Source organism: Leptodactylus fuscus, chromosome 5, assembly GCF_031893055.1.
Source record: "Leptodactylus fuscus isolate aLepFus1 chromosome 5, aLepFus1.hap2, whole genome shotgun sequence".
Taxonomy (NCBI): domain Eukaryota; kingdom Metazoa; phylum Chordata; class Amphibia; order Anura; family Leptodactylidae; genus Leptodactylus; species Leptodactylus fuscus.
Genome location: NC_134269.1, coordinates 79,568,264 through 79,690,159, shown reverse-complemented (window position 1 = coordinate 79,690,159; position 121,896 = coordinate 79,568,264). Strand labels below are relative to the sequence as shown.

At 42.3% G+C, this 121,896-nt stretch overlaps 2 protein-coding genes across 5 annotated transcripts; both read left to right on the top strand.

Moving 5' to 3' along the window:
* Positions 1 to 2,471: 2,471 nt before the first annotated feature.
* RAB27A (RAB27A, member RAS oncogene family) lies at positions 2,472 to 67,220 on the top strand. 4 transcript variants are annotated; one of them, XM_075273537.1, is made up of 7 exons: positions 2,472 to 2,522; positions 15,369 to 15,479; positions 39,548 to 39,720; positions 43,999 to 44,084; positions 54,971 to 55,074; positions 62,511 to 62,634; positions 64,872 to 67,220. In XM_075273537.1, the coding sequence occupies exons 3-7, from the start codon at positions 39,568 to 39,570 to the stop codon at positions 65,068 to 65,070; spliced, it is 666 nt and encodes a 221-aa protein (XP_075129638.1). In that variant the 5' UTR covers positions 2,472 to 2,522; positions 15,369 to 15,479; positions 39,548 to 39,567; the 3' UTR covers positions 65,071 to 67,220. The 4 variants fall into 4 exon arrangements, with proteins under 4 accessions (XP_075129638.1, XP_075129637.1, XP_075129640.1 ...); XM_075273536.1 differs by lacking the exon at positions 2,472 to 2,522 and adding an exon at positions 6,835 to 6,941 and having other exon boundaries at positions 15,366 to 15,479; XM_075273539.1 differs by lacking the exon at positions 2,472 to 2,522 and having other exon boundaries at positions 15,243 to 15,479; positions 64,872 to 64,964; positions 65,443 to 67,220.
* A 4,368-nt stretch (positions 67,221 to 71,588) lies between these two features.
* On the top strand, positions 71,589 to 76,138 carry RSL24D1 (ribosomal L24 domain containing 1). Its single transcript, XM_075273479.1, has 6 exons — positions 71,589 to 71,731; positions 72,920 to 73,033; positions 73,433 to 73,505; positions 74,305 to 74,368; positions 74,454 to 74,539; positions 75,887 to 76,138. Exons 1-6 carry the CDS (start codon positions 71,651 to 71,653, stop codon positions 75,958 to 75,960), a joined length of 492 nt encoding a protein of 163 aa, XP_075129580.1. The 5' UTR covers positions 71,589 to 71,650; the 3' UTR covers positions 75,961 to 76,138.
* Positions 76,139 to 121,896: the final 45,758 nt, after the last annotated feature.

Below are 121,896 nucleotides of genomic sequence, written 5' to 3'. Positions count from 1 at the left end.
CTGCCTTCAAACTCCATAACTTTTTTATTTTTTCATTTACAGAGCCATATGAGCGCTTAATGTTTGTGGGACAAATTGTTCTTCATAATGGTGCCATTTATTATTCTATACAATGTACTGGAAAGCTGGAAGAAAATTCAGAATGGGGTGGAATTGAAGAGAAAGTGCATTTGTGCGACTTTCTTACAGGCTTCGTTTTTACGGTGTTCACTATGCAGACATGACATGTCACTTGTATTCTATGCTTCGTATGTATCTATTCAAGGGATACCAAAATGATATTATTTTATTTATATTTTACATCCTTATTCCTTAACAAAAATCTAAAACTTTGCAACAGTATATGTTAGGCCATTGCCTATTGCAATAGGTATTGACCAATAATTTACTGCTCAGTCCAGCCTCCATTAGTGCCTCTTCACGTATGTCACAACGCTGAAGAACGCCATGACACGGCCCCTCCACACAGTATAATATTCTACAGCGCCTCTGCACATAGTGTAATGAGTAACTCTAGCAGGTAATGGCCTTTAAAAAAAAAAAAAAAGCAGCAGCGGCCCACCGGCTGCTATGGCAGTAGTTTCACCACTGTTCATGTCTGTGCTATTCTACTATGGAAGGGCACATGCACGCAGTCACATGCATGGGCAAAGGAGGAACACCATAGAAAACTTTTGACTTGGAGTCCTGCACCCCACAGCATAGCGCTCCCTTTCCTGGCATCCACACAGTATAACGCCCCATTTACACACAGACTAATGTCCCAAAGTGGCCTCCAGACCATATAATGTCCCATAGTAGCCCCTGCCCACAATATAATGTCACATAAACGATCCTCTACACCAGGGGTAGGCAATTAATTTTCCCATGGGGCCGCATAAGAAATTGAAACTATGCTAGAGGGCCGTGCCACGTCAAATTTAGCTCCACCTACTTCTACGTTGACAATGCCCATTCCCAATAATCTTTCCATGTGCCCCCACACACCCTCCTACAGTCACCCGTACATTATATGTCCCCACATTATAATATTCCCTTCCAACTGCCCCTCAGTATTAAGTCCCTCTCCTGGTGCCCCAGTATAAACTGGGAGAAACTAGAGGAGACACGAAACTGGAGCAGCTGGAGGGGGACATTAAACAGTGGGGGTAGTTGGATGGGGGCAATAAATTGACAGCTGGAGTGGGATATGAAACTGGGGGCAACTAGAGGGGGACATTAAAATCGGGAAGCTGGAAGCAGACATTAAACTGTAGGGGTAGCTGGAGGGTGACATTAAACTGGGGGCAACTAGAGGCAGAAAGGTCCCCCTACAGCTTCCTCCACGGTTTAATGCCCCCTCCAGCTGTCCCTAGTTTAATGTCCCCCCAGTTTAAGTGCCCTCTTCATATACCCCCAGTTTCATGTCCCCCCTCCATTTCTCCCTCAGTTTCACATCCCCCTTTATTTTCCCCATTTCATGTCCCCCCCCCGTGTATAATAATAGGAGTATTTATTGGAGTTCGCCTTACTTTCCGATCCCCGCAACTGCTCACGGCCGCTCCAGGCAGCCCCAGCAACGTAATATGAGAGGGCAGGAAGAGAAGTGGAGACGGCCGTGAGCAGGAAAGGAGATTGGTAAGTAATTAGGGCCTGCTGCCCATCGGAACCCCTAAGATCATGGGCTCTGTGGCAGCCACTACGGCTACTACAATGGTACTTACGCCACTGGTCACATGCATGGAGCCTAAGCGCTCATTCACACGACAGGGCCGCATGCTTGGCTGTGAGAAAGTAGGTTTTTCATGTCTGAGAATAGACCTTTGAGGACATCTGAGCACTACTGTTTTTGTGGGGAGGCTGATTTCCCCTATAACTGGGACTCATACATTTAGCCCCACTCCCACTGGATAAAACTCAGTTCATGGTCATGTGATGGACACAGGTGCACAGCTCGTTACCAGGCAGATGTCTGATTACTGACCTGCGCACCTATGTCCATCACATGACCATAGACTATATATCACATGACCATAGACTATATATCACATGACCATGGTCAGCCTATTGTCCCCTAGAAGTAAGCAGGTTCAATGACAGCGAGCAGAAATTTAGAAAACTACAGAAGTTATATTAGAAAATTGTATAACTGGTCAGAAACTGGACAACCCCTTTAAGTTTTCTTTCTTCCTGGTGTCAGTGTAGAGGGTCACGTGTACTATTGATGAGCTATCTTATTGTGTAGGTCATCCCCCTGATGTGGCTAGCTGTACAATCTATACTTATATCACTGTAATGACTATAAGGCCTGGCTTCTGCCAGGTAAGGGGCCACGTCCTGTCTTTTCCCTCCACATCGTCTATGGCTGTAGTAGTGGCAGGAGCCGGGGACTCCCCCATAGCTATAGAGACCACCTCTGTGGGCGGGGCCGGGAGCAGCTGTGGCAGTGATGATGTGCTCTAATGTAATGCGCTCAGCAGAGCCTAATAAGGTAGCGGCGCTGTGCGGAGCCCGGGATGTGGACGGCGCTGGCGGGGACACAGGTGAGAGGCGGCAGCACCTGCACGATACTAGTATACAAGTGTGACTGCACCTAGTGCAGGAGGCGGGCTGCTGAATACAAGTGCCGGCAACTTCATTACTGCTCCGGCAGCGCTGCCTGTGGTGAAGGCACTACAACTGCCAGCGTGCTCCATTACTAGTCAGCAGGTAGAGGGCAGTGGTGTACAGTCTGTGCTGGAGATGGATGTGTTCTAGTCTGCTGTGTTTCCTGCTTGTTGAGGTGTTTAGTTTACAGTGGGGAAGTTACTATACAGAGTATAAATTTGCAATATAAACATACCATGCCATAGGGACCTTACCTCAATAGGGGTTAGAGGGCTTCATGTAAGTGCAGTCACTCGCCAGTCCAGGAATTCTTGTCACAGCCCATAGACAATAATGCTACTCTTCCAGAAATGTAAACCAGGCCTATCCATAGCGGTAATACTTTATACATACTATACCCTTGGCAAACATGTACTATAGACACAGGACATTGGCTCACCTCCATGGTAAGGACAACCAGCTTAAAGGGCATGCACACTTAATGGCAGGCGGTTGCATTGAGGGGAATTTATTACAGGGGCTCCATCAGCAAAATTATGGTGTATGAGCCCCACATATGCCTGAACATCCTTTAAAAGAGCTATTCAGGCACAGCTAATCTTATTTTAACCCCCCCATCCCCCCCATTTTAAAATAATACTCTAAAGCCAAATATGCAAAGATACTTACCGTGCACGGTGGGCGGTCCTGCACTCTCCGACGTCATCTTGCTGTCACGCCTTCCTCTTCTTACAGCAACACCCTCCTGTCCTGGCTCTTCCATGCCTTGATCTTCTGTTCTTCCGGAATGAAGAGGTTCGCGAGCGTACAGTATGCTCACGTAGTTCTATGAACTGCAACGAAAATGGCGCCGGAGCGTGCGCAGAAGCGCTCTGAACCAAACCCGCCGGAAGAACAGAAGATCAAGGCGGGAAGAGCCAGGACCGAAGGATGTCGCTGAAAGAAGAGGAAGGCGTGACAGCAGATGACGTCCACCAGTGCATGACCGCGCACGGTAAGTATAATTTGCAAATTTGTTCTTAGGTATTATTTCAAAACGGGGGGGGGGGTTAAAATAAGATTAGCGGCGTCTGAGTAGCCTTTTTAAAGGCTATTCAGGCATATGTGGGACTCGTACAGCATAATTTTGCTGATAGAGCCCCTTTAAGACTAATGTTTTTTGTACACCTGCTGGTTCTAGATTTATTTATGCTTTCTTATTTATTATGCTAATATAGTGCCATCATATTCCACAGCGCTTTGCAGACATTGTCAGTCACTGTCCCATATAGGGTTCACAATCTATGTTCCCTATCAGTATGTCTTTGTAGCGTGGGAGGAAGTCAGAGTACCTGGAGGATACCCACGCAAACACAGGGAGAACATATAAACTCCTTGCAGATGTTGTCCTTGGTAGAATTCGAACCCAGGACTCCAGTGCTGCAAGGCTACAGTGCTAACCACTAGATACTGGTGTTAGCCCACATGCAGATGTTCATATGCTTTCTCAGCATGCTAGCTGCATTCTTAATGGCCACTGCATTGACATGTTTTTTTTTTTTTTTTTATGGCTCCATACACACAACCGTGTATTATCATGGGTTCATGCAGTTAGCCAGGAGCAAAACTCAGGACAAGCTCTATTCCTTTCCTTTTTACATCTTGCGCTCATTTTAATGAAATCTATGAGTCTGTAGAGGTCACGGACAGCACTCGGATGTTATCCATGTGTTATCTGCAACGGTCCTTTGTCTGCAACATGTCAGTTACTGCTGCAGGTTTTGGCCTATGGCTTTAAACTTTTGCTATGTAATCCTGAAGGTGAACCAATGCAAAATTTTTGGTGTTTTTTTTCCCATGGTGCTTTTCGTCCAGTGGAGTCCGCATGAGAAAACCCCCCCCCCCCCAATGGAATACTGAAAGCAACTGCAAGCGGTGTACCAGTGAAAGCGCACGGATCCCATAGACTATAATGGGGTCCATGTGCTTGCCGCCAGATCTCCAGAGGGATCCTGCGGACAGGAAAGTAGTTCACAATCTACTTTCCTGTCTGCATGATTCGTGTGGGCAGCGCACCGCCAGCACACGGTCCCCATTATAGTCTATGGGGTCAGTGTGCTTTTACTGCACAGCGCTTGCAGTTGTGTTTTATATTCCATTCGGGGGGTTCTTATGCGGATTCCCCCGGACATAATACCAACACAGATGTGAACCAAGCGTTACAGAGAAACCTGCTTCAGAATTTCCCTGATGGAAATTCTGCATCCAGTTTCTCCAATTTAGTAGAGATTTAGCATCTTGTTCCTGGTCAATATATTGGACCAATGTTTAAGAGCCCATAGTTAGCATTCTTAAATCATGGATGAATAAGCATGATCTTCATTTTTGTTATCTATATTTCTATTGCATTTTGATGAGATTATTTTTTTTTTATCATCTTGGTGTATAGATCTTTTTGTTGGAATTTGATTCCATTTAGATAATTGTCTTGAGGAAATGCTTACGTGTTCAGTGTTTTTGCTGTGAAATGAATGTGCTGAGCTAGGAAACCAGATAAATCAAGCTAAAAGAGTTGTCTTTACTCTGTAAATTGTGGTCTCTGTGATATTGGAGAATAATGAAGTAGTTGTGTTGCCATAGGACCCTGATTCCTAAGGAACTTGTAGCATTTCCTTTGAATTATACATTTCCCATGACATCGGCTATTTGATATGAACCTTTGTTTGGTGGCATTAGCAATATGAGTAAAAATTAGTAAATCAATATCTCCCCATTGAAGTAAGTAGTAATTCTTTATTTCCTCTTGAGATCTATTACTTATAAGTAGTTGGACTAATAAGGTACGTAGGTGGTTTGTGATTCCGCGTGTGTAAGACCACATCTACTATATGGCCATTTTATATTACATCCCATACAGAGCCAAAAATACTGGAAAAATGTTCTGGCCTTTACGTCATAGTGTGACATATTTATTTTGTTTGATATTATTATTACTTTAATTTTCAGAATATTGCAAAAGAAGGTCTTCTCACCATGCTGAGGCTGTTTGTAAGGTCCAGCATTGTGGTAATGTGTGAACAGTGGTCTTGGTATGATTTCAGTGAAGATTTAGTCAAAGCCTGGAATGGATCTAAGGAAGAGTATAAAGGAAAAACTGAAAAATCTATTTTTATGTTCACTCCTGGCTTTGGATCTAAAAACTTCATAAAAAGCATCAGGGGAAGGGGAGGGAGCATAAAACGTGCGATAAGTCGCAATATTTGGTGCAGCGCCAAATGGCCCACCATTTTTCTGAAAAGTGAGTGTGTTTGGGCAGGGCTTAGCAGATTTACTATAATTTACACGCAAAACTCTTAATTTATAGCTTAATAGCTATCATAGATTTGAGATTCTGGCGCCTGGAGTGTAGGAGATACACCTAGAAGTGTAATGGGTACGCCAGTCTTGATAAATCTTACCCTGTGTGTGATTCTAGTCTAAATTGGGTATTCCTGTAATTGCACTGAGCAACAGAATAACGTTATGTCATTTAGGCCTGTTTTGCATTCTATTATTTTGATTTGTGAGATAACCAGAACTATGGACTGTAAGGGTTAGTTCACACGGAGGCAAGGAGGCGGATTTAGTCTCAAAATCCACCTCCATACAATGATGGTCTATGGAGACCACTATCATTCATTTTTCCGCTAGCGGTATGTTGCCACTAGTGGAAAAAAGAAGCAAGCTGCCCTTTCTTTAGGCGGATTCCGCGACCCGCTGAGCCGCAGCTTCCGCCTGGCGGTAATAACCTCCAGAGTCGGCCCATTCATTTGAGCCGACTCTAGAGGGGGAAGCCGTGACTGCGACGGTCGTGGCAGGTGGGTTTTGACCCGAGAGTGACTAAAACTATCCAAATGACACTTCCCATTTGTGTCAATCTTGAAGAGCATTCCCTCACTAAGCCCAAGGGTGCCCTGAGTCTGAAAGGGTTGGTAAAACATTGATTTAGGACATACTTTTGTATACGCACATTTCTGAAAACGCAAAGCAAGGACACAAAAGCACTTGTTGTGATGCAGATTATTCAGATATAATGCCATCTCTTTACTAATAGGTTTATTATGTTTCCTCATTTGCCATAACAAAGCTTTTCACTGTCAGTTGCTTAAAAGTTAACAAATCAGATGTTCCCGACAGCTTTGTGAGCCTTGAATTTTATCACTTCAAACCGCCTGTGGCGTAACAGGAAACTGTGACTGTGAAGGGACAAGTGTGTGTGCTTGGTTGTGACAAAGTGGCTGCAGCATATGCGCCCTGAGACTTGTCACTAGCAACAGACTTCCTTGTGCCTACAAGAGAGAGGGTAATGACCAGCTTTCCTAAAGATATTCAGAGCAGTAAGTGAAAAACTTTCTCTTTGGTTTAGCACTGAAAACATTTGAATATAAAAGTCAGCGGAGTCTGTCACCAGAATCCAGCCCTGCAGATAGATGGCTTAGGGTCACCTGAATCAAATAGTGTTGCCCTTGTGAATTCCTTTCCAAGATATTATTTTTGTCTGTGAAAATAAGCTCTTTTGATCAATGAGGGTATTGCCGCTTTCCTCTTTGGAGCAACAGCAATGCTCTTCTTGCTAACTAATTTGCATATTGAAAGAGCAATATCATTTGCAACAAAGGAAACAATTCACAAGAGATAAACAGGATTTGATTCACATCAATCTATCTTTGGAGCAAGTATCTTACAGCTTGTCTGCTCCTGCCTGACATGACCCTGATGACAGTACAGGGTCTACATGGCTTATCGGGCTCCAAAACTAAGCATTGATTGCTCAGGAACAGTGGGGGCTAGAGAAAAAAAAATTCCAACTGTACCAAAATCAGTGAAGCTGTACCTGTTAGATTATGTAAAAACTAGACTTATTGGAGGTGATGAGAGGTCCTCTAAGGCTATTTAGGTGCTGCCACTAGTTTTTCAATATGCTAATGATGCTCACCAAGCACCCCCCTGCGTCACACCTCTTTCACGCCCCCTCCATTGCTTATGCTCCATTATGCCCTCCTCCTCACTTGCTGTAACTGCCTCCATCCAGTCTTTCAAATCCCTGGGCATGCACAGTAACTCTCCATTCTGAGCACTACTGTGCATGCTTGAGTGCCATTTTCTTTGAGCACACTATAGAACAGCATACTGCTCAGTCTGCTGAGTTCTATAGAGAGCTAGAAGAAAATGGTGCTCGGGCATGCACAGTAGTGCTCAGAACAGAGCGTTCCTGAGCATGCCCAGGATTTGAAAGCGCAGGAGTGAGACCGGATGGAGGCGGTTACAGCAATTGAGGAGGAGGGCATAATGGAGCATAAGCAACAGAGGGGGCGTGAAAGAGGTATGACGCAGAGGGGGGGCTCGCTGGCCCTGAGGAAAACCCAGGGTGCTCGGTGAGCATCATTTGCATATCGGTTTTAGGGGCTGTTCACACAGAGTAACGCGCCGCGCATTCAGGCACGTATACACGTGTCAGAGCGCGGCGCTTCAAAACAGATCCCATTCATTTCGATGTGTGCCGGCATACGCGCGATACACATTGAAATCAATGGGAGGCTTTGTAACACATTGATTTCAATGTGTATCGCGCATATACCGGCACACATCGAAATGAATGGGATCTGTTTTGAAGCGCCGCGCTCTGACACGTGTATACGTGCCTGAATGCGTGGAGCGTTACTCTGTGTGAACGGCCCCTTACCGATATTTAAGAAAAACAGGGGGGAAGGATCTTTTGAAAAACTAGTGGCAGCACGTGAATAGTCTTTTTAAAAGCTATTCGGACATATCCATATCTCAAAACATATTTTGGCAATGATAGAGCCCCTTTAAGAAGAATACTTATTGATATACCGTAGTAGTATAGTAGCTTGTATTCTGTTCTCCACGGTCTGTGCCTACCCTGGCATCCCACTTTCTTCCTTGTCATGCCTAGTGGAGCGCTCACTGGAGTGTGCTATTCTAACTATGCCTGCCTGTGCCCGGGAGGGAAAATGGTGATTATTGGCGGATTGCTTTTACTGACAAATATAACAGTTGCTCTGCAGGCCTGAAAAAGATTTAAAAAAAAAAAAAAAAAAAAAAAATCCATTTGTCCAATGATTATCACACCCCTGACATACATAAAATTGCAATAATATTATTAATAATAATTTATTTTTTAAACTGTTCAACCACTAGCTCTTCTTTGTGCAACATTCCTATACACAAAGGCACTCTGATCCGCCCCTACTGGTGTCCAGGGACGTAACTACCGGAGTAGCAGCTGCCACAGGGCCCGGGACATTAGGGGCCCAGTGACAGCTGCTACCGCTGTGTTTTTGTTTTTTTTCTTAATAGGCCGTTACCGGCTGAAGTTACTTCAGACAGTAACGGGCCCTATTTACCTACCGATCCTGGCAGGGGCCGGGATTGGTAAGTGATGCTGCGGGCCCCACAAATACTATTATTATACTTGGGGGTGGGGGTGTCTTTTCAGACCCCCGAGTATAATGATCGGAGGCCCGGGAGAGGTAAGGGAACATAAAAAACAGTGTTAGGCTGTATTCACACTGAGTAACGCTGGCGTTTTTTGTGCTTATTTTTGCACATAGCGCCGCATATACGCCGCGTTAACGCCGGGCAACGCCACAGCAAAATAGCGCGGCGTTAACGCGGCGCTATGTGCAAAAATAAGCACAAAAAAAGCCAGCGTTACTCAGTGTGAATACAGCCTAACTTACCTCTCCGGGCTCCAGACAGGCTTCAGGCCTACTTCTGTGACGTCCCTGACATCACATGACTGGGGCCTGCGTCCTAGGTCATGTGACATCCCGGACGTCATAGAAGATGGCCAACACCACCGAGGACTGCAGCGGAGCCGGGGATAGCTGTAAGTAAGTGGGTTGTTTTTTTTATGTTGGTATCCCCTGGGTCTCTGATTATTATACTCTGAGGTCTAAAAAGACCCCAGAGTATAATAATTGTTCATGGGTGTTCACAATGGGGCATAATACTGTGTGTACAGGCCTCTATGGGGAATAATAGTGTGTGCAGGGGCCACTATGGGGAATAATACTGTGTACAGGGGCCGCTATGGGGCACAATAGAGCGGGCTGGAGTGCGGGGGTTGAGGGGGGTGGGGTGGTCGGTTGAAGTCTCTGGTGTCAGTTGGGGAGGGGGGGGGGTCCCATGTCAAAAGTTTGCCACGGAGCCCCGCTATTCCTAGTTACACCACTGCTGGTGTCATTCACCTCGTAGGGTATACTCGTGGCTATACTCATCCTATCTAGATGTAAAGGCACAGTTGGGTTGTATTAAAAAACTAAATATAAATATATATATATATATATATATATATATATATATATATATATATATATATATATATATATATTAGTGTGTGTGTGTGTGTGTATCTGGGTATAAAAACAGAGGATGTATTGTCCTGGATACAGAAAGTGTATCACATGTCCTGTGCATTGGTTGTATCATTAGCATTTACCCTCTAAGTTTCTCCTCCATTAACCAGCCGTTCCACCCACACTGAAGTGTACACACAGTACATCTAGACATAAAAGTGCAAAGCAGAGCTCCGACTTAATGGCTGGCATGTATCTTCTGTGTCATCTTCCAGATGATAAGGGCCTGTACTTTGGCCATCCTACTTAGCTGTCGACTTTTATTTAAAAAAATAAAATAAAACAAAATAAAAATCTAAGTTCTCTATTGTATATTCAGTTTTACATTTTCAATACCTTCTCCAAATGTCACTGTTGAATCAGTGTGATTTAATGGTTTGGCATTGGTCATCTTTTCCCACGCCTTGTCTGCTTTGTTCTGTCAAATTTCTTAATCCCTTCCTCATTGAATGAGAAAATGTGAATAGAACAATAACCATCTAAAATAAATAAATTTATCTCTGTATACCAAATACCTTGTCCTTTAAGGGCATACAATGTGAGTTCACTGTGACCTGGAACAGTAGGAACATCTGTCTGAGTTTACACACCTAATAGTGGCTCATGTGTCTATCACTACTAGCACATTGGTGAGGCCTTGTTAAAGGGGCTCTATCACTAGATATACGTGTTATGCGCTAAAGATATGCCTTAATAGGCTATTCAGGTGCTGCTATTAGTTTGTAAAAAGACCCCCCCCCCCCCTGTTTTTGTTAATTACCTTGGTAATTGATATTCAAATGAGCTTGATCGTGCACTGTGGGCGTTCCGTGCACCCCTTAGCGTCATATCTTCTGGATACCCACCGTTCTTCCTTGTGCCTCCAAGCCCCCCTCCTCCTGCTTCTTCACTGCCTCCATCGTCGGCGGTTTCTATTGAAATAATGTGCGTGCGCAGTAGCGCTCCCTCCGGCACGCTACTGCGTATGCTCCAGTATGACTATGTCCAAGAAGGGACAGAAGCAACACAATAAATAAAATGACAATTTTTATTAAGTGATAAATATGAAAACATAAATTACACATAAACAACAGGGGTAAATTCACAAAGAGGCGGGTGGTGTGTGGTAATAAATAGTATATAGGTCTAGGGTGAAAAAGTATGTATATGACAGTCAAATAATAAGGGTTCACATGTTGCAAGTGTGGCAGTTCCAAAGCAGATAAAAATATAGCATCAGTAAGAATGCACAACAGAGACGTATGTGAAAATTGCATACATAGAAGGTAAAGAACCAACCCTAAGACCATAGTTACAGTGTAAAGCACCTATCACCCATACCGCGCCCGACGCGCGTTTCGCCCAACGGCTTCGTCAGGGGGACGAAGTTCACAATGTTTTCTACGGGAAAATGGCGCTGAAGCGTGCGCAGTAGCGTGCCAGAGGGAGTGCTACTGCGCACGTGCGTTATTTCAACAGAAACCGCTGACGATGGAGGTGGTGAAGAAGCAGGAGGAGGAGGGCTTGGAGGCAGCGGTGGGCGTCATGACGCTAAGGGGTGCACGGAATGCCGTGCACAATCAAGCTCATTTGCATATCGAATTCCGAGGTAAATAAAAATGGGGGGGTCTTTTTACAAATTAATAGCAGCACCTGAATAGCCTTTTTAAAGGCTATTCAAGCATATCTTTAGCACATAATATGTATATCTAGTGATAGAGCCCCTTTAAGTGGCTTTTGGGTATGTATAAAATGTTTTTCCATTGTGTAAGTTTTAAGGAGTTGTGGAGAACGTTTGATGGAATTGTAGAAGATGTTCTTTTCTGTTCTCCGATTATAGGGGATTATTTAGATTAGAATTGATAATATGTGGCTATTTTGACTTGTCATACTAATGTTACTCAGTCTGTTATGGATTGTTTTCAGAATTAGTGTTTTATAAAGCACTTGTAGATGGTGTGGCCACTGCTTTGCATTGGTGGTATTTTTACTTGCTGTAAATCAGACCATAAATGTGATGAAGTTCGTGTAGTCGTATACTTGACATGTTCTATTGCTAATATTTATCTGTACTGATAGTCTGGCCATACTAGGTGTGATGGGGGGCTCGACCAATTCTGTTACTATCTAAGGGGGCGTTCACACTAGCGTCCGACAGCTAGTGTCCAATACTAATGTCCGCGGAAGATTTTAGCATCGGACACTAGCTGCGTCTGTTTGCATGATTTTAAATGGGACATTGTGTAGTGTCCTTTAGTGTCCATGGGTGTCCTTAAGTGTCCTATAAATTTAGCTGTCCGCTTGAAAAATCGGACATCTTTGTAAAAATCTTCCGCGGACATTGGCTATGGACACTAACTGTCTGACACCGACACTAGTGTGGACCCTGCTTAAGAGGAACTTGTCACATTGAATATACAGTCCAGTTTGCCGGCAGCATGGTATAGAGCTGGAGAATCTGAGAGAATTGATATATAGGTTTGTAAGTAGGGTTTAAAGGGGTATTCCCACCTCACATACTCATCAGTCTTTACTGCTGTAAAATCTTCTTTCTTCCTGGTTTCTTGCATCATTTGGTGGGCGGGGTTTCACATGCAACCTGTCATTTAGCTCCGCCCCAAATCTGTGTAGCTCCGCCTACCCATATTGGACTATGAAGTACAGGCAGCAGCAACTTCATTCTGTGTTACATCCAGAGACTGCCTGTCTCTGCCATAATGAACACAATTGAATTAGCTAGCCTGATAACTGGGAGAACAGAAGAAATGAAAGCAGCTCCTCTATCTGCTAACAGGAAGCTAGGTCACATGGTGCAGACACAGGAATAGCTAGATACACAGGCTCGCTCCCTGCACTTAGCCCCTCCTCCCTCCCCCCTGAGAGCAGCAGATACATCACTTGACTCATGAGCAGATAAGTCAGGGCTGTGGCCACAAAGAATTGAATAAAGTAAGATAGTGGACAAACAAAGCAGTTTTGCTGAAGCAGTGTATTTAGGAAAAGTCTTACATCCACATTAACAAGCAGTATAGATATGATCCTTGTGAAGGGACAACCCCTTTAATATAACTTTATAAAAAGGTCTTTTCACCACATCCAACAAGTCTAGCGCTTTGCATAATTTAATAGGTGTTTCTCCATTGAGTCTTGTGCAGTTTGAGTCTTCTCTCTAACCCCAACTATTCCTAAGGCTGCGTTCACACGGAGCTTTTTGGTCAGGAAACTGACTCAAATTCCTCCTCCAAAAAAATGCCTCCCCATACAGTCCTATGGTGAGGCGTTTTTAGGAGGAGGAATTTGATTCAGTTTCCTGACCAAATTTATGACCAAAAAACTGTGTGAACGCAGCCTAAGTAATGAGTGCTGTGTACTGTCAGGAGGGCGGTGTCGGACAGGATCAGGCAACAGGGCGTGATTCTTAGCTCTGACTATCCTGCCTCTAGTGCTCTGAATCCCACCTCTCTGCCTGCTCCTGTGTGCATGGATTTCTTGGGAATGGGGATAGAAAGAAAATTCCAACTGTGCTGGAATCAGTGGATTCTAAGAATTGGAGTTGATAGAGATGGTGAAATGTTGCACTTCTTGGGCTAAGGATTCAAGGTGTACTAACTTTTTTTTTTTTTGACAAAACAAAAAAACCTGTATGTTCAATGCCTACATGAAGAACATCAACAGTGTCCATTAACCACTTCAGTACTGGGTCAATTTGTGGTCCAGGACCAGACACATTTTAGGTTCATTTTGTATGTGTGGTTTTGAGGGATGTAACATTTTTCTCGTATGTCTCAGTCAACTAATTTTTGCGTCTTTTTTTCGGGGACACATAGGGCTTTATTTTTATGTTTTTTATTTTCAAATGTGTTTTCATTTTTTTTATATCCGGGAAAATATAAACATAATAGGAGGGATATTGTGTCTGGTTTTCAATTTATTTATTTTTTTAATTTTTTTATTTAATAACACAAAGTACAACTGAAAAACTTTATAATATAGTTTTTCCTCTCCGTTACGGTAACATTTTATTTTGTATGGTGTCGTCGGGGGTGGGGCTATAACCTTTAATAACGACGTTTTATTAGTGTATTATTAATTTTTATTATTATTTGTTACATTTTTTTAAAAACCTTTGGGGACCGCTGATCACTTTTTTTTTTTTTTTTTTTGTACTGGAGGCTGATTTCTCCTATAACTGGGGCTGTTACATTTAACCCCAGATGCAGGAGGAATCCAGCCTCCTGCACACTGTATACACAGCTTACTGAGCTGATCTGGGTCCTGTATGACCCAGCAGCTCTTGCAAGACGCTGCTCCCGGCAGATCACGTGGCCATCGGGTCAGAGGGCAGCTGAATTATGGCAGCGTCCATAGCGATTGAGAAGGCAGGGGAGGTAATAAATCTTCCCTGCCATCTCTCTGGGAGCTCCGGCTCCCAGCTTCAGCAGCTGCATGATCTCTGTGCAGCTACTGTGTTCTGACTGGGCGTACCGGTACATCCTGTCAGAACTAGGCAACCACTATCCGGGCGTATATAGTCTATGGGCGGTCCAGAAGTGGTTAACTTTATTGGCATCATTGAGTTCCTATCATGGTGCCTGTCATTTTAAGGCCTCCTAGACATGACATGTTTTTCACAGCTAGCACACCAACCCATTCATTTCTATGGCCCTGTACATGCAACTGTGTATTTTCATGGTCTGGTATATGGGGCTGTGAGCCGGAAGGAAAACTCAGGACAGGTCATATTTCTTTCCTTTTTGCGGATCATGCACACTGGCCCCAATGAATGGCGCTGTGGAAGCATGGGTGGCACAGGGACGACCCAGCGACACTCACCCATTTGTGTGCATGTTGCCTAACAGACAGAATGGCACAGCATGCTGAGATTTTGGTGCTGTGTGTAACACAGGCTCCTAGCAGATGTATTTGGAGAACAGACCGACTTGGCTTTCTGTGCTTTTCAATGTTTTTAACATCCTTTTAAATATGTGACAAAGTGGGAAACCTTTCTAATACAATACAAAAAGCTGAATACAGACTTTTCAGTCCATAAATAGACCCTAACATCCTTTTTCTACCATCAAATAGAATGGTTATAATGAGTATTTCTCTAACCTCTCTATCCAGCGAGCCCAATTTGTTCTTGAACTTGTGGCATTGTTAGTGGAGCCATTTCATAGCGTAGGCTGGGAGTTGGCTCCACCATGGAGGAATAAAGAGCTATGTTGCTAAGCTTGTCAAAAGAAAATCATTTGATCAGTCAGCAAGAACACATGACAAACAGCTGAGAGGAATTAGATGGTCTTTGCAGTGCGAATGCCATTGTGAGCGGCCGTGCACTTCCTGCAGACTCTTACATCAGATGTTCTCTATATGATGTGCTTTCACTCTTTTTTTTACCAGCAGCACAGAATTCCCACTTTTGGTTGCTGATATGTGACTTGAATAAGGACTTGTGAGCAGTGGTGTGTACTGGATCCTTCCAGCAGAAAATACAAGTCATTTCCTTCCTAAAAGGTATGGCACCTTCTACTTTATATAATTCCTAACTCTCTGCACATATTATATTGTTGTTTAACAGATACCCAGAACATCCCTGTGACTTTCTTCTTACTTAATCATGGATTAAGGTGAGAAGATTGTCTAGGACGATCGCTTTGAATAGCTCTGCTTGGACATTTTTGTTGGTCCGGTAGAATGATGATGCTGTATTGTCCCTTTTTATTCATCAGCACTTCATAGTTCTTCTCTTATTCCTAGATAACAGTCATAATGTGGGTCACAGAGGCCTACTTTAGAGGTGTCCTCCTAGTCAAAATTTTGTTTCACAGTCTTGCGTCTTCAATAACTGGAAAATGTTATATAATATTGCAATGTAAAAATGATCTACGTTACATTATACATGGTATTACATCAAACAAATGGCTACATTTTAGTGACTTGGTATTTAAAATCTCCTAAATACATCTTTTCCGAGACTTTATATAAATCTTTCCCTCCCTGAGAATTGCATTCAATGTGATTTTGGAGTAATGTATTGTTCCAGACATGTCAATGTATTTGGCTTAGCGATTACAGATGAAATTTCAATATGTCTTTACATTGCCAATTTTTTTTTTTATTTTTTTTTTTACTGATATATTTTTATTATTGTCTCTCCTCACTAGTAGCAAAGTTTGACACTCTTGGATAAATGTTAAAAGGGGTTTTCCAGCTATTTAAAATGTAATGTTCTATCATTTTAAGATTGGCAAGGGACCGACTTACAGGATCTCTGCAGATCAGATATTAACCAATGTTGGTGCGAGCTGCAGTGCTTCCTCACTGTACTTTTAGGTGCAGCTGTAGTGAATACTGCACAGTTGGGGAATTGTTGCCCTATCCTCTGCTTTGGACATTAGGTTTAAAAAGTTGGATAACTCCTTTACCTCACTTAAGACAATCCTTCCTAATGAAGAACTAAAATTTATACTAGAGTGGACTAAGATGATTTTGTAATACAATTCCACTGTTCTTCACATTGAGGACATTTTTGTTTGGTAGTCAAAAACATGGCATACTTGCTTCACACTTCATTGGGGAGGGGGCATTATGAAAAGGCATGGAGCTTAGTATGCAGCAATGTATAAAGTTAAAGGGGTTGTTCCATCACAAGGATCCTATCTATACTGCTAGTGTATGTGGATTTAAGACTTTTCCTAAATGCATTGCTTTATCAAAACTGCTTTGTTTGGCCGCTATCTTAATTTATTCACTTCATTGTTTACACTCCGTTTCTATGGCCCTTGGGATTATCTGCTCATTTGTTAAGTGATGTAGCTGCCAGCTCTCAGGGGGGAGGGAGGGGCTGGGAGCAGCTCTGAGCTGTTTGTGTCTTTTAAGTAGCGGAGCTTCTCAGAGAGCTCCGGGATTTCTGAGCTCTTATCAGTTGCCTTAATTGAATTTGGCTGATAAGGGCTGAGATAGGGAGTTCTTTACCTCTGTATGTAATGCAAGCTGACTCAAATCCAGCTCTGCTACATCAGCTTCACACTGTGGTAATTCATTTACAACCAATCCTGTGCAAGTGAAACCCCGCCCACTTATGTGCCGAGAAAAGCAGGAAGTGAAGAGAGCACAACAGCCTGCAGGTTAGTGAACAAGCATCATGGGAATACCCCTTTAAGACTAGACCGTCAAACTACACCAAATTTTCCAAAGTGTTTAATGGCGTTTGAAAATCTGGCATGTGTTTTTAAAGACTGTCTACTCTAAAGGTTGCACTGTCTCAATCTTGGACAGCATTACTTTTTCAGTGTTATAAGAAATTGTCTTGAATTTCTGTTCCTTTTATCCATAGACTTACTTACACATTGATTCCTTTTTTATCTGACCTTAAACAGGCCATAACTGTAGAGGATACATTTGTACACTCCTCTCTTTCTCTCTGGGCTCTTGAGTGGGTTTGAAGGATCAGAAAACACGGCTATTATACTGTATATGACAAATAAGTGGTAGGGACCTCGTTACAATGGATTTAGTAGAGCTCAGGTCCTACATGTTAGTATTGTGATTAAGAATATTAATCTTTTTTGTGTTATGATTTATGGACAATTGATTTTAGTTTAATGATCCAGTCTTATTTTTATCCTTTTAAAATTCTAATGTTTTTGTCTATAGCCCTTCATAAAGCCCTTCATAAAATCATGACCCTTCTCCTATCCATCACATGCAACCATTGCATCACTATCACATGACTGCACAGGTCACTGCCTTCCACGAGATTAGCCAGCTTGTCTTCTACTTCAGAACATCCAAAGTATTCCACCTGACCTCAACGACCCTACCAGACAACTTCCCGTTCTTCAGTTTGTTTGTTTTTTTGTCTTTAGTGCATGACATGGAAAAATTGAATATTAGTGGATAACTTCAAGTTTGCAGTTGCAGTCAACACCAGAAGTGGAGTGATAAAAAGTCCCATTTACTTCCTTCACTCCTTTCATGATCACACCTGCTGCAAACCTGACTGTGTACACCCACCCATGGATTACAGATTGGATTTAATGGGGTGTTCTGTTTCTTTAAAAAAAAATAAAAAATTTAAAACACCATAATAGTTTTCACAGGACTCTGCCTATTTAACAATTTTTGAAGGAACGGGCATGCACATCTTCAATATGATGTGTGTGTGTGTGTGTGTGTGTGTGTGTGTGTTTTTTTTTGTTTTTTTTTAAATTCTTCCTTGGAGGCAAATATCAGAAGAAAAGAGGATTTGGTATGTTAATTTCAGGTGCCCAAACCTTTATTGTGAGAGAGTGCCACATAGCCTATAAGAAGCTTAAGGGCTCGTTCATATGGAGTAAACGCGTGTGTATTATGGCAAAATACACATGGAAAAATACCCATTGACTTCAATGACATTTTTTTACACATGTAAAAAAAACACGTCAAAATACACATGTAAAATGTCATTGAAGTCAAAGGGAGTCTTAGTTTTACACGCGTCTGTATTTTGGCAAAATACACGTTTACTCTGTGTGAACGGGCCCTAAGAGTCACACTCTGTAATGGCAGAGTTGCGATTCAGGAAGAATAGTTTTAATGGTGTGCACGCTCCTTTATTACAGAGGGGAGCAATGGGGCATATACCATTTTGGCTAGGCCTATATGATGCTTTTGGTTGTGTGTTTGGATCCGTTTTGGGCTATTTCACACGTAAAAACCGCCTGGCTTATTTTGGTCCTGAAAAAAAACGCTTCCTAATTAGGAAGCTGTTTTTTGACCTTGAGGCATTTTTTGGAGCGTTTTCCCCTCCCCTAAAGTGAATGGACTGTAAAAAAAAAAAAAAAAAAAAAAAAAAAAAAAAGCTAGGCGTTTTCAATCGCGTTTTTTTGCAAAATATCGCTAGGCGTTTTTCGCCTTCCATTCACTTCTATTGCTTTCCTCAGGCGGAATCCTCCTGAATAAAGGTCATGTCGCTTCCTTTTTCTGCTAGCAGAAAAACAAAGTTAGCGGTCTTTATAGACCACCATTGTATGGAAGCAGATTTTGACGCGAAATCCGCTGTCAAAATCTGCCTCATTGCCCCCGTGTGAACTAGCCCTTAGGCTGTTGCCCACATACAGCTGATGTCAATAGAAGCTAATGTCAATTAGCTAGGAAGTGGTGGTGGGGCAGACTAGACCCAGAGCACTTGCCGGGAATAGGACTGTCCTTATGGCACTTGCAAGTTAATTTGTCAATACAAGTTTTTCACTGCAATTTGGTTGCTCTCAAGGGAAGGAAAGGTAAGCGTGGGCATGTAGAAGTACAGGGAATTGACATTCTCTCTACAACAATTACTTTCAATGTAACATTGTGATTTTAATGTCGCATAATTAATAGAGATGAGCGAACACTAAAATGTTCGAGGTTCGAAATTCGATTCGAACAGCCACTCAATGTTCGTGTGTTCGAATGGGTTTCGAACCCCATTATAGTCTATGGGGAACAGATACTCGTTAAGGGGGAAACCCAAATCCGTGTCTGGAGGGTCACCAAGTCCACTATGACACCCCAGGAAATGATGCCAACACCTCTGGAATGACACTGGGACAGCAGGGGAAGCATGTCTGGGGGCATCTAACACACCAAAGACCCTCTATTACCCCAACATCACAGCCTAACAACTACACACTTTACACACTCAATACCACCTCTCTGACAGTAGGAAAACACCTTGAAACATGTGTATTTGGCACTTGCAGTGAGGAGAGCTTGTCACCAGCAGTGAATTTGGCCCTTGTAGTAAGTTGAGGTTGGCACCAACATTTGTTTTGAAAATCAGGGTGGATTGAGCCTCTAACCAGCAGAGTTTGGGCAAATTCATGGTGGAGGGAGCCTCTAAACACCCCAGTTTGGGCAAATTCATGGTGGAGGGAGCCTCTAAAAACCCCAGTTTGGACCAATTCATGGTGGAGGGAGCCTCTAACCAGCCCAGTGTGGGCAAATTCATGGTGGAGGGAGCCTCTAAAAAACCCAGTTTGGACCAATTCATGGTGGAGGGAGCCTCTAACCAGCCCAGTTTGGGCAAATTCATGGTGGAGGGAGCCTCTAACCAGCCCAGTTTGGACCAATTCATGGTGGAGGGAGCCTCTAACCAGCCCAGTTTGGACCAATTAATGGTGGAGGGAGCCTCTAAACAGCCCAGTTTGGGCAAATTCATGGTGGAGGGAGCCTCTAACCAGCCCAGTTTGGACCAATTAATGGTGGAGGGAGCCGCTAAACAGCCCAGTTTGGGCAAATTCATGGTGGAGGGAGCCTCTAAACAGCCCAGTTTGGACCAATTCATGGTGGAGGGAGCCTCTAAAAAACCCAGTTTGGACCAATTCATGGTGGAGGGAGCCTCTAAACAGCCCAGTTTGGGCAAATTCATGGTGGAGGGAGCCTCTAACCAGCCCAGTTTGGACCAATTAATGGTGGAGGGAGCCTCTAACCAGCCCAGTTTGGACCAATTAATGGTGGAGGGAGCCTCTAACCAGCCCAGTTTGGACCAATTAATGGTGGAGGGAGCCTCTAACCACCCCAGTTTGGACCAATTCATGGTGGAGGGAGCCTCTAAACAGCCAAGTTTGGACCAATTCATGGTGGAGGGAGCCTCTAAAAACCCCAGTTTGGACCAATTCATGGTGGAGGGAGCCTCTAACCAGCCCAGTTTGGGCAAATTCATGGTGGAGGGAGCCTCTAAACAGCCCAGTTTGGACCAATTCATGGTGGAGGGAGCCTCTAAACAGCCAAGTTTTGGGAAATTCATGGTGGAGGGAGCCTCTAACCAGCCCAGTTTGGACCAATTAATGGTGGAGGGAGCCTCTAAACAGCCCAGTTTGGGCAAATTCATGGTGGAGGGAGCCTCTAAAAAACCCAGTTTGGACCAATTCATGGTGGAGGGAGCCTCTAACCAGCCCAGTTTGGGCAAATTCATGGTGGAGGGAGCCTCTAAACAGCCCAGTTTGGGCAAATTCATGGTGGAGGGAGCCTCTAACCAGCCCAGTTTGGACCAATTAATGGTGGAGGGAGCCTCTAAACAGCCCAGTTTGGGCAAATTCATGGTGGAGGGAGCCTCTAAACAGCCCAGTTTGGACCAATTCATGGTGGAGGGAGCCTCTAAAAAACCCAGTTTGGACCAATTCATGGTGGAGGGAGCCTCTAACCAGCCCAGTTTGGACCAATTAATGGTGGAGGGAGCCTCTAAACAGCCAAGTTTGGACCAATTCATGGTGGAGGGAGCCTCTAAAAACCCCAGTTTGGACCAATTCATGGTGGAGGGAGCCTCTAACCAGCCCAGTTTGGGCAAATTCATGGTGGAGGGAGCCTCTAAACAGCCCAGTTTGGGCAAATTCATGGTGGAGGGAGCCTCTAACCAGCCCAGTTTGGACCAATTAATGGTGGAGGGAGCCGCTAAACAGCCCAGTTTGGACCAATTCATGGTGGAGGGAGCCTCTAAAAACCCCAGTTTGGACCAATTCATGGTGGAGGGAGCCTCTAAAAAACCCAGTTTGGACCAATTCATGGTGGAGGGAGCCTCTAACCAGCAGAGTTGTGGGAAAGCAGGGTGGAGGGAGCCTCTAACCAGCAGAGTTGGTGGAAATCAGGGTGGAGGGAGCCTCTAACCAGCAGAGTTGGGGGAAATCATGTTGGAGGGAGCCTAGTATTAGCAGAATTGTGCAACGCTTATGGTGGATGAGTATGAGGATGCGGAGGAATTGGAGAGGTTGAGTACAGACATGGAGTTTCATGTTGGGGTGCTTTACACAGGTGGGCACAAAAATGAAGGCTCTATCCAGTGGTGGTTCATTTTTATCAAAGTGAGCCGGTCGGCACTCTCAGCTGACAGACGGGTGCGCTTGTCAGTGATGATGCCACCGGCTGCACTGAACACCCTCTCAGATAGGACGCTGGCGGCAGGACAGGACAGCACCTCCAAGGCATATAGGGCAAGTTCAAGCCACAGGTCCAACTTCGACACCCAATACGTGTAGGGCGCAGAGGGGTTGGAGAGGACAGGGCTGTGGTCGGAAAGGTATTCCCGCAACATGCGCCTATACTTCTCACGCCTAGTGACACTAGGACCCTCCGTGGCGGCACTTTGGCGAGGGGGTGCCATCAAGGTGTCCCAGACCTTAGACAGTGTGCCCCTCGTTTGTGTGGACCGGTGAGAACTTGGTTGCCTACTGGAGGAACTGCCCTCCCTGCCGCCAACGTCACATGCTGGAAACATCTCCATCATATTCTGCACCAATTGCCTGTGGCAAGCATTGATGCGATTGGCCCTCCCCTCTACCGGAATAAAAGACGAGATGTTGTTTTTATACCGGGGGTCAAGGATAGCAAAGATCCAGTACTGGTTGTCCTCCATGATTTTGACAATACGCTTGTCGGTTGTAAAGCACCCCAACATGAACTCAGCCATGTCTGCCACAGTGTTAGTTGGCATGACTCCTCTGGCCCCACCGGAAAGTTCAATCTCCATTTCCTCCTCATCCTCCATGTCTACCCATCCGCGCTGCAACAATGGGACGATTCGAAGTTGCCTGGAAGCCTCCTGTATCACCATCACATCATCGGACAACTCTTCTTCCTCCTCCTCCTCCTCCTCCATTAAACGCAGTGAAGCGGACAGATGTGTGGACCTACTCTCCAGCTGTGACGGATCGGATGCTATCCCTAACTCCTCTGTGTGATCTGAGTTATCCCTGATGTCAATCAGGGATTCTCTCAGAACACACAAGAGCGGGATTGTAAGGCTCACCATCGCATCCTCAGAGCTCACCCTCCTTGTGGACTCCTCAAAGACCCGTAGGATGTCACAAAGGTCTCTCATCCATGGCCACTCATGGATGTGAAACTGAGGCAGCTGACTTTGTGGCACCCTAGGGTTTTGTAGCTGGTATTCCATCAAAGGTCTCTGCTGCTCAACCACTCTATTCAACATCTGAAACGTTGAGTTCCAGCGTGTGGGGACGTCGCACAAAAGCCGGTGTTGTGGCACATGCAGGCGTTGCTGGAGAGATTTTAAGCTAGCAGCGGCTACTGTCGACTTGCGAAAGTGGGCGCACATGCGCCGCACTTTCACCAGTAGCTCTGGAACATTGGGGTAGCTCTTTAGGAAACGTTGCACCACTAGGTTGAAGACGTGGGCCAGGCATGGAACATGTTGGAGTCCGGCAAGCTCCAGAGCTGCTACCAGGTTCCGGCCGTTATCACAAACGACCATGCCTGGGCCCAGGTGCAGCGGCTCAAACCATATTGCCGTCTCATCGAGGAGGGCATCCCTCACCTCGGAGGCAGTGTGCTGTCTGTCCCCCAAGCTGATCAGCTTCAGCACAGCCTGCTGACGTCTACCAACGCCAGTGCTGCAACATTTCCAACTCGTAGCTGGGGTCAATCTAACAGCGGAGGAGGAGGCGGTGGCGGAGGAGGAGGCGGTGGCGGAGGAGGAGGCGGTAGAGGAGGAGGAGGAGGAGGGGGGTGTTCTTCTCGTGTCCCTGCCAGGAATGTTAGGCGGGGAGACGAGGTACACCGGGCCAGTTTGGGAAGCAGTCCCAGCCTCAACTACATTCACCCAGTGTGCCGTCAGTGAAATGTAGCGTCCCTGTCCGCATGCACTTGTCCACGCGTCGGTGGTCAAGTGGACCTTTGTGCAAAGCGCGGAACTAAGGGCCCGCCTGATGTTGAGTGACACGTGCTGGTGCAAGGCGGGGACGGCACACCGGGAGAAGTAGTGACGGCTAGGGACGGCATAGCGAGGTGCCGCAGTTGCCATCAGGTCCAGGAAGGCGGGAGTTTCAACAAGCCGGAACGCCAACATCTCCTGGGCCAGCAGTTTAGCGATGTTGGCGTTCAAGGCTTGCGCGTGTGGGTGGTTAGCAGTGTATTTCTGCCGCCGCTCCAATGTCTGAGAGATGGTGGGTTGTTGTAAAGAAACGCCTGATGGTGCCTTTGATGGTGCAGGAGAAGGAGATAAGACAGGACCAGGGGAGGATGAGGTAGAAGTCAACAAAGTGGCGGAGGCAGATGAAGTGGTGTCCTGGCTCGTCCTCTGGAGTGCATCGCCAGCACAGTCAGCAGTGGCAGTGGCAGAGGCAGTGGCAGTGGCGTGAACGGCAGGCGGCCTTTGTCCTGCCGTTGCTGCCTGCCACTGATTCCAGTGCTTGGATTCCAAATGACGGCGCATTGAAGTGGTGGACAGGTTGCTCTTCTCAGAGCCCCTAATCAATTTCGAGAGGCAAATTGTGCAGACAACACTATATCTGTCCTCGGCGCATTCCTTGAAAAAACTCCACACCTTCGAGAAACGTGCCCTCGAGGTGGGAGTTTTTCGGGGCTGGGTACGAACTGGAACATCTTGGGAGATTCCGGGTGTGGCCTGGCTTCGCCTAAGCTGCTGACCTCTGCCTCTGCCTCTAGCTACCCTTTTTGGTGCTGCACTTGCCTCAACATCCACACTACTTTCCCCGCTTGACATCCCCCCTGTCCAGGTCGGGTCAGTGTCCTCATCATCCACCACTTCCTCTTCCAACTCCTGTCTCATCTCCTCCTCCCGCACAATGCGCCGGTCAACTGGATGCCCTGACGGCAACTGCGTCACATCATCGTCGATGAGGGTGGGTTGCTGGTCATCCACCACCAAATCGAACGGAGATGGAGGAGACTCTAGTGTTTGAGCATCTGGACACAGATGCTCCTCTGTTAGGTTCGTGGAATCGTGACGTGGAGAGGCAGGTTGAGGGACAATGAAAGGAGCGGAGAACAGCTCTGGGGAGCAGGGACAGTTTGGGTTATTGTTCTGTAAAGCTTCGGAATTTTGGGAGGAAGGAAGACTAGACTGTTGGGTAATAGGAGGAGAGGAAGCAGAGTCTGACTGGCTGCTGGACAATGTGCTGTAAGCGTTCTCTGACAGCCATTGCAAGACCTGTTCCTGGTTCTCGGGCCTACTAAGGTTTGTACCCTGCAGTTTAGTTAATGTGGCAAGCAACCCTGGCACTGTGGAGTGGCGCAATGCTTGCTGCCCCACAGGAGTAGGCACGGGACGCCCTGTGGCTTCACTGCTACCTTGCTCCCCAGAACCATTCCCCCGACCTCGCCCACGGCCTCGTCCACGTCCCTTTCCGGGAGCCTTGCGCATTTTGAATTCCTAGTTAGAAATTGGCACTGTATACCAGTAGTAAAAATTGTGGGTGCACGTAACCCCAATATATTCTTTGAATTACCAGTCAGAAACTGGCACTATATGGCAGTAGCAAGAAATGAGGGTATTTGTATTCCCAATATATTCTTTGAATTCCCAGTCAGACACTGGCACTATATGGCAGTAGCAAGAAATGAGGGTATTTGTATTCCCAATATATTCTTTGAATTCCCAGTCAGACAATGGCACTGTATACCAGTAGTAAAAATTGTGGGTGCACGTAACCCCAATATATTCTTTGAATTACCAGTCAGAAACTGGCACTATATGGCAGTAGCAAGAAATGAGGGTATTTGTATTCCCAATATATTCTTTGAATTCCCAGTCAGACAATGGCACTGTATACCAGTAGTAAAAATTGTGGGTGCACGTAACCACAATATATTCTTTGAATTACCAGTCAGAAACTGGCACTATATGGCAGTAGCAAGAAATGAGGGTATTTATAACCCCAATATATTCTTTGAATTCCCAGTCAGACAATGGCACTGTATACCAGTAGAAAAAATTGTGGGTGCACGTAACCCCAATATATTCTTTGAATTACCAGTCAGAAACTGGCACTATATGGCAGTAGCAAGAAATGAGGGTATTTGTATTCCCAATATATTCTTTGAATTCCCAGTCAGACAATGGCACTGTATACCAGTAGTAAAAATTGTGGGTGCACGTAACCCCAATATATTCTTTGAATTCCCAGTCAGACACTGGCACTATATGGCAGTAGCAAGAAATGAGGGTATTTGTATTCCCAATATATTCTTTGAATTCCCAGTCAGACAATGGCACTGTATACCAGTAGTAAAAATTGTGGGTGCACGTAACCCCAATATATTCTTTGAATTACCAGTCAGACACTGGCACTATATGGCAGTAGCAAGAAATGAGGGTATTTATAACCCCAATATATTCTTTGAATTCCCAGTCAGACAATGGCACTGTATACCAGTAGTAAAAATTGTGGGTGCACGTAACCCCAATATATTCTTTGAATTACCAGTCAGAAACTGGCACTATATGGCAGTAGCAAGAAATGAGGGTATTTGTATTCCCAATATATTCTTTGAATTCCCAGTCAGACAATGGCACTGTATACCAGTAGTAAAAATTGTGGGTGCACGTAACCCCAATATATTCTTTGAATTCCCAGTCAGACACTGGCACTATATGGCAGTAGCAAGAAATGAGGGTATTTGTATTCCCAATATATTCTTTGAATTCCCAGTCAGACAATGGCACTGTATACCAGTAGTAAAAATTGTGGGTGCACGTAACCCCAATATATTCTTTGAATTACCAGTCAGAAACTGGCACTATATGGCAGTAGCAAGAAATGAGGGTATTTATAACCCCAATATATTCTTTGAATTCCCAGTCAGACAATGGCACTGTATACCAGTAGTAAAAATTGTGGGTGCACGTAACCCCAATATATTCTTTGAATTCCCAGTCAGACACTGGCACTATATGGCAGTAGCAAGAAATGAGGGTATTTGTATTCCCAATATATTCTTTGAATTCCCAGTCAGACAATGGCACTGTATACCAGTAGTAAAAATTGTGGGTGCACGTAACCCCAATATATTCTTTGAATTCCCAGTCAGACACTGGCACTATATGGCAGTAGCAAGAAATGAGGGTATTTGTATTCCCAATATATTCTTTGAATTCCCAGTCAGACAATGGCACTGTATACCAGTAGTAAAAATTGTGGGTGCACGTAACCCCAATATATTCTTTGAATTCCCAGTCAGACACTGGCACTATATGGCAGTAGCAAGAAATGAGGGTATTTGTATTCCCAATATATTCTTTGAATTCCCAGTCAGACAATGGCACTGTATACCAGTAGTAAAAATTGTGGGTGCACGTAACCCCAATATATTCTTTGAATTACCAGTCAGAAACTGGCACTATATGGCAGTAGCAAGAAATGAGGGTATTTGTATTCCCAATATATTCTTTGAATTCCCAGTCAGACAATGGCACTGTATACCAGTAGTAAAAATTGTGGGTGTATATAGCCCCAATTCTATTGCTAGGGGACTTGCAGGGTATTTCTGGGGTGAAGGTGGGGGGGCACACCGTTGGAACGGGTATCGGGGTATATATCGGGTATACGGGAATACACTGACAGTGTATTCCATTCAGGATCCTGGGAAAGCTGGGTTGCGGCGATTGAGCCCGTCAGTGCCACGTTACACTGACAAGCTTCTCCCTGGAATTTAGCTCTTACAAGAGCTGTTGTGGTTGTCTTCTCCTTCCTATCCTAGCCTGTCCCTGCCTACCCAGAATCTAAGCCCTAGCTAGCTGGACGGAAACCTCCGTCCTCGGTGAATTGCAAGCTCAGAATGACGCGAACCTGGGCGGCGCTGTTCTTTTAAATTAGAGGTCACATGTTTTCGGCAGCCAATGGGTTTTGCCTACTTTTCTCAACGTCACCGGTGTCGTAGTTCCTGTCCCACCTACCCTGCGCTGTTATTGGAGCAAAAAAGGCGCCAGGGAAGGTGGGAGGGGAATCGAGTAATGGCGCACTTTACCACGCGGTGTTCGATTCGATTCGAACATGCCGAACAGCCTAATATCCGATCGAACATGAGTTCGATAGAACACTGTTCGCTCATCTCTAATAATTAAAGGTGCCATTGTAGTCCTCGCCTTACTTCAATATAAATCTTCAGCCAATAGTAGCTGATTCACAGAAGTGAATTTCTGTGAACAAGTCCCATTAGAGTTCTTGTTAGATAATCCTGCCCATACATTTTAGGCGTTCCTGCAGACTGGGGACATTAGCCAGGGAGATTAGTCTAATGGTAATTGCTGCTGTCTGACAAATCCTTCCCTGCCAAGCTGCTCATCTGAGGACAGTCTGCAACAATGACAGTCTTATAGCATAGAGAGGGAAAACCTCTTGAAACAAATTTGGCCTTAAGCTTGTGAAGTTTGATTACATTAGATACCATGTTTTAGTACCAATATATATTGGCGGCCATTTTTGGGTAGCCGCTCTTGCAGTTCAATACAGGAGCCGGCCGGCGGCCATTTTGGGGTGGCCTCTCTATGCTCCTGTATCAAACTACAAGAGCAAGAGAAGCCAGAAGAGGCGGAGTTGCTGCAGAAGAAGGAGGTGGCGCAGGAAAGAGCTCTGGGCAGCAATGGGGATGCGCTCATCGGTGTTTCAGCGCTGGGGCCCACCCTCATTGCTCCGGAGAGCTCATTTGCATACCGGTTAAAACCGGTATTTCTACAGAACGGCGCGGTGGAGACCACGTCTAAAGGTAGGAGACGAATAGCCTTTCTTAAGGCTATTCCGACGTGTTCATTAGAAAAAAAGGTAGTTTAATGGTATAATTCCTTTAAGGACAGCCACTTTGGGTTCCATTGTGGTTGCACTTCCTCTTGCCACTTCTGTTTTGTCACACAGATAACATTTCTACAGAAGAATAACAATATCCTTGTAATTCACATCATTAACAAACTTTTGCTACTGCAGCTACTTCTGATCTACTTCGTATATGGCCAAAAGTGGTAAAGCTCTGTCTGTAATTTTGTGAATGGTATATTTACAGATTTCTTTAATTTCCCCATGTTCAGGAAGTGAAATGGTGACGGATCCAAAATTATAATTAATTCTGGGAACAAATGAAATAAAGGTCCAGTAGTTGTGGGCTCCAACCACCATGACCCACACCTCTCTCGAACAGTCGTCCTATGACCGATAAGAGTATAGATGTGGCCATACATACACGTTAACTATAGGAGATGTGGAAACAGTGTAGCATAACCAGTTTTGCTGTGTTTATAATCCAAGATTACAAACACAGTAATCTTATTTGGGAACTGAATAGAGATTAAACTAGGGTGGAGGGGCCACAGTTCTAGAGATGGATTGAGGCCCACCTCTAGGACTCGCATCTATTAGATAACTATGGTATATGGGAGCTATTGACCTGTCTGAGACGGGGAAAATTATTTAAAGTGTAGATTCACTCCAGGAACACTTATTAACTATGCTAGGCCCTTATATATGGTTTTGTTTTGTAGGCCTATTAGCATAAAAAATACAGCAAAAAGTTATTTTTATAAGTTACCATGCTGTAAGCCATCATTGCTTACATAAAATGACAGATTCCATTCTTATTTCTTTTACTATGATCTACTTAAGGCATTTTACAGCAATAGACGTCAGAATATTTGGAGCACAGGGCTTTGGCCTGGGAAAGGATTTACATAGTTTGGTTCTTTGCCAAGATGTCTGTAATGTGGGAACCGTGGCTATGTCTGGCGTAATCCTGAATCTATTGTACCTTAGATCATCTGTATTTATTCTTATGTACATGCCAAGGAAAATGTCAACAGCAATTAAGTACATTTTCCCTTTTCCATTGTGTACAGCATTTAGTATTGATAAGTATCAGTTGTAAATGGTGTGGTTTTTTTAAAGTATGTGTCTTTTGTAGGACTGTCTTATTTTATTTTATTTTTTTTTTTTGATTGTTCAGAACAAATTTGCACAGTCTTGGGTTCTATTAATTTATCGACTCTCCTAACATCCTCCCGTAGTGTTTCTGTGACTCCTGTTGCTATAACTCTGTGTTGTGATGTGCTTCTGTTTATTCCTCATAGAAATTTAGGAATAAATTAGCAAGTAGGTGCAGTCCATTCCCTTATCAAAAGGCCCCGCTCTCTCTCACGGGCTGCACTGAATGTACCACCGCTGTGTCGTGGTTGAAATTTCATCATATCTCATCCACACGCTATAGGTTTTCAACTGCAGCGTGTAAATTTCTGCTGTGGGCTCCTCGTTCCAATGGTTTTTGGTCTCAAGCCTAAAACTGTTGGTGCTAATGTGAGAATGTTTGTAGGCTGCAACCATTGAGAGTCCATACACATAGTATACACTACTAGACAGAATATATACTTGCACAAAAGCTTGTATCCTTTTAAGGAGGATTATTTATACTCAAATTCATAATTCCCTTTAGAAACCTATTGATAAGCCAGGGCAATGTTTGTGGTGTGGGATTTATTTATGTATACAAGTAGTGACAAATAACATATATAATTTATATAGCAACTGGTATCTTTTGGGTAATTTACATGATATGGTATGATCCAGTTTTTGGTTCATGCTGATAACTTTGTGAATCTTAGGGCTTGTTCACACGGGGTAAGAGGGGGCGGATTTTGACGCCAAATCCACCCCCTCACAATAGAGGTCTATGTAGACCACTAACTTAATTTTTTTCTGTGAGCGGTATGTTCCGTCTCACAGAAAAAAGAAGTGAGCTGCCCTTTCTTCAGGCTGATTCCGCAGCTGATTCAGCCCCAGCGTCCGCCTCGCAACAGCACCCTCCGGATTAGGCTCATTCATTTGGGTCTACTCTGGAGCGGGAAGCTATGGCAGGCGCATTTTGGTCCTATTCTGACATGACTTCCCGCATCAGAATCAGGACCAAAATACACAATCACTACCCCATGTGAACGAGGCCTTACAATCATTAGGCCAAAAATCCAAACTTCTTTTTGTTTTTTTGTTTTTTAATGTTGATTGTGAGCCCCATATAGGGATCACAATGTACTTTTTTTTTTTTTTTTTTCCTATCAGTATGTCTTTGTAGAATGGGAGGAAATCCACGCAAACAAGAGGAGAACATACAAACTCCTTGCAGATGTTGTTCCTGGCGGGATTCGAACCCAGGACTCCAGCGCTGCAGTGCTAACCACTGAGCCACCGTGTTGCCCCTTTCTTTTGCTTTTTAGTCATTTATGCTACAATAAATTGATATTGTCTAATAAAATCACAGGTTTTCTTCTATGAGTTAAAGAAAAAGGCACTTGTTTATTTTTCTTTGCTGAATTTACCATGGATTGTTCTGATCATGTGTAATTGGTTTTGCCTTTCACGTGGTGTTTGATGTATCCCAGGTAGCTGATGGTCAAATGGGTGTTTTATTGACTACAATCAGCTCTGAGCCCTTCAGTACAATCTAAACTAGTGAGGAAAGAAATTGTTAAAGGGATTCTATCTTTCAAACCTTTTTTTTTTTTTTTTTTTGGCTTAACTCGTCAAAATAGCCTTAAAAAGGCTATTCGTCTCCTACCTTTTAGATGTCTTTTCCGCACCGCAGTTCTTCTGGAACAAGGTCTTCACCGCGTCTTCTTCAGGCAGAGGCTTGTAACTTCTAGGGCAAGCCGACTGCGCATGCCTGCCAGCCACGAGAAAATGGCCGCTTAGAATACTATGCAAGAGGCCATTTTTCTTGTGGCCGTGAGCATGTGCATTCGGGTTTGCCCGAGGCCTAGAAGGTAGAAGACTCTGCTGGAAGAAGATGCGGTGAAGACCTCATTCCAGACAAAGATGGAGGCGGCCCTGGAGAGTTCTCTCGCAGCATTGGGGATGCCCCTAGTTAGAGGAAAAAAAAGGCTTTGAAAGATTGGATTCCTTTAAAAAATAATAGCTCTTTACTAAAGCTAGTATATTAATCTCACATTAGCATCACTTGACCTAGGCTTCAGATTGCCACATTGGATTAAAGTGATTGTACAGGAATTTCAGAGCTCAGGAAAGAGTTGGGGGAAAGTGAAACAGAGGGGAAAAAAAAAATCACTCACCTGTCCCCCGTCGATCTGGCGCCAACATTGTTTGGTACAGCGCACGTCTTGGCTTTATGGGTGATGGTCTTACGCCCCAAGTAACTGGTGAGGCCATTCAGCTGCCACAAGCAAGAAGCTGGTGGTATATATGAATGATTGGCCTCAGCGATCATATGCATATCCTTCATGATCCGTTCTTTGTCATTAGACGGGTCGTCTTTACTGTTCATGGGTACACTATTGTTATTACAGTCTGTTACGGTCATCCATCATAGGTTGTGAGCAACGGAATTAAGGTCCGTAAAGTGATGGACAAAGAGCCCCTCCTTTTGTGTCGGTTCTCATTGACTATAATGTAAAAAAGAAAAACACTTTTGTCATGTTTACTTTTGTAATGGAAGAAAATCCTGTATGCAGTACTTTTCTTCAGTCAAAAGTAAAAAAATATGATGGGAAAAAAGCCGTATGTGGTTGTGTGTGTTGTTTTTTTTGTTTTTTTTTTGTGTTGACTGACTGACATCAATTTGAGGGTGCTTCATCTGCATCTGTCTTTTAATATCCATTGCTCTTATGCTATGATAACGGACCTTATATAACAGTAATGTGAACCCACATTTGGTATAGACCAGAAATACGGGTCAAAAGGTACAAATGAGAACTCCCAAGGAAAATGATACAAGTGCTGGTCAATTCTTAGGTGCAGATGAAACCCTGTGGCGCTTACAATTGTGCATTCAGTTGTAACCCCACCTCCACGTGTCTCGCATAAGAATTTCATGAGCTGGAATGCTTCTATGTAGTGAGTTCTTGCAGTAAGAGTTGGCCTGGGACTGTATGTACATAGTTGTTTTATAGAGCCTTAATATCAAAATCCTAGACGTGTATGCGGTTCTACTGTGCCTCTGCATGTTCCATCGCTTGCTGTATTACTAGAGGGTTTGCCTACCACTGTAACATTGAATGCAGTACAGGGCTATAGGACATTCTGTGCCCCCATCCACGGCTATCTGTGGATCTTGACTCAGGACGGGGACATCAGAATATCAAAATGGCTTTATACAGTGCTGCATAATATACTGATGTTTATATAGGTAATGAATAACATTAACCTCTTGTGAAATGGTCATTAGAGCGTAGTAAAAAAGTAGAAGTGGTTATAGAGAAAAGGGACCCCTCAATCTCAAATGCCTTAGGTCATTGTCAGCCATTGATTTTAGTGAGTGCATTGTCAAGCTTGTTTTGCCAGTAAATTGCACTGTGGTTTTTCCAGTGATATAAGACGATTGTAGAGGGGTTACAGGAAAGACATTTATTTTTTGCATTTCTATTCACAGAGAATACGATTAGAGAAGTAGATAAGATACATGACTAGAAATGTGTTGATACTTGTAATGTCTTTTGCAGGCTGTATTGATACCTGAGATAAGGAGGTTAGTATTTTAAAAACTAATTTTAAAAAGCTGATTTTGCTGGTAGAAATTGTAAGACTTGGACTGGCTATGTAGCCCTTATGTCCATTGTTATTATGATAACTTAACAAAAAAATAACAATCTAAGAGCATTATAAATGTGCTTTAGATAGACTGGTGTATGCAAGAGGATGATCTGCTGTATGATTTAGTCATGTGCAGTATTTATACAGTTTGATTTGTATCTAGAGGAAGGAAATGCCCCCCTTCAATAATATTCTTAAAGTTTAGGGAGGAGTAACAAAATTGAAGGCTGTCCAGACACTGGCTCCATTAACCATGTGCTGATGTGTGTATGTGCTGCATAAATAACAAGAATTATCTGAGCCACCCAAATCATGCATAAATACGTAAAATGTTTGACACTTAAAAAATAATCTGTTTTGCGAAAGCTGGATGAGATCATTTATGACTTCATAACAGAAACCACCTTTTTCATAATCCAGCTTTCTCATACTCCTGAATAGTAAAATGATGTGATTATGCAGTGAAATGTTTTTTTTTTTCTTGTTATTGCATGACTACTTGACAGAAGTGTATCTAGAGAATAAATAGCACTGTTAGTTGTTGGCTACTTTGGTTATTTTTACAATGTCATGATGGTATCGCACAATGTACGTTTCTTCCTTGTATCTGGAATCTGCCTTTCTGAAGTCTTCCTTACACTTTAACCACAGAATTCCAATAAAAATGTCGAAGATCATGTGAGTCAGCTAGTGATGAGAACGGGATGAATGTTCTCGCTGTTGTCTCTGTAAAACTTTATGCAATGCTTTGCAATTGTGCGAGAGCTTCTGTTAGACCATAGTAGGAAATCACAATTATTTCTGAAGTTTTGTCTGTGACTTGCATATTTATCTTTATATTTGTATAGTTTTAGATCTAACTATCAGCAAAAGTAACTTTTAGGCTAAGGCCCTATGTAGTGAAATCCATCAGTGTTTTTCCCGTAGTGTTTTCCTCTGTGGACTTTCTTCAATTATACCTATAGGGAAAAGGCCAGTGTTTCCGTACGTACAACTGACATGCTGTGATTTACAAAAACCTGACTGGCTTTTGAAACCGTAAAATGTCCAGTTCAGATATTTTTCTGCATTGTGTGGATGGGACTAGCTATAATCCCATCCATGTTGCAGGTACTGTAAAACACTGCAGTTTTTGCTGTAGCAAAATCACTGCATTTACACTACATGGAGCCCTAGTCTTGTTATTTAAAGGGAATCTACTGCCACTACCCAAGCATATTCAACTTCTTCCACTTTATTACAGAGCACATTATAGTGGTAAATATCATACCTTTTATGTATGTCACATTTGAAGATTTGGACAAAAATAACTTAGAAGTGTTATGTAAATGGAGTGGGCCTTTAGCCCTTTGAGTACTGCTGTTGCTGCTCAGACCACAACAATCTCCTGTTTGCACCCTCCTTTTGCAGTGCAGGTCATTCTCCCACTGCTCTGACATCACCCATCCTACTTAAGTAGCAGAACCCCCCCTCCCCAACTATTGGCTGAAACTAAACCACACAAGTCTTTCTGCTTATAGTTTCCCCAGTGTTATCACCTGATCATTGGCAATGTCAGCAGACCCATATTAAAAATTATGCTATGTTTCATAAGACCTATATAAGGGACGTATTAGGATAATGGCTCTGAGACAACTCATATAATTATGAAGACATTATGCCACTTTATTAGGATCATTTTTGAGACAGTTTTCAATTTGTAAAAATTGTTTGTGCTGTGTTTTAAAATTCTTAATTTAGAATAGATACACCTATTTACATAGTAAAAGATCTTGGCTGCTTCTCTGCTACTGTATTGCATTACTTATAGTCTTAAGGTTCCTTCTACACTTAAATATTTCAAAATTAGGTCACTTTGACTCTTGGGTTTGACTTGCAGTAGCAATATAAAATACTGCTTCAGAATAATACTCTTAATTCTGATAGGCTTCCTAGGAGAAGCAGTAAAGGGGCATTTACACTACTGTTGTTGGTGTCATTTTCTGACGGATGCAAATAACGATCAACAACGGGCACTAACAGATCTGTTAAAAATCCCATTGATTTCTATGGGAATTGTTCTGTTGGTTTTAACAAGATGCTTCACAGGCCCGCTAGGGGTGCAGGACTCTTGGGTCTGTTCATAATAACGGACTTATGATGGATATTAAGCGTCTGATATTTTTTAACACTAATGTCTATGGCTAATGGATGATCGGCCGTTTAACGAACATTAACTGATGACGTGTCTGTGTTTTTAATGGATTCACTAAAAAAAACTGACACATAACAGCTGTTTGTGCCCGTTTAATGTTTGATGAGGCCCGTTTTTTAAAAAAAAAAAAAGTGAAAAAACTCAGAGCTGACGTCCGACAGTAGGGTGGCCCCCTTACAATACGTGTGCACGGAGGAATTTGGAGTGGAATTCTGCCTCAAATTCTTCTCCCTGTGGTGGGAAGCTTAAGTGGGTTTGGGCACCGATTAGCCTCATAGACAATGGGGCTTGTCAATCTTGAGGCTTGTGCCGCCATGAGTCAGCCAAGGAAATCGAGGAAAGATGTAGCAGGACTTTTTTCAACTCCTCGAGAAAAGGTGTGTCTGTCACTGCCTCCCATTGAAAATAATTGGAGGCAGATTCTAAACAGAATTTACAGCTGAGACTGGGTATAGTTGCATCCACATATACCTTGTGTTACTACCCTAAACCTGACAGAGTTCAGCTTCTCCCCTCCTGTTATATCCTGCTCTCAGGGCAGCAGAAATCGCATGATTGCTTCACTTTAAGCTACCAAGTCATTTATGTACTACAAGAAAAGCTAGTAAGTAGATAAATCCCAGTCAGTGAATGTATTGAAAAATAGAGTAGCGAGTTTATCTAAGCAAATGAACATTTCCTCCTCTGTGAGAACATTTTTGCTCAGCTTGTGCAAACAAAGAAATACAAAAGGTCCTATCAATTTTTGGAGCACATGCCAAGCTGGTAGTGCTTCCTTGGAAAAGGAACTAAATCCTTATATTGTTGCTTAGACTGATTTCCTCAAGTGTATGCATAACTTGAAGAAGCAAGTCCTCGTGGAGCATCCCCGTGTACTGTAACCATTCTAAAAACATCTGCATTTTAGAGGCACATCCAATATTACCATCCTTTCTGTGACCTGTGTTCAGCCAGCCAACCTGACAGCTATACAGCTAGACTTTCCTGTCAGCTCAGGCAATGGGCACACCTTCTGCTCACACTGACATTAGTGCAAGCAGGTGACACGTAGGCTGCTTGCTTGTGTGCTAAACAGGTGGAGCGAGAAACACATCTACTACACATCCACCTTTAGGATTACGCACCAGCTGGGATTTTCCTTCCCTGATACATAGTGGAGGTGAGTTTCTCCGCATGCTCTCTTCTAGAACTGCTGAAATATACTGGGCTCCTCTAGATCACATACTTTCTATAACCTGTGTTTAATTCTTTCATTCATTGAAGGTCTATATTCATGTGCTGCACTTATTTTATTTTTTTTTCCCTTCTCCTTCTGCTCAGTGGAAGGTGAAAATACTGTTTGTAGACAATGATGTGCATCAGTGCACTCGGCAAACAGTTGTATCTCATAAAAGAGCTTTGTGTAGCAAAGCGTTGACCACCTACTAGCAAAAAAACCTCATTCTCAGTAACAGGACCTGCAGTGTGTATTAACATTGGATGTAGAATTTTATTTCAGACCCTGTTAGGTAAAACAGTCCACTTCCTTCTGATCTCGCACTTGTAGGGCTCAGATTGCTATATTCATGTCTGCTTACTAAAAGCATAATGTAATGACAGGGTTCACCTTTTAACGTTCTCTATGTATTCTCACACCCACGGACATACAATATGTGGTGTATAACTAGTTCACCATGGCCTGATTTACTTCATCATTCTGCTGTCTTGACGGCTGTTTCACAGTGACTCAGTGGAATGGGTATGAGCTGAAATATTCACATGCAAGTTATAAATGCTAATTCACACACTGCCAAGTCTTACACTTCTTGAAAGTAGTGGTGAGAAAATGCTGCAGATGTGGGAATACTGAGAAATGTAAAGGTCGTAGCCACCGAACCTGTACTTGCATGATGATGCCTTAGTCATTAATAGTATTTTCTATTCCAGCTATACTGGAATTGCTGCCTTTTATAAGAATATGACAAAGTGGTTAGTGTCAGGTGGCATCTGCTCATGCTTCATATTCACATATGGTGAGGTGTGGCAGGCAAAGAATTCTTCATTCTTGTCCCCTTTTCTCCGATACTTTTTGTTAGCTCGTGTATGTGTAATTATTTTGCTAGATGTCTTGACAAGAATTCCTAAAAATGTTGGCCATTTTGAACATGTGGATTTGCCCAATTTTACTCCATTTTATCCCTTTTCTACTACCATAAAATTTGTCTCTGCCCCATTGAGAACCATTGTATATAGTTTGATCTAATTCTCAGTTCTAATGCTGTAAATGGAAACTTATGGATTTCTCCTGTGTTTTCAGCTTGTGGAATTTTAAGCGGATAGACCGTAGTTTACTGAATAGTTACCTTTGTAATCTAAAATAGGCAGGCGGCTGAATGTGATTCATATAGTGTAAGTAGTAATTTACCTCCATCCTTGTAGCAGGCTGTAAATGAGCAGCATACCTATAATTTTAGGGCTCAGCTGCTAATGTTTTGATGCCGTGATCTTCAAAGCTAGTTGGAAGAGTATTTAAGCTCCACTTTCAGGAGTCTTGGGACTACTTTTATTAGTTGTTGTTTAACTTGTTTTGTGACTTTGAGTTAAATATTAACAGTTTGACACAGCCTGGCTTCTCTTATGCATATATTCATGTCATTTATGTACTTGCACCTTCTATCAACTTGATCTTAAAAGCAGCAACACTTGTATCCTGTTGGGCTGTGTTGACTGGAGAAATGGTTTTCTTCAGAAATAATGTACTGACCTGCATTAGAAACAGTGTCCCAGTTTATTGTGCAACTTTGTAAACGTACAAACGTAGCTGTATGCATCAGGACTAGGGCTTCAAGCGTCAAGTGCAATATAGCCACGTGTATATGGTGTGTTATCATGGCTAATTTCTGTGGCCTCATACACATGACCATGTATTTTCACGGTCCTGTGTATGGGTCCGTGAATCTGGAACCAAACTTGGGGAGAGCTCCTATTCCTGTCTGTTATGGGGCCATGGAAGCAACGGGCTGCACACAGAAGCCATCAATGTGTCATCAGTGCTGTTTAGTCACGGCCTGGCTACATACACACGGTCATGCGCATGTCGCTTCAGCCTCTTAATAAATCAGTCCCACAGCCGTGTGTCAGAATGGAAGTCTAGTATGACGGACTAGAAAAACGGAGAGGCAATGCTAGTATGAACCTAGAGTCACTGTGCCAGTTCACTGAATTGTTTAGTTTCTTTAAGAAAAAGCTAAATATTGTGAATAAAATTGAGATTTGCCCATGAGCTTGAAAAAATGTAAAAAATTATGGGCGTTCACACATGTCCTGCATGTCTGTTTTTGTGTCCATGCAAAAAAAAGACAAAAATGTTTCACGGTGGAGAGGCTGCATACAGACACTGGCAGTTTGCTTTAAAAACCCATTGAAATGAATGGGTTTTTAAACTGATCGCCAGCAAGTTGTCCTCAAGCTGTTTTTCCTGGAATTTCAATGGAATCATGGAGGACGGACAGTGGCGCAAGGGTGAACGCCCCTTATTTTTATGCAAAGTAACTCAGAACTAGAGATGCATATAGTTCACCAATGAACCATTACACTGTCTTCTGTAGTGGCAAAGCACTATCTTACTACTTCCTATCCTGTCTGATGGGCTGCTCTACAGGATAACTATCAGGTGCCCACATTAACTAAGCACATTACTTGTATAGACCCCATGGTTACCTGGAAGTACTCAGCCCCGCCCCCCCCCCAATGATATACAAGCGGGGGGGAAGGAAGGATCAGAACATGCTCAAGGAAATTGCACATAGTAGTTTGCAAAGTGTTATAAGATTATTGCAAAAGTGGTTATGTAAGTGTAATTTTAAAGTGTCTATAGACAGGCACACTTCTCGTGTATACTGAACACCCTGCTGAAAGAAAAAAAAAAATAGAAGTATAATGTTGTGTTGTGTTTCAGTTTTGCCATGATTATTGAGAAGGTGAGGTTTTGACAGATTTTCCTATTGCAGTATGGAAAAAAGTTATTACTTTTCTAATAATCCCAGACCTCACTGCTATTAATGATGAGATGGTAAATTATTTTAATTTTCGACTTTTTTTTTAACATTTTGCAGGTCACTAACCAAGCTTCACAATGTTTGATGGGGACTATGACTACCTCATCAAGTTCTTAGCATTGGGAGACTCTGGCGTTGGAAAAACCAGCTTCCTCTACCAATATACAGATGGGAAATTCAATTCCAAGTTCATCACAACAGTAGGCATAGATTTTCGAGAAAAGAGAGTGGTAAGATTTTTTTTTTTTTTTTTTTTTAAATGTAGATTGTGAGCCCCACATCGAGCTCACAATGTACATTTTTCCCTATCAGTATGTCTTTTTTGGAATATGGGATGGAAATCCATGCAAACACGGGGAGAACATACAAACTCCTTGCAGATGGTTTTTTGCCCTTGGTGGGATTTGAACACCAGGACCCAGCGCTGCAAGGCTGCAGTGCTAACCACTGAGCCACCGTGTGGCCCCATTTTTTATTTTTTTTATTTTATTTTTTTTGTTTCTTTGAGTGAGGTATCATTTCCAAAATAACACACAGATTAATTCTCTTGTTTTGGTTGAGGATACAATATGGTGTCTCATTGACTATTAATGTTTATCAGCCCTGAAATCTAAAAGCCTAACTGTATTTGCTTAAAGGGGACCTGTCTTCTGTTCTGTCCTGTTAAGTGAGTACTATACTAGATAATTCACGATTCTGGAGCATCTTTTCTTATAACTGCACTGTGCACTTGTGCTGTTGTTCCTCCTAGAAATTTGTGAATAAATTGACAACTGGATGTTATTCATTTTTGTAAGTGGGGTGTGTCCCTAGACAGTCTGGCAAAGATTGGACACTAGCTCTCTTTGTAAAGACACAATCCTGTAGAATCTGGGTGCCGGTTACTAGTAAATTGACAACAATAGTAAATGGAACTTTTAAAAGGGGATTTGTTAATGGTACAGGGAAATTATAATAAAGGGTGCCTAAGTTCAGACTTGTATACCAGTAACATAGTGCTCACGTTGTCCATTACTGGAACACCTCCAAAATTCCAAGGAGCCAATTAGCACAGTCCCTTTACTGGTTTGCAGACCATGAGGTCAACACCTTCCAGTAGGTGGCAGCTTTAAATCCAGAGCTACTAGTCTTATAAGGTTCAAACAAACGTGCAGGAGACCTTGGTCTTCCCCATTTATGGGAGTATCCCCAGGGGGTGAGGCCTACATCCTTTATTACCTTTCCAAGTTATGTTAACTCTTGAACTTCTGAGGGAATAGCACTGAACAGAGGTGGTCTACACAATAGATGCTTATCAGGAGAGCTGCTCAGGCTGTTAGCTGAGGTTGGGAGTCTAAAACATGTTGGGCTTCCAATTGGTAACACCCAGTTGTCAATTTATAAATGTCTAGAAGGAGTAAGAGAGGAATGGTACAACACAGTTGTTAGAGAAGATGTGCCAAGGTTATTTCATGGTGAATTTACCAAAACGGATATAGGGTGGCCATCAGAAAGTGAATATTTATAGTACTACGGATTCAAAAGAACAATGCCACGGGGCAACACTTGCAGCGCTGGAGTCCTGGGTTTGAATTCCGCCAGGAACAACATCTGCAAGGAGTTTGTATGTTCTCCCTGTGTTTGCGTGGATTTCCTCCCATTCTACAAAGACCTACTGATAGGAAAAAAAAAAAAGTACATTGTGATCCCTATTTGGGGCTCACAATCTACATAAAAAAAAAACAACAAAAAACAATTCTGCCTGCAATATTGGTAAACCTACATGAGCTTTCCAAGAATGTCTGGGAAAATTGGAAGAACCTGCAGGTGCTGCAGTAGCTACAGCACATGCAGTCTCGGCTTTCAGGGACAGAGAAAATGGTTTATGTAAACCGTGCAAGAACCTTTCTACAGTTCCTTCCTGTGCAGTGAATTTCTCTAGAAATTGCTTTAGTTTCTTAAGTAAAAGTCTAACTAAGACTGTATTGTATTTGCTGTTACCATACATTGCATGGTAGAGATACTTTCATTTATTCTCTTGTTGTTAGACCAGTTGTGCAGGTTTTGGCTGTTACGGTTTTGGTTGGTATGGATATTGTAATAATATAGTGAGTATCTATTGACACAATTAAACATCCTATCATTCCATTAGCATACTGGTCTGAATTGTTACTACCACTTTTCAGGTTTTTCCTGATTTGTAACATTCCGTTCTGTAACCCTAGCGTTTCCTAATGCACCTTCCTCTTTAACTCATAGTTTGCCATTAGCCTACAAACATTCTTGCCACCCGAAAAAGAAAGGCAAACAAGGGTGTTATGTCACAGAGCAGTCTTTCTTGAAAATGTTAGTATAGAATAACACATTGACACCTTGCATGGGTTGTCTTTGTAATTTAAGTACTGATCTTGGGGACTGCAGGCTTGTCAGTGTTACTTTTCACAGAGTAAGGGTGCATTCACACTGAGTAAACGCTAGCTTATTTTGTAGAGTAAAATTACACTTGTAAATTTTGCTATCCCATTGACTTCAATGATATTTTTTTACAAGTGTAAAAATACGCCTGTAAAAAATACGCCTGTAAAAAATACGCCTGTAAAAAATACGCCTGTAAAATGTCATTGAAGTCAATGGGATAGCAAAATTTACAAGTGTAATTTTACTCTACAAAATAAGCTAGTGTTAACTCAGTGTGAATGCACCCTATCTTTGTAAAGTTATATGGGAAATGCATTGGAAATATTATCTTGCTTACACCTGGGTCAGATGGGATACTATGTGTCATTAAAGGGGCTCTATCAGCAAAATCATGCTGCTAGAGCCCCACATATGCGTGCATAGCCTTTAAAAAGGCTATTCAGGCATCGGTAATGTTATATTAAACTACCCCCCCCCCGTTTTAAAAAAATAACCTAAAAAAGAAAGTGCTCTACTTACGGATCGTGCACCCTGGGCGGGCATTCAGGGTGTGTCTTCATCTTCTTCCTTGCCTCTTCTTCCTCCGATGTCCTCCGGTCCCGTCTTCTTCCAGCGCTCGCTCGCGGACACTGATATGAAAAAACGGCCTGGGTGCATGCGCAGTAGCATGCGGCTTCTACTACAGCTACTGCGCATGCACCCCGGCTATCACTGTCCGTTCGCGAGCGCTGGAGGAAGACGGGACCGGAGGACATCGGAGGAAGAAGAGGCGGGGATGAAGATGAAGACACACCCTGAATGCCCACCCAGGGTGCACGTTCGGTAAGTAGAGCACATTCTTTTTTAGGTTATTATTTTAAAACGGGGGGGGGGGGGGGTGTAGTTTAATATAACTTTTACGGTGCCTGAATAGCCTTTTTAAAGGCTATGCACGCATATGTGGGGCTCTAGCAGCATGATTTTGCTGATAGAGCCCCTTTAAGGAGACATCCATTTATGGTGTACAGGTTCTTATTAGACTATGCATACCTTGCCAAGAATTGTGGGAAAGGAATATGCAAATAAGCCCTCCTTAGTAGAAATTGAAAACTTTCTCTACCATTACCTTTTGGAAGGTAACTCCCTATAGATCAATTCCTGCTTTCCCTAAAATCTAGTAGTATAATCTGGGAATGTAGGCAAGTTAGATTGCGGTCAAAGACAGTCAAGGTAAACCTATGCATATATTCCTGCAACAAGAAAACCCCCACATTAAGAATCCAGAATGCTGCCGCATGCAGTGCTGTGGTCGGTATGGTTTTTTCTTTTGTGTTTTTTTTTTTTTTTTTTTTTTTTTTTTTTTTGCTTCCTCCTCTGTATTCCTTAAGTGGGGGATTTCTTCCTGAATGTATATGCATGTGTTGTTGGGGTGTGTGTGTGTGTGTGTGTGTGTGTTATATACCCCTATTTTAACCTTGTTGTCTGAGTATTCCAGGATGAGCTCTGGCACCTATTTTTATGTAATCTTTGCCTGTTGTTCCCCCTCCTCCAACTTTATCGATATCACAAGTCAAAAAATTTATATATCAATAAAGGATGAAATCTTATTCTTACATTGTGTTGTATGTAATTGTTGGTAGTTTAGTGGCATTGTTGCACACAGCACCTCTTGGTTGTCTTTGCAAGTTTCCATGTTTATATAACTTGTGTTTTAGTTTTGTTTTTAAGTTTTTGCATGCAGTATCAGGCCCTATGGTAAATTTGGAACGTTTTTAACACTATCCAGTTTAACGTTGCTCCACCTAACTTTTAGACCATGTTTGTTTCATGGGCAAAGCTGGATATTTTTCCTCCTTCAGAGCATGCCAAGACTCTTTCCTGTATCAGTGGAGAGCTGATCTTCCCATCTATAGTTTTGGTTACATTCTGCTATCTGCCCAGAGATCTGCACCTATGATACCTGCTCTCCAATAGCATATATTGTAATTTCTCATGTACCTGAAACTTCTACATAGCCTACTAGTGCTTATTTTCATTGAAGCATAGCACTGCGCATAGTGATAGTGCACCAGTTTCTCGCTTTGCATTCATACAGTATTATGTTTTTATTCTTCCACCTTCTCGATTCGCAGGTATATCGTTCAAATGGTCCTGATGGAATTGCTGGCAGAGGTCAGAGGGTTCACCTGCAGTTATGGGACACAGCAGGTCAGGAAAGGTGAGATTATCCAGCTAGTATGTGACTTCTTTATTACACCAGTATAATTTAGAGACTCGCTACTAATTGTGCGCCAAAGGTAATTTACATTGTGTACTAAGTATGTCTATTATTAGTCTTAGTGGTCAGCCTGAAAATTTCAGACTATAGTACTTTAACATTCTTATATTACATACTAAGAGTTTAAAAGTGGTTTTTAAAAAAAATAAATAAAAAAAAGTCATTTTTTGGTGACTCGTTTCCATTAAACAGGGATCAGTTACCTCTCCTGTTGTGGCAGGTTTAGTAAATAATACCAGTCCCAGAAATAACCATTCTGAAGTATCTTTTCTTATAGCTTGCTTTGCAGTTTTCCTCTAGTATTCTTACTGAATATTATGAATGAAATGACAATTTGGTGTTACAGTTCTTCTTGTCAAAGATGTGACCCTACATAGGCTGACCCTATCAGCACTGACTAGACAAAGTCAGACTGTGCAGGGAAACCCTCTCAAGTAGTAACATCCAGTTAGTTTATTCATAAACTTCTTGGAGGCATAACAGAGGAACAGTATAGTGGAGCGTGATAAAGAATTATTTTATAGGGAACTCAGACCCAAGCTGTTCCTGATGGACACCATTGACTCTGTCTGGGTCGCTTGGGTATCCGTTGTGGTAGCCATTGTTTTGCACACCAGACTCAAATGATTTTTGCCAGAATCTGCAGCTAAAGTTCACACAAGTTACATTTGGTTTATGGTGTTCTGAAACATGTAAATAGGGTTCAGACTATAGACCAGTGGTCTCCAACTTATGGATCTCTATCTGCTAAACTAAAAGTCCCAGCATACCATCAGTTGGAGGGCATTGCTGTTGACTTGTATGAATAAATAACTTCAAAGAGAGAACTGTACTTGGTTTTGGTGAAATAAAATATAATGTTCTGGTCCTGACAGCAGAACTATTTTTTTTTAATTTACTTATAGTTTTGTCTTTTTATTGAATTTTTACAATGGCAACTATAGAATGAGTCAATAGGAATCAGGTTTCAGGAAAGTCCTTTTGCAATAAAGTATTTACAGCTGCTTCATGTATAGAAGGGTGAAAAAATGAGTTGTAAAATCTGGGAGGGTGCTTCAGAAGTCCAGAAACGCTCCACTTCAAATCTGAGAGGTGAAGCAGTCCCCTTTGCCTCAAAAAGAGAAGGATGTGTGAGATCAAATAGTGTAAAGAGAGGTATAGTAGGATAGCTATGTTTTAATATTACTTAATAATTAGAGATGAACGAACACTAAAATGTCCGAGGTTCGAAATCCGATTCGAACAGCCGCACACTGTTCGACTGTTCGAACGGATTTCGAACCCCATTATAGTCTATGGGGGGGAAATGCTCGTTTCAGGGGTATGCAAAATTCGATAAAATTATACTTACCAAGTCCACGAGTGACGGTCGGGCTGGATTCTCCTTGAAGTCTTCTCCCGGCGCAGCGCCCCCGCGGCTTCTTCCGGCTGGAATTCACTCTGCCTAGGCATCGGTGCCTAGGCAGAGCTGACTGCGCATGCGCGGTCGGCTCTGCCTAGGCCGGATGCCTAGGCAGAGTGAATTCCAGCCGGAAGACGCCGCGGGGACGCTGCGCGGAGAAGACTTCTAAAGGTAAGAGAAGAACCAGCGTTGATTGGCAGAATGTATAGCATTTCATTGGCAGAATGTATAGCATTCTGCCAATCAACGCTGGTTCTGCATCGAACCTTAAACTTCAAACAGCTAGTAGTGTTCGATCGAATACGAGTATTTCGAATACCGTAGTATTCGATCGAGCACCTACTCGATCGAACACTGCTCGCTCATCTCTATTAATAATCTTTATTAATACAGCGCTTTACAATGTGTGGTAGCTCTATTTGCTTATATCGTTCAGCATGTGTAATATTATACTTACATATTTTTCGGACTATAAGACGCACCCAGGTTTTAGAGGAGAAAAATAGGGAAAAAAAAATTTTCAGGCAAAAAATGGTAAAATATTTAATGTATGGGAGTTGTAGTTTTGGAACAGCTGCAAGGCCACATTGACAGGTGACCCTGCAGCTGTACGGGGATGTATAGGGCGTTTTTTTGTGGGGCCAGGTGTACTTTTTAGTTATACCATTTTGGGAAATGTTTATTGCTTAGATCACCTATTATTTAATTCAGAGGCAAAACAGAGAGAAAAACCCGGCGGTTTAGTACTTTTGATTTTGACGTTCACTGTACATAAAACTATTAGTAGACAGGGCATTTTCAGACACAGGTAGACCTAATGTGTATGTTTCACAGTAATGTTATACTTTTATATGTATTCTAGGGAAAGGAGGTGAACTTTTATTTATTTTATTTTTTATTATATTTTTTTTTTTTAAGTTTTTTTTTTTTTTTTTTTCTTTACTATTTTATTATCCCCCGCCTAGGGGGCTTGAACCTGCAATCATTTGATTGCAAGTCCCATAGACATAGTCCCATGTTTGTGAGAAGACCTTGGGAACAAACATGATATTTAAAGAGGACCTTTCACCACCTCATCCAACTCTTTGTATCTTTCAATAGGTAATTTCCAACTGTTTCCAGCACAGTTGGAATTTTTTCTTTAGTGCCTAAGCATTTGGTGGTGTTAAAGTACAGTTAAATTGCCTACTTGTCTGGTAGATGCTTCTGCCTAATTCTACTCAAAGGAACATCACTGATTGCTGAGGAATGGTAAGGGCTACAGAAAAAACTCCAACTGCGTCAGAATTGGAACAACATCTGTTGAAGGATGCAAAGAAGTGGTGAAACGTCCTCTTTAAGCTATCCAGACAGATGAGTTGTCTGTTGAACCCACTGGTCACACTGGCTGACCATCTAATCTATTTTCTGATACAGACACATGCATTGGTAAGAAGTCCTAGCTCACACTGAAAGCACACACTGAGTCAAGTGCTATATTTATTTTTATTATTGAGGCAAACCTAGTGGTAGTATAGAACAAATCTGATTAAACCTAACCACCGATCAATAAAAGGCAAAGTTTTGGTCTAATAATGACCTTACTCTGGCCTGATCTGTAATAGACAGGAAAGCGTTGGTGGATATTTACCATCTGTCCCATTTAGTATACTTGCATTGCTCAGCCAAATTGAATTGTGGATGGGGGAAAGCGCAGGATGTCTGTGGCCAGCATTAGAGATAGGTTAAAAGTGTGGTGTAGGGATGGCACAGTTAGAAGGCCCAAGATGATAGCTTCACTAATCACTGTGGCTTTTTGCATGAAATCCGCTTAAAGGTCTCAGGCCAGCACTGTGATGATGAAGGGGTTACATTGAAGTGATAGTAGTTGGACCCCCGAGGCACTCTCTGCTACCGGACTTCCATGTGATGGTGTTTTGTGGCGCACTTGACATTAGGTTAAAATAAAGGCATAGGAGACAATGTAAGTTTAAACGGAAGCAACTTATGGCTCAGTTTATTTTGGAAAGAACCTTCCAGTTACAAGGCAACATGCAGGCACAATTCACTTAACCGCTTCCCGACCGGCCCCTGTAGATTAACGTTGGCACGGCTTGGGCTCTGTGCTGCGCCGACGTTAATTAACGGCCCCTTTTAAAATGGGGATCGGGTCTCCCCGAGGGTCGGGAGCTCCGTGGATCCAGCACTAATAGCTGCTGGGGTCCACGGAGACATGATCAGGACCTGATAGATTCAGGTCCCGATCATGTAGTGGCCATGTCAGGGAAAGTTTGTTGCAGTAACAAACTTTCCCTGACATGCGATGCCGCCCGCAGGTTAGGTGATCCTGCAGGCGGCATCGGAAGCAAGTGTTAGCTATATCTTATAGCTAACACTGTGCTCTATCTACTCCGCTCAGAGCTGGTCTCCGAACAGAAGTTTTAACCCCTTAGATGCTGGCGGTGAAACATCACCGCCGTATCCAAGGGGCTTAGAAAAGGTTAGAATGAGATTGGGGGGTGCTCTTACCTTCTGCAGCCTGAGGTCTGTCCAGTCACCCCAGGCTGCTAAGAGCCCCCAGTACCTGGTTGATCCTGCCGACTATTGAGGAAGCCAGCCGATACGTCTGTATCGATTGGCTTCCTCCATAGACTGCAATACACTGTATTGCAGTCTATAGCATAGAGCCAGCGATCCCCTCTGATCGCTGGTTCTAGTGTCCTTATAGGACAAATAAAAAATGTAAATAAAAAGTTAAAAAATAAATAGTGTGTAAAAATTTTTTTATATAGTTATAAAAAAAACCCAAATTCCCTTTTCTTATATAAAATTAATGATATAAAAAAACCCAAAATATTAATAAAAACAATACATATTTGGTATCAACACGTCCGTCACAACCTGTACAATAAAACTGAAACAATATTTAACCTACACAGTGAATACCTGAAAAAAACCCGCAAAAGTAATGTTTTTTCGCCATCTCACCTTACAAAATATGCTATAAAAAGTGATGAAAAAGTCACATGTACCCCAAAACAGCACTAATACAAAGCATAGGTTGTCCCGCAAAAAATAAGCCATAAACCAATTCTGTCAACCGAAAACTAAAAATGTTATACCTCTCAGAAGTAATTGATTTACGTCCCCAAATGGATTTTTTGTTCTGCAAAACTAGTAACACATAAAAAAGAATATAAATGAGGTATCGCCGTAATCGTACCGACCCACAGAATAAAGGTCACATGTTACTTATGCTATACGCCTTGCAGAAAAGAAATTTAAAGGCAAAACACAATACCAGAATTGATAGGGATTTTTTTAATTCAACAAGAAAGAGTTAATAAGTTAGTCAATATGTTAAAAACACCCAAAAATGTTATAACAAAATACATCTCATACCGCAAACATCAAGCCTTCATGCGGCCACATCACCAGAAAAATAAAAAATAAATTATAGCTTGTACAATGTGAAGACAAAAAAAAACAATCACCAAATCATAAGAACACAACTGGCTACGGCAGGAAGGGAATGTATAAGCTGTGTGAGCGAATACTGGGGTACAAACCAGATTTAGAGATTACGAGGGAAAATAAACCAGAACTGCACCCCAGAGTGACCTCCCCTCAAACATAGTAGCTACTGGGGATATAGTAGGTAATTTGGTGTTCCCAATGTAGTCCGCACAGCTTACATATCTACTATTCACCATCCGCTGTGCAATCACGTTTAGGATACTATTGCCCGATACACCCCCTAATAAGTTCTTTGAGGGGTGCAGTTTTTAAAACGGGGTCATTCTCTAAGGGATTCCACTTTACTGGTACTTTAGAGGCTCTACAAACCTGACATGGGCAACCAGATACCAAACATCTGAATCTGCGATCCAAAAACCAATATAGCGCTCCTTTCCTTCTGTGCCCGGCTGTGCCCAAACAGCCATTTCTACCCAAATATGGCATTAAGTCCGTTATCCGGGGTACACCAGTGTCATACATGTGGGCATAAACTGCCGCTTGGGTACACAGCAGGGCGCAGAAGGGAAGGAGCGATATGTGCTTTTGGACAGCTGATTTAGATTGTTGGTTTTTGGACACCATGTCACATTTGTAGAGACTCTAAAATTTCCCCTACAAAATGGGGTCACTTGTTGTGTAATTCCAAATTACTGTCACCTCCAGGGCTCTGCAAAAACAACATGGCGTCAGGAAACCCCTCCAAATCTGTACACCAAAAGCTAAAAAGCCCACTGCTCCTTCCCTTCTGAGTCCTGCTGTGTGTCCAAGCAGCAGTGTACACCCACATATATAACTTCTTTCTACCCGGGATGGCCCCTTAATAGTTTTAGGAGTGCAGGTCTCTGATGACACAAAGTGGGTGCAACTCATTGGGCACCAAAATGGCAGATTTCTTTCAAAATTTTAATTTTCATTTTGTGCATTAATTTTTGGGAAGCATTTTTAGGCTCAGAATGATAATACCCCTTGATACATTCCTTGATGGGTGTAGTTTTTTTTTAAATGGGGTCACTTTTGAGGTGTTTCCATTGTCCTGATACTTTAGGGCTCAGCAAATGCGACATGGCACGAGAAACCTATTCCAGCAAAATCTGCCCTCCAAAAGCCAAATAGCGCTTTTTCCATTATGAGACCCGCCATGTCCCCATACAGAAGATTATGGCCACATAGGGGGTATTGCCGTATTCATGAGAAATTGTTTAACAAACTGTGGGGGGCTTTTTCTCCTTTAACCCCTTGTGAAAATGAAAACTTTGGAGATAAAGGGACATTTTAGTAACTTTTAACCTACACATCCCAAGGTTAGTAAAATCTGTGAAATGGCTATAGGGTCAAAATGATCACTATACCCCTCAATGAATACCTTAAGGGGTCTAGTTTATAAAATGGGGTCATTTATGGGGGTTTTAAATTATTTTGGTAACGCAAATCTTGTTTGAATGTGCAATGGGTCTGAAACATTTTGAAGCAAAAATTGTGTCTTGAAATCCAGTTGGTGCTCCCTTCTTTTTGGACCCTACTGTGCGTCCGTACATAGGATTAAGGCCACAAAGTGTACATTTTTGAACACCGGAGAAATGGGGTCATCTATTTTGGGGTGTTTTTCTTTATTTTCATGTGTTATGGGGAAAAAAGCTGCCTTTAAAATGACACTTTTGTGTAAAAAAAAATATGAAAAACTTTTGTTTGCCGCAAATTTTTTCAAAACCTATGGGGTCAAAATACTCACTATAACCCTCAATAAATACCTCAAGGGGTCTAGTTTCCAAAATGGGGTCACAATTTGGAGGTTTCTACTGTTTCGACACCTAGAGGGCTCTGCAAATGGGACATAATGCCTGATAATGATTGCAGCAAAAGCTGGCCTCCAAAACCCAATTAGCGCTCTTTCCGTTCTGGGCGCTGCCATGTGTCCGTATATCTGTATACCAGAACATATGGGGTATTGTTGCATTCAATAGAAAGTGTGTAGCAATATGTGGGTTGCAATTTCTCCTTTAACCCCTTTTGAAGATGAAAAATTGGGGGCTAAAGTGACATAATAGTAGAAATTTTTTTTTTTAACTTTTCATGTCTCAATGGTAAAAAAAAATCTGTGAAACACTTGTAGGGTCAAAGTGCTCACTATACCCCTGGATACATTCCTTGAGGGGTCTAGTTTTCAAAATGGGGTCATTTTGAGGGGGGTTCCACTGTTATGGCACTTCAGGGGCTCTGTAAATGAGACATGGTGCCTGAAACAGATTCCAGCAAAATCTGCCCTCCAAAATACCAATAGCGCTCCTTCCGTTCTGGACCCTACAGTGTGCCCATACATCATTTAACTTTCTCACATGGGACAGTTTCATGCTTGGGGGAAATTGCTTAATAGAATTTAGAATGCGTTTTCTCCTTTAACACGTTGTGAATGTGTAAGTTCTAGGGCGAAATGAATATATTAGTGAAAAAAAAATTGAAATTGTAAATTTGACCTCCATTTTGTTTTAATTGCCGTGAAATGCTGAAAGGGTTAAGAAACTTCCTAAATGCAGTTTTGAATTCTTCCAGGAGTGAAGTTTTTAGAATGGGGTGATTTATGGGGGTTTCTATTAGAGAGGCCTTTCAAGACCCCTTCAGAACTGAACTGGTCCCTTGAAAAATGTGTGTTGAAAATATTCTTAAAAATTTGGAAAATTACTGCTTGAATTGTAAGCCTTATAACATCTGAAAAAAATGAAAGGGCAATTAAAGTTTGATGCCAATATAAAGCAGAGATATGGTAAATTAAATATATGAAGTAATTTGGGTAGTATGACATTCTACATGAAAGGCATGCAATCTCAAAGTTTGAAAATTGCATTTTTTTCAAAATTTTCACCAAATTTCCAATTTTTTCATAATTAAAGACAAAACATATTGACTAAAATGTACCACTGACACAAAGTACAAGGTGTTGCGAAAAAAACAATCTCAGAATCACCATGATAAGTTAATGCATCTCAAAGTTATTACCACCTAAAGTGACACATGTCAGATTTGAAAAATGAGGCCTGGTCATCTAGGTACTTTTAGGGTCGGTCTTGAAGAGGTTAAAGTATTGGGCAGGGGATGCGGAGTTGGGATTAATGGAGTTAGTCAGAAAAAAGTTACCGACTGGCTTCAAAATTAAATTTATTTTTTATGTTATATAATCAATGCTATAATATAATTGGCTGTATAGGTTGCTGCATAGTTACTGTCATAGCAATTCAGCATTTAGCGTTTTAGTTAATTAAAGGATCTTCTTTACTGCTTCTGACTGACCATGGCTGTCAGCCATTAGTGAAGGAATCAGAACAGGAATCAGTCAGTCTCTGGAAAGTTGGAGTCGAAGGTTTGGCCTTCTGGCTCCACAGCGCTGGTGGATTCCATTGGTATGACTCTTCACATACAAAGACAGAAGTGGCTATTGCTATTCTCCCCTTCCTCAGTCCTCTGACTTTTTTTCTGTTGCAAATTTTTTGTAAATTAGGAGTTTTGCGCCAAACCTTCCAAAAATCATGTTTGAATGATTGGGAGATGTGCTTGAGCTGTGACTTGGCGTACACTTCCACCCCAGGCGCACAGTGTAGCAGAGGGTGCGCCTTTTTTGAGGCATGCATCATGTCCTATATGAGGCACACCATGTGTCGAGTCTTGGACTAGGAAGACTACCATGAGCAATGCCAATCTTCATAAAACTGCTCCAATATGCATGAACAGAAAGTTCACATGGAGGAGTCCGTGGTAGATTCCACCCAGATTCTGTCACCCATTTTTGAGTACAGGACGCTAAAAAAATAATGGTTCTATACCGTTGCCATGTCTGTGTGATGTAATGGCAAATGTAACAAATACTAGGAAAAGTAAACCCAACAAGGAATGCGGAAAAAAGTATCACATGGTGTCTAGTCATGCATGTTGACTAAGATATGTAATAAGGACAAAAGTATTGGGACACTCCTTTCATTCAATGTGAATTCAGTTCTTCAATCCCCATTGCCACAGATGTATAAAATTCAGCACCTAGCCATGCCGTCTTCCTGTATAAACACTGGGGACAGAATGGGTCATTCTAAAGAGCTCAGAGAATTCCAGCCTTGTACTGTAGTAGGATGGCACCATTCTAGCAAGTCAGCTTGTGAAAATTCATTTCTCCTAGATATTCCACCATTAATCTTTTAGTGGTATTAATGAAATATTTGGGAACACAGCAACTTGGTTATGAAGTTACAGAACGGGGGAGCAAAACTGCTGACTCAATAACTACAGAACTCCAAACCTCCTGTGACATTAACATCAGATTTAAAATAAATAAATTGCATTTAGAGTAGCATGGCATGGGTTGCTATGGCTGAGCAGTTGCATGCAAGCCTTACTCCACCAACCATCGGTTGGAGTGGTAAAGCTAATTGTCTAATATCAGTAACTATATGATCTAAGTAAAAATAATTAAAATTTTAAATTAAAAAAAAAACTATGTACATGGGAATACCCCTTTAAAGGGGCTCTATAACCACATTTTATGGCCTATGAGCCACACATACCCTTTTTAAAGGCTATTCAGGCACCACTAATCGTATTGTTTTAAACGAAGACCCTAAAAAGGAATATTCAAATCATACTTACCGTGCACAGTGGGTGGTTCGTGCACGGTCACGCGATCCTCTGGTGTGTTCCTCCCGCAACATCCTCCTGGGCTCTTGCTTCCCCGCCTCCATCTTCGTTTCTTCCGGCTGGTATCATCCAAATCATGCTTGCGTAGTTCTAAGGGGAACTGAACATGCGCAGTACGGTCGCGCATTTCCATTCACAAAAATGGCCCCGGAGCGTGTGCAGTAGCGTTCCGGAGGGAGCGCTACTGCACACGCACGGGAGTTCAACATAACCCGCCGGAAGAAAAGATGAAGGCGTGGAAGAAAGAGCCCAGGAGAGCGTCGCTGGAAGAAGACTCCAGAGGAGGGCGTGACTGAAAGATGACATCCACCAGTGCACGAACCACCCACCGTGCATGGTAAGTATGATTTGAATATTTGTTTTTAGGGTCTTAGTTTAAAATGAAGGGGGGCTTTAACAATACGATTAGCGGTGCCTGAATAGTGTTTTTAATGGCTATTCAGGCATTTGTGTGGCTCATAGGTCATAAATATGGTGATGGAGCCCCTTTAAGTACTATCATGGTGTCTATCATAATGATATGTGTATGATAGACACCATGATAGTACTTAAGGGTTAAGCTGGAATTGGTAACTTTTTTTTCCAAAACTGGCCTAGACTCCACAACTGCTACTTTCTTGCCCTGGAATCTGTGTCTGCAGGTTGTGAAACATGGTCTAGCATATGTGACCAAATGGGAAGTAAGAAAATACTTGTCCTCAGATGTCAAACATTCCAGAGCCCTCACCGTAAATGATAGCCTATAGGCTTACCTTTATGCAGTGACATCAATGAAGGATACGGTGTCTATTTTCTCTCCTGCTAGGCCTTTAATAGAAGCCATCAAGCTGAAGCTGTCAGCTTGACATGAGTACATGTATTTCTATTGTATACCCATTAGATACACACCCTGGACAGTTTAAGCTCAGATCTCTGAAGATCTGTTGTAACAACATATTAGTCTATGGTGTTGTGCACAATTTAATGAGGATGACCTATAAATATATATATAATCCATGTAAATCCCTTTTGTCATTTATCATAATGTAAATAAAAGCACTAAAGAATAAAATATCCCTGATAAGTGTTTGGGTACTAGCCGTTGTATCCACAGGCGATGCATTGGCAACTTTTCATCCTCTGATTTTAGGAAATGATGATCTGGCAAACTGGAAACTTTTTAGGCATGTGGTAGTATTTATTTTGGAGGAAGAGGATATTTGTCTGAGAACACCTCACTGCAGCTACTTTGCCTTGTTTTTTTTCTTTTCAGGTTTCGTAGTCTCACAACCGCCTTCTTCAGGGATGCAATGGGATTCCTTTTACTTTTTGACTTAACAAATGAACAGAGCTTTCTGAATGTCAGGAACTGGATAAGTAAGTGCACCTTACGCTGGTTCCATCTGTTAATAATTTTTTTCTCTGTAGTAGCATATCAAGATTATTATTGTGAAAATGCTTTACCATAGCCTATGGCAGTATTGCCTGACGTTTGGATTGTGAACTGAGTGCTACACACTAGAGATGAGCGAACAGTGTTCTATCGAACACATGTTCGATCGGATATCAGGGTGTTCGCCATGTTCGAATCGAATCGAACACCGCGTGGTAAAGTGCGCCAAAATTCGATTCCCCTCCCACCTTCCCTGGCGCCTTTTTTGCACCAATAACAGCGCAGGGGAGGTGGGACAGGAACTACGACACCGGGGGCATTGAAAAAAATTGGAAAAAGTCATTGGCTGCCGAAATCAGGTGACCTCCATTTTAAACGAATAGTGGATTTCAAATCCGGGTCATATGAGAATGGGAACTTTGTGACTATGAGACAGGGATAGCTGTACAGGCAGGGATAGCTAGGGATAACCTTTATTTAGGGGGGAATGTTATTAAAAATAACTTTTTGGGGCTCTATCGGGTGTGTAATTGTGATTTTTGTGAGATAAACTTTTTCCCATAGGGATGCATTGGCCAGCGCTGATTGGCCGAATTCCGTACTCTGGCCAATCAGTGCTGGCCAATGCATTCTATTAGCTTGATGAAGCAGAGTGTGCACAAGGGTTCAAGCGCACCCTCGGCTCTGATGTAGGAGAGCCGAGGGTGCACTTGAACCCTTGTGCACCCTCGGCTCTGCTACATCAGAGCCGAGGGTGCGCTTGAACCCTTGTGCACACACTGCTTCATCAAGCTAATAGAATGCATTGGCCAGCGCTGATTGGCCAATGCATTCTATTAGCCCGATGAAGTAGAGCTGAATGTGTGTGCTAAGCACACACATTCAGCTCTACTTCATCGGGCTAATAGAATGCATTGGCCAGCGCTGATTGGCCAGAGTACGGAATTCGGCCAATCAGCGCTGGCTCTGCTGGAGGAGGCGGAGTCTAAGATCGCTCCACACCAGTCTCCATTCAGGTCCGACCTTAGACTCCGCCTCCTCCAGCAGAGCCAGCGCTGATTGGCCGAATTCCGTACTCTGGCCAATCAGCACTGGCTAATGCATTGTATTGGCGTGATGAAGCAGTGCTGAATGTGTGTGCTTAGCACACACATTCAGCTCTACTTCATCGGGCTAATAGAATGCATTGGCCAATCAGCGCTGGCCAATGCATTCTATTAGCGTGAACTGAGTTTGCACAGGGGTTCTAGTGCACCCTCGGCTCTGCTACATCAGATTGCTACATCTGATGTAGCAGTGCCGAGTGTGCATCAGATGTGTAGTTGAGCAAAACTGACTCAGCACTGCTAAGTCTCTGCATACCCATAGGAATGCATTGGCCAGCCTTCGGCCAATCAGCGCTGGCTCTGCCGGAGGAGGCGGAGTCTAAGGTCGGACCTGAATGGAGACTGGTGTGGAGCGATCTTAGACTCCGCCTCCTCCAGCAGAGCCAGCGCTGATTGGTCGAGTTCCGTACTCTGGCCAATCAGCACTGGCCAATGCATTTCGATGGGGAAAAGTTAGCTTGCGAAAATCGCAAACTGACAGGGATTTCCATGAAATAAAGTGACTTTTATGCCCCCAGACATGCTTCCCCTGCTGTCCCAGTGTCATTCCAGGGTGTTGGTATCATTTCCTGGGGTGTCATAGTGGACTTGGTGACCCTCCAGACACGAATTTGGGTTTCCCCCTTAACGAGTTTATGTTCCCCATAGACTATAATGGGGTTCGAAACCCATTCGAACACTCGAACAGTGAGCGGCTGTTCGAATCGAATTTCGAACCTCGAACATTTTAGTGTTCGCTCATCTCTACTACACACGCAGCTTGTTATGGCTTATGTGTTTTTCCTCTCTTGTTATATACTACTGTACCATCTATGAAACTGTATCACTGAAATTTCCCCATTGTGGGACTATTAAAGGATTATCTTTATCTTATCTTATATGGGATTTTCCTACAACATATAACATTTTTGCATCTGGATACATAACCACAGTTGCTGTTGAGTCTGTGTACCATGTTGACCATGTGCACTAGATAAAGGTTGGCCAAATCAATCATTTGGGGATGTTAGGAGAAATAAATGTTTACCCAATGAATGGTTGGCCAACAATCATTTAAAGGGAGTATGGTGACTTTTTTTTTTTTTTTGCCCCATAGACTTTGAATACCCTTTTACACAGGTGTATATATATATATATATATATATATATATATATATATATATATATATATATATATATATATATATATACACACACACACAAACGCATGTCAGACATCTACCTGTGCACAATATGCAAACAGAATTAACCATACAGTTGGCATCATCCTGTGTAAAGGGCCTTTTTAACCAGTGCCTATCCACTTGTTAGATCTGCAGTCATTTGAGCGTAAAGTCTGCCCAGATCAAAGACCCCTTAGAAGATCAAATTTGCATTATCAGAAATATTTTTAGTTTTTTCAATCTTTAAATGAAGATTACATGTAAAAACCATTCATAATATGTTTAATGGTATTGCATGTTGCCAGTGACCACTTAGTGGCCTAAACAAGGGTAGACAATATCTCACATACATAATTGCTAATATTGTGACAACAGACAGATAAACAGGAAACTTGCATAACCATCGCTGAAAATAGAGAAGGTATCAGTGAAATCTCTTTATCTGAAGCATGAAAAAAATGAGACATGAGTATGACTACAACGAAAAATTCATTGTGTAGTTGTCAGACATTTTGGTACAGTAGGTATAAAGAAGTCTCATTGTCAAGTCATCTTTCCTAAATTCATAACATGGAGTCTGTAGGTCACTATGATGTAGTAAGTTCTTAGCCAAGGGCTTGTTTATTTGCAGGACAAGTTGTATTTTCAACTAGCACTGATCAGTTTTCCATGTATAGTATAGTATAATATGTTGTGATACAGTAAACAATTTATGGTGTAGAATGGGGAAAAAAAAAAACCAGTATATTGCCAAATTATGACTGTCCTATGTTGACAGGCCTATAAACCTTCAGTAGGCTTCTGGCTGTCGTGACAGCCAATCTTCACGGTGATACCTTGTGATACCATGTTACCAATGTTACTAGACCACTGATTGGGATAGCAGCCCCCATCTATTTCATGGCGTGCATCCATGGCAGATGTCGCCAAGGGGTTCATGATTGGAGAGCTGCTATTTCATATTTAGGAATTTATATTACAGGAGTAAATTTAGAAAATCCTGCAGTTTACTTTTAGATTTTTATTTATAAGCCCTGTATAAACTGTCTTAAATTATGCAGCAACACAGGTATTAACTTTCTGCTGGGGGAGGTGGGACTTGGTATAGGGGATGGACGTTTGCAATCTTTCTGTTTTGCTCAAGACAGCTCACGAAGAGGAGGGGGCTGACTTTTAAGCCAATTATCCTATTGGCTGATCTCCTGGGACACACAGAAGATACCTTAGATATTGAATTGTTATAACATTAGAGTCAAAGGATGCTATTGGGAATTTTTTGTACAGTGTTCCTTTAAGTGTTGGTTTACTAAAGGTGATCCCTGTAAGCCATTTAGTTATTGGTGTGAAACTTTGCGTTGTTTGGTTTGCACACTATCTACACTTCATATTTGTTAAGGGAAGTTTAACAAGACCTGTGGCATTTCTTATTGCAAATACCAAGGAACACCCTCCTCATGTGCAAACACAGTGCTGTCTAGAGGGAGTTTTGATTCCCACCCAAGATCAAGAGCTGAAGATTAGTTATGGAAACTGCAACAAGAATAGAGAGCAGAACTTTCACCTTATTTCTGTGTCTTAATTCATGAAATAGGTTGTGATGTTTTTGTGCATGAAGTAAGACCTATTTCACATTTCACCTACATTAGTCTGTCATGTCACATATTTGACATTTCACGTCTGCATTGTTTTATTTTGCTTTCAACATAAAGAACATACTGAGAAACATAGCCTAGGGTCTCTGATCTTTGTACTGACTACACCCATAGTCATTGGTAGTCATAGGTAAGCATGATCTTTAGGTGAAGAAAAAAAAATAGAACATACACACATGTATGTATCACACACACACACACACACACACACACACACACACACACACACACACACACACACACACACACACACACACACACACACACACACGAAAAACAGAGTACACAGTCTTTGAATTCTGTGGTTTCATGTAAGCATAACATGATGGAAAAGCAACCGGTCCTTACAAGCCCTTACAAGGGATTTTCCAGGCTGACAGATTGGTGACCTAGGATAGGTCATCTTTTGAAGATTGGCAGGTCCTACACCAGAATACCTTGTAGATCAGCTGTCTGAAGAGACCATAACCTTCAGATAAAAGCTGTGGTCTATTCACTGAAAACCAAGCACCGTGCTGTATGTTGTACAGCATCTGTGTTTGAGTTTGCCGCTCAGCCCCTCTTCTTTGTATTTAGGCCATGTGATTAATGAATAACTTTATCACATGGCTTATAAAGTGTACAACACCACTGTCTCTTCACAGCTATTGAGCAGGGGCCCTGGCTGTCGGGTCCCCACTGATCTGTGAATGGTGACCATCCTAAGGTCATCAGAGATCTGGTGTCCATGAATGAGATCAGAGTATAACATTCCCTCAGTCCCATAAAAATGAATGCAATGTTTTTTTTTTAACATACACACCCATTGCTGTTCACATAGAGCACTTGTAGACCTAAGGTTCTTGTTGGACCTTCAGCAATTAGATATTCCCAATTTTGTGTGATGTTAGTGGCAAATCGATATAAGGGTAAAGGAAGTTGCTTCCAACTATATTTATTTATTTTTCCCCCTCCATATAAATCAATCAATCCTGATTAGCTAATAGAGTAGGACTCGTTCACACGGGGCAAGAGGGGGCGGATTTTGGCGCTGAATCCACGTCGTAATCCGCCCCCTCACAATAGCAGTCTATGTAGACCGCTAGCTTCATTTTTCCATGAGCGGCAACATGCCGCTCATGGAAAAAACTAAGTGGGCTGCCCTTTCTTCAGGCGGATTCCGCGGCTGATTCAGCCCTGGCGTCCGCCTCGCAGCAGCACCCTCCAATCTAGGCCCATTCATTTGGGCTTACTCTGGAGCTGGAAGCTGTGACTGTCGGAAGTCGTGGCAGGTGCATTTTGACCCTATTCTGACGCGGCTTTCCGTGTCAGAATCAGGGCCAAAATCCGCTATTCTGCTCCCTGTGTGAACGTGGCCGTACTATTTGTGGGTAGTACTAGTTCTGCTGTTTAAAGCAGTATATTAGTGGGGGTCCAGAGTCCTTAAGCGGGGAGAATTTCTGCTGTTCTTTTGAATATGTGTAATTCTATGTATTTATTACTAGATCTGTAGTGGATAGCAGCATTATTGTATTAATAATGAAAAATACTGATGTACAGACAGATTATAGTAAGGGTCTCCATGCCACACTTCACATTTTTAACAGCAAAGCCACGCAAAAGTGAGTAAGACTAGCACTACTTTGTCCTCCAAAACTTGGAAATATCCACACACCTGGGCACTAATGTGGTGCTCAGCAGTGACAATTTAGCGTCAAGTAATCCAAGATAGAAAAATATTGTGGTACTAATGACTTTACTAATCCTCTTCCTTGACACACATGCTCTAAAATTCCTTGGCATTGGGCTGATTAGTGTAAGAAAAGATTGCAATAGCCATTTTGCATTTATGTATGCTTCATCTTGCCCATCTTTATTTAACGCTACTTGGCCTAATGCTATAGAATACTAAAAAAATCTTTACTAAAGAAGGATGTTAGAAAGTAGCCAGTGCAGTAGTAATTCTTTCTACGTTATGGTACATTTTTACTACATTTTAAATTTTATACAAATAGAATTGATATAAAAATATTAGTGAGTATCCTTGTAATTACATTGACTTCTCTTGTGCTGATCCTAAATTACATTTTTTTTTTTTTTTTTGTTATGGTTAAGAATCGCCAGAACAAAATTTGTAATTTCTGGGCAAAACACAGGGATAGATTTTTAGGAATACTGGATTAGACAATTTTAAACCTCCCCAGCTTTATCACTGTGTTTGATGCTAAATCTGATACATTTTAAACTGCCTAGTCTAAGGTCTTATGCACATGGCCTCAATTGTATCTGCAATTGTGGATAAAAGCATGGGCCCATAGACAAAGCTATAGTTTTTGCAGCTCTGTGTCTGGGCTTCATTTAAGAGCTGCAAATTCTTCAGCAGGTTCTTTACCTTTCTGCATTTGCAGCTTGGCCCAGTCGATAGAATGGATGGGTCAGTGCAAATAACAGATGACACCTGGATACTAATCCGGGTATCATCTGTACTGTTTTCACTGACCCGCAGACTGCACACAATTGTGTGTATGAAGCCTAACTTTACGCCACCTATTTCTTGGTTTAGTTAACAGCAAAAAAAAAATAAAAAATGCAAGATTTTTGGTGTACAGTGTCGCCGTTTAGGCACAACTCTTCCAATTAGGCCATGCCTGCTTTTCAGTAAGCCATTCCCCTCTTGTCAGTCAAGTCATAGGAAGTGTCTAAATCTCTATTGGCAAATGTGCTGCAGATTATGGTACAACTTGCACCAGAAGTCTGACATATTTTCATTAGCAAATCTGTGTTTTGCTTCCTCTCCCTGTTTTTAGAAAGGGAAACTCTGAGGAAAAGAAAGCTAGATATATAGTTTTGTAGAATGCCAAAATAACAATGCATTACAGTGCCCTAAAATACTGCCATGAATCTACTATATAACTTTTCTATGAAATGCTATGAAATCAAGCCATGCTCAGGTCCTAGGTTCACAAACCAAACTTAACAAACTGATGGTTGGCCCTTCTGAATTAGGTTACATGCACACAAATGTGTACATTTGTGGGGTCTATGCAAAGTGGCATAAGCGGCACATAGGTAATATCTGTGTGCCATCTATGACCTCCATGGACCCATAGATTGTGAAACTAAGCCCGGGCCAAAAATTAGGAATAGGGAGTGTCCTGAGTTTTACTCCCAGCCCCATAAAAGTACCGATGACTATACATTGTATTGTGTATGGGGCAGTGTGCTAGCCATGAAAAACACAGCACATTGTCTTGTGGAGCCTTACGCTGAGGTGTTTGGTGATGGCCCAAGGGCACCTGCACCCTTTTTGCTCTACCGATAACCCATCAATAAAATCGAGTCTTAAATGACCATGAGTACAGTCTGTAATTCATTATCAATACCAGATGCTCAATTTCTGTGTAGAATTGTCAGCTGTAAAATGTCATTCTAATAGTACATCTTACTGTTCTGCTTTAGCTCACAGGTTGTAGAGTAACATTTCTAAGCTTGTCAATTATGTATTCTATTTCTTTCTTAGGCCAGTTGCAAATCCATGCCTATTGTGAAAACCCAGACATTGTGATGTGTGGAAACAAAGGTGACCTGGAGGACCAGAGAGCTGTTAAGGAAGATGAGGCAAAGGAATTTGCGGAGAAATATGGGTGAGCAGTTTCCTTCCTTCCATTGTTCCAGCTGACATTTAGGTTGCCTGCCTGGTCTGATTCCTATGCCTGGATGTCACAATGCTTTAATCCTCGTTTCATATGTTATGCTTTGCATCTGCAAATACACAGAATAAATTGGTGGTGTGTGTTGGATTCACTGAATTGTGAGACTATTTGGAGTTAAGCAGATTAGCTAGTTTTCTCCGGCTCTGGTTTTGAAACCTATTTTTTTTTTTTTTCGTGTTGCCAGGGTCTGCAAAAAGTAGCTTAGAAAATCCATTTTTGTAAAAGTGTAACAACTTTTTTATTTTGTTTGATTGTCAAACTGCAATGTTTTTGTATTTTGTTGCATTTTTATTCAGAAGGACAAAGCCACTTTAATATGTGAACACATATTTATGTAACTTGGCTTTCTATAATGTTCTAGCTATAGCCATTGTAAGTATTCCATCTATAGTTTTAGCACCCCCTTGTGGACCAATAATGTAATGACTTCTTAAAATGTACCCGTCATAGCTTTCTTACATGGGTTAATATTTTTACATCTTATATTTCCCTACATGACAAATGTTATGTAGGTCAGTGGAAGAAAGCGAACCCATTAATCTGTCTTTTCTGTACAGTAAATATTTGACCTGACCAAAGTACAATTAAAGATCTAGGGAGACGCCTATCAACAGTCTATGGTGTGGTTGTATAGCAGGGTCACTGGCGTATGACATTTATCATGTGGACAAATAAAGGAATTGATCAACTGCTTATCATAAGGAAGACTCAATAAAAAGATACAAACTGGACTTGGCTACTAAAGCTTTTAGTTGACATCCTCTGTCAGAAGGACTTGGCACATTGCATTTACCATTCTGGTTCCTTTGTTTCTCCTGGAAGTATGGGACAGCAGAGGTGTCTAGAAAATGCTAATCTAGACTATTGTGGGGATTGACTGACTGGATATCTGATGCTATGATAACCTGTCCCATTCTCCATGATGGGTTAGAATTCAGACCTGGGTGTTTGTTTTTTCTGCATTGAATGTAATGCTATAATATTGTTAGCAGAGGAAGCTGCACAGGTAACAAAAAACTGTTTCTTTTTTATATTCACTTTGCATTCCAATGGAGAGGGTCCTTGTAGAGTTGAAATACAGTGTAAGGCTGCATTCACACTGAGTAACGCTGGCGTTTTTTGTGCTTATTTTTGCACATAGCGCAGCGTTAACGCCGCGTATACGCGCTATGTGCAAAAATAAGCACAAAAAACGCCAGCGTTACTCAGTGTGAATGCAGCCTAAGAAATCCATTGTTTATAACTATAGTTTATAGTGTTTAAGTCAAAATGAGCCTAAGAACGAAGATGAAATTAAAGGAGGGTCTTACACGAAACTCTGATTTAAAGTACCAATCAGGCTGTACAAAAGTGGTGAAAAAAAAGTCTCACTCCTGACCCATCCCCTGCCATATCTTTTCTGATGCTTATCATGTCCTTGTTACTCTTTACTTTCTGGTGTCTTGATACAGAAAGAAAATGTCTGGAGACGTAGACAGTGATTGACTAAGTGGACATTTTTTGTATTTTAGTATAATAAAATGTATTTATTTTTTATGATGAAATTCACTTTCTGCTAATTATACTGTGACACTGAAATATCTTCTGTGTGCACCTGCCTATGAACACACACAGTGCATGTGCCATTATCTATGAATTTCCTGTGTACTCAAAGATACCAGGAAATAAAGACCAGCCGAGATCCAGACTGTGTCAGAGGACTGGTGATAGGCGGTTCTATTTTTATATATATATATATATATATATATATATATATATATATATATATATATATATAACACTTTTTTACAGTAAAGTGAGATGTACTTGCCTCTGCTTCAGTGCGCATGCGCCAGGTATTGCAAGACCAAGTAAGAGAGATTTGACTTTGAAGATGAGGAAAGTACATCTCTTCTCTGTGCTTGTCCAGGAGACATGGGTTTAGTCCAGACTGTAGGACTGTTCACAGGAACACCACTACCTAGATATTCATTTTGGCATGCAGCGTGAAACTTCATTTTTACACAATACGTCATCATAAAGTTTATGATAATTGCACAATACCAAAACTGTTAGAGCTTTATAACATGGTGATGGTTCAGGAGGTGTAAACAAGCTGTCAGCTCTTCTTTCTATGTATTTTGACTAGTATGCAGTGATTTAATATCGTTCTGTTAACCCCTTTACAGAATCCCCTATTTTGAAACCAGTGCCGCAGATGGAACAAATGTGAATAAAGCAGTGGATACCTTACTGGATCTGATCATGAAGCGGATGGAACGGTGTGTGGACAAGTCTTGGATACCTCAAGGGGTGGTCCGGTCCAATGGCCATAGCTCTACTGAGCAGTTAAATGAGGACAAAGACAAAGGCAAATGTGGATGCTGAGACCACCCCCTAAAATAAATCCCTAAATGCCAACCCTTAGTGCTGTTGGAGTTCTGTGATCTCTGAATATACATTTTATCGTCAGTACTTCAGAGCTTTGTATGACATTCCCAAACATCCAGGAGCATTACTGCTTTATTTTCTTGCTAAAGAATGTGCTAGTCATGAATGATTTTACATACACCTACAAGTCTGGTGCTCTTGGCCATGTACTCATAGTACAGGGTTGCCGTTAGCATTTCCAATTAGGCAGTAGTGCTGACCTCTTACTGTAAGTTTATGCTTCCCAGCAATACCTATACGTCCCTATTATGTATGTTTTCACAGCTAATGTTGCAAGAATTATATATACGGTTTCTTATGTTTCAACAGGAATTTAGGGCAGAATAAAAACCAGCAAAATTTCTTCAGGGCTGTTTCTAAGCGATGACATTATATGTGCCATATTTGCATTTTTGGACCCTTTAGGACAGAGACAGTTCCACACTGGTCCTGGTGAGACATGCTGCCATACTGTTCTGAGAGGCCATAATAATACAAAGGCTGGCTAAAAGTGGTGCACTATATAATTCCATCTATTTTACTTTTCTCCTCTTTACTCTTGTGGTGGTCAACTTGGCTAGGGGCTATTTTCTTTTCCTTTTTGATACTTGTTGGTGACAATATACCTATACATTGAAATTCCATTTTTGTCCATCATTGTAAACTTTCATGGTTGCGAACAATTTTTAGCTTTCAAGATGCCAATATTTTGTAACATGGTTTTGATAAGTGATATTGGTTTGCATTTCTATTATGATTGACTACAGTTTTATTTATGAATGGAGGCAGACACAAATAGTGGCTAGTGAGTCACTAATACTGTTCACGAATGTAAGATTCCTTTTACATGTTTCTACAACTTTCTAAATCTGTAGTTCAGCAGAATGCCGCATTCACTTTATCAAAACCTTGCTATGATATGGTATTTATTGCTTCCTATACATCATTATGGAAGGATTGATTAAATAATACATAGAATACTTACTGACCGCAATATATGATTATAAACTGTAGTGCAATGAAGTGTAACCTAGTATATGGGCCCTTCATCGCCAATTAAAGCCATTCCCACTTGTATGCCATGGTTCACTCAGATGTCTCTCTGATTTCATGTCCCTTTTTTCACATATTTTGGCAACAAATGTTGTCATATGGCAAATTTTATACCTGCAACATTCAGCAATCAAGCATATTTAGTTCCCCTCTATTCTTCTCCATTGGGTTGTTTCCCAGGACTTTTTTTTTTTTTTTTATGTCAAGTTCTCCAATTCCACTGTTTAGAAGCAGATGTGAATGGCAAAAACTAGATTAATACTAGACTGGGAACTGTTATATGATTGAAGAAATACAGTATCCAAATATTTTAGGCAAACCAAAGAGAGACAGACATTGAGAAAATATGCATTGTAGATAAAGGCAGCATTACACCTTTATCGGGATTCTCTGCATGTCGGGGTAGACTGAATACATGACACTAGTTTTCTCACTTATTTATTAATTTCTAGGTAGTAAATCAGTGTTTAGGGAGAATTCCCTGTTCCACTGGATGAAATTCAGACACCATCTTCTCCAGCTGTAGTAATGCTGCCATAAATGCACTTACCTGCTCTAAATAGGAGTTCCATTGATGTAATGTGGTGTTTTACATTGGCATTATACTATAACTTTGTATCTCAAAGCAACTGCTAAACTCCTTATTTTATATCCAGAAGAAATCCTATATCAATTTTAGTGCTCCTTTTTCAGTAAAGCGAAATAAATCTTATATATTGTGCCTCTGAGACACCTGCTAAATTTGGTCAGTGTGCTGTAGACATATGGGATAACATTGAGGAGTGCCTTTTATAGCAGTCATCCAGTGATAGGAGTGTTCTTCTGCCGTGCCAAATACAATTCAGTTGGTATTCAGATGCTTTTTGAAGTGTTGTCTTTGTACTTACTGTATATTGCACAGCAGAGATGTCATATGAAACCAGGCTACTTGCCACCTTTGTTACAAGAGGAAGAATGTTTCTTTTTAATGTTGTTCTGAAATACGATTAAAAGTGAGATTTAATACATTCTTAAATGGCATAGTGTTGACAGTGTAATAATGTATATGGTCTATATCCAGATGTTTTACAAAAAAAATAAAATTTATTATCAAATCAATAATGTCTCTTTAGTCACTTTATCATTCATCTGGCCAAACATCTTCAACAGAAAACAAATATAATATATAGTGTATATGGACAAAGAATGTCCAACCTGGTCACTGATTTAGGGCTAGTTCACACGGGGCTAGGGATGGCGTATTTTGGTCCTGATTTTGACGCGGGAAGCCATGTCAGAATAGGACCAAAATGCGACTGTCGCGGCTTCCGATAGTCGCGGCTTCCCGCTCCGGAGTAGGCCCAAATGAATGGACTTAGTCCGGAGGGTGCTGTTGCAAGGCGGGACACTGGGGCTGAATCAGCCGCGGAATCCGCCTGAAGAAAGGGCTGCTTGGTTCTTTTTTCTGTGAGAGGGAACATACTGCTCACGGAAAAAAAACGAAGCTAGCGGTCTACATAGACCTCTATTGTGAGGTGGCAGATTCTGAGGTGGATTCGGTGTCAAAATCCCCAGATTTAAAACAGTCATTGAAGCATTATTCCAAGTATGAATAAAATTTAAACTAGTACTATTAATGGGATAGTAAATAAAGTCTAGTATGGCCATCACATTGGTTGACCATACAATTACATCTTCAAGGCAACGACCACATCAGACATTGCATTGAGGGAAAGAGTTGGCTCCTGTATATAAATAACAATCCTTTTTTCTTTTTCTTTTTTTTTTTTTTTTTTTTTTTTTTTGTCGATTGTGAGCCCCTTATAGGGATCACAATGTACTTTTTTTTTTTTTTTTCTCCCTATCAGTATGCCTTTTGTAGAATGGAAGGAAATCCACGCAAACTGGGAGAGAAAATACAAAATCCTTGCAGATGTTGTTCCTGGTGGGATTCAAACCCAGGACTCCAGCACTGCAAGGCTGATGTGCCACCGTGTTGACCCTGAATGTTAGTTTTTTGACAAAATATTTTGAATGCCTGGTGTGAGAATGTTGTCTGTGAACATAACAGAGAGAAGCGCAGAAAAAAAAAAATCCATGAGAATAAATTTTGGTGATGCTTTTAAGGGGTCGATCAAACTTCCCCCTCTTTTGGGAGACTTATGTTGTCTTGTATTCTGGGAGAGTGGAAAACAAACAAAAAAATCTGTACCAAGGTTACACATACTATAGAAGTAGACCATACATTTGAAGTTACAGTTGAGGCTCATTGGTGGTGTATCTATAGGGCAGGGGTACTCAACTGTCCGTGGGCTAGCTAGGGAAACTGGGAGGAGATGTGAGAAGGGGGATCATGGGCGTTGTAGGGCAAGACGGCAGGAAGCTAGGGAACCATGTAATGTACCCTGGCTCTGTACTAATGCATGGCATCATATTCTGTGGATTAGTAACTCATTATTCAAGGGTAAAATTCTAAATTATAGTTTAGCAAACCTATAAAAAAAAAAAAGTCAACCTATGACTGATATCTTCACATGGCATGATAGACATTGTACAGTAAATATGCTATCCGCAAACATGAGGACAAAAACTTTGAGATGTAAATAAAAGTACAGGAGAAAGACGACTATCTACAGCTCTGGCTCGACTGCCCCTTTCCTTTTAGTGGCCCCTCAATCTTCTGGAGATAAATGGAGTGCATTGTTAAAATTAGTGTCACCCCCCCCAAGATGGCTAATACATGGGGGTCCCACCTCAATTAGAAGCAGGGGTAATTATCTGTTTGATCTACATAATGCCACTGTAGGTTGTTTTCAGGCGTTCTTGTTGGGTATTTTGGAGGTCTATATGACTTGTACACGCACACAAATGCACATGTTTATTTGTAATAATTGTGATTGTGAGGCCAATTGTTCCTAAAAGAACCAGTAATATCCCAACCACTGACTCAACAAGATTCATCTATCAGCACTCAGGAGAAGAAAATCCCCTGCGGAGGAAACCTCTGGGGAACCATGGCTGATGGACTGCCCTTCCCTCTGGGCATTAAGGTGCTGTAGAAAACAAACAGTAACTGTTGTACAGCAGGCAGTCATCGCAGTGATTTCCCAAAACAGTCCTTCTTATCTCTACTCTGTTTATAATTGCTACTTTTAATCCCCTTATCTGTCCTCTAGGGGGCAGAGAACGTTTGCTATCAGCATAAAAAGGTGTCAGTATACAATCAGTATGTGTATCAGTCTGTTTTGAGGTGTCAAACTGAATTCAAATGGACAGATGGCATACTGATGTGTGAACATACCCTAAGACAGGTTATCCAAAAGTCTCCCCATTGATTATGAAAATATGCCTCCCCACACGCTTCCACAGTGTTGTCCAAGACTGCCTTTCCAAATGTCACCTCAGCGATTGTCCGAGACAGCTTCCCCAAATGCCTCTACAGTAGGATTTGTATCTTTACAATTTTTATTCTGATACCAATAAATTTGTATAGTTTTATACTATTTAAGTGTGGAAGTCCCTTTTTGTATTTTTGAGGTAAATTCTCCATGTTTGTTATGCATTATTGGCCTCTTTTGTATTATTAAAAAATAAACATGTTTAGCCTGGACAACGCCTTTAGGCTGGGCACCCACATGATGTAAAAACTGCCATTTGTTCACCACAGAAACAATGAGAAAAAAAAGCGCAGCGTTTTACAATCTCTAGCGAATCCGATCCACACCTTGCGGAAAAATATGTGCAGCGGATATGCTGCGGTTTTTGAAATCGCAAGCATGTAAGTTATAAATTGTAAATCTTTTCCTGCAGTGCTTTTTTTTTGGCTACAGCCCACTATGTGGGGGCTTTCACCTTAGGGTAAGTTCACACTGGGTTTTTTGGATCGGAACCTGAGATGGCCTCCGCCTCAGGTTCCAATTCAAAAGCCGGGTAGCCGTGAATGAAAGCTGGTGCACTGCATCGGCATCCAGCTGCGCACTCCGCTCTGGATTAGGCCCAATGAATGGGCCTAGTCCGGAAGAGGGTGTGTCTTCAGGCCGAATCGTGAGGCGAAACGGCCTGAAGAATGAGCACCTCGCTTCTCTCCCGGAAAAAGCTCCTGAGCGGCTCCCATTGATTTCAATGGGAGCCGTCTTTTTGGTCAGGATTTTGAGGCGAATACGGCCTCAAAATCCTGACCAGAAAACTCTGTGTGAACTTATCCTCAAGGAAGCCTGGTGCAGCTGCAGTTTACACATTGATTAAAGCAGCCTTATTGTAATACTAGCCCCTGCCCGTGACTTCGTTTGCATGTTGTTGGTGTCGATGATCCGCCATTATTAAGCAAATTGCTGCCATTGATGATCCACCTGCTTCAGCGTTTCAACTTGCACCATGGCTGTGATTCTTCCGGCATCTCAGCAGCTCGCTGGGACGCCATATAATGAGCGTGTTGTTGGTGCTGATGATCCCCCTGAGCTTCGCTTGAGGAGAACTCTGTTGACTTCTGGCTTCCTTCATAGCTCTCGTTGTTTTAGAATTTTGTGACAATGATAACAGCGGAATAACAGCATCGCTTCTGCCGCTGCTGTCTTCATGCAGGGCAGAAGCATAGCGATGTTGCTGGCTTCACCTGTGCCGGCATCTAACTCCCCGGCATCCGCTGTAATAGGCGGATGCTGGGGACTGTTAGACGCCGGCACAGGCACATCGCTATGCTTCTGCCCTGCATGAAGACAGCAGCGGCAGAAGCGATGCTGTTCCGCTCCGGGGTCATATATGCAAAGCCAAGCGGCGAGATGCCGCCGGCCCTGCGTGCAAGCTCATACACCAGTCTAACCTTCACAATGCGAATACAGACCCGCAGGGTGTCGGGTCTGTATTCGCATTGTGAAGGGTAGACTGGTGTATGAGTGCGCACACAGAGCCGGCGGCATCTCGCCGCTTGGCTTTGCATATGTGACCCTCGCCCACCAATGACGAGACAAAGCCGGAAGACAGAAGATCTTAGATGAACGAAGACGGGTAAGTATGCGACGTGGGAGTACCCCTTTAATATAGCATGTGAACATAAATTCATAACAGTCGTGAAGCCATTATCTATGTGCCAAATTTCATCCAAACCCGTTCAGCCGTTTTGCGTGATTAAAGAACAAACATCCAAACTTCCACATTTATAATATTAGTAGGATAGGATATTTCAGTTGCACAGTTTGCAAATCATGTGTCAATCTTCCTGAATATTACTCCTACTATTATTAATTCTAACACAAATAACACAAAAATATTATGTTATTAAAAGTTTTCAGCAGAATACATTTTAGAAGGTGCATGGTTTTACTTGATTCAGTGGTAAGAGATTTTACATTCTACATCTGCGCCCCCAGGTGTCGCTGTGCTGTAAAGCTTCTTGCTCGCTTCCTGTTAGACGCTCTAGCTTCGGAGGAAAGCGGAGTCGCCGTGACGTCACTTCCTTTCACGTTTCGTGCAGGTCCGGGGTGGTCGGCCCGTGGACTGAGCCGACAACATGCGTATCGAGAAGTGTTATTTCTGCTCGGCGCCCATCTACCCGGGGCACGGGATGATGTTTGTGAGGAATGACTGTAAGGTAAGCGGCGCTGTGAGCTTGTCTTATCTGCACGGTTGTGTATGAAGCCGTACGAGCGCATGTGGAAATGGCTGAGCGTGGCTGTTTACTTGTCACATGGCTGTGCGGTGTCTTGTAAGTAACTGGAGTGTGCTCGATATTTTTAATGCAAGTATAGGTTGTATGTGTTCACTGCTGCCTATATACTATACGTGCTATGTACATATATATGTCTATTCGTGATTTGTATAGTTCCTAGATCTCCGGTATCAGACTGGTAAGGGGGCGGGGTCTGACACCCCTACCAAAAAGACTGCAGACTGTAATCACTTCACTGAATACAGAGAACTTATTCAAGGGGTTTGGGAATTCATCATTTGGTGAATGGAAGAGGCAGTGGCACTCCTGAGTATCACAGCCTCTTCAAACAGCTGATCAGCGGGGGTCCCAGGTGTCGGACCCTCACCAATCTCACAGTGGTGATTTATTCCAAGGATAGGTCATCAGTACCCATTTTATTCCGTTCCCACATTAAAAATGTGTAATATGTAAATCAGATATTTTTTGGTTCCTTTTTATGACGTTCACTCGCTTTACATGAGAAAGTTTTCCTCACTATGATCATGACAAAACTTTTTTTTTTTTTTAATAAATATATGGTGCAGTGTGAGGCCCAGTTGACTTCTGTGTTTGGGTTTCCGTTCAGGGAATCTGCTTGGGGATCGCCCTCCTCCCCCGAACGGAAACCTAATCCACATAAAAAAGCGTTTACCTTAGGAAAACCATGGACCCCATAGACTATAACGGAGTCCGTGTGATTTCCGTACGAAAAATACAGAGAAACGTGCTCCTTGAAGGACTTTTCTCCGCATATTTCATGCAGATAGTGACCGGGGTCTGAGTTCTAGCTTTTTGTGTTGTGAGCTGTAATTTTTATTGGTACCTTTTTCTGGCATGTATGACTTTGCCATCACTTTTTATTTTTTCTTTGTGAGAGATCGAGTGATCAAAAAAATAAATTTGTGCCCTGTAAGTTACAGAGGCTCGTATGCTGACAGGCTCGTTTTAAATATGGCTATAGATTTTATCTTCTCGACAGCCAGGTTGCATTTTAACATAAATGTATGTTCATATGCTACTAACCACTCCGTTTCATGTACCACTGTTTCAGGTTCCATTGTGAAAGTGTGTAACATTACTGTTTCTTAGGCCTTTAGGTTCTGCCGCTCAAAATGTCACAAGAACTTTAAGAAGAAGCGTAATCCCAGAAAGATCAGGTGGACCAAAGCCTTCAGAAAATCGGCTGGTAAAGAGTTGACAGTGGTAAGTTGTAAAATATATCACTGCATTTAGAACACAGAAGTTGTTCAGGTTTTCACTCACCACATATTATTAGTTTGTGGTTTTACTACATTAGTCCCTTCAAGGGCTAATACACTGGGATGGATGCTCAATACGATTTTGTTTATACAGTTATATTCGGTTACTGCTTGGATTGTAGTTCATAGTTCCATAATTAGTCACGGTTATTAGCTGTGGTCTTCCTTTACATATTGTTCCTGCATCTCCATAATTGGTTCATGTTTGTATATGCTGTATATTAATATAAACTACAATGATCCGTTCTGATTGTATTGTACACTCTCCCTGCATTTCAAAGCACTGTGTAGGTTATATAGCGTATACTCTGCATCACTGATCACATGATTTCATTTTGTGCAGGATAACTCATTTGAATTTGAAAAACGAAGAAATGAACCATTCAAGTACCAGAGGGAGCTTTGGAGCAAGACCGGTAATGTCTTTCAAAATATTATTAGATTTATACATTGTGTCATATTGTTGTATGATTTTTGCAAGGAAACACAAATAATTTTGTCTATTGCAAAAAAATAAATAAAATAAATGTTGTTATGTCACTGGGTTCGGGTAGCCCCCTACTTTCTTACTTCCACTTCCAATACTTGAGCAATGTAAATATGGCAAGTATCTTGGTTATAGCATAAAAATCAAAAAATACCAGCTCACCCAATAGCTTGTGAATAATCTCCTAATACCTCTAGCCGAGATGCACGGACACCGATGGACTCCCTCGGTCGGTGAAGACTTTGATAATTAGAACAGAATTCCAGCATTCACGGACAAGAAGATAATATAAAATCTATTTCTTCATATAAAACATATTATTCCATATTCCTAGAGGTGCTGTATCGGCAGATCCAGCGTATCGCTACTGACAAATGCTACGCGTTTCAGGACATAGTCCCTTCCTCATGGCATGCCATGAGGAAGGGACTATGTCCTGAAACGCGTAGCATTTGTCAGTAGCGATACGCTGGATCTGCCGATACAGCACCTCTAGGAATATGGAATAATATGTTTTATATGAAGAAATAAAGAAATAGATTTTATATTATCTTCTTGTCCGTGAATGCTGGAATTCTGTTCTAATTATCTTGGTTATAGGTAGAGTTTTAATTTAGTTTGTAATCTCCCCTCCGCTTGATTATGTTCTTGTCACAGTATAGTCAAATTTAGTCCATGAGTTAGTGTATTTGCACACTTGAAGATATTCATTCAATTCTTCCTTTTAGTTGATGCTATGAAGAGAGTAGAAGAGATCAAGCAGAAGCGACAGGCTCGATTTATCATGAACAGGTAAGAAAGCCTCAGCTCACAATTGGCTTCTTATTCTATAAGTGTCTTCATATGAACAAGGTTTAATGGACTTTCTCTTTTGTAGGCTGAAGAAAGGCAAAGAGTTGGAGAAGGCTCAGGATATCAAAGAAGTCAAACAGAATATACATCTTATCCGGGCACCACATGCTGGTAAGTTCTTTGGTCTGCCAGAAGATTTAGACTTTTCTGAAACTACAATTTATTTTTTACTTTTTTGGGAGCTTTATGAAGGCTCTGAGGCCTCTCTTCGGTATCTATCCTATTGAGGCATGCCTGTAGCAGGACTCTTTAGAGACATAATGATTTCCTCATAGAATGCAATATAATTGTATTGCAGTCTGGGTGACAAGTGATCTAATGATTTCAGGTTTAGGCTCCTCAGGGGGAGTAATACAAAAAAAAAAATAAATTAAACATTTTAAAATCCTTTAAATCGCCCTCCTTTGCTTAGATCTGTAGTAAAACCAAACCTAAACAAGTATAAAAAGTATACCTTTTCCATATGGTGAATGCTGTAGAGGGGAAAAAAACTAAATGGCTAAACTGACGTATTTTTGCTCTTTTGCCTCCCTAAAAAATTTGAATAAAAAGTGATCAAAACACAAGACATTCCCAAAAAAATAAACCAAGACAAAACATACATCTGGCCCCAAAAACCATACCCTTACACAGCCCTCTATACTTAGACATAAAAACAAGAGCTATGGGTATCAAAACTTGGCCACTCCTCTTTTTTTATTTTTTATTTTTTTTATTTTAATAAAGGTATCACCATAATTATAATGACCTGCGCATTATAGGTAGCGTCATTTCGGTCACACAGTGAATGCCATAAAGACAAAACCCATATGAAAATGGCAAACCCCCAGTTTTTCTCTAATTGTATCCCATCTTTTCAGTACATCACATGAAATATTAAATGGTATCATTATGAAGTACGAATTTTCCTTAAGCCCTCATACGGTTCTGTAAATAGTAATATAAAAAAAAAAGTTATGACTTTTGGAAGGTGGGCATTATAAGAGAAAATGGATGAGGCATGAAGAGTTAAGAGGACCTTTCATATGCTCGGGCACACACAATTTTATATACTGCTAGAAAGCCAACAGTGCGCTGAATTCAGTGCATAGTCGCCTTTCCCGTTATGTGCCCCGGGGCTGGAGATATCCTTGTAGTTATAACGGAAACGATCTTGGCTCATTGTCAGAAGGGATTTCCTGACAGTCTAGCTGGGCTGTGAGGAATACCCCCCTGATTGTAGTCGTCCATAGAAAAGTACTGGGGGGCGAGGTGTTCCTCACAGCTTATAACTGGTAAGGAACGCTCCCTCTGATAGTACAGAGCAATGGACAGGTACTGTCGGAGGGTGGGGTTCCTCACAGCCCAACTATTAATATGGATTTCCTTTATACTGTTCAATTCAGTTGTGGTTCTTTGACATTCTCTTTCTAGCCTGTTATATATTTGTGATTTTTTATTTTTTTTAATTTTTTTTAGGAAAAGCAAAACAGTTGGAAGACAAAATGGTTCAGAAGTTACAAGAGGATGTGGATATGGAAAGTGCCTCATAGATATGGATGAAACAGATACACTCATCATCTTGACATTATCGCAATGCATGCTTCAGTATAAAAGCATTTTTACAGCACTTTGGACTGTAGCACAAGTTCCACTTCTGAAGCCAGAGACCATGCAGCAGGACTGTTTTAGTACAGTCAGTCTGAAAAATAAATTTTTATTTCCTTGTGATGCTTTCAGTGTTTGTTCACACTAATATTTAATCCGATTACATTTTTTTGTGTTATGTTGATCTGTTCTTTTTTTACTCTGCTTTTATTGGTTAGAATCATTGGATTTCATTATATGAGGGTGAAGCATAGTAAACCAGCTGCACAGTTAGGAGGTCAGACTCATCTGATTATAATTTTTCCCCATGAAAATTCTTACCTCCATTGCAAAGATATTGATTTATTTTACAATACACAAATGAGCAGCCTGGAGCACCAAGGGCAGCTCTAGTGCTCCACATTGCTATGCCCCCACACTACTCTAATACTGTCCTTCATCCCCTCCCTTTCTTTGAGTGATCATGCCAGGCAGCTCACATTTGTGCTGGCTTATTAGGGTATGTTCACATGGATGAAAAGGTCACAGAAACCTTTTCCGCCTTGTGAACATTCTACGCGGTTAGCCGCGACAAGATGCCGATTCAGCATTCCATCGCGGAATCCTGCTCATGATTAGGCCCAAATAAATGGGCCTAAACTGTAGCGATTCAGCTGCAGAATCCGTGGCAAGATAGGTCACCTGAAGTCAATGGGAGCCATTTTTGCAGGCAGATTTTAAGGCGGATTGTGTGTCAAAATCCACCTGCAAAAAAACTCAGTGTGAACATGACCTTAGAGCGGTTTGGAACAACAGAGCCGCCCTGCTCATTTACATATTGTGAAATAAATGAATGTTTTGGCAATGGAAGCACAAATATGAAAAAGGGTGTTGCATAAAGGTGAGCTTGACCATTTTAACTGTGGTGCTGGTTTAATGTGCTTCACCCCAGTGACACTCCCTTTAAGCCCAAGTCCATTTTAGTAGCTATAATGGAACTTATTATTTAGAGATACTTCAAAGAGAAAGTCTCTGGCAGAGCAATCTTTGTACTGTGGGGTGTTATTCTGGGCTAGAGTTAATGATTGTGTCGCTAGAAAATTGTTTCAATCACATTTTTATGCCAAACAAAATCCTAAAAATCTTGCAATTCCACCACCTGTTGCTATTAAGCCTAAATCAGGATACCGTATATAGATAGATAGATATAGGCTATATTGATTTTTAACTAAGCATATATTTGCATAACTTTTAGAACGGCAATTCCAGACATACCTTTTACACATTAATCCTCTCAGCCGTATTTGAATTAGCCCGGGTTTATTGATATACTAATTATCCATCACGGACCACCAGAAGTCTCTGTGATGTTCCCTGAGCTACTGCAGGGAAGGCTATTCGAGGTAAATTGGCATATGCCATTCTAAGGTTTTAAAAGCTTGTATCTTTTTCCGCAACAGAAATCGTAGTAAGGTGCATTATAGGAAAAGTCATTACTTGATGCTGCACATACTGAGGGCCGGTTAATGGTGGGAGAAAATACCTGACAGGTTTCCTATAAATTAATCTGTGCTGCTGATTTGTATCATGCCTTCCAAGGGTTCACAAAACCCCTGGGTGTCATGATTTTCTGCCTTTGTTTGAAATGTATGTGCTGAATGCCGCTTTGTAAGATTTTATTTACCTATTAACCTTTGCTTGTTTATCGCCAACATAGTTCACAGCCTGTAATCTCTCTCTTCACGCTCTGTCACTTTCTGAAACATACAGATTATATGGGCAGTAAAACCACCAGTTTTCACAAGCTCGTATTGTAATATGTTGTACCAGAAATACATTGCCGTTCAGGCCATTCTTTAACACATAGAAGCAGTTCAGTATGATGAAAGCACTGAATGTTACAGGATGGCAAGTAGTGCCCTGCACTGCGGGTTTACAAGAATAAATCGAGTGATTTGGAGCACTGTTCTGTCAAATCCATGAAAGGATGATTGTCGTGTATGATGATGCAGCTTTCTGCTACCAAGTAAAGTTTTGGGCCAAGCAGTTTAAATGGGATATGGAATCGATTGAAGGTAGGGAAAAGGAATGTGCTGTAAAGTGGTGGCCTTAATTTTGGATGATCATTAGGTCAACGTCCGTGTTATGAATTAGGCATTTCAATAGCCACAGTTTCCAATATTATTTATTTATGGTGGTGACATTCGTTGCCACAATTGATGGCTGAGCAAAAAAACATGTCTCCAGACATTTAGAATTTAGACGTGTTTAGCGAAAATTCAGGAGACTTGGGTCCGCCGCCAAGCTCCTGAGACCACACAAGAGTGCATGCATGCAGTGGAAGCACTAGAAGCCACCAACTCTTAAGAAATCGTGTACAGCAGTTAACGGGAAAGGTTGAGGCAGCATTTTTTTTTTGGAATACAGAAGGTGTTTTATTAAAGAGGACCTTTCATGGGTATGGGCACGGGCAGTTTTATATACTTCTGGAAAGTCGACAGTTGGCTTTCCCGATCTGTGCCCCGGGTAAAGCGCTGTCGGTACCGGTACTGTAGCTCTTCGCAGTCAGAAGGGCGTTCCTGACATTCTGACTGCGAGAGGACTGGAGAGGAACGCCTCCCTCCCCTCCTGATAATACTCATCTATGGATGAGTACTGTGAGGAGAGCGAGGGGGCATTCTTCCTCGTTTACACTGTACAGCGCGATAGGTGCTGCTGTGAAGAAGGACGTTCCTGACAGACTGTCAGGAACGCCCTTCTGACTGTGAAGAGCTACGGTACTGGGACCTATAGCTCTTTACCCTGGGCACAGATTTCTAGCAGTATATAAAACTGCCTGTGCCCAAATCTATGAAAGGTCCTCTTTAATTTTATCAGAATTTTGTTCTCATGTTTATGTAGATAACTTATTGAACACCCCTCATATTCCTTGTATTACCTCCCGCCATCATCACTATTGCCTTAATGTAATGTATTTCATAGCTGAATGGAGTTAGTGGGATATTTGTGTTACAGTCCTGTGTTTGACAGTAAATATTTGTCTGTATTCACATGTGGCTACTTGTGGTATTTGATGGCATTTTTAGAAAGTACCCCTATGTTTTACAGGCAGATTTATAAAGACTCACATTATTCATACCAGTCTTCATAGTCCCGACAGAGGGTGTGCCTTTTTATGTGGGCGAGGCGCATCTTCTGTTGGGCTGTGTGTCTTGAGGAAATAAGCACATATATTTCCCCGAGGTTTCTGACGTATATGATGATAAAACTGGTAAGGCGGATGGCCTTGCCTGCCCTCGTCACACCCCCTTTACAGGGAAGTGATGAAAGTCGCACAGAAATAAAAAGTGTTTTTTTGCAAAAAAATGCAAGTTTGTATGTCAGAAAACTGGCATTCAAGGCATAATAAATATGGCCCAATTTGTTTTGTAAAAATCATGATAAAGCACAGCATGTGTATAGACCCTACTGGAGCAGTGTGCCACTGTAAGGAGGTTCTCTGGAGAAGGATAGTTCCATAATAAGACATGCAGTGCTTTGGTGCACAAGACTCAAAGTGGAACAATGTGTTCCTTTATGTAAATTCAGAGGAATAAGGAACTACATTATTGGCACCCTATTATTGAGCTCTACAGTGTTTGTCTGGTTTGTATATAGACATGAGGCTTTTCATTCCAATAGCAATATTTTTAATTGGTTATATTCCTGAGATAGCCTTACATGCCTGTGGGATTGCACCTCCGCTTGAGAGGTAATTCTTGCTCATTTCATGTTTGCAGCTTGGTTGTTTATAAGAAATAATATTACGTGTCCTTGGAGGTAACAATAATTTAGGCCTAAACTACAAGGCTGAATTCTCCAGGAACAAATTACATACAATATATCATGTCTTCTGCTATAGTGACTTATAGAGCAGCCCTGTGCTTGGCCAGGTTTATACAGAAAATCTATTGAAAGAGAGACAGGTTTCTAGTACACGAAAGGCTTTCTGCCCTTGTACTGAATTATGATAATGTTTGTTTTGGCATTTTGGGACCTGTTTAATAAGAAGATTAAGCAAATGAGATGTCGGTGTGTTTGCGACTGCTTGAAACAAATGTACAGTAAAAAATGTACGTCAAATGCTATTGAGAAGGTTATAGAAAAACATTATACTGAGAGCTTGCTACTTTGTGGGGAAAAAAACAAACCAAAATGTTTTAAGTAGATTTTATTTCACTATAAACTTAAGTAACATCTGATCACAAACAATCCTGGTAAAGTGGTACAAAATTTGCAAATGTAGACTGCATATCTTTTGGAGCAAAGAGGGCAAGGAGCTCATTTGTATATTGACAAAAACGGCAATGGAGGCACCGATTCATAAGGGTAAACTCCGCTTGATTTAGGTGACTCTATCTATCTGTGGGCTGGGTTCTTGGGGCAGATGCCGTAATTTTGCATGGCCAAAAGTGCTGTGTAAGCTGTAGTCTATATGTTTCATCTGCTTTCATAGGTCGGCAATGATGGCAGCCTGGATGACCCCAGCTCAGTGAACTATAATCAAAACTAGTCTTTCCATGAATGTAAACCTTTAAAATACATGACAAATTTATAAGTTTCCATAGTTACCCATATCAGAGACCTTGCTAAATGTCATGTCTGCTAAAATCTTCTTGTCTACAATCAGCTTTAGTTTTGTTGCCATGCTGTAGCCCTCCTAAACACAGAAGCCTTGGTCGCTCAGCATGCCCTTCAATGCACTGACTTAGTTCATTCTGAATTAATAAATTCATATTCCATTGAATTCTCCAATCTGCAGGAGTTTTCATCTCTTGCTACTATTTTCAAAGTCGCAGATGTTGGTTCTGATAACTTTGCATAAGAAATGACTGAAGTAGTAAAAAAGAACTTAAACAAGTTACCATGATGTAGTGTTATGGGGATTTAATCCACATAACGCAAGCGTTCTAGATACTTGTGTCATCTGGCTGCGTTCAATGGGAAGTATAAATGACATATGGATGCTGAGAGAATGTACTCAAGTGGTAGATTACACTGGATTGTGCATAAAAATGTTTTTATTCAATTAATATAGTATCACACTGAATGCAACCCGATGTCTTCAAGATATTTCTTTACTGTGAACACAAACAGCAGAGGGCAGAATAACATCAGTATCTTCCTTCACTTTGTGTGTATGAAATAACAAATCTATGGACAAAATGGATTACTGGGATGTTCTGTGTGCCCCTAGTAAGGTCTCATTTACAGAGACCTATTCAAACATGGACCTATCTACGAACACGTTACGCATGTCTCTAGGTCTGGTTAAAATTGTATGTTCCACTTTGTGACCACATAGTAGAGTGCTAAATAGGGATAGCCTCAGATAAAATGGGTTTAATATATATCAAATTATTAAATGAAAGAGGCTTAATGTAGATTTCCAAATATGAAACAAGTTTTCGTAAATTTAAAGCAGAACTGAGTATAAGAAACTTTGTAAAATATCTTATGAAATATGTTTCATTTTCTATTTATCAAGATGAGTTACTATTTACTTGTTCGTCTATGGAGAGGTGAGGGGGTTAAGGAGGCTGTTAGAAAATAAATAAGTGCAGCTGCTGCGCTCTGTTACACTGTGGGTCAGGGGACTCTTTTAAGGGCTAGTTCACACGTGAGTATAAGGGGAGGTTTTTGACAGCGGATTTCGCGTCCAAAACCTCCCCTTATAATGGTGGTCTATGGAGACCGCCGGGCTTCTGTTCTCCGCTAGCGGCGAGCTGCTGCTAGCGGAGAAAAGAAAGGACATGTCCTTTCTTCAGGCGGAAGCCGCGCAGTCTCAGCCGCGCGGCTTCCGCCCCCGGCAGCTCCCTCCTATGTCGGCTCATTCATTTGAGCCGACAGCAAAGGGTTAAGCCGCGACAGCGATGGTCGCGGCGGGCGGGTTTTTGACAAGAGAGAGACGCGGCTCGCCGCGTCTCTCTCTGTGTCAAAACCCGCGCGGGCAGTTCACGTGTGAACTAGCCCTAACACTGCTACTTCAAGCTTAGTCTACCAATGTACAATATTAGGTTATAGAACAGCCTTCTCCTCATCTCCATAGAGTGCTGTGTGTGAGGTCAATATGGAGAGGAAATCTATATAAATAGTTTGATGACAATCAGGAAGGGTGCAGCTTAACAAGTAGAGAAGAAACACAGCTCTCCATAAAGTGGTTGTGTCTATCTACAGGGCAAGGAATAAATTTACTATGGCTGAAAGCCTGACCGCCAGGTCCCTCAGCGATTGAGAGAGCTGCAGTGGTTGGGCTGGTGATGTCAGTCCCTTCTCCTGGCCACCTCTATTCTTTTCTCTTCATTGTTATTGAAGGCTAATAGAGCCTTTCTGTCAGCTCTGCAAAGTGCTCTCAGCTGCTGAGCCTGATAAAGGGCTAAAACCAGTGGCGTAACTAGGAATGGCGGGCCCCTACCCCCCCCCCCCCCCAACCGACGCCAAAGACTTTGGTCAACTGACCCTCCGCATTTCTGCACACACTATTATGCCCCATAGTGGCCCCTCCACACAGTATTATGCCCCATAGTGGCCCCTGCACACAGTATTATCCAACATTGTGGACACCCATGAACAATTATTATACTCTGGGGTCTTTTCAAACCCCAAAGTATAATAATCGGAGACCCAGGGGAATGAAACTGTAAAAAAACCCTGTTACTTACTTATCCCTGGCTCCGCTGCACTCTCCGCTGCTGTCGGTCATCTTCAATGACATCCTGAATGTCATGTGACCGGGGGCCTGCGTCGCGACGCATATGGATGCAGGTCAGGGACGTCATACAAGTAGGCCCGAAGCCTGCCTGGAGAGGTAATTAACAATGTTACGTTACCTCTCCTGGGCCTCCGATAATTATACTCGGGGCCCCGAAAGACCCGAGTATAATAGTGCTTGTGGGGCCCATGGCGTCACTTACCAATCCTGGCCCCTGCCAGGATCAGTAAGTAAGTAGGGTCCGTTAATGGCTGGAGTAAAAAAAAAAAAAAAAGCAACACAGCGGTAGCGGCTGTCGCCGGGCCCCCTAATGTCCCGGGCCCAGTGGTAGCCGCTACTGCTGCTACCCCGGTAATTACGCCCCTGGCTAAAACAATGCTGTGAACAATGCCCCTGTTATTCCTGTATGTAAATCCAGAGATAACAGTGTACAGTTTAATCTCAGGAACTGTTGGTCTAAACTGTACATCACGCATGCTAAGCCTACCCACCAGCGTATCACTGAAGCCAGAAAGCAGAGGAGAGAAGGTTAAACCTTGAGAAGCGAAAAACCCTTTATCTTTATCCCTGTACCATCACTAGCGGCGATCTGTTAGTATCTTGCATGGGATAGTCATCAGAGTAAAATTTTGTGATGCTGTTTGAGTATTTTTCCAATAAGGACTCACAGGTGGCTTACAACAGTATAGTAAAGCCTTTAGTTGTGGCCTATTAGAGGACAGCACAAGGTCTCGGTAATATTACCATGCTGAATATACAGTAAAATAGGAGGAGCTCCATGACTTTAGCCAAAGGCTGAATGTTTAGTTTATGCTTGTAGGGAACCATTAAAGCAACAAGAACCAATCCTGTCCATGATTTCTGTGTGCCTGTCGTCATACTTTACTTTTTTCTGTTCTTTTAACTACATTAGTACTTGGAAATACTGTATTTATAAGGAGAAACTTAATAAAGGGTTGCACAGATTTGGAGAAGACGTTTTTTTATTCTGAAGAAAGAGCTCTACTCTTGGCCTGAGGTTGTCCCTGGTATTGCAGCTCAGCTTCATTTCAGGGACTGAGCTTCAATATAATGCACTGCCCATGTAGAAGTGTGATGCTGTTTTTGGGAAAACATTGCTGTATTGCTCTAAATGGTCAAGCAACAATATAGAATGGAAGCAAAAATGTATTTGTTCCAGTTACAGATGTAAGTTTCACTTGACTTTCTGCTATGTAATACATTACCACATAATTAAACCAGAAGACAACAAAAGCCATTGCAAGAGTCAAGTTAATACTTGGAATGTGTCACCATTAGTGCACTCTCGATGGCAAGTCTATTATTAGATTTAGTTGTTGGAGTGAATATCGCAGGATATAGGACTTTTTATAAAATGTAAATAGTGACATGGAAAAATGTAAAAATAATATCAAAAACTAAAAAATATATCTATAGCATAAAACTTGGTTTAAAATGTCATTTTCTGGTGCCACATTCCCTTTAAGGCTTTAAGGTAAATTTTTCTAAACCTGAATTGTGATTTCCTACTACATAATTACAAAATGTGAAGACAAAATTATGTTGGTCACAAGGGACAAATCTAATATATGCATAAATATGTTAAACAATCACAAATTACCAAGAGGTAAAGCAAAGCAATAGATCATGTTATTGTGCATAAGTGATGAAATGTTTTCTGATAATTTAATAATAATAATTTTTATATTTTGTAAGCCGATGGCTGGTCAGGCAATGGAGGGGGAAGTCAGTGATGATCCACTGGACACCAGAGGCAGAGGAGGCGTTCCAGAGGTTAAAGCAAGCTCTATGCCAGCAGCCAGTGCTGATAGCCCCTGAATTTAGGAAGGAGTTTCTGGTGCAGACAGATGCCTCAAATGCAGGTCTAGGAGCAGTGCTGTCCCAGGTGGTAAATGGTGAGGAGCATCCAGTAATGTACCTGAGCAGGAAGCTGTCCCCCGCTGAGAAAAATTACGCCATTTTAGAGAGGGAATGTTTGGCCATTAAGTGAGCACTGGATGCTCTGAGGTATTACCTCCTGTGGAGAAAGTTTAAATTGATCACTGACCATGCTCCCCTTACATGGATGAAAATTAATAAGGACAGAAATGCTAGGGTTACCAGATGGTTCCTGCCTCTGCTAAATTTTGTGTTTCATGTAGAACACAGGCCAGGGAAATTATTGGGAAACGCTGATGCCCTGTCAAGGGTGCATTGTATGATGGCCACAAATGCCCAGCCCTCCGGTCTGGAGAAGAGGGGGGGGGGGGATATGTAAGCCGATGGCTGGTCAGGTAATGGAGGGGGTGTACATCTCACCCAGACTACTCAGGTGGGTGAGATGAGAAAATTCCAGGAATGTTTATTCTCAGCAGACAGCTTTCGTCTGCTGAGCATTTTGGTAAATGCTCAGTACTAGGCTGGATTTTTAGGAATGGCAGGTAGGATTGGTAGTGGGACCTGTCATTCCACCCCCCTCCAGTCCACACTTTGGGGATGCTCCGGCAGCGACTCAGCTGCAGAGAGTCTCCTCGTCAAGGAGGCTTAAGAAGCCAGCTCCAGCAGCAACACTTTGGCAGAGTTTGGCTGGAGAGCAAACAGAGAGGTCATATTTTTGGGAGCTGTGTCCTGAATGATTGTACTGTTTTTTGGATTTCTGTTATTCTAGGTGAGGTATCCTATTCTATGTTTAGTTAGAGCCTAGCCGGGCAGGTATTTATTTTTGTATTGTTTTCTTTTGTTGCTGCACTACCTTTATGAGTGAAAATAAACTCTACCTTTGTTTTGGACTAAAAGAAACTGGACTTGTGTGTCTATGCCACCCCACCTAGCAACCCCAGACCCTGACAATTTACAGAGGCGACGTATTCTGAAACACTTCACAAAATACAGGGTAAGGGAACGGACCTACCTGCATGCGCCTATAATCTATGACTGGTCTCCATAGGCTAGCTTCTGTTACCTGCAGTAACCAATAGAAAAGGCACAAATACCAGATCCAGTAATCTTTAGTTTTGTGATGGTACCCCTGTAATTAAATTGTGGGTCACATCCCCATTTGCAGATCAAAAAATTCCATTTTTTGACCCACAAACAGTATAAAACCCCCTTTACTGTCCTCCACAGTTCATTACCCCCTTTATTTACCAGCACACAGTATAACACCTCCTTTATTGACTCCACAGTATACTGCTCCTTTTACTCACCCCCAAACAGTATAATGCCTCCTTTACTGGTTTACACACAGTATAGTTTCCCTTATTAAGCTCCCCACACATTATATTGACCTATTCTTTTTGTCCCCACATACAGTATCATGCCCTCTTCTTTTTGGTTCCCGCATAGTGATGGGTTAACCTTAGATTAGACCCAGATTTTCCAAACATTTTGTACTTGGTGTCAACCCAAAACTTTTGTGGTTCATCACCCATGAAGCAATCTTATACACTTGGGTCTGCTCAGGCCCTAGAGTGTAATAATGGGAGGCCTGGGGAGATGAGTAAAAATAACAAACACTTATACTCGCCTTGTCTCACCTCTCCTGGGAGTCTTTGGTCCTCGGCATTCTCTTAAGCACTGTTCCGGCCGCCGTCTGACATCACACACCCCATGGGTAACTTCTCGGCTTGTCCTGCCTCAGCATTTATCCCAGTATGTGCCATGTCAGACGGAGGCTGGAAGAGCCACGAAGAAGATGCTGGGATGACCAGACCTCAAGATTGGAAAGTATAACCTTTTGTCATTTTTACTCATCTCCCCTGGTGCTGCACAAGTTCAGATGCTACCAATTGGATTATTCTAAAACGTTTCGGCCAATGTTCTACTCACTGATCCCTGCTGCTGTCGCATTGGGCCAGACTGGACAGTAATGGTGATTGGTGAGTAAAATATCGGCCACTGCCTGTTGGAATAATCCAATAGTTAGTGGCCAAATAAAAAGTGTGGTTTTTCAGTTTATGCCAGAAGGCGTTCACTGAGGCTGTTGCCTCATGGCAGATGTGACCCTGATTATATTACCACACCGAGCTGAGCGGAGAGAACTGAAAGATCTTTTAATTGTGATGTCCCTTCTACTATTTTTTACTTATATCTTTTTATCTGTACCTACTGTCACTGTAATGCCTCTACCGTGGAGCTTTTGTATTTGTATTCTGTATTATCACTGTATTATCATGCTGCTGTAACACACTGAATTTCCCCATGGTGGGACTATTAAAGGATTAATTTATCTCCACCTGATACTGCCTTACTCTTCATATAAATATTGCCCTCTACATGCCCACGACCACCCCAAAGAAGAACTAAATCCTAACCCAAACCCACTTCCCTCCATCCGTAATTCTTCTATTTGTTTTTCTTTTTTTAATCTGCTTCTTCTATAAGTGGCAATGACTTCCAACGCCTTTCTTCTTAACATGTTGCTAGGTGTGTAATTGCACAGGACTCTCTTTTAGCACCATTTCCAATCCTGGCCTTGGTGATTCAATGGTGAGATATATTTTCTTGCTATATACACTATAATACTCCAAGAGACTTCACAAAATCTCATTCACTTAGCTGATATTGGAAAACACAGCATTTTTTTCTGGCGTTTTTCCACAGCAGTCAAAAGCGCTGTGTTTTTGCAGTATCTGGCCTTAGCATAAAGGAACTGTAAGCCCTCGCGGGCAGGGCCCTCTATCTCACTGTGCCAGTCGGCCATTGTTAGTATTATATTTGTTTGTATAGTTTGTGTACTGTATGTAAACCCTCAAATGTAAAGCACCTTGAAATTAATATAATGTACAGCTCCATGGAATTAATATAATGTACAGCTCCATGTAATTAATGGTGCTGTATAAATAAATAATAGTAAAATAATTTTCTTGGACTTCAGTATTGATAGCCTATGTTAGAAAAGGTCTTTATCCTCCCTCATCTGCAGCCACTTTTTATTTTTGTTCTTCACTTCCTGCCTTCCAAACGCCATAAGTTTTTTTTTCCATTCACTAAGCTGTATCAGGGCTTACTTTGTAATGATACCATTTAATATTCTGTATGAGGCCGGAAACGCAGCTGAAAAAATGGCGGCATTTTACAGTCACAGCAAAGTGAATGGGATTCTAGCAAATCTCAAGCCAACTTTGAGGTAAAAACCGCGCTGCGGACACACTGCGATTTCCAAAACTGGCGCAAATCACAGCATGTCAATTATACTTATGGAAACGCTGGCGGTTTCCCCATAGGTATAGTTGAAACAGAAAGTCCGCAGAGGAAACATTGTAACATTTCTATAGTTCTAATGTATTACAGGTTGTCTAGAGCATAAAATGACAAGCCTGGGAGCCTACAATAGGAAAATGGCGCCTCAGTCATCTTTGACTAAGGCTTAATGGGGTCATATTCAAATACCCGACATCCACCATAATAGTATGGTGAATGGTGGGAAAATGTCAGATTAGTGAGGCATTGTCACTAACCTGAAATTTCTGACTAGTTCTAAGGATAGATCTTTAATATTATGGTGCATACCCAGTGGCGTAACTAGGAATGGCGGCGCCCCGAGGCGAACTTTTGACATGAGGCCCCCCGACCGACGCCGAAGACCTCGACCGACTCCCTCCTATGCATTCCTGCGCGCTCTATTATGCCCCATAGTGGCCCCTTCACACAGTATTATGTCCCTTAGTGGCCCCTTCACACAGTATTATGTCCCTTAGTGGCCCCTTCACACAGTATTATCCCCCATAGTGGCTCCTGCACACAGTATTGTACCCCATAGTGGCCCCTGCACACAGTATTATGCCCCACTGTGGACACCCATAAACAATTATTATACTCTGGGGTGTTTTCAGACCCTAGAGTATAGTAATCAGAGACCCAGGGGGAGAAAAACATAAAAAAAAACCTCTGTTACTCACCTATCTCCCGTCTCCTACACTGTCGGCCTCCAAAGTAGTCGATCTTCAATGACGTCAGACGTCACATGACCTGGGACGCAGGCCGGGGTCATGAGATGTCAGACAACTAGGCCGAAGTCTGCACGGATCGTGGAGAGGTAAGTAACAGTGTTTTTTATGTTTCTTACCTCTCTTGGTCTGCCAATCATTATACTCGGGGATCTGAAAAGACCCCCCAGTATAATGATAGCAGCGGTAGTGGCTGTCGCCGGGCCCCTAATGTCCCGGTCCCTGTGGCAGCTGCCTCTGCTGCTATGGTAGTAGTTACGCCACTGTGCATACCCATGTGCAGGGTTTTTGAGGCAGTTTGGTAAAGCCAAAATCAGGTGTTGATCATAAAGGGGAAAAAATGGCCCAGGGTTCATTTACACATTTGCATTTTTCATCACTAATAAGGAATAACATTGTTGCTAAATGCAAAAAGCATGGTTTTATAATACCTCTCAAAGCTGATAGTAACAGGAATGGCAGGGCCCTGAGGCCTGAACTGACTTTTTGTAGAAGTGACATCTTATTACAATATCACCCTTGAATTCAGTAAAAGCTCTATTACATGGGCTTAACATGTGGAAGCAGCATTCAGAGAACAAACACTGGCCATGTAGCCATATTTCTGATCAGCCAACAGACAGGCAAACTTGTTTGTTGGTTGATCCAATCTTTTCTGCTGGCATACAAATGCTCACTGTATAAACAGCAGATGTGCTACAACATTATAAAACAGAGTGACCAATTGCTTAAACAGCCATCCTCTGCCATACAATGTGCAATGGTCTGTGTGACAACCTTCCAAAAAAATGCCAACTGACATATCATGTTGATGTATCGTCAGTTGCTGCTTGCTAAAATCTTGAAAAAATAGGGGTTGTCTGATCTCAACCTTAATACCAACTAAACCAAACTCAGAGGTGTTTAGTTCAGCTTTCTAACTTTTGAGTTTTGCAGGTATAAAGGTTTGCTAAAATATTATTATAGCTTTGTGAAATGGGACTAAATAACAGTCTTCTGCTGTAATTCCAAACAGTTATTGCTCTAGTCTTGCAGTCTATTACAGATATAATAAGATCTGCCTGTAACAGGTTCTATGTAAAACATGCTGATGTCTAAGTTTAGCAGTGCAGTATTACGGTATATAACTGTATAAATGCAATTTTATACACCGCAAAAGTGGATCAAAGATGTTAAAATTAAAATACAAAAATCTTGTTTTACAGAAACCTTCAGTCCATGCGCTCAGTGTTATCTGGCTCCACTTTACCTCATGTCTGATGATTAAAGCTAATTGCTGTAAAAAAAATGCTAAAAGACTAAAATTGACTTTCACTGTAGACATAAAGCTTTAAGTCTGGCAATAAAGTCAACTCTTCTTTCTATCTTTAGATTATCCCCTTATGTTGGCCATAAAACAGTCTCTTTCTTTGTTGCTGTAGCATATAATTTGGATCAGCTCAATGAGCCATTTCTTGTGACCTTATTATCATGATTCCGAAGAATTACCATTAAAATATTTAGTACTGTGTAAGTCTGGGGTCTAAGCTGTTCATTTATCTTCTCTAGCTACAGTGTTGGAGCCAATACTAATGTACTGGACTTGCATAGACATAGTGTGAAGTTCATAGCCCCAGTGCAGGACCCCAACTTTCAATGCAGTTTATGATACTTGCATTTTCTTATATGGCAGAGAAAACAGAGAACTACCTCAGACACCAGTTCTCAGGTGTAGATGACACCTCGGCACTGACTTGCGTTCCTAAAAATGGACACACTGATGGCAATACACAGAACCTGATAAAGCACTGCTTGATAATCTGAGAATTACGTTAAACTACCTGAATAATGCATACAATAATATCCTATTACAGGCAGATTGATGTGACAGTTCAGGTATAACAAATACAGTCAATCCATAGTACAATAGAAACATGGTTGGAAAATACACGTCCATTAAATACAACCTATAAAGCTACCGATTCAGAGGAGGACAGAAAAAATTCCCAACTAAATTTGTCAGTCACAATAAATCCCTGGATCAACGTCCTATCCCAAAATACCCTCTTGTGCACCCACTCTAGTTCAGCTATGTCTTTCTTATATTCTGCTGCCCAAAATTACACACATTTTTCTACATGTGACCTGGCCATTAATTTGTATAGAGGCAAAACTATGTCCTTGTAGTAAGCAGCTATCTCTTGGTGCATCCCATGATTTTACTGTGTATTAACCCTGTAAGCATCTGCTGCACTACAACATCTACTGCAGTAAAGATGGAAACCGGTGAAGCCTGATGTCACCTTTGTGCCCTTTCTCCAACCGAGTGCCACATTGCCACCATCCAAGTGCTAACAATCCTTCACCAGGCGCCTGCTTGCATAGTCACAGTCCATGAATAACCCAATGAAGTCGTAGGAAGGGGTTAGCATATTGCAATCACAGTACGGGAATAATGTGCTCAGTGATGTCACAGAACATGGATAATGTTACAGAACAAGGAAAATAAATTTAGTGATGTCTCTGCTAGCTTCACAGTGGTGTTGCAGTGGACACATCATAGTACAATGATAATTGGAGAAAATAAGCAGTGGTATTATTGTGTGTTAAGAGGAGCCATTGGATATGTACAATGCTCCGTCATATGTATGATTGACCTAGCACATAGATTGATAATAGTTCTGTGCATGTAGATAGTAATATTAATGGCACTAGTAGAATTACCCATCGCTATATCTACTATATCATTATCATAATGTCATGTAATACTGTATATCTGCCATTAATAGTATACTACTGTTAATAGTTTCTGCCTAGTTAATTGTAAATATGTCAATATTTCTAAAGAATATGAAATTACAGATTTTTAATGGCATTATACATTAATAAAACAGGTTGTTTGTATATAAAAGTTTCCTTGTATATGAAATTCATCCATAGGGGTTTTTTGTACAGTAGGTATCCTGCTTATATCAGCAATGCATATGCCTGGTTCACATCTGCGTTCGGTAATCCGTTCGGGGAGTCCACATGGGGAACCCCCGAATGGAATACCAAATGCATTGATAAGCGGTGAGCTTATGAAAGCACAAGAACCCCATAGACCAGGGGTGCTCACACTTTTTGAGCATGTGAGCTACTTTAGAAACTGACCAAGGGATAAGATCTACTATCCACTTCTTGTGGGCGGGGGTGGGGCGAGACCGAGACGGGACAGGGGCGGGGCCGGGCAGGCCAGGGGCGGGGCCTGTGGGCGGGGCAGAGCATGAGAGCAGGAGACAGCTCTCCGGTGTCTACTTGTTCACAAAGCAGGCTGAGAATCATCTCCGGACACTGGCAGGCTGGGGCCTTGCACTCGTTCGCAGTCATGGCTGCGGCGGCCCCGGCCTGCCAGTGTCTGGAGATGATTCTCAGCCTGCACTGTCAACAAGCAGACACCGATCCCGCGATCGACCCATACGTCCTTTGTGATCGACCGGTAGAGTATAATGGGGTCCATGTGTTTTCCGTGTGGTGTCCGCAAGAATTATGCAGAGAGGACAGTAGTTCATGAACTGCGGACACTGCTCAGAAAACACACAGACCCCATTATAGTCTATGGGGTCCATGTGGAATTCCCGAACGGAATACCGAACACAGATGTGAACCAGGCCATAAGCACCTGGATAATTTATTCAACTGCAGGTTTCCTGAACCAGTACTCTATATTAGGGATCAAAGCACATAAAGTAAAGCTATTTAACTGTATTTACATGTTCCTGGCGAATCCCTTTAAGAAAAAGATCATAAATCACAATTTTTAGCACGTTTAATTATTTCTTAATTTATTTTGCTTATTTATTTATTTTGCTTCCATGCATATTTAGGTTAATGAAATAAAGCATTCATAAAATAAAATCATTTTCTCAGCGGCAGACAGAGCCGACTTGGCATTTCTTTTCCTCTTGTGTACCAATCCCAGGATGCATCATGTTACACAGGCCAAGCATGCTGAACTGTCACTGCTGTAATTTGATGTGATACAACTACAGAAAACAGATCAAAGCATCGCACTGAAGCCCTGAAATAAAACCACTGCTGGTAAACAACAAATAAATTAGTTTGAGCTGAAAATGTGGATTTCATTTGTATTACTTAGGCGACTGCTGGTGTTTTTTTTTCTTTAATTAGAGAATGAAATAATGAAGATTAGATATTCATTAATACCACATAATTTATGTGCATTTTAAGCCACAGCATCAGATAATGTCATTTAGTCCCTACATTTAACTTCAGTTTTGTTTCACAAAACATTTACATTTGATTTGTGACTTTATGTAATAAGATTATTTCTCACATGGAGAGTGCAGGGATATAGTTAAGGTGTTTCTGTAGACAGCGAATACAGAAGTGACAGTTAGAGATGAGCGAACGGCGTTTGATCGAATTGATATTCGATCGAATATCAGGCTGTTCGAGGTATTCCATTCCAATCAAATACCATGCAGCAAACGCACTAAAAATTCGTATCCCCTCCCACCTTCCCTGGTGCTTTTTTGCACCAATAACTTTACAGGGGAGGTGGGATAGGAAGTAGGAAAACGTAGGCATCGGAAAAAAATCGGAAAAAGTAATTGGCTGGCTAAATCAGGTGACCTCCAATTTATACGAATAGTGGATTTCAGATTCGGTTCATATGAGACTGTGAACTAGTCAGGGTTAGATGTATTGGCAGGGTTAGCTAGGAATTAGCTTTATTTAGGTAGGAATCTTACTTAAACAGCTCTTTGGGGCTCTATATACCTTCCTTGCCAGCCCGAGATACATGCAAGAGTACGGTCAATGCATTACTATGGGAAAAAGTCAGCTCCCGCATACCGCAAGCTGCCAGCGATCCCGACTTGCATATGGTGCGCTACAACGATGTGTTTACATTGAACTTACTCTCGCATTTAGCTCTGGCTGGCAAGATCTCTTCACTTTCAAACTTCACCTGCAAGCACATCTCGTGGCAGCCCATTATATGCTAGTCGGGATCCCTGTCAGCTTGCGTTATGTGGGAGCTGCCTTTTCTTATAGGAATGCATTGACCAGCGTTGACTGGCCGAATGTCATACAGTGTACAGCATTGGCCAATCAACGCTGGTTCTGCCGGAGGCTCGTCTGTGAGGAGGCGGAGTCTAAGATCGGTCCACAGCAGTCTCCATTGTGGTCCAATCTCAGATGTAGCAGAGTTCAGCGCACAACTAGCTCTGCTACATCTCAATTTTGCCTAAGTGTTGTCTCTGATTGTACATCAGTTAGGATGCATAGCTGTCAGTAATGGGGTCTGCTATGGTAGCCCCTGTAGAAGAAGAAACTATAAAGAAAACTATGACCCCACTCCGCCAATGAATATAGTTGGGATCTAGATGTTATGAATCTGGTGCGTTTATTTGTGGGTTTTAGGCTACTAGTAGTATGAACCTGTAACTATAATATACTACCTTTAGAATGGGCATATTAATCTGACATAACCACTTTAATATGTACAGCTGGCAGCAAATATTTTGCAGACACTTATGTTCATACATCTACCTGATATTTTAATATAATATCCAGTCCATTCTTTTAAACCATTCACCAGCACAATTTGCAATATTTCAGGTCTAAAAACACTCCAAAGCTTAAAGAAAACCCGTCACATGGAAAACACAATGCAAGAAGATGAGCAGCTTGAGCTATAGTTTTGTGGGTAAAGATTCAGTATCATTTGTCATTTAATCATATCTATCTTTGCTCTAGAGACGGCCATCTGTTTGACTGACATATACGACTTTGCTTACAAAGATACCTGTCAGTCATTGATCGGACTGCCCTCGTGGCTAGATGGCCGTTTCTAGGTATAGAAAGAGGAAAGATATTTAGGATTACAAGATATATTGAATCTTTTCCAGCAAATCTTTATATCAATTTGCTCAGCTTCTCTTGCTTTATAACACGCTCCAAAAAAAAAAAAAAAATTGGTCTGCATTTTCCATTTGATCCTTTAAACATTGCAATTTTGGTGAATGCTTGTCTCAGTAAAAATCGACTAGCTGGTATGCTGATCTGACCTCTTTAGACAGACTATTGAATTCATCTTACTTCCATTGTTTTTATTCATTATTTTTACCAGGGATTCCATAGTTTATGAGTGTCTGAACAATCTTTCTGTCTGCACAGTATACATGCGTAGCATTGCAATACACAGTAATAAAGAGAGAGCGAGCTTTGTTGGTTGTTTGGTAGCTGGCATTATTAAGAGAGAAATCTCTGTGGCTTGTATGGTTGGAAATTTTCAGTGATATGCTAGCCATTACTTTGTAAATATGCTGATAGAAAATGTTATTAGTCATTTCCACATTAGTTCTCCGTTGTTTTTCCTGCATAATTTCCTCATTCCTTCAAAACATTGCCAGCCAAGATAGCATTCAAAAAATATTATCATCCGCAGGAACAATACATTTCTACTTGAGAGAATTCCATTTTAGCAAAGCGTTAACTTCCACCTAATGTCAGCTTTAATGGCAGGGAATAACATGAATATGGCAGGAGAGGAATAAAATGACTCCATAAAATATTCTATGCCCACAGGAAGTTTGGTGATCAACTACCTATGGGGTTATTCACTTCGAAAGTGTGAACACTCAGCAGCCTGTATAGATTGCCATCACACAGTCACTTAGCAATTACTATGTGATACTGTTCATTTGCATTTGGATAGCAGATGCATTTAATCAATGTAACTATTTTTTAGATTCATTAGTCACACAAAGCAATGTCTGGGCATGATTTATATGTATACTACAAAATATCCAGTGCAGAACATCTGAAGAAAACAGCAACACGTACCGAACAGTGGCTGCAAAATAGTATAGTAAATGCATATGAGTTACTAATAATGGGGCAGTTACTAAAACTGATTAAGGCTAAGGCCCCACATAAAATTTTCTGTGATGTTGTAAGGGAAGTGCCAGACAGCAGTTCCCCAGTGCTGTAGATGAACCCTGGAGGAAGGGGCACAAGAAACAGTGAGCCCTGATCTGAAACCCCCCACTGTCCCTTCCTGCTTGCCGATCCTATCCTAGGTAATAGGCAACAACTCAACAACAAAACCCTTCCTAAATATGTTACACATAAAACGAGGACAAGACAAGCAACAACAAGGGAGGTCAGCTAGCCAGGGGTCGGTAACAGTCGAGCAATGCAGTGACAAAATCAAAATCCAAAAGAATAGTCAATAGGGAAAGCCAAAGGTCAAGAATCAGAATACATGAATAAACAGCAAAAGAAAAGCGAGCACGCATAAGACAATAGCAAGCACCAATGTGAATGTGAGCCAAGAATAAATAGGGAGGAAGAACCTGCCCTAGAGTTGATAGGTGGATAGGCTGTTAATCACAGGGCAAGGCTTAAATTAACCACTTCAAGAACAGAAGCAAACAAGGGCAGAAGACGGGTGTGGTGGAAATTCAATTACAGAACTAGAGCCGTGTTCGCTCAGTGCAACCAAAAACGCTAAACAAGGAATTAAACTGCATACGCCTCTTGCACTACAGCAAGCGAGCAGAGGGTGGCGCAGTGACCTGAACAGGCAGAGATGTTACAGATGTCTTTTGGCTTTGGCTTCATGAGAATTTTCTGTCAATTGATGGACATTGAATAAATGTACGTTATATATTGTACATTGATCTTCCATTTTAAGATCCTCAACAAGCCAACTCTATATCATTGAGCACTTTCTAAGTTGTCATCATTACTGACATACTGCATCTTGGGGAGAATACTGTTCTAATGTGTCTTTTTTTTTTTTTTTTTTTGTAGATTGCGAGCCCCGCATAGAGCTCACAATGTACATTTTTTCCCTATCAGTATGTCTTTGGAATATGGGATGGAAATCCATGCAAACACGGGGAGAACATACAAACTCCTTGCAGATGGTTTTTTGCCCTTGGCGGGATTTGAACACCAGGACTCCAATGCTGCAAGGCTGCAGTGCTAAGCACTGAGCCACTGTGTGGCCCCGTGTCTTTTTTTTTTTCATTAAAGTATTTATTACATTTTTGCAGAGAGGGATAAAGTAAAACATTGTATAAAAGAGGGGGAAGACAAGAAATTTAAAATTAAGCGAACAATTGAAACAAAGGATAAACAGTAGAACATGTACAACTCAACCAGGGATAAAGGCAAGAGAAAAAAGAAGACAAAACTGCCCTCCCTAGAGTCAGGGGTGCATCAGGACAATGAAGGTATAGGAAAGAGTCAGCGGGAGGAAAAAACAGAGGGTATAGGAAGGTTCTGAGAGGGAGGAAAGGAAAGAGGGTATCATGAGGAAGGGAGAATAAAGGTAGATTGAAAATTAACAGAATAGTAGAAAGTGTCCCAGAGGAGCCATATCTGTTGGTGGGTTCTTTCATCACTTTTTAGCTCAGCAAGATGGCTTTCCATACTGTGGATGCGGAGAAGTTCCTGGTGCTAGGATGCTAATGAGGGCAGGGATGGTGGATTCCATAATCTGGGAATGACTGTTTGAGCAGCCACTAGCATAAAACCAAGTAGCCTACGGGTATGTCTCTTAAACTTCCTGGGAAAAATGGAAAGGAGGAAAGGGGCAGGGTCATCCTACAGGGCAATACCAGTCACCATTTATATTACACGTCTGTCCAGAAAGGGCACAAGAGAGAGCACTCCCACCAAACGTGCACCATCGTACCCCGATCAGAATTGCATCTCCAACGTCAATCCGAGGTGGAGGGATAGATTCTGTGGAGGACAGAAGGCACTCTGTACCAGTGCAAGAGAATCTTAAAATTTGTTTCTTGTGCCCTACAATAAATAGAAAACTTATGGCATCCCCAAAAGGCAGATGACCACACATCTGGCGGGAAGCGGGAATGATACCCCCAACTCCTGCTCCCAACCATCCATGTATGCTGGTAGCTGGCCATAGGACCATCATTTCTGAACAGGCGTCTAACGGTGCTATAGAGTCGAGAGGCCCCTAAGCACTTGTCGAGCGACATATGGTAAAGATTGAGTAGCACTGTCTGAACTGAGGCGTGTATGAAGCCAGGGGAGGATGGCGAGGGGGAGTGGGCTCAGAGACCTCTCCAAAGCTTTGAGTGGGCGGCATGGTGCCAGTCAAGTACATGAGCCATTGTCGCAGCTAGGTAGTATCCAAGGAAATCAGGGATGGTCAGGCCCCCCTCTGTTTGGGCTTAACAAGAGTGTGCTTTGTGACACATGGAGGCTTTGAGGCCCAGATAAATTTGGTGAATGACTTCTGTAGCAAAGTAAAAAAGGCCTTGGGCATAGCAATGGGGATAGTTTGGAAAAAGTATAAGAGCTTGGAGAGTATGTTCATCTTTAGCAAACTGATGTGGCCTAGCCAAGAAAATCCCTTGGTGTCCCACCTACTAAGATCTGCTTGGATAGTACGTAAAAGAGGCAGGAAATTCTTCCATAAGTGGTTGTTAAGTCACCAGGAAGATACACTCCCAAGTACGTAATCACTTTTGGGGACCAAGAGAATGAAAAGGAACCCTGGAGGTCCCGGACTAGAGATGCCGGGAAGGAACATTCAGGGCTGTGCTTTTGGATAAATTAACTTTGTAGTTACTGTAGTTGCTATGTACAGATAGTTGCAGGAGAGATGGGACAGAGGTTATGGGCTGGGTTCGTCTGCGAATGCTGACATTTTGAAATGGAGGTTATGGACAAGGAGTCCCTGAATATTTGGGTTGTTACGAATAGCTACAAGGAGGTGCTCCATGACAAGGGTGTATAGCATGGAAGAAAAAGGACATCCCTGTCGGGTGCCATTATAGATGGTGAGCGGGGATGAGAGAGCGCCATTTACCCACACTTGTGCATGTGGGGAGTTATATATGGCTTGGATTCAAGTGATCATGGCACAGCCTAGCCCTATCTGAGTTAGAGTAGCCTCCAAACTAATATGTCTTTTAATGACAGTCACTGTAGTGGATTTTCACAGTGGCGGCACAGTGACCATTTCTTTATGTCATTTTCATTTATTTCCTGTAGATGGCAGTGGTCAATTTCCAAAGAGTGCACCAGAAGCCAGACAGGAAAGATGCTCATTTTATTCAATGCCCTTCACATTCTTATGTGAAGTCTACATTTAATATTGATGACATTATTTGAATGGCATTGATAAGAATATATGAAAGTAGTCTGTATATAAAAAAAAAGTTAGATGTAGCCTTAATAATTATATTACCAAGTTTTAACACTGGAAATAATTGCAAATTGCTTTCTCTCTTGTCCATATAACAGCAGTGCTAATCTGGGAGAGAATATAGATTTATCTGGAAGGGAGTAAAGATTAAGACATACAGACTTGAATTTCAATTTATAAAGGCCTATGTCCCTGCTGTTCTCTGCTCCTATATTGTAAATGATCTCCGCTTTAAAATGTATAATATAAAATATGTTTATTGCAATAATTAACCCCTGTTTTTCTCAGGGTTAGCATACTGGATACAAAATATAGCATATCATTTTTTTATTTTATTTTTTACAAAAATAATAAAACAATAATAGTCTGCTGCCTGTGTCTGTGTCATTGTGCAAACTTAATACCTATCCTTAAATTATGCCAATAGTATATGACCTGCGTTCCAGCTCGCCAAACAATAATCTAAAAAAATAGAGTGGAACACTGCATCCTCTTCAATGTTTATCAGACACAGTGGCAGACATATGGTTGTGGCTGTCTGTTCTAAGCTTCAGCACCAGGATAGTCTCAACCAAATACAGTCCTATGAAAAAGTTTGGGCACCCCTATTAATCTTAATCATTTTTAGTTCTAAATATTTTGGTGTTTGCAACAGCCATTTCAGTTTGATACATCTAATAACTGATGGACACAGTAATATTTCAGGACTGAAATGAGGTTTATTGTACTAACAGAAAATGTGCAATATGCATTAAACCAAAATTTGACCGGTGCAAAAATATGGGCACCTCAACAGAAAAGTGACATTAATATTTAGTAGATCCTCCTTTTGCAAAGATAACAGCCTCTAGTCACTTCCTGTAGCTTTTAATCAGTTCCTGGATCCTGGATGAAGGGATTTTGTACCATTCCTCTTTACAAAACTATTCAAGTTCAGTTAAGTTTGATGGTCACCGAGCATGGACAGCCACTTCAAATCATCCCACAGATGTTCAATGTTCAATGATATTTAGGTTTGGGGACAGGGATGGCCATTCCAGAACATTGTAATTGTTCCTCTGCATGAATGCCTGAGTCGATTTGGAGCGGTGTTTTGGATCATTGTCTTGCTGAAATATCCATCCCCGGCGTAACTTGAACTTCGTCACTGATTCTTGAACATTATTCTCAAGAATCTGCTGATACTGAGTGGAATCCATGCGACCCTCAACTTTAACAAGATTCCCGGTGCCGGCATTGGCCACACAGCCCCAAAGCATGATGGAACCTCCACCAAATTTTACAGTGGGTAGCAAGTGTATTTCTTGGAATGCTGTTTTTTTTTGGATGCCATGCATAACTCCTTTTTGTATAACCAAACAACTCAATCTTTGTTTCATCAGTCCACAGGAACTTCTTCCAAAATTAAGCTGGCTTGTCCAAATGTGCTTTTACATACCTCAGGCGACTCTGTTTGTGGCGTGCTTGCAGAAACGGCTTCTTTCTCATCACTCTCCCATACAGCTTCTCCTTGTGCAAAGTGCGCTGTATTGTTGACTGATGCACAGTGACACCATCTGCAGCAAGATGGTGCTGCAGCTCTTTGGAGGTGGTCTGTGGATTGTCCTTGACTGTTCTCACCATTCTTCTTCTCTGCCTTTCTGATATTTCCCTTGGCCTGCCACTTCTGGGCTTAACAAGAACTGTCCCTGTGGTCTTCCATTTCCTTACTATGTTCTTCACAGTGGAAACTGACAGGTTAAATCTCTGAGACAACTTTTTGTATCCTTCTCCTGAACAACTATGTTGAACAATCTTTGTTTTCAGATCATTTGAGAGCGGGCTGTCCATGCTCGGTGACCATCAAACTTAACTGAACTTGAATTGTTTTGTAAAGAGGAATGGTCCAAAATACCTTTATCCAGGATCCAGGAACTGATTAAAAGCTACAGGAAGCGACTACAGGCAAAAGGAGGATCTACTAAATATTAATGTCACTTTTCTGTTGAGGTGCCCATACTTTTGCACTGGTCAAATTTTGGTTTAATGCATATTGCACATTTTCTGTTAGTACAATAAACCTCATTTCAATCCTGAAATATTACTGTGTCCATCAGTTATTAGGTATATCAAACTGAAATGGCTGCTGCAAACACCAAAATATTTAGAACTAAAAATGATTAAGATTAATAGGGGTGCCCAAACTTTTTCATAGGACTGTATATGTCACTATACCTGAGACCAAATATATGTCACTATACCTGAGCAACTAATGGGTAAACATGATGGGAATCAGTGTTCACTGGCCTATTTAGTCAAGTGACTGGTGGGGTGCAGGGAGTCAGTCTCCCACTTATTAGCTATTGATGGCCAATAGAGATGAGCAAATACTATTCGATCGAGTAGGTATTCGATCGAATATTATGGTATTCGACATATTCGATTCTGATCGAATACCACACAGTAAACGCAGTAATCCCCTCCCACCTTCCCTGGCGCTATTTTTGCACCAGTAACTGTGCAGGGAAGGTAGTACAGGAATCAGGAAAACGTAGGCATCGGAAAATATAGGAAAAAGTCATTGGCTGGCTAAATCAGGTGACCTCGGATTTATAAGAATAGTGTCAGCCATATTCGTGTTAGATGCGGTTTGGTGAGATAGGGAGTGACTTACTGCTGAGGGTCAGATAGCGATTAGCTTCTGCTAGGTAGGAAAACTTAAAATCAACAGCTCTTTTCAGAGCTAAACTGCAGGAGAATGTATACACCTCCAGTATATACACTCAACCTGCCAAAATTTCACAAAAGGCCTTTTTAGAGCTCAAATTCCTTACCTCTGTTATACATTCTAACTGTCCCATAGGGGTGAGAAGAAACCTGTATACTGTCATCACCTGTACACATCTGAAAATGCGTCAGGGTAGCACAAAGGGACGGGGACGAGAACATGGAAATCCAGCTGGGGATCCAGGCCGCAGTCGAGCTACTGCGGATCCAATGGCTACTGGAGAGGGGCAGCCAGCAGTGCGCTCATCTACAGTGTCAAGCAGGGTGCAGGGTACACGTCCTTCTCCTCGTCCTCCTCCAACACCACCACCGTCACCGTTGAAAAACATCTAAAATCACCCCATTATGGCTCACCCTAAGGGCCTGAAAAATATTTTTTTTATGGCTCACCAAAAGGGCCTGAAAAATAATTTTATACAGCTCACCCCAAGGGCCAAAAACTAAAACTCTGCTGGTTAAAGGCTCAACTCACCCCAAAGGCCAAAAACACTGCTGGTTTAAGGCTCAATTCACCCAAAAGGCCAATAACTAAAACTCTGTGTCTACAAGGCTCAACTCACCCCAAGGGTCAAAAACACTGCTGGTTAAAGGCTCAATTCACCCAAAGGGACAAAAACTCTGCTGGTAAAAGGCTCAATTCACCCAAAGGACCAAAAACTAAAACTCTGCTGGTTAAAGGATCAATTCACCCAAAGGGCCTAAAACTCTACTGGTACAAGGCTCAACTCACCTCAAGGGCCTAAAACTCTGCTACTACAAGGCTCAACTCTCTTTAAGGGTCTAAAACTCTGCCGGTGTAAGGCTCAACTCATTTTAAGGGCCTAAATCTCTGCCGATGCAAGGGTCAACTCACCCCAAGGGCCTAAAACTTTGCTGGTGCAAGGCTGAACTCACCCCAAGGGCCTGAAGCTAAGTTTGGGAGGGCTCATCCCAAGGGCCTGAAAAGTAAATTTTTGTATAGCTCAGCTTAAAGGCCTCTAACTTAATTTGGAAGGGCTCATATGAAGGGCCAGAAAAGTAATTTTTGGAGGTCTCACTGTTGGTATATACAGATATGCAACAGATATAGACTTTTTGTGTTATACTGTGTTGGAGGAACTTACAGCTTCCGGACACTAGGTGGCGATGTTATTATTGTTATGTGCTGAGTACATGTAATGATAAGCTATGGAGACTTGTCTGTATCTCAAATAGCTGCACATATCTATGGTAGTCCTTTCCAGTGTATTCCTTGTTATATTGCTGTATAGAGATGCTGATGGATGTTATCTCATGTTCTGATAAGTAAACTGAAGATTAACCCATATAATCTACTCTGAAGCTTTCTTCTGCGACTGCACTCTGCAACAGGTTATGGGCCCAGGCATCCAGAAAACCCAGACAGCCCAGGCACAGGCACAGTACCCAGGCACCCAGACAGACCCAGGCACCCAGGCCTAGCAACCAGGCAGAGAAGAGAAGAGGACTCTGTGAACGCAAAAGAATTCTCCAGAACAAGTCTCTACAACCAAGTAAGATAAGTTAAAGATGAACAGCAGCTCAGAGCTCAGACTTACAGTAGCTAAGCTGAACAATGAGAACTATCAGTTATGGAAGTTCAAAGTGGAGATGTTGTTGTCTAAGGATGATTTATGGGAGGTAATCACCACAGATAGACCCAATGAGAATGATCAGACATGGGAGAAGAAAAACAGACAAGCTAGAGCTACAATCAGCTTATTAGTGGAGGATGATCAGCTCATTCACATAAGAAATGAGGATACAGCAAAGGGAATGTGGCAAGCTTTGAAAAGGTTACATGAAAGATCCAGCTTAAATCACAAGTTATTTCTGCTAAGGAAACTGTACAAGATGAGATTAAGTGCAGAGCAAGACATGCAGGACCACATATACTCCATGATGGAAGTGATAACACAGCTGAGATCTATTGGTGAAGATATTCAGGAAAGTCATATAGCAGTGATATTATTATGCAGCTTACCAGATTCGTATACTGCTCTGATAAACGCTCTAGAAACAAGACCTGAAGCAGAGATCACACTAGAGTTTGTAAAGACCAGACTCATAGATGAATACCAGAGAAGGAAAGAGCAAACACAAGAATCCACAGAAGAGGTTAGTGGGAATGCTCTTAAAGTTACAGATAAAAAGCGCCACAACACAGAAACAAGAGAGTGTTTCAGATGTAAGAAAAAGGGTCATTTAAAGAAAAATTGTACTATATGGAAAGCAGAACAACAACAATTACAACAGAGAGACAGTAAACAGAAAGTGAAAAGCTCCATTTCTAACTCACATGCAGATCACTGCAATGGTACCTTTAAAGCAGCTGATAAAAAGTCATCATCATCATCATCAAGTTGGTTTATTGACTCAGGAGCAACAAGTCACATGACAAGTAATAGAAGTTTCTTTACTGAGCTTGATTTAGATAAGAAGGAAGCCATTTATCTTGCAGATGGGAGCAGAATAACAGCAGAAGGTATTGGACAAGGAATGTTGATCTGTTCTGATAAATCTGGAAATAATGTAAAAGTACTAGTAAAGGATGTATTGTATGTTCCAGGACTAGAAGGAGGGTTGTTATCCGTAAAACGTCTAACAGAGAAAGGACTTACTGTAGAATTCAAAGATGATAAGTGTACAATCCTAGCAGGAGACAAGGTTATAGTCAGTGTAAATGCAGGAGAACAATTATATCATCTAGACACAGTACAGGAACAGGTGAAGTTATGTACACATGATCACAAGAATTGTATTCATGTATGGCATAGACGTCTAGGACACCGACATCCTGAAAGTATAATGGCATTACAGAAGAAACATCTGACAAAAGATCTATTAATATCTAATTGCTCAATGACCATGAGGTGTGAATGTTGTATAAAATCAAAAGCTACAAGAGTGTCAATGTCTAAAGAAAGTGAAACAAGAAGCAAAAGACCACTTGACTTGGTACATACTGACGTATGTGGACCCATGAAAGTGACCACATCAGGAGGTAATAGATACATAGTAACTTTCATAGATGACTATTCAAGATACACAGTCACGTACTTAATAAAGAACAAAAGTGAAGTTTTCAGTAAATTACAAGACTATGTGACAAAGTCGAGTAACAAGTTTCAAAGGAAGCCAATCATCATTAGAAGTGATAATGGAGGTGAATTTACAGGACACCAAATAGAAAACTACTTAAAACAGAATGGAATAGAGCATCAAAAGACTGTTCCATACACACCCGAGCAGAATGGGGTAGCAGAAAGAAAAAACAGAACTTTGACTGAAATGATAAGATGTATGCTGACAGATTCCAAACTACCAGAGAAATATTGGGGTGAAGCAGCAATGATGGCCACTTATCTGCAAAACAGACTTTTTTCAAGGAAACTGAAAAAGACCCCATATGAGCTACAGTCCTATGAAAAAGTTTGGGCACCCCTATTAATCTTAATCATTTTTAGTTCTAAATATTTTGGTATTTGCAACAGCCATTTCAGTTTGATATATCTAATAACTGATGGACACAGTAATATTTCAGGATTGAAATGAGGTTTATTGTACTAACAGAAAATGTGCAATATGCATTAAACCAAAATTTGACCGGTGCAAAAGTATGGGCACCTCAACAGAAAAGTGACATTAATATTTAGTAGATCCTCCTTTTGCAAAGATAACAGCCTCTAGTCGCTTCCTGTAGCTTTTAATCAGTTCCTGGATCCTGGATAAAGGTATTTTGGACAAACAATTCAAGTTCAGTTAAGTTAGATGGTCGCCGAGCATGGACAGCCCGCTTCAAATCATTCCACAGATGTTCAATGATATTCAGGTCTGGGGACTGGGATGGCCATTCCAGAACATTGTAATTGTTCCTCTGCATGAATGCCTGAGTTGATTTGGAGCAGAGTTTTGGATCATTGTCTTGCTGAAATATCCATCCCCGGCGTAACTTCAACTTCGTCACTGATTCTTGAACATTATTCTCAAGAATCTGCTGATACTGAGTGGAATCCATGCGACCCTCAACTTTAACAAGATTCCCTGTGCCGGCATTGGCCACACAGCCCCAAAGCATGATGGAACCTCCACCAAATTTTACAGTGGGTAGCAAGTGTTTTTCTTGGAATGCTGTTTCTTTTTGGACGCCATGCATAACGCCTTTTTTTATAACCAAACAACTCAATCTTTGTTTCCAAAATGAAGTTGGCTTCTCCAAATGTGCTTTTGCATACCTCAGGCGACTCGGTTTGTGGCGTGCTTGCAGAAATGGCTTCTTTCTCATCACTCTCCCATACAGCTTCTCCTTGTGCAAAGTGTGCTGTATTGTTGACCGATGCACAGTGACACCATCTGCAGAAAGATGATGCTCCAGCTCTTTGGAGATGGTCTGTGGATTGTCCTTGACTCTTCTCACCATTCTTCTTCTCTGCCTTTCTGATATTTTTCTTGGCCTGCCACTTCTGGGCTTAACAAGAACTGTCCCTGTGGTCTTCCATCTCCTTACTATGTTCCTCACAGTGGAAACTGACAGGTTAAATCTCTGAGACAACGTTTTGTATCCTTCCCCTGAACAACTATGTTGAACAATTTTTGTTTTCAGATCATTTGAGAGTGGGCTGTCCATGTTCGGCGACCATCAAACTTAACTGAACTTGAATTGTTTTGTAGAAAGAAATGGTCCAAAATCCCTTCATCCAGGATCCAGGAACTGATTAAAAGCTACAGGAAGCGACTAGAGGCTGTTATCTTTGCAAAAGGAGGATGTACTAAATATTAATGTCACTTTTCTGTTGAGGTGCCCATATTTTTGCACCGGTCAAATTTTGGTTTAATGCATATTGCGCATTTTCTGTTAGTACAATAAACCTCATTTCAATCCTGAAATATTACTGTGTCCATCAGTTATTAGATATATCAAACTGAAATGGCTGTTGCAAACACCAAAATATTTAGAACTAAAAATGATTAAGATTAATAGGGGTGCCCAAACTTTTTCATAGGACTGTATGGCAAGGTAATAAACCAAGTGTGAAGCATTTAAGAGTTTTTGGTTGTAAAGCCTTTGTGTTTATTCCAGAAGAGAAACGATCCAAACTTCAAAACAGAGCCGTAGAAGGAATATTTGTTGGATACTGTGAAAACTGCAAAGGATACAGAATCCTAGATCCGAAGACAGACAGAGTTACAGTGAGTAACAGTGTGACATTCATTGAGGATCTAAATGATGACGTAATGACATCACTGGAAATGAGAAATGATGAAAGCAGTGATATCAATGCAGGAATATCTGATGAGAAAGAAGTAGAAATTGCCGAAAATCAAAACACTGAAAGTAAAGAGATACACAAACAGGCAAACAATGAACCAAGACGTTCAATAAGAGAGAACAAGGGAAAACCACCTGTACGTCTTTCATACAAGGCGAGTACAAACAAGATATATGAACCTACATCTTGGGAAGACATATCAAAACTCTCAGAAGAAGAAGCTAACAAATGGATAAAAGCAACAGAAACAGAAATGAAATCCATGCGTGATAACAAGGCCTGGACACTGACAGAATTACCAGAAGGAAGAAAAACTATAGGATGTAAATGGGTTTTTAAGGTAAAATATCAAATGGATGGCACAGCTGAACGATATCGAGCGAGACTCGTAGCTAAAGGTTATACTCAGAAATATGGAGAAGACTATGATGAAGTTTTTGCACCAATCGTCAAACATACTACAATTAGAACCTTGTTTGCAGTTGCAGCAACAAAACAAATGCAATTGAGACATCTGGATGTAAAGACAGCGTTCCTAAATGGAGATTTAACAGAAGATATCTACATGGAACAACCTCCAGGATACAGAGATATAAGAAAACCAAGCATGGTTTGTAAGCTACAGAAAAGTATCTATGGTTTAAAGCAAGCCGCTAAAGCCTGGAATGATAAAGTCACAGAAGTGCTCACAAATGAACATTTTCAAAGAAGTAAAGCAGATCCATGTCTATACACCAAGAAACTGGGAGACAGATGGATCTATGTACTGATATATGTGGACGATATTTTAGTTTGTTTTGAAAAAGAAAGGGATGTAACAGAAATACTGAAAATTCTGGATCAACACTTTGAGATCAAAGATTTAGGAAATGTGAAACAGTACCTAGGGATACAAGTAGAAAGAGAAGAAGACGGAAGTTATCTTCTTAACCAAAGTCACATGATTCAGGACATCATTGAAACATTTGGATTGAAAGATGCAAAACCAATAAAGTCTCCAATGGAAATCAACTATCTGAAGGAGATGAACAGTGAACAAAATATGTTGCCAGACAACGAACAGTACAGAAAGGCAATGGGAAAATTACTGTATCTTGCAACGGTTACAAGACCAGACATTGCAGCAGCAGTAGGAATTTTGAGCAGAAAGGTGTCAAAACCAAATAAAATGGACTGGAATGCCGTGAAGAGAGTAATACGTTACTTGAAAGGAACTATCGATGTTAAACTAAAACTACCTGCAAGTAACAAATGCATTTTAACTGGGCTGGAGATACACTTGACAGGAAATCTACCAGTGGTTATGTTTTTTTACTCTCAGGTGGACCAATTAGTTGGGCTAGTAAAAAACAATCAATAGTGACACTGTCGACAACAGAAGCGGAGTATATTGCCGCAGCACAAGCAGCTCAAGAAGTCTTATGGTTGAGACAACTTATGCTGTTACAGCAGGGGTATTGCTGAAGTAATGATTCTTGTTCATATTGTATCATTCATGCTTGATTGTTTGACTTTCATACAGTGTGTTTCATATCTTGTGCAATGCTGGTGCATAGACATTGATAATGTGTGAAGGGCTCTTTAAGTAGTTTTCTCCCATAATTCTCTGTTTCTGTTACTCCTCCCTTCTTGTTGCATCTTCTTCCTGGATATGTGTTATTTCAGTCTGTAACCACTGAGCAACCATCTTGTAGAACTGAGAAAGGAATTGTGTTTTGACCATATGGCATATCATCTCTCAAGGTAAAGACAAATAAACTACCTGAAGCAACTCCATTGCATCTCTCCACATGCAACCTGGGAACGCAGGGAATGAAATGTCAGCGCGTTCTGCTATCTGCCATTAGCTTACATACAGGAATTACAATCTCACATCTTCAGAGATTTCTCTAACATGCATCTGTGGCAGAATAGTCAAAACACAGCTTTCTAGTTAAAACAAGCTATATCTGCAGCTCCTGCAGGATCTACAGACAGCCTGCAAGCAAGCACAGTGAGAATACAGCATAATCTGCAGCACGCCACACAGCCTGCAGGTGAGCTCAAAGCTGTCCTCCATCTTGAGCACATGTTCTCCTCACCACAGTGAAATAAGGGGCAGCGCCATCTTTATTGACATTTTCCACACAAAGGCACCATGTCCACAAGGAGCTATGTGGATTCCCCTGTCACTGCATCTGGGACAGTGCATCCTGCTATCAGGGACTCAGATGTGCAGGAAACAGACTCCATGTTTCAGGATGTACAAATTGAGCGATTAAAACGTGTCAGTAAACCCACGCAAAAGATTAGAGAGAACTTTGAAATAACTAAAGAAGAGTTCTGTGATAATCTTGATGAATTATGGCGAAGAACTGAACACTATATAGCAGCGCTCTCACGCCATGACAGTGACGCAGCAAAATTGGTCACCACACTAAACCGCTTATCTGCCGCCTATGAACGCCATCAGCGACTGTCTGCAAAATACGTCACATTCCTGAGTAACGCTGATTTTGATGATGCTATAGCAGAGCTAACTGAGAGGGAGAACCTATTCCAAACGAAAGATGCCGCAGTGAAAAACGCCAGAGATAAGGCAGAACTCCGCATCGCACACCTACAAGAAGTAAGGTCCCATCGGTCTACTTCATCCAAACATACGCTGTCATCCTCCAGATCCTCTCGTTCCAGAAGGTCAGCATTACACGATAAGCTTATTGAGATCCGTGCTGACGCAGAGGAGGCCAGTGTCAGATGGTCCTTTGCTGAGAAGGAAGCAGAAATGGCGCAAAGGCAAGCAGAGGCAAAAGCTGAAATGGCGAAGAAGGAAGCAGAAATGGTGCAAAGGCAAGCAGAGACAGAAGCTCAACTAAAAATTCTCCAAATGGAAAGGGAGGAAGCAGCTGCCTTAGCCAAGCTAAAGGTTCTTGAACAAGCATTAGATCAAGACGCCGACCTAGACTGCTCCATCCCTGCAGAAGTGGAAGACCCAGCTGACCGCACTGCCAATTATGTGCTGAAGCAATCATCTCCTGCACCGCCTGCTAAGTTACATGCACCAGCACCACTCCAAACCGACTACATGGCTGTACCTGTGAAGCATCAGATGATGCCACCTATCCAGAGCAAGGTAATTTCCAGCATCACACATGCAGATCCTCCAGAAACTAAACCACAGCTCAACCCTTATGCTACATCATTTCACCCCGATTCATCTCGGCCCCATATGCCAGAGAATTTATACGTCCCAGGGATATTACAAGTTAATCTGGTGACACAAGGTGGGAGATCAGACATGTCGGACTTTGCCAGATATATGATACGCAGGGAGCTGATAAACAATAGTCTCTCAAAGTTCGATGACCATGCTGAGAATTATAGAGCCTGGAAATCCACCTTTGAAGCAGTGATCAGTGATCTTAACCTCACTGCCAAAGAAAAACTTGACTTGCTTGTTAACTGGTTAGGCCCAGATTCTGCAGAACGTATAAAGACATTGAGAGCAGTTCATGCGGGCCACTCAGAGGAAGGTCTTGCTGTGGCATGGGAGAGACTTGAACAGACTTATGGCAGTTCTGAAGCTATAGAAAGTGCCTTATTTAAGAGACTTCATATGTTCCCAAAAATCACCAACAAGGACAGCCGCAAGCTTCAAGATCTGAGCGACCTACTAAAGGAATTAGAGTTAGCCAAAATGGACCCACGTCTGTCAGGTCTGAGTTACCTTGACACATCTCATGGTGTTAATCCAGTGGTATCCAAACTACCATATGGCATGCAAGAAAAATGGGCCGACCTAGGTTCCAGATACAAAAGAGACCACAATGTGTCCTTCCCTCCTTTCTCTTATTTTTCCAGATTTATCAGTGACCAAGCTCGGAAAAAGAATGATCCCAGCTTTGACTTCACAGAATCCTCTCTACCAGCTTCATCATCATGTTCAAGGTATGAAACAAGCAAACGTAGAGACTTAAGGGGAACAGTATCTGTTAGGAAGACAGACGTCCCAATCGCTGCACTCTGCACCACCAAACAGGACACTCCTGTCCTTAAAGATAAAGACCCTAATAGTACGTGCCCTATCCACAAAAGGCCTCATCCCCTGAAAGAGTGTAGAGGACTTAGGGCAAAGACTTTGCAAGAACGCAGAGACATGCTCAAGGAGCTAGGAGTGTGTTACAAGTGTTGTGCTTCTTCAAAACATTTTGCTAAGGACTGTAAGGCTGTCATCAAGTGTACTGAATGCAGTAGCGACAAACATGTCGCAGCCATGCATCCTACTTCTTCATCTGACAACTCACATCCTCAAGCAGCATCTAAAGCCGTCACTGCGCATGGCGGGGAGCCATCGGCTCAAGTTTCAGCTACTACCACTGTCTCCTCCTCCTGCATGGAAGTATGTGGCAAGGATAATGGTCCCAAGTGCTGTGCCAAGGTGTGCTTGGTGAATGTCTACCCAGAAGGGCAATCTGAAAAGGCCATAAGGATGTATGCCATAATAGACGAACAAAGCAACAGGTCTCTAGCAAAGCCTAAGTTCTTCGAGATCTTCGGTATAGAAGGAGAAGCAATACCATACACTCTTAACACTTGTTCTGGTCGCATAGAGACTTCTGGCAGGAGAGCCACTGGATACGTTATCTCTCCAATTAACAGGAATATTCACATATCCCTACCAACGTTAATTGAATGTGACCAGATGCCTGATGATAGGGAAGAAATTCCTATGCCGGAAGCTGCATATCATCATTCCCACTTGAGACACCTGGCTAAGGAGATTCCTCCTATGGATGTGAATGCTGACATCCTGCTCTTGCTCGGAAGAGACATTCTCAGAGTACATAAGGTACGTCAACAATGCAATGGTCCACATGATGCCCCATATGCACAAAGACTTGACTTAGGTTGGGTAATCATTGGCAATGTATGTCAGGATAAGAGTCTCATGTCATCTCAAGTGAACTCCTTTAAAACCTTTGTGCTCAACAATGGACGCACAACCTACTTTAAGCCATGCCTTCATCACTATGAGGCAAAGGAACATCTTCCTAACTTAAAAAGGGCACCAGACATCGTCCCTACACCTTATGACGACTTAGGAGCCACAGTGTTTCACATAACACAAGACGACAACAGAGTAGCTTTATCCATGGAAGATAAAGACTTTATCAAAATAATGGACAGTGAATGCTTCAAGGATCAATCTAACCATTGGGTTGCACCCTTACCCTTTCGGACTGGGAGGGCCAGACTTCCTGACAACCGGGAACAAGCATTATCTAGATTCATCTCCTTGCAACGTACGCTGAGAAACAAGCCTGAGATGAGAGATCACTTTGTGGCATTCATGGAAAGGATATTCCGTAACAATCACGCAGAGCCAGCTCCACCTCTGCAAGAGCATGAAGAATGCTGGTATCTTCCTTCCTTTGGAGTATATCACCCACGAAAACCCAAGCAGATCAGGGTGGTATTCGACTCAAGTGCCAAACATCATGGCGTATCTCTGAATGACGTTCTCCTCACGGGTCCAAACCTGACCAACAACCTGGTAGGGGTGCTAATGAGATTCAGAAAGGAGCCAGTTGCCATTACAGCTGACATTGAGCAAATGTTCCATTGTTTTATTGTACGAGAAGACCACCGGAATTACCTGAGGTTTCTGTGGCACAGAGACAGTGATACCAACAAGGAAATGATTGAATACCGCATGAGAGTGCACGTGTTCGGCAACAGTCCTTCACCTGCGGTTGCAACATATGGCCTACGAAGGACTGCTTCTGATGGTGAATCAGAATTTGGAAAGGATGCTCGTCACTTTGTTGAAAAAGACTTCTACGTGGACGACGCACTCAAGTCCTTGCCCACTGCTGAGGAAGCCATAGACTTGCTGAGAAGGACTCAAGGTATGCTGTCCAGAGCCTGTCTGAGGTTGCATAAAATAGCCTCCAACAGTATTGCTGTCATGAAAGCTTTCCAGCCCAGCGATCATGCCACAGAATTCAGAGACTTAAACCTAGGCATAGACGATCCTCCGGTGCAGAGAAGTCTGGGTTTGAGATGGGACTTGTTGAACGATTCTCTTGGCTTCCAGGTTAATTGTGCAGACAAGCCGTTCACTAAGCGTGGAGTTCTCTCAGTGGTGAATAGCCTGTATGATCCACTGGGATTTGTAGCACCATTGACTGTACAGGGCAAATTCCTACTTAGGCAGCTCTCAGAGACGATTGAGGACTGGGATGCTCCACTGCCACATGACAAGCAGCCAAAGTGGGAGTCCTGGAAAGAATCCCTACATGCCTTGGACAGAACTCACATACCACGTTGCTACACTCCAGCATCTCTCACCACAAGCCAGAGAAGGGAAGTCCACATATTCTCGGATGCATCGACTGAGGCTATCGCAGCTGTTGCCTACTTGAAGGTAATCGACAACCGCACTAAAGCTCATGTTGGATTTCTGTTTGGGAAAGCTAAACTAGCCCCTAAACCTGAACATACGATCCCGAGGCTTGAACTTTGTGGCGCTGTACTGGCTGTAGAGATCGCAGATTTTATACAGTATGAGCTGGACATTCATGTGGACGATGTTCAATTCTATACAGACAGCAAGGTTGTCCTGGGTTACATAAACAACCAGACAAAACGCTTCTACGTCTATGTTAGTAACCGCGTTGAAAGGATTAGGAAATCCTCTAAACCTGAGCAGTGGCACTATATTCCATCTCATCTCAACCCTGCAGATTGTGCCACCAGACCATCATCGGTCAGTGCCTTTGCTAAATCCTCTTGGTTAACAGGTCCAGAATTCTTGCTGAACGAAGGAAAAGAAACATCTGGTCAAGACGTCTTCAATCTTCAAGATCCTGACAATGATCCTGAGATTCGTCCTGAAGTGAGTACCCTCATCACCAGGTCTGTAAGGAGGTCCGGCCTTGACTGTCACCGCTTTGAACGCTTTTCTAGATGGCTGAAGCTTGTACGCACCATCGCAAGGTTAGTTCACATTGCACAGTGTTTTCACACCAAGAACGATAACTCTGAATGTCATGGTTGGCACATCTGTCACAAGCCCCTCTCTGCAGAAGATATTACACTAAGTGAGAAGTTAGTGATACGTAATGTACAGCAGAGTGCCTTTCACATGGAACTGAAATGTCTCCGTGACAAACTGGACATTCCTAAAAACAGCCCTATTGTGAACTTGAAGCCAGTGATTGACGAACATGGTATGCTAAGGGTAGGTGGTCGCCTGAACAAGGCCGAGTTAGAGACATTTGAAAAGAATCCTCTCATTATTCCTGCTCACCACCATGTTACTACATTGCTCATACGGCATTATCATGAGAAAGTCAAGCATCAGGGCAGACATTTCACTGAGGGAGCTTTAAGAGCTGCAGGCCTGTGGATAGTAGGTGCAAAAAGGCAGATTGCTCGATTAATTCACTACTGTGTGCTATGTCGCAAGTCTAGAGGAAAGTTGCAGCAACAGCAAATGTCTGACTTGCCAGCTGACAGGACCAGCACTGAGCCACCATTTACCTACGTTGGTCTGGATGTTTTTGGGCCATGGACAGTCTCTGCTCGTAGAACCAGAGGTGGTCATGCTGAGAGCAAACGATGGGCAGTGTTATTTACATGCATGAGTGTACGCGCCATACACATTGAAGTTATAGAATCCATGGACACTTCGAGTTTTATCAATGCTTTAAGACGTTTTCTTGCCATCAGAGGACCAGTAAAGCAATTGAGATCCGACTGTGGAACCAACTTCACAGGAGCTTGCAGAGAACTGCAAATCAACTCTGAGCCAGTTCAGAACTACTTGGCCGACAACGGTTGTACATGGATCTTTAACCCTCCTGTAACACCCCCTTTGGCCACACCCCCTGGTAGCGGGGCGTTCGGATAAGTATTAGTTGCCGTTCTACCTTGCTTAGCGCAGTGCCTCCACCCTTGTCGGTGATATTCTGGTGCTTCCGGGTTGACAGTACCTTTCTTCAGATCTCTGTCCGGGGCTTGACAAGGGAAAGCCCCGCCCACACCAACACGCCAGAGAGGATTGTGGTATAAACAAAGAAACCTTTATATGGAACTTAATAAAGTAATGGTGAAGTACAATATGCAATAACATTCACAGCATCAGTAAGGTATAATACTTTAAACGATAAACCTATCTAGAAAATGGCAGGTCTATATGGCAAAACCCTAGTACAATGTATAACAATCACAAAGCTCAGTCTTAATACAAGGCCTGTTGCCGCGGTTCTGGAAAGAATCTTCTTTCGTTGGTGCACATGAAATATGTCAGAAATGAACAATGCTCCTTTAATTCCTAGCAGGGTAATATTCCTTAGTCCAGAAGATTTGGTACACTGCAGAAAATCCAGTACTGGCTACAATCATCTATCAGCAGCAGCAGGCTCTATCCCTTACAATAGGACATGGCAGCACAGCAGGTGCCTGGATGCATCAAGTCTCTTTTACTCCTTCTGCAGTGCTCAGCTTAAAAAGTTATACTAGACAAGAACAACTCACTCCTGGATCATAGGATGCAGTCTAAATAAGAATGCTGGTGATAGGTACACTTACAGTTCCAGAGGAATTAATGCTGTCCTGTCCAACAGGCTGCCAAAGGGTTAAGTCTGGAAGAACGTTCCGGTGTAGCAGGGAGGCGCCTCCGTCGGTTGTGGAGAGTATGAATACCCTGTATTTTCGGCAAATCGTCCTGTGGAGTTGGTAACCTTTTCTCTGAAGGAATTAAATCCTCTTTCTTGTTGCTTTCAGCCTCTGGGAGCTCAGGAGATCTTATTCCTGCATCCACCTGTGATCCCTCTCTCCTGCAGACTGCCTGAGCACATGGTCTCCCCTGCCAAGCAGCCCCTCCCATCCTCCAAGGATTTGATAAACAATCACAATTGCTTTCATGCTGCATGCACAATGTTTGCAAACTGTTAACCCCTCGTTGCCTTGAACTGCACACAGGGGTTACACTCTCCCCCTGATGGGTCTGGACATGAGCAGCACAGAGTCCAGAGCCATCACCTGAAAAAAATTTTGAGGTTAGATCATCCTGACTAATCACACCAATAGGCACATTAGGACCACAGTTATAATACCAAGGCATGGGGGAAAAATACGGCCACGCCCCAACCATACTAGGATGTACCACCCTGGGGACCTCAGTGACATTTCCCTTATTATCATAGGTTAACATCATGGGTGGCCTAACCACTCTCCTCGGGCGTACAGGTGCGGCAGAGATCCCCTCATCAGCCCCAGACACCGGACTGGTGCTTGCAAGCCTCTCTTCACATTCTTCATGTTGAGGGACCCCCCCCTCTTTCACTGACCACTCAGATGAGTCATAAACAATGTCCATATCACTAGGGGGTAATGCAGCCTTTTGCACTAGTTGCTCAGATAGTCCATCTGGAAGATCTGTTTCAGTGTCAACTCTGGAGGCGACTTCCTTATTGGCATGAGTATCAATGACTGGATTGTTGAGTCCCGGGTCGTCATAACCCCATTCATCATCTGTCTCACTATCCCCATCTACTGATGCCATTTCAGTCTCTTTCTCAAAACGTTTACTTCTTCGGGGGGGTCGAGGAGCCTCCGGTATGTCAGAGTTAGATTGAATTGACAGATTGACATTTTGTCCCAGAGGCAACAGATGGTGTCTATGGTAAGTTTTTTCCTTCCGAGGCCCACACTCAGGCCTAACCCGATAGGCAGGTACTCCAGGCAGCTTTTCCACCACAATGAAGGGCTCTGGACACCAACGATCAGCCAACTTATGCTTCCCAGGCAGTCCCAACTGCTCCACCAGAACTCTATCTCCAGGCTTCAACTCATGTTCCCGAACTCTTTGATCATGTCGAGCCTTATTCCTTCTGCCAGACTGTCCTGAAGCTTGCTCGGCCAGTTTATACGCCTCTTTGAGCTCTTGCTGCAGCTGGGATACATACTGAAGATAACTTCTTCCAGAAGACTTATCAGTGGAAACACCAAAGCTGATATCCACAGGCAATCGGGCCTCCCTTCCGAACATGAGGAAGTAGGGGGAGAACCCGGTAGACTAATTTTTTGTACAATTGTAGGCGTGCACCAACTAGCTCAGGTGGCGGCTCCATCGCCCCTTTTGTTTTGACTTCAGGGTGCCCAGCATGTTCAGCAAAGTCCTATTGAATCTCTCAGGTTGTGGGTCACCCTGTGGATGAAAGGGAGTGGTTCTAGACTTCTTGATCCCGCAGACCTCACACAGCTCTTTGATGAGTCGACTTTCAAAATCTCGACCTTGATCAGAGTGAATGCGGGCAGGCGATCCATAATGTACAAAAAACTTCTCCCACAAAGTTTTGGCCACAGTTACAGCCTTTTGATCCTTAGTAGGGTAGGCTTGAGCATATCTGGTGAAGTGATCAGTTATTACTAGGACATTACTGATGTTCCCTTCATCTGGTTCAATGGAGAGGAAGTCAATGCATACAAGATCCAATGGGCCATCACTAGTAATGTTTGTAAGAGGAGCAGAACGGGTTGGTAAGGTCTTCCTCAAGACACATCGAGCACAATCTTTGCAATATTTGGCGATGTCATTCTCCATTTTTGGCCAGTAGAACCTATCAGCCACAAGGTGAGTAGTCTTCTCTGCCTTTAAGTGGCCATGCTCATCATGCAGTGCTTTCAGAACACTCTCTCTGAAGACAGCAGGCAGAACTAATTGCCTCCTCGACCCTCTCTTCCGCCGCTCAGCCTCTCGGTACAACAGTCCATGTCTCATTACCAGCCACTTCGCCTGCTTAGCCAGTAGGAGGGCCTCTTCAGACTTCAACTCCGGCCTCCCAGGCCTCTGGCCTCTATTAATCCACCACCGAACTGTCCCCACTGCTGGATCTTCCTTCTGGGCGGTTTCAATCTGCAGCCGAGACAACCGAGGCAGAGAGTCTTGATTCACATTCGTTACCCAGCAGTACAACGAAGGGATAGCTTCCTCCGAGGCTCCCAGGGAATGCACGTAACCTCGGTTAGAGGCACCTCCGGCTCTTTGTAACTGACACATGACTTTCAGGTCTGGAGCAGGAACCTCTATCCACCCATCCTCATCTTCCTTCTCGAGTTGCCTAGGCAGCCTAGAGAGGGCATCCGCATCAATGTTGGTGGTGCCCGGTCTGTATTTGAGACTGAAATCATAGACAGCTAGGGCAGCTAACCATCGATGTCCAGTGGCATCCAGTTTGGCCGTAGTTTGCACATACGTCAAGGGATTATTGTCAGTGTGCACTTGGAACTTCACTCCGTAGAGGTAGTCATGAAGCTTGTCCACTACGGCCCACTTCAAAGCCAGAAACTCAAGTTTGTGCGCTGGATAGTTACGCTCACTGCGGGTCAATCCCCGGCTGACATAGTAAACAGGTCGGAGAGAGTCCTCATGCTCCTGATACAACACAGCCCCTAGTCCTTCAAATGAAGCATCCACATGCAGTACGTAGGGCTTGTTAGGATCTGCATAAGCCAACACTGGGGCCTGAGTTAGACAAGACTTCAGTTTCTCAAACGCCTCTTCACACTTATCTGTCCACCTTTCTCCAAAGGGTTCATTAGCCTTGAAGTAAGTCTGGTTTGGAGGTTTCTTGTGTGGAGCTGACCCGCGGGGCGGTGGGTACCCCTGGGTAAGATTTGTCAACGGTTTAGCGATCTTGGAGAACTGTGGTACAAATCTGCGGTAGTAGTTGCAGAATCCGAGAAAGGACCGGAGTTCAGCTAGCTTGGTGGGCCTCGGCCAATTCACAACAGCTTCCACTTTAGCAGGGTCAGTGGCAATCCCATCCCGACTGACAATATGTCCCACGTATTTGACGGATTTCTGGCAGAAACAGCACTTGTCCAGGGACAACTTCAATCCAGCCTCCTTCAATCGGTCCAAGACTTTGAACAATCTCCTGTTATGTTCTTCTAGAGTCCTTCCAAACACAATCAGGTCATCAAGGTAGACTAAGACTTCTCTGAGGTTCATATCCCCCATCACGTTGTCCATGCACCTTTGGAAAGTAGCCGGGGCGCCAGTCACCCCTTGGGGCATCCGTAAAAACTCGTAGAACCCTAAGGGACATATGAAGGCAGTTTTCTCTCGATCTTCCTTACTCATGGAGATCTGGTAATATCCGCTTCGCAAATCCAACACTGAGAACCACTGACTCCCTTGTAGACAATCCAATGCCTCATCAACTCTGGGCACTGCATACTGATCAGTGACGGTGCGTTTGTTAAGCGTTCGATAGTCCACACACATACGAATCTTCCCAGACTTCTTTCGTGCAACTACAATGGGAGAAGCGTAGGGGCTATTTGACTCGCAGATCACTCCTGTTTCAAGCAGACCCCTCAAGTGCTGTCGGACGTCTTCAACATCAGCGGGAGCCAACCGCCTGGACCTTTCTCGAAATGGTCTCTCATCAGTGAGACGAATTCGATGCTCCACTCCTTTAGCGAACCCCAGATCCCAGTCTCCCAACGAGAAAGCTGCTCCCCTCTCCATAAAACCTTGGATAAGTAGCTCTTTCTCCTCTGCAGGCACATCACTGTTCTCAAAACATGGGTCGAAACAGTCCGGGCTCAGCACCTTCCTTCTTTCCTCTTCCTTCTTAGCATAGGCAGCTAGACACGTGGGGTGAATGGAGAGGGTCTGGGGATAGTTGTCTCCCCCAACTTCTTTGCACCATTGGGCTAGCTTGAGGAAGATATTAGCATTAGTTCCCACTATCAGAGGTGTGGATACAGGACCAGCATCTGTCTTCGGACACACCAACGCCAAGATGGGGACTTCTTTTTCAATTCCGGCAACACCCTTTGAGAACCGTAGTGTAACGGACACATATCCTTTGTAAGGGTAACTCCGATCACTCAGTCCCCAGACGACTAGTCCCGAAAGTGGTTGTAGAGGGACATTAGGTAAATACTTCTTGTACCAATCTTCAAAAAGAACTGACACTTGTGACCCGCTATCCAATAGGACATTACAAGGCTGCTCATTGATGTAAGCAGACACCTGAGGGGCAGGTCCCACTAAGCCCCCAGGAAGTTGTACAGTGAAAGTTTGCTGAGGGGTGGCATTCTCCCTTGTTCTGGTGGTCTCTGGGGGGCCGGTATGGGCTTCTACTGGACCCTTTTTCCGTTTCCCGACATGGTACACTTCTGACCCAGAAGAGGAATCAGGCTTCTTGGGACCCCATCTCTTCGGACACTGCTTATACAGATGTCCAAGTTCCCCACACTTAAAGCAGGTTGGTGATCGGATAGGATCTTTCTTCTCCTCTAAGCCGCTAGTGGCTGCTTGCTGCTTCTGAAATATAAGAGCTTCAGTCGTCTTGATGAGTTGGGCAATTTTCTCCCCCTGTTTCTCAATAATTTTCAACAGCTCCTCTTCTCTGCTATTAGACTCGGTGCGTATGGCCACTGTGGCGATTCTCGCAGGGATTTGTTCCCGGGCCGCCAGGGTAGCTTCTTCCTGCCTCACCTCCTTAAGTAACTGATGAAATGGCAGTGGAATCTTGTCCTTGTTGCTACACCTCAACCGCTGAGCGATAGGGTTATGAGTCAATGCCCCTCGCAACACCTGATTCAGACGACATTGATCCACTTCATTAGGGCTAAGTCCTCCTTTTGCCACTATGCGGTGCACAAGTTTATCCAATCTGTAGAGATAGTCAGACAGTTTCTCATCAGATTCTTGGTATGTGGTACGAAGTTTGAATAAGAGGTCAGTGGCGTCTTCAGGCGACCCAAATGCATCTTCAAGGGCCTCCATGTAGTCCTGATAAGTGGCCTGCGGCTTTCCTCTCCAAGCAGCCTGCACCACTTCCATAGCGGGACCTTTGAGACTCTCCACAATTCGCTGCCTTTTCACCCCATCCGAGCATTGCCATTCATCCAGGCATTGCATGGTGACATCTCTCCAGGTTTCGTACCGATCTTCTCCAGAGGGTACTGGGATGGTGCCTGAGAAGATTCTCAACCGACGATAACTTCCTTCAAGATGCACCTTCCCAATCTGGTCGACCAACTTTCCTATGGCAGTAAGTAGAGTAGAAGTAGTGTCTACTGCTCCATCAGACTGAGTGCTTGTAGGATTATGAAAAGGGACAGGACTGGACTCCCCCTGTTCAGATTCTTCATCTTGGCACACTCCCACTTCAGACCTCAAAGGCCAGGTGATTCTCCACCGCCGACCTTGCTCTCGTGGTACAACCAGAATGATTGGTATACAGTCTCTATCTAGGGCTTTATCTATCATTATTAAAGCCAAAATCATTTTCTGAGAAGTTACATTCTTCCGGTCCACTACCTTAGGACGATTTACTCCATGAAGTGTGCTCACCACTTGTATGACCTCATCATCCAGGGTGTCATGGAACTCTCCAGTCACTGCGAAACTACATTCTGCAGGAATGTCCATCTCCTTACAACATTCAGCCACATCTCTCTCAGCTAAGTTCTCCATTGCAACTGTATAGGGGTTTGTTGGTTTTTCGAATCTCAGCAGTGCCTCCAATGTAACACCCCCTTTGGCCACACCCCCTGGTAGCGGGGCGTTCGGATAAGTATTAGTTGCCGTTCTACCTTGCTTAGCGCAGTGCCTCCACCCTTGTCGGTGATATTCTGGTGCTTCCGGGTTGACAGTACCTTTCTTCAGATCTCTGTCCGGGGCTTGACAAGGGAAAGCCCCGCCCACACCAACACGCCAGAGAGGATTGTGGTATAAACAAAGAAACCTTTATATGGAACTTAATAAAGTAATGGTGAAGTACAATATGCAATAACATTCACAGCATCAGTAAGGTATAATACTTTAAACGATAAACCTATCTAGAAAATGGCAGGTCTATATGGCAAAACCCTAGTACAATGTATAACAATCACAAAGCTCAGTCTTAATACAAGGCCTGTTGCCGCGGTTCTGGAAAGAATCTTCTTTCGTTGGTGCACATGAAATATGTCAGAAATGAACA

Excerpts from the sequence above, each read along its gene's own strand:
- RAB27A (XM_075273537.1), top strand. The coding sequence starts at position 39,568 with ATGTTTGATGGGGACTATGACTACCTCATCAAGTTCTTAGCATTGGGA. Across the intron at positions 39,721-43,998 it reads ATTTTCGAGAAAAGAGAGTG|GTATATCGTTCAAATGGTCC; the intron begins GTAAGATTTTTT and ends CTCGATTCGCAG. Across the intron at positions 55,075-62,510 it reads GAATGTCAGGAACTGGATAA|GCCAGTTGCAAATCCATGCC; the intron begins GTAAGTGCACCT and ends TTTCTTTCTTAG.
- RSL24D1 (XM_075273479.1), top strand. The coding sequence starts at position 71,651 with ATGCGTATCGAGAAGTGTTATTTCTGCTCGGCGCCCATCTACCCGGGG. Across the intron at positions 73,506-74,304 it reads GGAGCTTTGGAGCAAGACCG|TTGATGCTATGAAGAGAGTA; the intron begins GTAATGTCTTTC and ends TCTTCCTTTTAG. Across the intron at positions 74,369-74,453 it reads GCTCGATTTATCATGAACAG|GCTGAAGAAAGGCAAAGAGT; the intron begins GTAAGAAAGCCT and ends TCTCTTTTGTAG.